This window comes from Trichosurus vulpecula, chromosome 7 (assembly GCF_011100635.1).
Source record: "Trichosurus vulpecula isolate mTriVul1 chromosome 7, mTriVul1.pri, whole genome shotgun sequence".
Classification (NCBI taxonomy): domain Eukaryota; kingdom Metazoa; phylum Chordata; class Mammalia; order Diprotodontia; family Phalangeridae; genus Trichosurus; species Trichosurus vulpecula.
The window spans coordinates 262,272,760-262,404,683 of record NC_050579.1 but is presented as its reverse complement, the minus strand read 5'-3'; the positions used below and the strand labels follow the sequence as shown (position 1 = coordinate 262,404,683).

The 131,924-nt window shown below is 46.5% G+C and overlaps 3 protein-coding genes across 3 annotated transcripts; all 3 read left to right on the top strand.

Annotated features, from left to right (window-relative positions):
- Positions 1 to 32,233: 32,233 nt before the first annotated feature.
- Positions 32,234 to 44,101, top strand: LOC118857943 (serine-rich adhesin for platelets-like). The gene has a single exon (XM_036768403.1). It carries the CDS (start codon positions 32,234 to 32,236, stop codon positions 44,099 to 44,101), a length of 11,868 nt encoding a protein of 3,955 aa, XP_036624298.1.
- A 346-nt stretch (positions 44,102 to 44,447) lies between these two features.
- On the top strand, positions 44,448 to 64,522 carry LOC118857942 (mucin-2-like). The gene is made up of 8 exons (XM_036768402.1): positions 44,448 to 46,293; positions 46,421 to 52,750; positions 55,074 to 55,262; positions 59,943 to 60,113; positions 61,568 to 61,714; positions 61,834 to 62,005; positions 63,949 to 64,110; positions 64,351 to 64,522. Exons 1-8 carry the CDS (start codon positions 44,448 to 44,450, stop codon positions 64,520 to 64,522), a joined length of 9,189 nt encoding a protein of 3,062 aa, XP_036624297.1.
- Positions 64,523 to 78,690: 14,168 nt separating this feature from the next.
- LOC118857941 (mucin-2-like) lies at positions 78,691 to 114,711 on the top strand. Its single transcript, XM_036768401.1, has 7 exons — positions 78,691 to 78,856; positions 83,808 to 83,960; positions 98,790 to 98,894; positions 103,167 to 110,933; positions 111,039 to 114,035; positions 114,167 to 114,230; positions 114,603 to 114,711. The coding sequence occupies exons 1-7, from the start codon at positions 78,691 to 78,693 to the stop codon at positions 114,709 to 114,711; spliced, it is 11,361 nt and encodes a 3,786-aa protein (XP_036624296.1).
- The last annotated feature ends 17,213 nt before the right edge of the window (positions 114,712 to 131,924 follow it).

Here is a 131,924-nt window from a genome sequence, read left to right as displayed (position 1 = left end):
AGAATTTGGTATACTATTTGGCACTAAGGCAAATTGGGAAAACACACAGATCTCAAAAAGAGACACTTTGAGTCTCTCAGTACAAGGAGAAGGGATAAGGCACCACTTGATCTTTTCCAGAGTTCCACTCACCTTGACTGGCAAATTCAAAGTTCTCACTCTCAAAAAGTTTTTAAGGAGTGAACACAAAAGTGAAATCTACTTGAGTAAAAATTAGAATCATTAAAATTCTCTTAGACAAACAAAAGAAAGGGGGCAATGGAAACATTCCCAGATTTTCTTAATAGACTCACACAAGCCATCTGAAGGAGTGTAGGGGACACTGAAGCTGCCAATATATTGTTACAAAAGTTGGCAGTTGAAAATTGTAATGCCGATTGTAAGAGAGCCCTGCTAGGTGGGGGACCTCATATGACCATCTCTGAGATGATTCAAAGATGCCAAAAAGTGGGCACACTGGCATACCACACTGAGGTTAGTGGCCACTGCTTTTAATCAACAGCAGTCAAAAACCACTTTAAAATGCTATAACTGTGGAAAGCCCAAACACATGAAAAAGGAATGTAGAGCACCATTCATGTAAAGGGATACAGAAAAGTTCTGCCTCCCAACCAACCACACCATGCCTTAGGTGTGGAATGGGGAACCACCGGGCATCAGAATGCTGTTCAAATTCAGGAAACCACTCTCAGGGCTGGCCCTGGCAAACAGTGGGGGCCACCCTTTCCCTAGTTTCCCCTCAGACAGGACTCCTCATAGGACACAGTAGCTCCTCCCTCAGAGGGCTCATCATAGTCCCCAGGGTAGTAGATTCAGATTACATGAGAGAAATCAAAATTTTATTATACACAACTTTGCCACATCCCATACATATAGGAAAGGGGGAGAGAATAGCACAATTGATTTTGATAAAATATGAAACCACAGGGAATCATTTTCTGAAGATTCAGGGCTCACCAGGATTTGGAAGCACAGGAAGAGAGGCTTTATATTACAGAAAAAAGACCAACCTTAAAAATAAAAATAGAAGGCATAGAATTTGAAGGATTGATAGATACCAGAACAGACAAATCAACCATCACAGAGTGGCTTTGGCCAAAAGCATGGCCACTAGTAACAAGTGATATGTCACTGCAAGGAGTAGGGACGGTCACCATCCCAAAACAAAGTGCAGGATGGTTAAGCTGGGAGGTAGAGAAACAGAGAGGAAAATTCGGACCATATGTTTTATCACATCTACCTATAAATCTATGGGGGGAGAGACCTCTTGGGATATATGAAGGTCACTATACAATCTCATCCCCACCCCACCCCACCCCCCAGGATTTTTAGGAAGGACCACTGTCATAAATTCTAAGAATAGGGCGCCTAAGATAACCTGGAAGGATGGGCCCCCAGTATGGGTCGAACAGTGGCCTTTAACATCAGAAAAACTACAGGCCCTTACCAATATTGTTAATGAACAATCAAAGGTGGGGCACGTTGAAAGCTCCAACATTCCTTGAAATTCTCCTATTTTTGCTATAAGAAAGAAATCTGGAATATGGAGAATGCTTACCGATTTGAGAAAAACTAATGATAGAATGGAAGCTATGGGAAATCTTCAACCAGGACTCCCCACACCTAACATGATACCCAAAGACTAGCCTTTATGAATCATAGATTTAAAAGATTGTTTCTATACTATTCCATTACATCCCACAGATCAAATATTTTGCTTTCTCCTTGCCTTCTGTTAATCTCAAGGAACCTCACAAGAGATTCTAATGGAATGTCCTTCCACAAGGGATGAAAAATAGTCCCAACATATTTCAACAATATATTGTACAAGCTTTACAACCTAAAAGAGAGAAATATCCCAAAGCTTATCTCATTAGTTACATGGAATACATACTGTGCTCATATCCACAGGCAGAGATTTTGAGCCTCATTTTACAGGAAACTGAGGCACAATTAAAAAATTATGGACTTGTCATTGCCCCAGACAAAATACAACTTGCTCCTTCATATTCATATTTAGGGCAAACGCTGAGTCCCACATCAGTAACACCTACAAAAGTCTCTATTCGTAGACAAGAGCTTAAGACCCTCAATGATTTTCAAAAGCTGCTTGGGGATATTAATTGTGTTCATCCTCACCTACAAATAAGTACCCAAGAGTTGGAAGAACTATTCAAGATCTTAAGGGGAGATCCGCACCCCAGTTCTCCCTGACAATTGACCCCACAAGCCTCACAACAACTGACAAAAGTTAAGGAGGCTCTCCAAAGGTGCCAAACATATAAGATTGATCCCAAGCACCTGCTAGAAGTTCCTAACCTCCCTACACCAAAAGTTCCTTTTTTGGGTTTTACATCAACAAAATGACATCATAAAATGAATTGATTTGACATTTCAAGCCTCAAGAAGCATTTCTCCTTACCCTCAAATGGTTGCTCAACTCCTTCAGAAAAGCATAAAAAGTCACATTGCTGACAGGGAATAGACCACATGCTGTTCATCAGCCATATACTAAAGAACAGGTCGAGCTTCTACTAGCTAATGACTTTGACAGGCAAGTTTTTCTAATGATGTATCAAGGTCCCATTGATTCAATAATTAAACACCCTGTATTCCAATTCTTAATGCCTTACCAATGGATATTTCCCACAATTGTTGAGTCCTACCCTATATTCCATGCTAGGACAGTGTTCACTGATGCAGCTCAGCACCACCAAGCATGCTATCTCTCCCCACCAAATGTAAAGCAAATACTTACTACACCATTTTCCTCTACACAGCAAAATGAGCTGTGTGCTATAATTGCAGCATTAAGGGACTTTTCTGAACCACTTAACATTATATCTAATAGCAAATATGCTGTCTGTGTAATCCAACATATTGAGACTGCCCAAATAAAATTTGCTACAGGCCACTGTAGAAAGACATAACAAGGACATTAAAAATTCTCTTAGAAAAACTAAAGAAAGGAGGAGGTGGGCAGGAAAAAAGGATAAGAAGAAGGTTGGTTCTGCCCACCAGAACAGTCCTCCTGTATAGAGGGCAGCAAGCAAAGGGCACCAGTATTAACCCCTTCCTGGGGTCCATGTTAATTCTCTTTATTTTGCAAATTGCCACGGGCAAGGTCATCAGCCCCAGGAAAAGAACTTGTTTGAGTTATGTAAATTTTAAACAATGAACTTTGTTTGCTGAGAAATTACAGATTCATGTACAACAGAGAGAAAAGAATCTAATGATTGGATTTTACACCAGGACAAGTTTAAATTTGACAAGGAAAGATGTTCAATTAAATCCCTTAAATGTATGTGAGTCCTGGCAAATCTGTATTGCTTACTGCAACTAAAAGCAACTGTACCTGCTCTAAACTGTGATTGGAGGAATTTGCTGTTTAGGGCAAAAAGCACTTGGGACCATAACTAATTTTGCTTTGGGTTTGAATTTGGGTCTGCAATTTAAACAATATTTGGCATATCACATGCCCCTGCTTTTTTCCTTCTATAGCAAATTTCTATGATCAGAGCAAGTAGTCAGTATAAGATATGAGCTCTTTTGTGTTATCCTACTGGGCAATCTAATAATATTTTTATCTAGAACTAGAACACGTGCAAAAAATTACACAACCTGCTTAAGACTCACCTTAAGACGTTCACTTTGTTTTAAAGGATTCTAAGAGCAGCAATATTTTTCCTGTGATCGGTCTCCTACTGTTACCAATGTGAGATTCTATTACAACACCTTTTTACTAGGAAATTTTGTGACATCTAGGAATTCTGCAGTAACTAGAAACTTTGTTTGTTATTATACTTTGGAATTTGTGTTACTTAAGGAAAGTTTTATAGACAACAATAGAAATGCATGCGAGCCACTTAGGGCTCGCTTTGTAAATATCCTTAAGAATGTGAGAATGTTATTTTGTTTTTTGATTCTAAAGTCTTGTTACAATTAATGATGCTAAAAAGAAAAATGGTTTGTGGTTTATTTTATAAATGCCATCAAAGAAACATGACATGATTAAAGGTTCTATATGCATAGTGTTAAAAATTGACTATTTAATGTATTTATGTATGTATTGAAGCCTGTCATTCTTTAAGTGACATCTCATCTCCTGATGAGGAAATTAATAATAGATGAATGTAGAGTGTGACTTCTGATGTGAATTTCTTAAATATGACAGTTGGCCATGGTTCAAGTTTTGAGTTTGTGAGAATGATCAGGGTTATGGAGATTGAAGGTGGTAATTTGGAATTGCGCTAGATCACTCTTGTAGAAAAAGGCAGGTTCCTACAAGAAGAGAAGAGAACATGCTGAGATGCAGTGCTGGAGATGGCTGGAACAGATACTAAGGACCAGAAGATTTCACTGACGATGTTCCTTGCCAGACAGCTGTATAAGATAGGACTCTTTGAATCTTAAAGAGACAATTGCTTTTTGACTTTCTGTATCTATATTCATAAAGGGGACTGCCCCCTTTGATTTGTCAATGCATTGATCAATCCTTCCCATATTTACTTAAAAGGGGATTCCTGTGTACAAGCTTGTCTCCCATATCCCTATTTCTTTGTATCTACAGATTTCTGGCATAATCGTAATGCAACACGAGATATAAGTGACTTGGAATTTATCACCCACCTAACTGAACACAGCAAAGCCCCAGGAATTGATCCTGAAAGCATGGCCAATAAGTTATTGCAACTCCTAAAGCAAGTCAAAGCAACACTGTTGCCACTTTCTTGCCTTGTTTGCCTTCCTAATGCTATTGTGTCTCATAAGGCCCCGTCTTCTACCAGTCATTATTTCACTCATCCTTAGCTTAAGCTCCATCTGAAAATGATAGGGAAAGATGTAGAAGACCAGCTCTGAGAAAGTCCATCCTGGGATAAGATACAGGCCAGGATTTTCCCTGAAGCCTGTTCTTGCCCTTGGGCTGATAATTCAGCAGGTGGGCTCTCCTAACCCCACCTTGGCACACATGTGCTCTCTGAGAAGCTTCCTCAGTGCACACGTGATAAACACCACCTGTGGGCTATTAACACAATATTGTTTATGGCAAAAGGGGAACGAAGCACGAGGAAGTCATGCTATATGGTAAATGTCTCACATGTGAATTTGTTCTGCTTGCCAAAAAACATATATATGCCCTTTTCTTCAGCTTGATAAATGGAATAGTGCTGTATTCTTCTGCCTGGCCCGTGTAATCTTTTCACTCTCCACAGCATTTGGCCATCTCCGGCCAATTCAGTGCCACAGCCGCTGGTAGCAAGTGGCACCTGAACAAGGGACGCTGAAGCACTACCTCTGTGGGACAGCCCTTGTACCACAGAGTCCTACTTCTCACCCAGCAGGAAGTTCCCCAGTCTCTTGCTTAACATGATGGAGACTGCCTGCCCCTTTCATGTCAGCTTCTTCCCAGGGTTTTTTCCTTTAGCAACCTGAGAAGTGGGGTTGGCATTTTCCCTTTTGAAGCTGGAAGACAGAAACGCCCAAATTCCAAAGAAATTCACCTAACTCGAAACTAAAAAGAGAACTTCAGGGTTCTTATCTCGCACTCCCACCAATTCCATTCTACTCTTATGCAAGTGTGGGACTTCGATTTCGACCAATAAGAAGAGAGTACAATACCATTGTACTTGGGGACTGGGGTTACACCCAAGAAAGGAGACCAAGCTGTCCCAGGCCTGATTGGCCCATGCTTCCTTGGTCATCTAAGGGCATAAAAAGAACCCACTAACAAAAAAAGGAAGAAAAAAGAAATTTACATGATAATTCTATCACGTATTTAAAAGGTTAGCAAGTTGTACGTAATAGATTTGCAGTTTCATATGCAATCATCTTTTCTTTGATTATACTATGTTATGGAAATGCTTGTTTTACTCCATGAATTAAAAATAAATAAAATAATTTTTTAAAAAGTCCCCACTCGGGTGGAGCTAGGGCCCCTCCAACTTTGTAGATTTCTGAAGACCACCAAAGTCGCTATATTCTCATCTATTGACCAAATGCATTTCCATATAGAGATGGGAAGGAAGACATGTCCAGAGGAGCTAATTACCAGTGTGTCTTGCTGCATATCTCTGCTGTGTTAGGGAGAGTAAACCCCCTTTTGTTAACTGCTTAATAACTTGTAATTTGTTGAATTTATTTTGTCCCAACAGTGGACCTAAACTAAGAGAATGCTGGCTATTAGGCCCTCTTTAACAAGGGCTAGGAAGAACAGATGAGAAAGACTAGATGAGGGTTAGTTCTGGATGGGGAAAGTTAGCCCTCACAGCCATGATGTCCTCTGTAAAGATCTTAGTAGATCTGAATACAAAGTAAACTCAGCAATTCTGTTTTCTAAATTGTCCTACTAGTTAACTGGACAAGTCCTTTTTATAAAACCTTATCTCTGTCTTCAGTAAATTCAGGAATATAGGCTTTTGCCCACATCTAGGCCAAAAGGTCTGGAGTAATCAATGTTCCATTGACCTAGACCATGCTAGGACTAGTGGCATCTCCTTCCCCCAATGGCTCTAAAGTATGCACAACCTTCTGGAGGCTGATCTGGGGTTTACTTTCTGGCATTAACCCTGTTAATACTGAGGGTGAGGGAAATGGCTTTCTTTACAGTGCCATTTTTGTCTCATGTCATAGGCTCCCGACCCCTCTTGTAGGGAATAAGGTTTTCCTTTCCAGGATCTACCCCCTAGCCAGCATTTTGCCCTACAATCTAACTGGTATAGTTGTATACAGTCACATGCAAGTGTATATAAGCAGTGTGTATGTGTGAGTATATGTGTTTATGTATGACCATCTGGGTGTAGTACTATGACTACGTTATGTTGTGGGGATATGTAGGTAGGGTAAAGGGCCCGGGTATAAAGGTGGCATTGCCTAGAATATCTGCTCCTGTAGAGTTAATCAGTTCTATGAAGACCTACAACATCTTCTGGAAATAACACCAAAAGAGACGTCACATTCGTCATAGAGAACTGGAATGATAAAGTAGGAAATGAAAAGCTAATTGGAATAGCAGGCAAGTTTGGCCTCAGAGCAGAAAAGAAAGCAGGGCAGAGACTAATAGACCTTTGTCAAGATAAGTCACCGGTCGTAACAATCACTCCTTCTCAACACTCCAAAAGGCGACTCCACACACAGAAGTCACCACATGGTCCATATAGAAATCATTGATTATATACTTTACAGCCAAAAGCAGAGAAGCTCCACACCATCAGTTAAAACAAAACCTGGGGGCAGACTATGGCTCAGATCATGAGCTTCTTACTGCAAAATTCAGACTTAAAGGGAAGAAGGTAGACCATAGAGGTATGACCAGAATAACATCCCTCATGAATATGAAGTGGAGGTGATGAATACAGTTAAGGGATTAGATGTGGTAGATAGAGTGCCCGAAGAACTATGGGCACAGGTTTGAAATATTGTGCAGGAAGCAGCAACAAAAAGACATCCCAAAGAAAAAGGAGAGCAGGAAAGCAAATGGCTGTCTGGCAAGGCTTTACAAACAACTGAGGAGAGAAGGAAAGGGGAAGGAGAAAAGGAAAGACACAACCAAACAAATGCAGAATTCTAGAGAATAGCAAGGAGAGATTCTCTTAAATAAGCAACTGCAAAGAAATAGAAGAAAACAATAGAATGGGAAAGACAAAAGATTTACTCAAGAAAATTAGAGATAGCAAGGGAAAGTTCATGCAAAAATGGTCACGATAAAAGACAAAAATGGTAGGGATTTAGCAGAAGCAGAAGTGGCAAAAATACACAAAAGAACTATACAAGAAAGTTCTTAACATCATGAGGACAATCATGATGGTGTGGTTAGTGACCTACAGCCAGATATCCTGGAGAATGAAGTCAAGCGGGCCTTAGAAAGCATTGCTAACAATAAGGTCAGTGCAGGGGTGTGTTGGTAACCAAAAATGGGCTCCTTAGCACTTAGTCAACAAGTGCCCTTGAATAGTTTGGCTTTTTCCCCTGAACTAACTGAATGCTGTTTGTATGTTGGATTGGAGTAAGCTTGTCGGCCCCTTCACCTTGCTTCCCTTGCTTAAGCAGATCCAAAGAACCTGTGCTTTCCCCGGCGTACCTTACACTCCCGCAGAAGCCGGATGGTTAAAAACAGCTTCCGTTGGAGGCAGAGGCTGCTACAGCTACAGCCACAGCCGAAGCTGAAGCAGGAGCTGCCGGTAGCAGAGCTGACCTATGTGTGGATTGAAGAGTGCTGAACAAGGACTTGAGGCCAGTGGGTAATCTTTTTACCATAGAGGGGAAGCATGTATATGATTTTGCTTTATACCATCATGCTTCTCTGTGGCCTCCTGGTTACTCTTGTGAGGTGGACTTATTGGGACTGGAAGCTTTTGATCAATATATCAAAATGGGGATGCTGGTTTGTGGATTGGTTACTGTGGAGCCTAAATATATGCTTTGATTCTTCTGCCTCCTACTTTGAGAATTACTTATATCTGGCGGTTCCGAACCTTTCAGACATATATATGATCCTCTTTGAAATTATAAACTCTGCCCTCATACTACAAGGGGATAGAATTCCCGCTGAGCTACTTAAAACCATAAAAGATGATGTTGTTAAATTGCTGCATTCAATATGCCAGCAAATTTGGAAAACACAACAGTGGCTACTGGATTGGAAAAGGTCAGTTTATGTCCCAGTCCTAAAGAAGGTCTATGAAAAGGAATGTTCAAATTATGTTCTCAATTATTGTGCTCATTTCACATGCCAGTGATGTTATGCTTAAGATTCTGCAGGCTAGGCTTCAGCAAAATGTGAACTGAGAATTACCAGAAGAGCTGGTTGGTTTTCAAAGGGGCAGGGAACTGGAGACCAAATTGCCAATAGTCACTGGATCATGATAGATGGCAGACACCTTCCAGTCTAGAGGTCCCTTCCAACAATACTGATACGATCAAATTCCCCATGAGATGGGATCTGCAGTAAGAAGAGAGATGAGGAAACACAGTTACTTCCCTCTCTCCTTATAAACCCTGTTCCCACTCCTCCTACCACCACAATTCAACCTCAGGGTGTTAAAGATGAGGAAGAGCCTCATGTGGAGACACAGCCAGGTTCACACAAGATTTAGCAGCTTCCACGTTAGAGGAGTACACTTGGAATATGATAGTCCAATTAGGATTACAACCAAGAATAACCTTCCCAGCAAAGCTCTATGATCCTTCAGGGTTAGAGGTAGGGGAGAGAGAAAGAAATGGATGTTTAATGAAATAGACAACTTCCAAGCATTCCTGATGAAAAGGCCAGAGTGCAATAGAAAATCTGACATTCCAAAAGAAGACTCAAGAGAAGCATAAAAAGGTTAACATGAAAGAGTAATCATAAAGGACTCAATAAAGTTAAACTATTTACATTCCCATATTCTCATAGAGGGAATATATATATATATATATATATATATATCCCCATATAGATGATACATGTAACTCCTAAGAACTTTATCATTATTAGGGCATCAGAAGGAGTCTACATGGCCAGAGGGCATTGATGTGAGTCAGTTATGTGGGATGTAAAAAAAAAGTAGGGGTGAGAAAGAAGGATGCATTGGGAGAAAGGGAAAGGGAGAGTTAGAATGGGGAATTGTTTTTATATAAAAGAAGCATGAAAAGAAGAGCTTTTATAGTGGAGGGGGAAATGGTGGTGGTAGAGTGTGGCAGGCAATGCTTGAACCTCATTCTCATTGGAATTGGTTCAAAGAGAGAAGAAAACATATATGTATAAGCATAGTATGTGTTTTATATGTATAGTATGTGTTATATATAGTAGTTATTATATATATAGTATGTGATATATATATATAGTATATGTTATACACACACACAAACACACATACACTCAGCTGGTAACAGAAATCTATCTACCCAACGAGGAAATGGGAGGGGAAGGGGATAAGAGATACTGGGGAGGGAGATGATAAAAAGGGGAATGGGTTAAGGGAGGCAGGGGTCAGATGCAAAACAAACTTGTGAGGAGGGAGAGGATAGAGAAAGAAAGGAAGAAGGTAAACAGAAGAAAATAGGATGGATCATAGTAGATAACTATATATATATATATAATAATCATAGCTGTGAATGTGAATGGGATGTGCTCACTCATAAAACAGAAGCAGATAGCAGAATGGATCAGAAACTAGAATCCAACAATATACTATATACAAGAGACACACTTGAAACATACACAGGGTTAAAATAAAGAGCCAGCTTCAGCTGAAGTGAAGAGGGCAGGGGTGCCAATCATGATCTCAGATAAAGCAAAAGCAAAATTAGACCTAAATGAAAGAGATGATCAGGGAAACTGTATTTTGCTAAAAGGATCGTCTATGGACAGTCAAATAATATGAAAAAATTTTTACAGTGAGTTTCTGTGATAAAGGTCTCATTCCTCAAATATAGGGAACTGAGTCAAATTTATAAACATAAGAGCCATTCCCCAATTGACAAATGGTCACAAGATACAAACAGGCAGTTTTCAGAAAAAATCAAAGCTAGCTCTAATCATATGAAAAAATGCTCTAAATCATTATTGATTAGAGAAAGTTAAAATAACTCTGAGGTACCACTTCATGCCTATCAGAAATGTCAAATGCTGGAGGGGATGATGGAAAACAGGTACATTAATGAACTGTTGGTGGAGTAGTGAACTGGTCCAACCATCTTGGAGTACAATCTGGAACTATATGTAAAGGACTATAAAACTGTACATATGCTTTGATCTAGTAATACCACAACTAGGTCTGTACCCCAGAGATCAAAGAAAAAGGAAAACATATGTCCAGAATTACTTATAGCAGCTCTTTTTGTGGTAGCAAAGAATTGAAAATTGAGGGGATGCCCATCAATTGGGGAATGGTTGAACAAGTTGTGGTATATGATTATGCTGGAGTATTGCTGTGCTGTAAGAAAGGACAAGGAAGGTGGTTTCAGAAAAAAAGAAGAGGGCAAGATCCGTGCAAAGTGAAGTGAGAAGAACTGGGAGATCATTGTATATAGTAACAGGAAAGTTGTAGTGGTGATCAGCTGTAAAAGACTTTGCTACTTTGGTGAATACACTGAACCAAGACAAAGTGATCAACCATAAAAGACTTAGCTACTTTGATCAATACAACAATCTTAGATAAAGTAATCAACTGTAAAATGTTATACCCAAACTGAAGCCTACCACTAATCCCCTTTATATTTTTGTCTCTGTCCTTGTCCTACACCCTGAAATGGCTTGAAACAGCTTAAGGCACAGTCCTGGGTATATTGACTAAGTCTAGTCCCCTGAACCCCAATTTCTCCTGATTCAGCATTCTGTATATTCTCTCTACATCAGCATTATGTGCAAGGATCAGTTGCTAGGGAAGGGTATAAGTTTATTTCAAGGAGAAACCCCCCCAGTTACCAAATAGCCCCACACCCTGGGTTATGGTGCAGCTATGCTGCTGACCAAGCTAGGTCCCTCCACTCAGACCATAGCTGATCAAGTAGGAGTTACTTTCTGGGAAATTCCACCCTGAACCCTCCACCCAGTTATAGGAAACTGATCATGACCTAAGAGGGCCACCTATTCTAGGAAGCTGACCACCCTGTGTCACAGGATGGTCGCACCCCTGAATCTCGGTCCCATATTCCCAAATTAGCTCTGAGTTGATGAATCCAACCAATGGCTGATCTTTGCTTCTGTATGTCATTGCTTCTGCTAGTGACCCTCCCTAATTGTGTAATTGTGGTTTTTGCCTTTATAAGCATTGCAGTCCCTCAGTTTGGGACTGCCTGGTTTGGGTGTATACTCCAGGTAGTCGCACGCTCGGCCAATAAATCCACACTTAAATTTACCTTGAACCCAGGTCTCGTCTTGCTGTTATTTTCTACACAACAGACTTAGCTACGTTGATCAATACAACGATCCAAGACCAAGTGATCAACTGTAAAAGACTTGGCTACTTTGATCAATACAATGATCCAAGACAATTCCAAGATTCATGATGAAAAAATGCTACCCACCTGGAGAGAGAACTGATTGATGACTGAGTACAAATCAAAGCATAATTGTCTCACTTTATTTTTTATTTGCTTATTTTGGAAATGTGGCTAATATGGAAATAAGTTTTGCATGATTTCACATATGTAAAGGACATCATATTTCTCAGTGAATGGGGAAGAGGTGGGAGAGAGGGAGAGAAACTGGACCTTAAAATTATTAAAGAATGTAGTAATAACAATAATAATAATGATAATAAAGAAGCTTAGGTAAGATGTGCCTCCTGTCCTTAGGGAATTTAAAAGACAGTTAAGGTCTCAGACACACTAATAGACAACAGCACAAAATAATGCCTGGGTGAGCATGGAGGAGATGCAAAGTGATATACAAGGTCAGGGGCGATGTTAGGAGAGTAACTATTGACTTGAAGGATTGGGAAAAAGAAAGCAGAGAGAAGTTCAACCCAAGAATCGTTACCTGCCAGGAATTCTTATTTCTGGGTTGGAATGATTTATATGAGCTCGCCTATGACCCTGGCAGGGAGGGGCAAAAGGAATGGATGGATCCAGGAAGCATGGGCATGTTGGGGAAGGCATGCTGTTGAGCCTAGGCTGTGGTAGGAAGTGTCCTGAATTTCTCTCTCTACTGAATACTTTAGGAAAGCAGGGAGGGGAGTAAGAGGGGGAAGGGGGCAAGGGGAGGGTGGGAAGGTCTGTCAGATTTTTTAGCATAGGAGATAACCCTGTTAATCCAGTGGCAAGAAGTACACCATAATGTGGGCTGGTATCAAAGGGTAGGAGTGAAGTCTTATCTGTATATTATGTTATATCTTGTACATTATGTAATAGCCTTACTAAAATACGCTCTGGTTCAATTGCGGAGTGCATTGGAGCTCAGATTCCTCCCCCAAGTGAATCCAGGTAGCCAGGGAATTTGCCCTCCACTCTACATCAGTCTCTCTCTTACTTCAAGAGGGGTTAGGAGCTCCTTCCTTCTTCCCCAGCAGTCTCCTTTGCTCTCCCATCCATCTGCCCTGCTTCTCCCAAACCCCAGACAGTCTTACACTTGACCAGGCAGAGGTAGTAGGGGAGAATGAGCTTCTGAGGGTCTCAGTAGATCCAGCAGAGGCCTCACCTGCTGTTTGCCTATCTTGATCCTCTGCCCAGAGCCTTAACTAATCATTCTGACATCTGGGAACAGGTAGCTTGCAAGATGCCTTTTGAAAACAAAGTCAATAGGGGTGTGGTGAAGAGATCTTAGACTTTAGATATAGTTCTGTGGTTGGGAGACAGAGAGACCCAGGATACCCCTCCCTAAGCTGCTTCCTGGTATTAGGAAGGAGTAGGGTGGAGCAGGCAGGGGAGAATCATACCCAGGACATAATTAATCTTGCTAACTAGGTGCCAAGTTCCTTTGTGTGTACCTGCCCTTTAGTTTCAGTGACCCTCCTAATTACAAAACCCAAGGGCAAAACTCTAGTCAGTCCCTGTGCCCCCCACCCCATTCTTTTTTATTTATTAATTTTTTTATTTTTTGGAGGTGGGAAGGCAGGGCAATTGGGGTTAAGTGACATGCCCAAGGTCACACAGATAGTAAGTGTACCAAGTGTCTGAGGTGGGATTTGAACTCAGGTCCTCCTGACTCCAGGAGTCCAGTGACTTTAGTGACTAGGCCATCTAGCTGCCCCCCACCCCATTCTTTTTTAAGTCCCTTGAAGGCAGGGTCTATGTAATATCGATCAAGCTTAGAAGAGTAATTTGCCCTTGGCTAGAAATAATTAATATACTTTCTGAGTTTTGAGTTATTCTCAAAATAATTAAAAGGCAAAAAAGTACAGAGGGAGACCAGAGAGGGTGAACTAAGAGCCCCAGGATTACCTTAGGACCAGAGGGAACTGGATCAACCATTTCTCTGTATTTATCTCCCCACTCCTCTTTTTTTCCTTCTGGTTCCCTTTGCCCTCCACCCTACCTTTGGTCTCTCTGTCTTATTTCAAAAGGGAATGCGTCAAATCGATGCTTTCTGTGTCTACTTCACGGGCCTCAGGTGTTCATCTTCCCAGATGGTCGATGGTTTTCTAGGCTTTAGTACTCATGCTCTGGTATTTGCTCTCCCAGTGCTCCCTACTCCCAGAACCACTTCGCAATCAGCTGCTTCCTGGTCCCAGCTTCATTATTCTTAGGGTTATAAATCTGTAATTCCTCATCTCTTTCTCCTTCCTGGTGTGCCAAGGAGGCTGGGGACAGCATCAAACAGATGGGACTCCCCACCCACTGCCCTTTAGTCAAGGGATCCAGAGGCCCTTCACCCTAACCCGCTCAGTGGAGATGGCCAGCCTAGGCTGGTCCCCACTCAGATTCAGGACTGACATAAAATTTCAGAGAGGTCAAAGGTTCCTCACAAGATCCATATATTTCCTGGTTTCTTTTCCTGGACTGCTCAGTTTTCCAGACACTTCTGAAGGTGACAGGGGACCAGATTGAAGTGAACAAAGGCCAAGCACAATTGGAACTATTGGGAGAGGATATGCTGGCCTTCTGGTTCCTGTCTCTTGTACTTCAGCTCCAGTTCCAGCTTTCCCAGTTCGTTGTTGCTAAGAAAGGTGAGTGGGCTCCCCTTCCTCCATTCCCAAGCCTCAGATGTCTCTAGTCCCCACAAGTGGAGTCTTTTGTGAGGCAAAGATTAGTGCTGGAGACATCTCCCTACATATCAATACATCTCTTCTGGGTACTCCCTTTTTTCCCCTTTCTCTTCTCTCCCTCCCTGTCCCTCATTACCCTCTCCCCATATTAATATTTCAACACCTCATTCTCCTCCCCCTCCCAATCCCCTTCTTGTCTTTCCCAGTCTTAGACCTCCGCTTTCTCCAGGTCTTTCCAGGTACTTCCTTCACCCAGCCACCCACCCCCTACTCCTTTTCCCATTTTTCCTCTTTTCTCCTCCCCGTGGTTTCCTTTTGCTGCCCCTTCAAGTTCCTCTCTGGTACAGTGGAATGAGTACTAACTCTGGGATCAAAGAACCAGTGTCTGGGACTGAGTGGAAAAAATGATACCATGGCCTGGGGCTCATGACAGAGTGGCTTTGGAGTCACAGGATGTGGGTTCAAATCTCACTTCTAATGCTTCTTATCACTTAGCCCTTCCAGTCATCAGTTTTTTCTCCTACAAAATGAAGGGTTTGCCTAAAAACCTCTAACGATGCCCCCTCCCCCAGTCTTCAATTTATAGTGTGATGCTAACTCCTGCCTCTGAGGTTCTCACTTTGAGTGAGGTAACACCCATTCAGTGAATAGGCGTCTTTAAGAAGTGAGTCAAGGGATAGCCCCTTTAATAAAAAAAAATCAAACTGGGAGGGTAAGATCCTCAGGGTTGCTGGCCAAAGATGAACCAGTTACCATTTACATTCACTCTGAGCCAGGTGGGCCCAAAAAATAGCCATTAAGTGCTGCTTGGGTAGGGACCTAATATTGTCCAGTCAATGAGATCCAGAGTGAAATGGGTTTAAGGTTTAGTCTTTGAGAAAGAGATGTAGCCAGTAAACCCCAAGTTAACCAGGCAGCTTTTGGCCATCAAAATTTACCTTCCTTTGGAAAGATAGGCAGAGGCAGAGGCTTTGGCAGTGGCAGTGGCAGAAACTATTCACTGAGCAGGCATTACTTTGCTGGAAGTGAGAACCTGAAAAGACCTTAGCCTGAAAGGGCCAGGGTCTCCCAGTGCATCCTGGGCCATCTCCAGTCCTCCTGATCTATATCTGGTCACTGGATCCAGATGGCTCCAGAGGAGAAAGTGAGGCTGGTAACTTTGTGCAGCCCTCCCTCACTCAAATCAAAGTCAACTGCAAGTCATGGCATCATCTCCCTAATGTCACGGTCCTCTTGGAGACCAAAGGACAAACACGACAACCTGAGGCTTACTGTCTGCCTAGCCTCAGTGAGACATTTAACCACCCCTCTTCTCTCCCCTGTAAAATAAGAGGATTAGACTGGATGGTCTCTGGGATCCCTTTTGTCTCCACAGCTTTGATCCTTGTGATGTGACCCCCATTCCTTCTTCCCTTTTCCTCCTTTTTCCTTCTCTATACCTGAAATCTCCTTAAATTAACAGTTAAGACATATTGGCCCTCTGCTTTCTGAGTTATGCCCTGGCCTTTTCTAGGACCACCCTTTAGCTCAGTTGCGCACCTCGGTGGGGAACCAAAGGAAACAAATGGGTCGCACCTTGGATTCCAGCTCAGCACTAATCTTGGCTAGGGCAAGAAAGAATGGGGTGATTGCCCTCGCCCCATGAGAGTTTAGTTTTTCTGTCACCACCCCACCTCCCACATAGTCTGCCTTTCTTGGGAGTTTCCATTTGGCCACCAACCTCAAGGGTTGAAGGAGGAAAGGAATACCATTTCCATGGCACCTACCATGTGTTAACTGCTTTTTACAAATAGTCTCTTTCCATCCTCACATCAATCCTGGGAGATAGGTGTTGTTATCATCCACATTTTGCAGTTGAGGAAAACTGAGGCAAACAGAAGTTAAATGACTTGCCCAGGGTCACACACCTTATCAAGCATCTGAAGTCAGTGCTCTATCCTCCTTATCCAGCAAAGGCAGAAGGGTCAAGGGGTAAGGTGTCAGGTGACATGATCATAAGAGGTCTGGGAGAGCGGGTACAGCTTTGGGGGCATCAAACCCCTCTATCTAAGATGTCGCCCCCTCCAAGCTTTCCAGTGTATAGCCTAGGTATTTTGAGATCCCTCCCTACCCACATGGTAGGAGCAGGGTGGAATCGGACAGGTACAGGTGAAGACCGGAATTGATTTGAGTTCCTAGAGTCACTTCCATGTGAGCTGTTATCAGTCCTTTAATTGTCTGGAATTTGTCCTGTCCTGGGCTGCAGTTTTCCCTGGCCCTTGGCCCAGCTGGTGAGATAGAGAAGAAATGAATTGTTGGGTGTGCCTTGAGTTATGCCTCCCCCCTTCTCAGCACCCACCCAGAGCCCCAAGCCTGTGAGGGAAGCCTGAAACCAAATAGTATGTATGTTTCTTCCACCCCCTAGAGTGGAAGGTGACTGACCATCATACATACACTGGTTCTCCTTCCTCCCACTTTAACAAAACTAGTTTCAAGGCACCAAAGACAAACTTCCAACAGGACCTGACTACTGACATGCACACAGCACTCTTACCCACGTTGTCTCATTTGTGATCCTCATTTGTCAAGGTAAATGTTCTTAGCTCCATTTTAGGGATGCAGAAACTGAAGCTCACAGAGGGAAAATGATTTGCCCAAATTCACATCACTAGTTATTGGCAGAAATATGACTCTAACTTGGGTCTTCTGGACTTCAAATCCAATGAATTTTTCAGACCCGTTTTGTGTGGGTCCCAACCTACAGGTGTAATGTGTCGCCCTTCTTGAGTTACTTCTTTTATAGCAACAGACCCCTGGACAGAGCCAAAAGAATGAGTGTCTAATGGTAGAATTTCTACTATTTTGATAGATAGGAGGACGCTGTGCCAATGCCCCCACGCCATCCCACACATCATCTATCACTCTTCTCTGGGTTGCTGTTTTAATAATCTGGCTAGCAGCTCCTGTGGGGGCGTAAGATCCCCCCACAGCCAGCACCCAGGAGGCTGCAGGGACACCGGGAAAGCACAGGTTCTTTTTATCTGCTTAAACAAGGAAAGCACAGTGAAGGGGTTGACCAGCTTACTTTAATCCAGCATTCAGTTAGCATACAGACAACATTCATTTAGTTCAGGGGAAAACGCCAGCATTCAGTTAGCATTCAGTTAGTTCAGGGGAGCATACAGGCAAGCATCAAGAGACAGACCAAATACAGATTCATTCACTTACTTCAGGGGGAAAAGCCAGCACCCTGAGGTTCAGAACATTCGTTTAGTTCAGGGGAAACGAACCAGCACCCTGAACCTCAAAACCAAAATACAAACAAATTACAAATATCAACAGACAGACCCAATACAATTCATAGTTACCAGCATCTGGGCTCGGCCCGAGAGCAAGGCCTGGCCCAGAGTCACGCTGCCACTGCTCCCGCACCAACCGGAAAAGGAAAGAGGGCTCTTCAAGCTGTCCTCTCCCCTCTTATAGAGTTTTTGACATCGTCAAGCGCAGCCTGAATGACCAGGGCGATTGGTTCTTGAGTTGGCCCCTTCCCTTAGGTTAACACCCAATAGGGCGTGGCTCTGGAGTCAACACCTCCCCTCACCCAGGCCCATGACTCATCACACAGGAAGTTCTCTGTTCACAGGCTTGGCCCAGCAAGGCTCAATGAGATAAACTGAGCCACCCAAAGAAAACAAAGGCCATTCTGGCCACAGTTGCCTCTTCAATAGATGGGCTGTAACCATCAAAGCCATGAATAGGAATTCTAGCACCTGAGACAAATTCAGTTGACTGGGGATAAGGGAAGAGAAGTGTCCAAGGTTTGAAAACTTTTGTCCATGGTTGACCTTGAGGTGGACTGAGGGCAGACATCGTGAGAGCTGGGGAGTCTGAAGAACTGGAAGGCTGGGTTGCTTAAGGGGGATGGAGCCTCTGCTGAGGAACAGAAGATTGTGAGTCAGGAACTTATCGGGGAGAGGGACCTGGAAGTCCATAGGTGACAGTAACAGGGATCCAGGCAGGAGGGATCGAACTTTAAAGGAAGATAAATTGCTGCTGAGTGATGATGGCAAAAAGTGGGTCTGAAAGTAGCGTTAGGGAGCAAAGAACATGCCGACTCTTCTTCCTGGCCCTGTGTGTCAGCGGGTATGAGAGAAGGAACAGGCCGACTTTGGAAAGGGTACTGGTAAATGGGCAGAAAGCTAGGCTTCATGACCACCAGCAGATGGAAGGGTCATAGCTGTGATCAAATGGAAGGGACCTGAGAGCTCATCTAGTCTAACCCGGAGGTTAAGTGACTTTCCCAAGACCACAGAGATCCTCATTCCATGTTCAATCACATCGAACTCTTCCCAACCCCATTTGCGGTCTTCTTGGCAGAGACACTGGAGGGGTTTGCCATTTCCTTCTCCAGCTCATTTTACAGGCGAGGAAACTGAGGCAAACAGGGTGAAGTGACTTGCCCAGGGTCACGCAGGAAGTGTCTGAGGCTGGATTTGAACTCATGAAGATGAGTCTTCCTGACCCTAGGCCCAGCACTTCACCTTCTGCACCACCTAGCAGCCCTCCTGGTTCCATAACCAGTGACCTTTCTACTCTTCCACAGAAGGAATATGAAAGGGTGAGATCTGGGATGAAGGGGAAGTTTGTTACTAAGGGAGGAGAGTTCCAAAGGACGTAGTGGAAAGGGAGAGAAGACGGTAGAGACTGGGGAGGGCTAGGGCTTTCAACTCCGGGAGAGAAGGCACCAGTGCTCCCTGGTCTCACGCTGATCCCTAATGTCCCAGTTGGGATGGGTCCATAAGCCAAGCTGCGCACTGGGGCCGTCCACCCCCTGGAATATGAGAGCTACAGGACCTGGGAGGAGGCAACCTTGGCCAAGTAAGGGAGTATCTGGTGGGGCATCCCATGTGTGAAGAAAGGAACCCCTGCCATGCTGACACCTAGGTGTTAAGGCAAAGAGTAAATGAGAAGACCTTTCCCACCCATTTGAATAGGCTTAAGCTAGGGCCCCAGGTGGGGCCAGCTAAGGGAGGTCTGATTAGATCTTGGCCCCTAAATTTGCCCCAAACCCCTAATTACTAGGTGCTAAGCAGATGTGGTCATGAAGCTCCCAGGGTCCTAAGGGGACGTGCTAAGACCAGAGCCAATCATAGGAGCTTAAGTTCTAGTCAGAGTACCCTGAAGGGATCTGAGATTTTGTCAGGGCAGTGATTCCCCATTTTGGCCCAGATCAAACTCCCCTGTGACACACAGACGGTCATCAACAGCTGCTGTAGCTGAAAAACTAATCGTCCTACATTGCCCTTGCTTGATCCTCAGTGAACAGACACCCTTGAAGCTGGCCTTTGAGACAGAGGAGCTGCCCATCTTCTAAGGTGAAAAGAGAGCTGGCCTTGGAGTTAGCACGACCTGGGTTCAAGTCCCAACTCAGACACATCCTTTACCTCTCTCTCGGTGGCCCCAGATAATTCTTCTGAGACTTAAGTTTCAGAGGGAATGATGAAATGACAACTCAGGTCCAAAAAAAAAAAAAGAAAAGAAACCTAACATTTGCAGCTGACCTCTCCCCATAGCTTCCAGCCCCATCTCTATCCCACTGGAAAGGAAAGGGAAAAGGAAAACAGCAAGGCCCAGGAAGTGAGGAAAACAGACTAAGAACCCAACAAGGGACTCACTGCCTGTCAGTCCATCCAGCACATTGCTGATGATTCAGGCTGGGGCTCAAGCAGACTGTAGGACACCACGTCCAGATCCTATCAAAAACCTTAGGAGATTTCTTTGGAGCAAATTCTAGAAGTCAGAGCACAGAGACCCACTAGAACCTATCAGAGGTCACATAGATTTCCCTCCAGAGACACACAGATTTTCCATATTCTATCCAGGGCTGGGGGAGCCAGAGAACACTAAGAAATGCCCATGTGAAACTGTAGAAAGGCCCAGTTTTAGGAGAAAATTTTACCACAGCCCCATGGGGGTAGCATTGGCTCTCTGGCATTTGTTACTGGTCACCACTCTCTGTGCACCTAATAACCCATTCCTAGACAGTCAGCTATGTAGGAAGAAAGTACGCGGAAGGTGGGAGAGGGGTAGCTCTCGGCCCTCTGTTTCCCATTCCAAGAAGCAGGGATTGTGATGGCTTTTCTCTTGTTATACTGGGGGTGGGGGTAGGGGTTGTGAGGAAGAAATGAGATGGTAATTGAGAGACAGCCCTTACAGATGGCAGCTGGGTGATGTGAGGAAACAGGAAAACCAGAGACCTTCTTGCTTTATTCTATTGCCCCCTGCTTCTCCCACCCACCTTGGCCCCACCCTGTGGTGGCTGCCTTCCTCCCCTATGGCTGGCTGTCCCTAATCACCCTCCTTTTACCTGGAGGCTCCTTTTGTTCTCTTAGTTATCCAAGGCAGAGGTCAGATTTTACTAGCCAATAAAGGGAAATGAGATTAAAAAAAAAAATCCCAAGCTTCAAGAGAACAGACCCTGACAAAAAAGAACATCAGCATCAACCTGGATCTATTCAAGAAAGCACTGAAGAAGTAAGCCTAGAGAGGAGAAATGACTTATCTAAAATCATACAAGTTATAAATAGCAGCTTGATAAATGTTTATTGACTGACTAACTGATGTGCCAAGGCCATTCTGAGAGAAGCTAGGTCCAATTAAAGGTTTTACACCCATCCTAGGCTAGATGGTGGTTCTGACTACTGCCCCAGAGTCACAGCTCGTCTAAACTGTCTGTCCCAAGCAGGTTGAGCCATAACCTGGGTTTCCCACAAAGGTATGAAATTTAAAAGGTTCTGAGATCAAGCACGGGCTTCCAGCAGGAAGAACTAATTCATTTTAGTACTTAGCAAAAAGAATAATTTTTTTTAGGGGGAAAGGCAGGGCAATTGGGGTTAAGTGACTTGCCCAAGGCCACACAGCTAGTAAGTGTGAAGTGTCTGAGGCCAGATTTAAACTCAGGTCCTTCTGACTCCATGGCCAGTGCTCTATTCACTGCAACACCTAGCTGCCCCAAGAAGAACCATTTTAAATTAGGATGTTATCCCTGCCCCCCTCCCCAAGCCTTATTCCAGAGGAGCTCTTTCCTGGACAGCTGCCCTGCTTCCTCCCCAGCAGCCCAGCATCTCTGACTCTTCTCCACCAGGCTTTGTGTCCCGAGTTTCTTTTCACCACCACTCGAATGGCCCAGCTCCACTGAATTTACCTCAAAAAATTGACTTCAGGGTTTCCTTTTGGGTGCTGCTCACTGGTGCTAGAATTGCTAGCTATAGCTCTAAAGTCAGGAAAATGTTTCCCCAAAGCCCCTCTTGTTCACCTGGGAATGTCACTCACTGGGTACAGTGAAAATGCAGTCCCTATGTAGCATCCATACAGTGCCCTCCAGCAGGCTTCTTCACAGGTCTCTACTCTCACTTTCAGGGCTTGATGAGAACGGAACCATCTGGGACTCAGGAGGGTGTGCCTTTTCTGCCAACCTCAGTGCCCCCGAGTGCCAGTGGCAGAAGGCACCCCACAACTTTACAGGTGAGGCCGGCTGCATCCCTGTTGGGACAGGGACTCTCTCTAGGCTAGGGATGGGAACTCAGAGAAACCAAGATTCAATCACTCCCTCCTGGTGTGTAGGAGCCCAAATTACAAAATCAGAGGATCACTCCCTTGGTTTGGTAACCACCTGAGCCTGGACTTTTTATTTTGGATTGGATCTGTTCCTCGATGTAGGGTAATTGAGGCAGAAATAACCTCTCCTGATAGAGACAGGCTCCTCTCAGCCTTAGAGGGCTGCCCAGCTCTAACAACAATTCTGCTAGCAGCTACTGTGGCTGTGTAAAACCACCAAAGACGAGCACACAGATGGCTGCTAACACAGATTCTTTGGATCTGCTTTACTGAGGAAAGTAACATTAAGGGGTTAACAATCTCACTTTAATCACACATACAAATATAAACTCACTTAATTCAGGAAGAAAAGCCAGCAACGTGAACTTCAGAGCAAATACAAACAAATTACAAAATACACAATATAAACAGACCAAATCACAATTAATGGTTACCGGGAAAGCATCAATATCTGGGTTCACAAGCCGGGGGCTCTTAAAGTGGCTGCCCAGAGTCCCACATCACTCTTCCAGTGACTGAGAGCCCCGAGGGAGAATGCCAGCCTCTGGGTTTATATATCTTGTTCAGGGTCAAAGAGTGTCACAATGTGGGACTCAAACCCACGTGACCTAAAAGCTTGTGGGTGTCACAAAAATGTCACTCAAACACATGCAAACCAGGCTTTCCCTTGAGGCAAGGAGGTCATCAAAGACTCCTAATTTAATCAAAGAAACAAAGGCCAAACTCTTCAAGGGCACTTGATTAAATAAGTGCTAAAAGAAAAAACAGTAAAAAAGTCCCACCTTAATTAATATTACATCAGGGCACTGCCCAGGGTCACAGAGGTGGGACTTGTCTCAGGTCTTCTTGATGCAGCATTTAGCCTAGGCCACGTCTCAACGTAATGGACTAGATTATAGAAAGTCAGTCAGGAAAGATACCCCAGTCTACTAGTTAATTTTTTCCTAGGAAGGGGATCAGAATTGGTGATTTCCTCAGTGTGGGGAACTCCTACTGAGGAAAGTCTGTCTACTGAAGCAGAGTAATAATGATCTGTAAATTTACTATCTTGGAGAATTGCCTGCAGAACTGAGAGGTTAAGTAATTTGCTCATGGTAACACAGCTAGGGTGTGTTGGAAGTCGGACTTAGTTAAAACCAGGCTCCAAAACTGGCCCTCTGTCCTATATTAGATACCTCTCTATTGAATTTGATTGTGGATTAAAGTTTATCAGTCCCCCAAAGAAAGCTAACATTGTAACTAAGGAGTTGCACTTTAGATTGGTGTTTCCCTTGGTGAGTTTTGGGAGATATGAGTTCCAATTCTGTCTCTGCAATTTTTCTTGCCATCCAACCTTCTCCTCTATTCCCACTGCCAGCATCCTAGCATATGCCTTCGCTATCACTTTGTATGGGACAGAATTTTCAAATAATAGGAGAGACATCTTTAGGAGAAGCAAAGTGAATTTATTTTACAAACCTTGCAAGATTTGGGCACACCTCCACAACAGAGGAGGCGAGGCAAAAGGGAAAGCTGCCTTAATATATACTCTTAATGAAAAGATTCCCACCCACCTCTATCCTTTCTCATCATTGGCTGGGAGGCAGGCTTACAATCTAGGCAGGAAAAACTAGACAGAGGACTAGGGGACCAAGTTTGATCGGGTCAGTTCAGGTTTTCCTTATCTGGGACTCAGCTGCTGGGGGTAGCATTCGAGAGTCTAGGAGAAGAAATTGGGGGGGGGGGGCAATTCCTTCGGCCTCATTCAATGCAGGTCACAGTGACCCTCTCCTTATCTGGTCACCAAGAGAGAGAGGGGGAAGGGAAGGACCCCTACCATTTCAGGCCCTGATTTTCTAGAAGTTTAGCTTAGTCACTACAAGGCTAAATTCTAAGCCTCTCTTACTCCCTCAGACATTCCCTGTTTCAGAAACATGAGAAGAGTGCAACCTCTTTATTTTTACCCTGTGAAGTCTTCACAATTTATCCTTCCCATTCAACTTGGTCAGACTACGATAGGAATCTTCTAACAGATCCTCCTCTACTCTCTCCCTCTTTAATCTTTCTCTAATACCACTGTCCAAATAACTTTTCTTATGCATAAATTTGGTTCATTCCTCTGGTCAAAGTCCCTCAGTGGCTCCCTATTGCCTAATGAATAAAATACAAGTTCCTTTTTCTGGCATTTGTTGCCCTTCATCATCCCAGCTTCCCATGCTCATTTCATACCACTCCTCAATACCGAATTTAGATTCTAGCTAAAATGGATTGTCCTGTGAACACACCCCATACATTCCACCAGTTATATGAAATCTTTGTTCAGGTCTCTCCCTGATTAATAAGGCAAACTCAGAAAGAGTAAGTTAAAGTATTTTATTCAATACGCCAAGGCAGTAAGCATCCCCTAGACTGACCTCCATTCAATCAGTGAGTTGCTTTTTACAGACAGCTATAAGCAACTTCCATATAAGGACAAAGGTATTGTGATTGGAGCACATAATCATGGCATGGGATTAGTGTCTCTCCTTCCTAACCAAGGGAGGACACCAGAAAACTGGGCTGGACAATGGGTAGGTAGAAAGAGGACCTGATAAGTCTCCAAATATTCTCATGGCCACTGCAAAGAGGAGGGTTTAGATTAAGTCTTTGTTTTTCCAGAGAGCAAAATAAGGATCCAGGAGAAATTATGAGGAAGCAGACTTCAGTTTGCCATAGAGGAATTTGCAGTTTTGAATCACAGATCCAGTTCCAATATTCCATATAAAAGAATGACTGGGGTGAGAGTGGGAGGCGGGGATGTGGGGGGGAGGGCTTGGCACCCAGGTGGGTATAGCTACACAGCAGTACCAGCACCAGCTCCATCAGGCAGAAGACCAGCCTTCATGTCTTGGCTGTACAATGAATTGATACCAAATACTAGCTGCATGGTCTTGATAGAAGCACTCCTTCTATAGTACCCTGTTGTTTGTGTTTCTTTCTCAAAGAGGACCAATGACATCAGGAAGGTGATGTCTTGACAATCCAAGTGAATTGGATTTAAGTGAGGCAGGGCTGTGCAGTCACTAGCGTCACTCTCTCCTGTGGAGCCATCTGGGTCCAGTAGCAAGACACAGATCAAGACAACTGGACATGGCACCAGATGAAGTGTGAGATCTTGGCCTTTTTAAGCCAAAACTTTTTCCCAGGTCTCAGTTTGTCTGAGGCAACATCCATTCAGTGATTACGGATAGGTAAGAAATGAGGCCAAAATGGCCTCTTTTACCTAATCAAAAAAAAAAAATCAGTCTGGGAGGGAAAAAAGACTCTCAGGGTGTCTGAAAAGAACAGAACCAATTGCTATTTACACTCACTCTGCATCAAAACCCAAACAATGGCCAACCAAGGCTTGGGATGGGACTTATTACTGGCCAATCAGTGAAAGCCACAGTAATTTGGCTTTAAGGTAAAGTAGCTCCATTTGAATTCAAACAGGTTTTATCAAGAACAGAAATTTATATTGCTTTGGGAAGAGCACCCACATGTAAGTGTATGATTCCCTACATGAAGGGAGGAAGGGAAAAATAAGGGAAGGGAAGGAGAAGGAAAGGGAGGAAGGAAGGAAAGAAGAAGCCTAGACACCTGATGATGGAGCCTGTCAAGGTTCTTTAAGGGGTCAAGCAGCCCAACTTGCTTTTGGGCTTCCTTAATGAAGAAAAGGCCCATAATGGACGGGAACCTGAGGTATGTAGTTTCAGTGTAACCCTTCAGGGGAATCCTTACATAGCTGTTTGGTTTCTTTGTTCATTCTCAAGGAGGAGACAAGCAGTGATATTTAAATCATGTGTGGTTTTAACTTAATTTTTACATAAAAATAGACCTTTATTTATTTGAGGGTAAACCAAGTACTTACTGCATTTGAATTTTGAATTTATCACCCCAAAATAACCTGATCATAGGATTCATTTTCTTTCTTCTGAAAATTAGAATTTTAACCAAGATGATTTGAAAAGTGCCTAACTCTAACTCTAACCTCTAACTAAACTCTAACCTCCTCTAAATCCAGAGTATGGCATCACAGAGAAGGGAGTAGGAAATATATAGTAGAGTAAAAGTGGCCAGGAAAAGGTTAATAGAAAAAAAAGAAAAATAAAATGGGGAGAAGGAAAAAAGGCAACAGGAATGAAAGATTCATGAATTGATCCATATATTGTTGGCACCACAGAGACCAGAGCCAAAGATCACAGCACTGCAGAAACTGGAAATAAGAAGACTGGGGCCAAATATGACTTCCAGAGTACAGAAGGAAGACAAAAAATATCTACTGAGAATGAAAATATTAAGACAAATTCCAAAGCTGTCCCCAACACGAACTCGAAAACGTCCACCGACACATCCACCAGCTTGGAATGCACGATCCCCACCACCACCACCACAACCACCAAAACTACCACCACCACCACCAAAACCACCACCACCACCACCACCACATCAAAACCATCCCATATCTCCACACTGACAAGCCCCAGAACTCAGAGTACAATTGAGTTTAACAACTCAAACACTCCAACAACTCAGCCTGTCACCCCTACCCAAGTAACATCTGCAGCACCTACTACTTCCACAGGGACCACAACAATAACCAAACCTTCCCCTGGCTCCACCTTCACTAGCCTCACAGCTCAGAGTACCACACAGTATGAAATCACAACCACTGTGACCACTGAAGCTATCAACTCTCCTGAAAGTACAACAGCAGCTTCCACTCCTACCCCAGGGACCTCAACACTGACAACACCTTCGCCAGACCTCTCTTCAAATACACTCACTGCCCAGAGTGGGACAAACACTAAGAACATGACAACAGTGAGCACCCAGACTGTTACCCCTACTAAAAGTGAAACAGCCGGTGCAACTACATCCCTGGGGACTTCACCAATGGCCACACCTTTCTACACTTACACAGAGACAACTTCCACAGCTAAGACAACCACCGTATCTGAAAGCATAACCTCTCTGACGACCCAGGCTCTGACGCCAACATGTATACTACCCACTACATCCTCAGGGACCACAGCAACAGCTACACCATCCCCTGGCTCCACCTCGACTAACCTCACAGCTGAGACTACTACTGAGTCTGAAAGCACAGTAACTGTGAATGCCCAGGCTGTCACCCTTCCAGAAAGTACAACACCAGCTGCCATTACTGCACCACGGACCTCAACAATGGCCACACCTTCCCCAGGCTTCTCCTCAAACAGCCCCACAACTCAGAGTACCACTGACTCTGACAGCACGACAACTGTGAGCACCAGGCCGGTCACCGCTCCGGAAAGTACAACAGCAGCTGCCACTACTTTACCAGGGACTTCACCAACGTCCACACCTTCCTCTGGTTACACGGACACAACTTCCACAGCTCAGAGTACCACGGTACCAGAAACCATAACCACTCAGACAACCCAGGCTCTGACCTCTACCCAAGGGACATCTGTGGGAGCCACTACTTCCTCAGAGACCACAGCAACAGCTACACCTTCCTCCGCTTACAACAGGACAACTTCCACAGCTCAGAGCATGACCGGGTCTGAAATTACAACCACTCTGACAACCCAGACTCTGAACCCTACCCAAGGAACATCTGTAGCAGCCACTACTTCCTCAGGGACCACAGCAACAGCTACACCTTCCCCAGGCTCCATATTGACTACCTTCACAGCTCAGAGTAACAAAGAGTCTGAAAGCACAATAACTGTGAACACCCAGGCTATGACCCTTTCCGAAAGCACAACATCGGCTACCACTACTTTAACAGGGACTTCAACAACAGGCACACCTTCATCTGCTAACGCTGGGACAACTACCACAGCTCAGAGTACCACGGTATCAAAAAGCATAACCACTCAGACAACCCAGGCTCTGACTTCTACCCAAAGGACATCTGTGGGAGCCTCTACTTCCTCAGAGACCACAGCAACAGCTACACCTTCCCCTGGCTCCACCTTGACTACCCTCACAGTTCACAGTACCACACAGTCTGAAAGCACAACAACTGGGACCACCCAGGGTGTCACCACTACGAAAAGAACAACAGCAACTGCCACGACTTTATCGGGAACCTCACCAATGACCTCACCTTCCCCAAGCTTCTCTACAAACAGCCCCACAACTCAGAGTACCACCCACTCTGACAGCATGACACCTGTAAGCACCCTGCCTGTTACCCCCACTGAAAGTACAACAGCAGCTGCCACTACTTTCCCAGGGACTTCAGCAACACAAACACCTTCCTCTGCTTATACTGGGACAACTTCCACAACTTCCACAGCTCAGGGTATGACCGAGTCTGAAATCACAACCACTCTGACAACGCAGGCTCTCACCCCTACCCAAGGGACATCTGTAGCAGCAACTTCTTCCTCAGGGACCACAGGAACAGCTACACATTCACCTAGCTCCACCTCAACAACCCTCACAGCTCAGAGTACCACTGAGTCTGACAGCATCCCAACTCTGAGAACGCAACCTGTTACCCCTACTGCAAGTACAACAGGAGCTTACACTACTCCCCCAGAGACCACAGCAACAGCTACACCTTCCTCCGCTTACAATAGGACAACTTCCACAGCTCAGAGCATGACCGGGTCTGAAATTACAACCACTCTGACAACCCAGACTCTGAACCCTACCCAAGGAACATCTGTAGCAGCCACTACTTCCTCAGGGACCACAGCAACAGCTACACCTTCCCCTGGCTCCACCTCGACTAGCCTCACAGCTGAGACTACTACTGAGTCTGAAAGCACAGTAACTGTGAACACCCAAGCTGTCACCCTTCCAGAAAGTACAACACCAGCTGCCACTACTGCCCCAGGGCCCTCAACAACGGCCACACCTTCTCAAGACTTCTCCTCAAACAGCCCCACATCTCAGAGTACCACCGACTCTGACAGCACGACAACTGTGAGAACCCAGGATGTCACCCTTCCAGAAAGTACAACAGCAGCTGCCAATACTTCCCCAGGAATTTCACCAACACCCACACCTTCCTCTGGTTACATGGAGACAACTTCCACAGCTCAGAGTACCACTGAGTCTGACAGCACGCCAACTCTGAGAAAGCAACCTGTTACCCCTACTGCAAGTACAGCAGGAGCTTACCCTACTCCCCCAGAGAATTCACCAACAGCCACACCTTCCTCCGCTTACAATAGGACAACTTCCACAGCTCAGAGCATGACCGGGTCTGAAATCACAACCTCTCTGACAACCCAGGCTCTCACCCCTACCCAAGGAACATCTGTGGGAGCCACTACTTCCTCAGGGACCACAGCAACAGCTACACCTTCCCCAGGCTCCATATTGACTACCTTCACAGCTCAGAGTAACACAGAGTCTGAAAGCACAATAACTGTGAACACCCAGGCTATGACCCTTTCCGAAAGCACAACATCGGCTACCACTACTTTAACAGGGACTTCAACAACAGGCACACCTTCATCTGCTAACGCTGGGACAACTACCACACCTCAGAGTACCACGGTATCAGAAAGCATAACCACTCAGACAACCCAGGCTCTGACTTCTACCCAAAGGACATCTGTGGGAGCCTCTACTTCCTCAGAGACCACAGCAACAGCTACACCTTCCACTGGCTCCACCTCGACTAGCCTCACAGCTGAGACTACTACTGAGTCTGAAAGCACAGTAACTGTGAACACCCAAGCTGTCACCCTTCCAGAAAGTACAACACCAGCTGCCACTACTGCCCCAGGGCCCTCAACAACGGCCACACCTTCTCAAGACTTCTCCTCAAACAGCCCCACATCTCAGAGTACCACCGACTCTGACAGCACGACAACTGTGAGAACCCAGGATGTCACCCTTCCAGAAAGTACAACAGCAGCTGCCAATACTTCCCCAGGAATTTCACCAACAACCACACCTTCCTCTGGTTACATGGAGACAGCTTCCACAGCTCAGAGTACCACTGAGTCTGACAGCACGCCAACTCTGAGAACGCAACCTGTTACCCCTACTGCAAGTACAGCAGGAGCTTACCCTACTCCCCCAGAGAATTCACCAACAGCCACACCTTCCTCCGCTTACAATAGGACAACTTCCACAGCTCAGAGCATGACCGGGTCTGAAATCACAACCTCTCTGACAACCCTAGCTCTCACCCCTACCCAAAGCATATCTGTGGGAGCCACTACTTCCTCAGGGACCACAGCAACAGCTACACCTTCCCCAGGCTCCATATTGACTACCTTCACAGCTCAGAGTAACAAAGAGTATGAAAGCACACTAACTGTGAACACCCAGGCTGTCACCCTTCCAGAAAGTACAGCAGCAGCTGCCAATACTTCCCCAGGGACTTCACAAACGTCCACACCTTCCTCTGGTTACATGGAGACAACTTCCACAGCTCAGAGTACCACTGAGTCTGACAGCACGCCAACTCTGAGAACCCAACCTGTTACCCCTACTGCAAGTACAGCAGGAGCTTACCCTACTCCCCCAGAGACTTCACCAACAGCCACACCTTCCTTCTCTTACAATAGGACAACTTCCACAGCTCAGAGCATGACCGGGTCTAAAATCACAACCTCTCTGACAACCCAGGCTCTCACCCCTACCCAAGGAACATCTGTGGGAGCCACTACTTCCTCAGGGACCACAGCAACAGCTACACGTTCCCCGGGCTCCATATTGACTACCTTCACAGCTCAGAGTAACACAGAGTCTGAAAGCACAACTCTGACCACCCAGGCTATGACCCTTCCCGAAAGCACAACATCAGCTGCCACTACTTTAACAGGGACTTCAACAACAGCCACACCTTCATCTGCTAACACTGGGACAACTTCCACAGCTCAGAGTACCACGGTATCAGAAAGCATAACCACTCAGACAACCCAGGCTCTGACCTCTACCCAAGGGACATCTGTGGGAGCAACTACTTCCTCAGAGACCACAGCAACAGCTACACCTTCCCCTGGCTCCACCTCGACTACCCTCACAGTTCACAGTACCACACAGTCTGAAAGCACAACAACTGGGACCACCCAGGGTGTCACCACTACGAAAAGAACAACAGCAACTGCCACGACTTTATCGGGAACCTCACCAATGACCTCACCTTCCCCAAGCTTCTCTACAAACAGCCCCACAACCCAGAGTACCACCCACTCTGACAGCATGACACCTGTAGGCACTCTGCCTGTTACCCCCACTGAAAGTACAACAGCAGCTGCCACTACTTTCCCAGGGACTTCAGCAACACAAACACCTTCCTCTGCTTACACTGGGATAACTTCCACAGCTCAGAGCATGACCGGGTCTGAAATCACAACCTCTCTGACAACCCAGGCTCTGAGTCCTACCCAAGGGACATCTGTAGCAGCCACTTCTTCCTCAGGGACCACAGGAACAGCTACACATTCACCTAGCTCCACCTCAACAACCCTCACAGCTCAGAGTACCACTGAGTCTGACAGCATCCCAACTCTGAGAACGCAACCTGTTACCCCTACTGCAAGTACAACAGGAGCTTACACTACTCCCCCAGAGACTTCACCAACAGCCACACCTTCCTCCGCTTACAATACGACAACTTCCACAGCTCAGAGCATGACCGGCACTGAAATTACAACCACTCTGACAACCCAGACTCTGAACCCTACCCAAGGGACATCTGTAGCAGCCACTACTTCCTCAGGGACCACAGCAACAGCTACACCTTCCCCTGGCTCCACCTCGACTAGCCTCACAGCTGAGACTACTACTGAGTCTGAAAGCACAGTAACTGTGAACACCCAAGCTGTCACCCTTCCAGAAAGTACAACACCAGCTGCCACTACTGCCCAGGGCCCTCAACAACGGCCACACCTTCTCAAGACTTCTCCTCAAACAGCCCCACATCTCAGAGTACCACCGACTCTGACAGCACGACAACTGTGAGAACCCAGGCTGTCACCCTTCCAGAAAGTACAACAGCAGCTGCCAATACTTCCCCAGGAATTTCACCAACAACCACACCTTCCTCTGGTTACATGGAGACAACTTCCACAGCTCAGAGTACCACTGCATCTGAAAGCATAACCTCTCTGACAACCCAGGCTCTGAGCCCTACCCAAGGGACATCTGTAGCAGCCTCTACTTCCTCAGCGACCATACCAACAGGTACACATTCCACTGGCTCCACCTCGACTACCCTCACAGCTCAGAGTACCACTGAATCTGACAGCACGACAACTCTGAGAACTGATCCTGTTACTACTTTCCCTGGGACTTTCTCAGCAGGCACACCGTCTCCTGGTTACACTCGGACTAGTCCTAGCTCGCACAGTACCACCAAGTCTGAAAGGCCAATCACTCTGACTACCCAAGCTCTCACCCCTACCCAAGGAACATCTGTAGTAGCCTCTACTTCCTCAGGGACGACAGCAACAGCTACACCTTCCCCTGGCTCAACCTCAACTAGCCTCACAGCTCAGGCTGCCACAGAGCCTGAAAGCACAATAACTGTGAACACCCAGGCTGTCACCCTTCCAGAAAGTACAGCAGCAGCTGCCAATACTTCCCCAGGGACTTCACAAACGTCCACACCTTCCTCTGGTTACATGGAGACAACTTCCACAGCTCAGAGTACCACTGAGTCTGACAGCACGCCAACTCTGAGAATGCAACCTGTTACCCCTACTGCAAGTACAGCAGGAGCTTACCCTACTCCCCCAGAGACTTCACCAACAGCCACACCTTCCTCCGCTTACAATAGGACAACTTCCACAGCTCAGAGCATGACCGGGTCTGAAATGACAACCTCTCTGACAACCCTAGCTCTCACCCCTACCCAAAGCACATCTGTGGCAGCCACTATTTCTTCAGGGATCACAGCAACAGCTACACGTTCCCCGGGCTCCACATTGACTACCTTCACAGCTCAGAGTAACACAGACTCTGAAAGCACAACTCTGACCACCCAGGCTATGACCCTTTCCGAAAGCACAACATCGGCTGCCACTACTTTAACAGGGACTTCAACAACAGACACACCTTCATCTGCTAACACTGGGACAACTACCACAGCTCAGAGTACCACGGTATCAAAAAGCATAACCACTCAGACAACCCAGGCTCTGACCTCTACCCAAAGGACATCTGTGGGAGCCTCTACTTCCTCAGAGACCACAGCAACAGCTACACCTTCCCCTGGCTCCACCTTGACTACCCTCACAATTCACAGTACCACACAGTCTGAAAGCACAACAACTGGGACTATCCAGGGTGTCACCACTACGAAAAGAACAACAGCAACTGCCACGACTTTATCGGAAACCTCACCAATGACCTCACCTTCCCCAAGCTTCTCTACAAACAGCCCCACACCTCAGAGTACCACCCACTCTGACAGCATGACACCTGTAAGCACCCTGCCTGTTACCCCCACTGAAAGTACAACAGCAGCTGCCACTACTTTCCCAGGGACTTCAGCAACACAAACACCTTCCTCTGCTTATACTGGGACAACTTCCACAACTTCCACAGCTCAGGGTATGACCGAGTCTAAAATCACAACCACTCTGACAACGCAGGCTCTTTCCTCTACCCAAGGGACATCTGTAGCAGCCACTACTTCCTCAGGGACCACAGGAACAGCTACACATTCACCTAGCTCCACCTCAACAACCCTCACAGCTCAGAGTACCACTGAGTCTGACAGCATCCCAACTCTGAGAACGCAACCTGTTACCCCTACTGCAAGTACAACAGGAGCTTACACTACTCCCCCAGAGACCACAGCAACAGCTACACCTTCCTCCGCTTACAATAGGACAACTTCCACAGCTCAGAGCATGACCGGGTCTGAAATTACAACCACTCTGACAACCCAGACTCTGAACCCTACCCAAGGAACATCTGTAGCAGCCACTACTTCCTCAGGGACCACAGCAACAGCTACACCTTCCCCTGGCTCCACCTCGACTACCCTCACAGCTGAGACTACTACTGAGTCTGAAAGCACAGTAACTGTGAACACCCAAGCTGTCACCCTTCCAGAAAGTACAACACCAGCTGCCACTACTGCCCCAGGGCCCTCAACAACGGCCACACCTTCTCAAGACTTCTCCTCAAACAGCCCCACATCTCAGAGTACCACCGACTCTGACAGCACGACAACTGTGAGAACCCAGGATGTCACCCTTCCAGAAAGTACAACAGCAGCTGCCAATACTTCCCCAGGAATTTCACCAACAACCACACCTTCCTCTGGTTACATGGAGACAGCTTCCACAGCTCAGAGTACCACTGAGTCTGACAGCACGCCAACTCTGAGAACGCAACCTGTTACCCCTACTGCAAGTACAGCAGGAGCTTACCCTACTCCCCCAGAGAATTCACCAACAGCCACACCTTCCTCCGCTTACAATAGGACAACTTCCACAGCTCAGAGCATGACCGGGTCTGAAATGACAACCTCTCTGACAACCCTAGCTCTCACCCCTACCCAAAGCATATCTGTGGGAGCCACTACTTCCTCAGGGACCACAGCAACAGCTACACCTTCCCCAGGCTCCATATTGACTACCTTCACAGCTCAGAGTAACAAAGAGTCTGAAAGCACACTAACTGTGAACACCCAGGCTGTCACCCTTCCAGAAAGTACAGCAGCAGCTGCCAATACTTCCCCAGGGACTTCACAAACGTCCACACCTTCCTCTGGTTACATGGAGACAACTTCCACAGCTCAGAGTACCACTGAGTCTGACAGCATCCCAACTCTGAGAACGCAACCTGTTACCCCTACTGCAAGTACAGCAGGAGCTTACCCTACTCCCCCAGAGACTTCACCAACAGCCACACCTTCCTTCTCTTACAATAGGACAACTTCCACAGCTCAGAGCATGACCGGGTCTAAAATCACAACCTCTCTGACAACCCAGGCTCTCACCCCTACCCAAGGAACATCTGTGGGAGCCACTACTTCCTCAGGGACCACAGCAACAGCTACACGTTCCCCGGGCTCCATATTGACTACCTTCACAGCTCAGAGTAACACAGAGTCTGAAAGCACAACTCTGACCACCCAGGCTATGACCCTTCCCGAAAGCACTACATCAGCTGCCACTACTTTAACAGGGACTTCAACAACAGCCACACCTTCATCTGCTAACACTGGGACAACTTCCACAGCTCAGAGTACCACGGTATCAGAAAGCATAACCACTCAGACAACCCAGGCTCTGACCTCTACCCAAGGGACATCTGTGGGAGCAACTACTTCCTCAGAGACCACAGCAACAGCTACACCTTCCCCTGGCTCCACCTCGACTACCCTCACAGTTCACAGTACCACACAGTCTGAAAGCACAACAACTGGGACCACCCAGGGTGTCACCACTACGAAAAGAACAACAGCAACTGCCACGACTTTATCGGGAACCTCACCAATGACCTCACCTTCCCCAAGCTTCTCTACAAACAGCCCCACAACCCAGAGTACCACCCACTCTGACAGCATGACACCTGTAGGCACTCTGCCTGTTACCCCCACTGAAAGTACAACAGCAGCTGCCACTACTTTCCCAGGGACTTCAGCAACACAAACACCTTCCTCTGCTTACACTGGGATAACTTCCACAGCTCAGAGCATGACCGGGTCTGAAATCACAACCTCTCTGACAACCCAGGCTCTGAGTCCTACCCAAGGGACATCTGTAGCAGCCACTTCTTCCTCAGGGACCACAGGAACAGCTACACATTCACCTAGCTCCACCTCAACAACCCTCACAGCTCAGAGTACCACTGAGTCTGACAGCATCCCAACTCTGAGAACGCAACCTGTTACCCCTACTGCAAGTACAACAGGAGCTTACACTACTCCCCCAGAGACTTCACCAACAGCCACACCTTCCTCCGCTTACAATAGGACAACTTCCACAGCTCAGAGCATGACCGGCACTGAAATTACAACCACTCTGACAACCCAGACTCTGAACCCTACCCAAGGAACATCTGTAGCAGCCACTACTTCCTCAGGGACCACAGCAACAGCTACACCTTCCCCTGGCTCCACCTCGACTAGCCTCACAGCTGAGACTACTACTGAGTCTGAAAGCACAGTAACTGTGAACACCCAAGCTGTCACCCTTCCAGAAAGTACAACACCAGCTGCCACTACTGCCCCAGGGCCCTCAACAACGGCCACACCTTCTCAAGACTTCTCCTCAAACAGCCCCACATCTCAGAGTACCACCGACTCTGACAGCACGACAACTGTGAGAACCCAGGATGTCACCCTTCCAGAAAGTACAACAGCAGCTGCCAATACTTCCCCAGGAATTTCACCAACAACCACACCTTCCTCTGGTTACATGGAGACAACTTCCACAGCTCAGAGTACCACTGCATCTGAAAGCATAACCTCTCTGACAACCCAGGCTCTGAGCCCTACCCAAGGGACATCTGTAGCAGCCTCTACTTCCTCAGCGACCATACCAACAGGTACACATTCCACTGGCTCCACCTCGACTACCCTCACAGCTCAGAGTACCACTGAATCTGACAGCACGACAACTCTGAGAACTGATCCTGTTACTACTTTCCCTGGGACTTTCTCAGCAGGCACACCGTCTCCTGGTTACACTGGGACTAGTCCTAGCTCGCACAGTACCACCAAGTCTGAAAGGCCAATCACTCTGACTACCCAAGCTCTCACCCCTACCCAAGGAACATCTGTAGTAGCCTCTACTTCCTCAGGGACGACAGCAACATCTACACCTTCCCCTGGCTCAACCTCAACTAGCCTCACAGCTCAGGCTGCCACAGAGCCTGAAAGCACAATAACTGTGAACACCCAGGCTGTCACCCATCCAGAAAGTACAGCAGCAGCTGCCAATACTTCCCCAGGGACTTCACAAACGTCCACACCTTCCTCTGGTTACATGGAGACAACTTCCACAGCTCAGAGTACCACTGAGTCTGACAGCACGCCAACTCTGAGAACGCAACCTGTTACCCCTACTGCAAGTACAGCAGGAGCTTACCCTACTCCCCCAGAGACTTCACCAACAGCCACACCTTCCTCCTCTTACAATAGGACAACTTCCACAGCTCAGAGCATGACCGGGTCTAAAATCACAACCTCTCTGACAACCCAGGCTCTCACCCCTACCCAAGGAACATCTGTGGGAGCCACTACTTCCTCAGGGACCACAGCAACAGCTACACGTTCCCCGGGCTCCATATTGACTACCTTCACAGCTCAGAGTAACACAGAGTCTGAAAGCACAACTCTGACCACCCAGGCTATGACCCTTTCCGAAAGAACAACATCAGCTGCCACTACTTTAACAGGGACTTCAACAACAGCCACACCTTCATCTGCTAACACTGGGTCAACTTCCACAGCTCAGAGTACCACGGTATCAGAAAGCATAACCACTCAGACAACCCAGGCTCTGACCTCTACCCAAGGGACATCTGTGGGAGCAACTACTTCCTCAGAGACCACAGCAACAGCTACACCTTCCCCTGGCTCCACCTCGACTACCCTCACAGTTCACAGTACCACACAGTCTGAAAGCACAACAACTGGGACCACCCAGGGTGTCACCACTATGAAAAGAACAACAGCAACTGCCACGACTTTATCGGGAACCTCACCAATGACCTCACCTTCCCCAAGCTTCTCTACAAACAGCCCCACAACCCAGAGTACCACCCACTCTGACAGCATGACACCTGTAGGCACTCTGCCTGTTACCCCCACTGAAAGTACAACAGCAGCTGCCACTACTTTCCCAGGGACTTCAGCAACACAAACACCTTCCTCTGCTTACACTGGGATAACTTCCACAGCTCAGAGCATGACCGGGTCTGAAATCACAACCTCTCTGACAACCCAGGCTCTGAGTCCTACCCAAGGGACATCTGTAGCAGCCACTTCTTCCTCAGGGACCACAGGAACAGCTACACATTCACCTAGCTCCACCTCAACAACCCTCACAGCTCAGAGTACCACTGAGTCTGACAGCATCCCAACTCTGAGAACGCAACCTGTTACCCCTACTGCAAGTACAACAGGAGCTTACACTACTCCCCCAGAGACTTCACCAACAGCCACACCTTCCTCTGCTTACAATAGGAAAACTTCCACAGCTCAGAGCATGACCGGGTCTGAAATCACAACCTCTCTGACAACCCAGGCTCTCACCCCTACCCAAGGAACATCTGTGGGAGCCACTACTTCCTCAGGGACCACAGCAACAGCTACACGTTCCCCGGGCTCCATATTGACTACCTTCACAGCTCAGAGTAACACAGAGTCTGAAAGCACAACTCTGACCACCCAGGCTATGACCCTTTCCGAAAGCACAACATCAGCTGCCACTACTTTAACAGGGACTTCAACAACAGCCACACCTTCATCTGCTAACACTGGGACAACTTCCACAGCTCAGAGTACCACGGTATCAGAAAGCATAACCACTCAGACAACCCAGGCTCTGACCTCTACCCAAGGGACATCTGTGGGAGCAACTACTTCCTCAGAGACCACAGCAACAGCTACACCTTCCCCTGGCTCCACCTCGACTACCCTCACAATTCACAGTACCACACAGTCTGAAAGCACAACAACTGGGACCACCCAGGGTGTCACCACTACGAAAAGAACAACAGCAACTGCCACGACTTTATCGGGAACCTCACCAATGACCTCACCTTCCCCAAGCTTCTCTACAAACAGCCCCACAACCCAGAGTACCACCCACTCTGACAGCATGACACCTGTAGGCACTCTGCCTGTTACCCCCACTGAAAGTACAACAGCAGCTGCCACTACTTTCCCAGGGACTTCAGCAACACAAACACCTTCCTCTGCTTACACTGGGACAACTTCCACAGCTCAGAGCATGACCGGGTCTGAAATCACAACCTCTCTGACAACCCAGGCTCTGAGTCCTACCCAAGGGACATCTGTAGCAGCCACTTCTTCCTCAGGGACCACAGGAACAGCTACACATTCACCTAGCTCCACCTCAACAACCCTCACAGCTCAGAGTACCACTGAGTCTGACAGCATCCCAACTCTGAGAACGCAACCTGTTACCCCTACTGCAAGTACAACAGGAGCTTACACTACTCCCCCAGAGACTTCACCAACAGCCACACCTTCCTCCGCTTACAATACGACAACTTCCACAGCTCAGAGCATGACCGGCACTGAAATTACAACCACTCTGACAGCCCAGGATCTGACCCCTACCCAAGGGACATCTGTAGCAGCCACTACTTCCTCAGTTAGCACAGCAACAGCTATACCGTCCCCTGGCTCCACCTCGACTAGCCTCACCGCTGAGACTACTACTGAGTCTGAAAGCACAGTAACTGTGAACACCCAAGCTGTCACCCTTCCAGAAAGTACAACACCAGCTGCCACTACTGCCCCAGGGCCCTCAACAACGGCCACACCTTCTCAAGACTTCTCCTCAAACAGCCCCACATCTCAGAGTACCACCCACTCTGACAGCACGACAACTGTGAGAACCCAGGCTGTCACCCTTCCAGAAAGTACAACAGCAGCTGCCAATACTTCCCCAGGGATTTCACCAACAACCACACCTTCCTCTGGTTACATGGAGACAACTTCCACAGCTCAGAGTACCACTGCATCTGAAAGCATAACCTCTCTGACAACCCAGGCTCTGAGCCCTACCCAAGGGACATCTGTAGCAGCCTCTACTTCCTCAGCGACCATACCAACAGGTACACATTCCACTGGCTCCACCTCGACTACCCTCACAGCTCAGAGTACCACTGAATCTGACAGCACGACAACTCTGAGAACTGATCCTGTTACTACTTTCCCTGGGACTTTCTCAGCAGGCACACCGTCTCCTGGTTACACTCGGACTAGTCCTAGCTCGCACAGTACCACCAAGTCTGAAAGGCCAATCACTCTGACTACCCAAGCTCTCACCCCTACCCAAGGAACATCTGTAGTAGCCTCTACTTCCTCAGGGACGACAGCAACAGCTACACCTTCCCCTGGCTCAACCTCAACTAGCCTCACAGCTCAGGCTGCCACAGAGCCTGAAAGCACAATAACTGTGAACACCCAGGCTGTCACCCTTCCAGAAAGTACAGCAGCAGCTGCCAATACTTCCCCAGGGACTTCACAAACGTCCACACCTTCCTCTGGTTACATGGAGACAACTTCCACAGCTCAGAGTACCACTGAGTCTGACAGCACGCCAACTCTGAGAACGCAACCTGTTACCCCTACTGCAAGTACAGCAGGAGCTTACCCTACTCCCCCAGAGACTTCACCAACAGCCACACCTTCCTCCTCTTACAATAGGACAACTTCCACAGCTCAGAGCATGACCGGGTCTAAAATCACAACCTCTCTGACAACCCAGGCTCTCACCCCTACCCAAGGAACATCTGTGGGAGCCACTACTTCCTCAGGGACCACAGCAACAGCTACACGTTCCCCGGGCTCCATATTGACTACCTTCACAGCTCAGAGTAACACAGAGTCTGAAAGCACAACTCTGACCACCCAGGCTATGACCCTTTCCGAAAGCACAACATCAGCTGCCACTACTTTAACAGGGACTTCAACAACAGCCACACCTTCATCTGCTAACACTGGGTCAACTTCCACAGCTCAGAGTACCACGGTATCAGAAAGCATAACCACTCAGACAACCCAGGCTCTGACCTCTACCCAAGGGACATCTGTGGGAGCAACTACTTCCTCAGAGACCACAGCAACAGCTACACCTTCCCCTGGCTCCACCTCGACTACCCTCACAGTTCACAGTACCACACAGTCTGAAAGCACAACAACTGGGACCACCCAGGGTGTCACCACTACGAAAAGAACAACAGCAACTGCCACGACTTTATCGGGAACCTCACCAATGACCTCACCTTCCCCAAGCTTCTCTACAAACAGCCCCACAACCCAGAGTACCACCCACTCTGACAGCATGACACCTGTAGGCACTCTGCCTGTTACCCCCACTGAAAGTACAACAGCAGCTGCCACTACTTTCCCAGGGACTTCAGCAACACAAACACCTTCCTCTGCTTACACTGGGATAACTTCCACAGCTCAGAGCATGACCGGGTCTGAAATCACAACCTCTCTGACAACCCAGGCTCTGAGTCCTACCCAAGGGACATCTGTAGCAGCCACTTCTTCCTCAGGGACCACAGGAACAGCTACACATTCACCTAGCTCCACCTCAACAACCCTCACAGCTCAGAGTACCACTGAGTCTGACAGCATCCCAACTCTGAGAACGCAACCTGTTACCCCTACTGCAAGTACAACAGGAGCTTACACTACTCCCCCAGAGACTTCACCAACAGCCACACCTTCCTCTGCTTACAATAGGAAAACTTCCACAGCTCAGAGCATGACCGGGTCTGAAATCACAACCTCTCTGACAACCCAGGCTCTCACCCCTACCCAAGGAACATCTGTGGGAGCCACTACTTCCTCAGGGACCACAGCAACAGCTACACGTTCCCCGGGCTCCATATTGACTACCTTCACAGCTCAGAGTAACACAGAGTCTGAAAGCACAACTCTGACCACCCAGGCTATGACCCTTTCCGAAAGCACAACATCAGCTGCCACTACTTTAACAGGGACTTCAACAACAGCCGCACCTTCATCTGCTAACACTGGGACAACTTCCACAGCTCAGAGTACCACGGTATCAGAAAGCATAACCACTCAGACAACCCAGGCTCTGACCTCTACCCAAGGGACATCTGTGGGAGCAACTACTTCCTCAGAGACCACAGCAACAGCTACACCTTCCCCTGGCTCCACCTCTACTGCCTTTACAACTCAGAGTACCACAGACTCTGAAAGCACAACAAGTGTGAGCACCCAGGGTGTCACCACTACGAAAAGAACAACAGCAACTGCCACGACTTTATCGGGAACCTCACCAATGACCTCACCTTCCCCAAGCTTCTCTACAAACAGCCCCACAACCCAGAGTACCACCCACTCTGACAGCATGACACCTGTAGGCACTCTGCCTGTTACCCCCACTGAAAGTACAACAGCAGCTGCCACTACTTTCCCAGGGACTTCAGCAACACAAACACCTTCCTCTGCTTACACTGGTACAACTCCAACAGCTCAGAGCATGACCGGGTCTGAAATCACAACCTCTCTGACAACCCAGGCTCTGAGTCCTACCCAAGGGACATCTGTAGCAGCCACTTCTTCCTCAGGGACCACAGGAACAGCTACACATTCACCTAGCTCCACCTCAACAACCCTCACAGCTCAGAGTACCACTGAGTCTGACAGCATCCCAACTCTGAGAACGCAACCTGTTACCCCTACTGCAAGTACAACAGGAGCTTACACTACTCCCCCAGAGACTTCACCAACAGCCACACCTTCCTCCGCTTACAATACGACAACTTCCACAGCTCAGAGCATGACCGGCACTGAAATTACAACCACTCTGACAACCCAGACTCTGACCCCTACCCAAGGGACATCTGTAGCAGCCACTACTTCCTCAGTTACCACAGCAACAGCTATACCGTCCCCTGGCTCCACCTCGACTAGCCTCACCCCTCAGAGTACCACAGACTCTGAAAGCACAGTAACTGTGAACACCCAAGCTGTCACCCTTCCAGAAAGTACAACACCAGCTGCCACTACTGCCCCAGGGCCCTCAACAACGGCCACACCTTCTCAAGACTTCTCCTCAAACAGCCCCACATCTCAGAGTACCACCCACTCTGACAGCACGACAACTGTGAGAACCCAGGCTGTCACCCTTCCAGAAAGTACAACAGCAGCTGCCAATACTTCCCCAGGAATTTCACCAACAACCACACCTTCCTCTGGTTACATGGAGACAACTTCCACAGCTCAGAGTACCACTGCATCTGAAAGCATAACCTCTCTGACAACCCAGGCTCTGAGCCCTACCCAAGGGACATCTGTAGCAGCCTCTACTTCCTCAGCGACCATACCAACAGGTACACATTCCACTGGCTCCACCTCGACTACCCTCACAGCTCAGAGTACCACTGAATCTGACAGCACGACAACTCTGAGAACTGATCCTGTTACTACTTTCCCTGGGACTTTCTCAGCAGGCACACCGTCTCCTGGTTACACTCGGACTAGTCCTAGCTCGCACAGTACCACCAAGTCTGAAAGGCCAATCACTCTGACTACCCAAGCTCTCACCCCTACCCAAGGAACATCTGTAGTAGCCTCTACTTCCTCAGGGACGACAGCAACAGCTACACCTTCCCCTGGCTCAACCTCAACTAGCCTCACAGCTCAGGCTGCCACAGAGCCTGAAAGCACAATAACTGTGAACACCCAGGCTGTCACCCTTCCAGAAAGTACAGCAGCAGCTGCCAATACTTCCCCAGGGACTTCACAAACGTCCACACCTTCCTCTGGTTACATGGAGACAACTTCCACAGCTCAGAGTACCACTGAGTCTGACAGCACGCCAACTCTGAGAACGCAACCTGTTACCCCTACTGCAAGTACAGCAGGAGCTTACCCTACTCCCCCAGAGACTTCACCAACAGCCACACCTTCCTCCTCTTACAATAGGACAACTTCCACAGCTCAGAGCATGACCGGGTCTGAAATCACAACCTCTCTGACAACCCAGGCTCTCACCCCTACCCAAGGAACATCTGTGGGAGCCACTACTTCCTCAGGGACCACAGCAACAGCTACACGTTCCCCGGGCTCCATATTGACTACCTTCACAGCTCAGAGTAACACAGAGTCTGAAAGCACAACTCTGACCACCCAGGCTATGACCCTTTCCCGAAAGCACAACATCAGCTGCCACTACTTTAACAGGGACTTCAACAACAGCCACACCTTCATCTGCTAACACTGGGTCAACTTCCACAGCTCAGAGTACCACGGTATCAGAAAGCATAACCACTCAGACAACCCAGGCTCTGACCTCTACCCAAGGGACATCTGTGGGAGCAACTACTTCCTCAGAGACCACAGCAACAGCTACACCTTCCCCTGGCTCCACCTCGACTACCCTCACAGTTCACAGTACCACACAGTCTGAAAGCACAACAACTGGGACCACCCAGGGTGTCACCACTACGAAAAGAACAACAGCAACTGCCACGACTTTATCGGGAACCTCACCAATGACCTCACCTTCCCCAAGCTTCTCTACAAACAGCCCCACAACCCAGAGTACCACCCACTCTGACAGCATGACACCTGTAGGCACTCTGCCTGTTACCCCCACTGAAAGTACAACAGCAGCTGCCACTACTTTCCCAGGGACTTCAGCAACACAAACACCTTCCTCTGCTTATACTGGGACAACTTCCACAACTTCCACAGCTCAGGGTATGACCGAGTCTAAAATCACAACCACTCTGACAACGCAGGCTCTCACCCCTACCCAAGGGACATCTGTAGCAGCCACTTCTTCGTCAGGGACCACAGGAACAGCTACACATTCACCTAGCTCCACCTCAACAACCCTCACAGCTCAGAGTACCACTGAGTCTGACAGCATCCCAACTCTGAGAACCCAACCTGTTACCCCTACTGCAAGTACAACAGGAGCTTACACTACTCCCCCAGAGACTTCACCAACAGCCACACCTTCCTCCGCTTACAATACGACAACTTCCACAGCTCAGAGCATGACCGGCACTGAAATTACAACCACTCTGACAACCCAGACTCTGAACCCTACCCAAGGAACATCTGTAGCAGCCACTACTTCCTCAGGGACCACAGCAACAGCTACACCTTCCCCTGGCTCCACCTCGACTAGCCTCACAGCTGAGACTACTACTGAGTCTGAAAGCACAGTAACTGTGAACACCCAAGCTGTCACCCTTCCAGAAAGTACAACACCAGCTGCCACTACTGCCCCAGGGCCCTCAACAACGGCCACACCTTCTCAAGACTTCTCCTCAAACAGCCCCACATCTCAGAGTACCACCGACTCTGACAGCACGACAACTGTGAGAACCCAGGCTGTCACCCTTCCAGAAAGTACAACAGCAGCTGCCAATACTTCCCCAGGAATTTCACCAACAACCACACCTTCCTCTGGTTACATGGAGACAACTTCCACAGCTCAGAGCATGACCGGGTCTGAAATCACAACCTCTCTGACAACCCAGGCTCTCACCCCTACCCAAGGAACATCTGTGGGAGCCACTACTTCCTCAGGGACCACAGCAACAGCTACACCTTCGCCGGGCTCCATATTGACTACCTTCACAGCTCAGAGTAACACAGAGTCTGAAAGCACAACTCTGACCACCCAGGCTGTGACCCTTTCCGAAAGCACAACATCAGCTGCCACTACTTTAACAGGGACTTCAACAACAGCCACACCTTCATCTGCTAACACTGGGACAACTTCCACAGCTCAGAGTACCACGGTATCAGAAAGCATAACCACTCAGACAACCCAGGCTCTGACCTCTACCCAAGGGACATCTGTGGGAGCAACTACTTCCTCAGAGACCACAGCAACAGCTACACCTTCCCCTGGCTCCACCTCGACTACCCTCACAATTCACAGTACCACACAGTCTGAAAGCACAACAACTGGGACCACCCAGGGTGTCACCACTACGAAAAGAACAACAGCAACTGCCACGACTTTATCGGGAACCTCACCAATGACCTCACCTTCCCCAAGCTTCTCTACAAACAGCCCCACAACCCAGAGTACCACCCACTCTGACAGCATGACACCTGTAGGCACTCTGCCTGTTACCCCCACTGAAAGTACAACAGCAGCTGCCACTACTTTCCCAGGGACTTCAGCAACACAAACACCTTCCTCTGCTTACACTGGGACAACTTCCACAGCTCAGAGCATGACCGGGTCTGAAATCACAACCTCTCTGACAACCCAGGCTCTGAGTCCTACCCAAGGGACATCTGTAGCAGCCACTTCTTCCTCAGGGACCACAGGAACAGCTACACATTCACCTAGCTCCACCTCAACAACCCTCACAGCTCAGAGTACCACTGAGTCTGACAGCATCCCAACTCTGAGAACGCAACCTGTTACCCCTACTGCAAGTACAACAGGAGCTTACACTACTCCCCCAGAGACTTCACCAACAGCCACACCTTCCTCCGCTTACAATACGACAACTTCCACAGCTCAGAGCATGACCGGGCACTGAAATTACAACCACTCTGACAGCCCAGGATCTGACCCCTACCCAAGGGACATCTGTAGCAGCCACTACTTCCTCAGGGACCACAGCAACAGCTATACCGTCCCCTGGCTCCACCTCGACTAGCCTCACAGCTGAGACTACTACTGAGTCTGAAAGCACAGTAACTGTGAACACCCAAGCTGTCACCCTTCCAGAAAGTACAACACCAGCTGCCACTACTGCCCCAGGGCCCTCAACAACGGCCACACCTTCTCAAGACTTCTCCTCAAACAGCCCCACATCTCAGAGTACCACCGACTCTGACAGCACGACAACTGTGAGAACCCAGGCTGTCACCCTTCCAGAAAGTACAACAGCAGCTGCCAATACTTCCCCAGGAATTTCACCAACAACCACACCTTCCTCTGGTTACATGGAGACAACTTCCACAGCTCAGAGTACCACTGCATCTGAAAGCATAACCTCTCTGACAACCCAGGCTCTGAGCCCTACCCAAGGGACATCTGTAGCAGCCTCTACTTCCTCAGCGACCATACCAACAGGTACACATTCCACTGGCTCCACCTCGACTACCCTCACAGCTCAGAGTACCACTGAATCTGACAGCACGACAACTCTGAGAACTGATCCTGTTACTACTTTCCCTGGGACTTTCTCAGCAGGCACACCGTCTCCTGGTTACACTCGGACTAGTCCTAGCTCTCACACTACCACCAAGTCTGAAAGGCCAATCACTCTGACTACCCAAGCTCTCACCCCTACCCAAGGAACATCTGTAGTAGCCTCTACTTCCTCAGGGACGACAGCAACAGTTACACCTTCCCCTGGCTCTTCCTCAACTAGCCTCACAGCTCAGGCTGCCACAGAGCCTGAAAGCACAATAACTGTGAACACCCAGGCTGTCACCCTTCCAGAAAGTACAACAGCAGCTGCCAATACTTCCCCAGGGACTTCACAAACGTCCACACCTTCCTCTGGTTACATGGAGACAACTTCCACAGCTCAGAGTACCACTGAGTCTGACAGCACGCCAACTCTGAGAACGCAACCTGTTACCCCTACTGCAAGTACAGCAGGAGCTTACCCTACTCCCCCAGAGACTTCACCAACAGCCACACCTTCCTCCGCTTACAATAAGACAACTTCGACAGCTCAGAGCATGACCGGGTCTGAAATCACAACCTCTCTGACAACCCTAGCTCTCACCCCTACCCAAAGCACATCTGTGGGAGCCACTACTTCCTCAGGGACCACAGCAACAGCTACACCTTCCCCGGGCTCCATATTGACTACCTTCACAGCTCAGAGTAACACAGAGTCTGAAAGCACAACTCTGACCACCCAGGCTATGACCCTTTCCGAAAGCACAACATCAGCTGCCACTACTTTAACAGGGACTTCAACAACAGCCACACCTTCATCTGCTAACACTGGGACAACTACCACAGCTCAGAGTACCACGGTATCAAAAAGCATAACCACTCAGACAACCCAGGCTCTGACTTCTACCCAAAGGACCTCTGTGGGAGCCTCTACTTCCTCAGAGACCACAGCAACGGCTACACCTTCCCCTGGCTCCACCTCGACTACCCTCACAGTTCACAGTACCACACAGTCTGAAAGCACAACAACTGGGACCACCCAGGGTGTCACCACTACGAAAAGAACAACAGCAACTGCCACGACTTTATCGGGAACCTCACCAAGGACCTCACCTTCCCCAAGCTTCTCTACAAACAGCCCCACACCTCAGAGTACCACCCACTCTGACAGCATGACACCTGTAAGCACCCTGCCTGTTACCCCCACTGAAAGTACAACAGCAGCTGCCACTACTTTCCCAGGGACTTCAGCAACACAAACACCTTCCTCTGCTTATACTGGGACAACTTCCACAACTTCCACAGCTCAGGGTATGACCGAGTCTAAAATCACAACCACTCTGACAACGCAGGCTCTCACCCCTACCCAAGGGACATCTGTAGCAGCCACTTCTTCCTCAGGGACCACAGGAACAGCTACACATTCACCTAGCTCCACCTCAACAACCCTCACAGCTCAGAGTACCACTGAGTCTGACAGCATTCCAACTCTGAGAACGCAACCTGTTACCCCTACTGCAAGTACAACAGGAGCTTACACTACTCCCCCAGAGACTTCACCAACAGCCACACCTTCCTCTGCTTACAATAGGACAACTTTCACAGCTCAGAGCATGACCGGGTCTGAAATTACAACCACTCTGACAACCCAGACTCTGAACCCTACCCAAGGAACATCTGTAGCAGCCACTACTTCCTCAGGGACCACAGCAACAGCTACACCTTCCCCTGGCTCCACCTCGACTAGCCTCACAGCTGAGACTACTACTGAGTCTGAAAGCACAGTAACTGTGAACACCCAAGCTGTCACCCTTCCAGAAAGTACAACACCAGCTGCCACTACTGCCCCAGGGCCCTCAACAACGGCCACACCTTCTCAAGACTTCTCCTCAAACAGCCCCACATCTCAGAGTACCACCCACTCTGACAGCACGACAACTGTGAGAACCCAGGCTGTCACCCTTCCAGAAAGTACAACAGCAGCTGCCAATACTTCCCCAGGGATTTCACCAACAACCACACCTTCCTCTGGTTACATGGAGACAACTTCCACAGCTCAGAGTACCACTGCATCTGAAAGCATAACCTCTAAGATAACCCAGGCTCTGAGCCCTACCCAAGGGACATCTGTAGCAGCCTCTACTTCCTCAGCGACCATACCAACAGGTACACATTCCACTGGCTCCACCTCGACTACCCTCACAGCTCAGAGTACCACTGAATCTGACAGCACGACAACTCTGAGAACTGATCCTGTTACTACTTTCCCTGGGACTTTCTCAGCAGGCACACCGTCTCCTGGTTACACTCGGACTAGTCCTAGCTCGCACAGTACCACCAAGTCTGAAAGGCCAATCACTCTGACTACCCAAGCTCTCACCCCTACCCAAGGAACATCTGTAGTAGCCTCTACTTCCTCAGGGACGACAGCAACAGCTACACCTTCCCCTGGCTCAACCTCAACTAGCCTCACAGCTCAGGCTGCCACAGAGCCTGAAAGCACAATAACTGTGAACACCCAGGCTGTCACCCTTCCAGAAAGTACAACAGCAGCCGCCAATACTTCCCCAGGGTCTTCACAAACGTCCACACCTTCCTCTGGTTACATGGAGACTACTTCCACAGCTCAGAGTACCACTGCATCTGAACGCATAACCTCTCTGACAACCCAGGCTCTGAGCCCTACCCAAGGGACATCTGTAGCAGCCACTACTTCCTCAGGGACCACAGCAACAGCTACACCTTCCCCTGGCTCCACCTGGACTAGCCTCACAGTTCACAGTACCACACAGTCTGAAAGCACAACAACTGGGACCACCCAGGGTGTCACCACTACGAAAAGAACAACAGCAACTGCCACGACTTTATCGGAAACCTCACCAATGACCTCACCTTCCCCAAGCTTCTCTACAAACAGCCGCACAACTCAGAGTACCACCCACTCTGACAGCATGACACCTGTAAGCACCCAGTCTGTTACCCCCACTGAAAGTACAACAGCAGCTGCCACTACTTTCTTAGGGACTTCACCAACACAAACACCTTCCTCTGCTTACACTGGGACAACTTCCACAACTTCCACAGCTCAGGGTATGACCGAGTCTGAAATCACAACCACTCTGACAACCCAGGCTCTCACGCCTACCCAAGGGACGTCTGTAGCATCCACTTCTTCCTCAGGGACCACAGCAACAGCTACACCTTCCCCTGGCTCCACCTCGACTAGCCTCACAGCTGAGACTACTACTGAGTCTGAAAGCACAGTAACTGTGAACACCCAAGCTGTCACCCTTCCAGAAAGTACAACACCAGCTGCCACTACTGCCCCAGGGCCCTCAACAACGGCCTCACCTTCCCAAGGCTTCTCCTCAAACAGCCCCACAACTCAGAGTACCACCAACTCTGACAGCACGACAACTGTGAGAACCCAGGCTGTCACCCTTCCAGAAAGTACAACAGCAGCTGCCAATACTTCCCCAGGGATTTCACCAACGTCCACACCTTCCTCTGGTTACATGGAGACAACTTCCACCGCTCAGAGCATGACCGGGTCTGAAATTACAACCACTCTGACAACCCAGACTCTGACCCCTACCCAAGGAACATCTGTGGGAGCCACTACTTCCTCAGAGACCACAGGAACAGCTACACCTTCCCCTGGCTCCACCTCGACTAGCCCCACAACTCAGAGTACCACCAACTCTGACAGCACGACAACTGTGAGCACCGAGCCGGTCACTGCTCTGGAAAGTACAACAGCAGCTGCCACTACTTCTCCAGGGACTTCACCAACATCCACACCTTCTTCTCGTTACACGGAGACAACTTCCAGAGCTCAGAGTACCACTGTGTCTGAAAGCGTAACCACTCTGACAACCCAGTCTCTGACCCCTACCCAAAGGACATCTGTAGCAGCCACTACTTCCTCAGGGACTACAGCAACAGCTGCACCTTCCCTTGGCTCCACCTCAAATACCCTCACATCTCAGAGTACCACCCACTATGACCACATGACAACTGTGAGAACCCAACCTGTTACCCCTACTGAAAGTACAACAGCAGATGTCACTCCTTCCCTAGGGAATTCAGCAACAGAAACACTTTCCTTTACTTACACTGGGACACATTCCACAACTTCCACAACTCAGAGTATTACTGATTTGGAAATCGCAACCACTCTGACAACCCAGGCTCTGACCCCAACCCAAGGGACATCTGTAGCAGCCAGCACTTCATCAGGGAGCGCAGGAAAAGCTACACCTTCCCGTAGCTCCACTTCGAGTAGCTTTACAGCTCAGAGTACCACAGAATCTGAAAGTACAACATCTGTGACCACTCAGGCTGTTACCCCTCCTCAAAGTACAACAGCAGCTGGCAGTAGTTCCCCGGGGACCTCAACATTGGCCACACCTTCCCTCGGCTTCTCCTCAAACAGCCCTTTATCTCATAGTACAACCGAGCTTGACAATACAACAACTGTGACCAACCAGCCTGTCACCCCTCCTGAAGGTGCAACACCAGCAGCCACTACTTCCCCAGGAACCTCAACAATGGCCACACCTTCCCCAGGCTTCTCCTCAAACAGCCCCACAGCTAAGAACACCACTGAGTCTGAAAGCATGAAAACTCTGACCACTGTTATTGTCGCAGGAACCCATGATATATCTGCAGCAGTCACCACAGCAAAGGTGACACTTTCCGATGCCTCCACCTCGACTAGTCCCACAGCTCAGAATACCATGGAGTCTGACAGCACAGCGACTGTGACAACACAGGCTTTCACCCCTATCCAAGGGACATCTGCAGCAGCCACTACTTCCCCAGATACCACAGCAGTGGCCACATCTACCACTGGTTCTACCTCGACCAGATTCACAGCTCAGAGCACCACCAAGTATGACAGCACAAGGACTCAGACCACTGAGGCTGTCACCCCTACCCAAGGCACAACAGCAGCACCAACAACTTCCCCTCAGACTACAGGAATGGCCACTCCTTTTCCAGGTTCCATTGGGACTAGCCCCAGAGCTCAGAGTACCACAGTGCCATTCACTATGACAACTGTGACTACACAGGCGGTTACCCCTACCAAGGAAACTTCAGCCGCAGCCACAACTTCCCCTGATACCACAGCATTAGCTACTCCTTCCCCAGGCTCTGTTCACACCAGCCCCACAGCTCAGAGCACTACTGAGCCTGGAAGCTCAAGACCTGGGACCACTGCGGCCGTCACAGCTACCCAAGGCACAACAGCCGTACCAACTACTTCACCTGTTACTACCACGTCAGCCACTCCTTTCCCAGGCTCCACTGGGACTAGCCCCACAGCTCAGAGTACCACAGTGCCTTTCACAGTGACAACTCTGACTACTCAGGCTCTTACCCCTACTCAAGAAACAACAGCTGCAGCCACAACTTCCCCTGGGACTGCAGTATCGGCTACTCCTTCCCCAGGCTCTACCGGCACCAGCCCCACAACTCAGAGTACTACTGAGCCCAGCAGCTCAACATCTGGGACCACTGAGCCTGTCAGCCCTACCCAGGGGACAACAGCAGCACCAACTACTTCCCCTGGGACTACAGCAACAGCCACTCCTTCCACAGGCCTTCCTGAGACCAGCCCCACACCTCAGAGTACCTCGGTGACCCGCAGCACGACGACTCTGACAACTCCGGCTGCCACCCCTACCCGAGGTACAACAGCAGCTGCCACTACTTCTCCAGTGACCACCCAACCAACTCCCACACCATGTAAGTGCCTCTTTGGGACCCTTCTCTTCTATGTTTCTGTTTTTCCTCTGTCCTTTCTTTGGTTAATGCCATCCTTGTGTTCCCCTTTGTTCGTGGAGCTTTAATTTCACTTGGAGGCCACTTCCTCTCCCACTTTAATTTGCCTTAACTGCCTCTGGCTCTCTCCAGGTGTTACTCCCTAGGACTATCATATATTACTTATTGTTATCCTCTTTCTCCCCATTAGCCTTGGTATGGCCTCCTCTAGATATCCTTTTATCCTGACATTCACCTATTCTCAAATCGCATTTAATTGCCCCTCCTCCTTTTTCTCTATGAAACTCTATAACTTTCTTTGTAAATGTTTATGGTTCTACCTCCCAGTCCCACAAAGGCTTGCACTTTAATGCTTTAATGGCTCTTAAAACATAAGTGACTCTGCCTGAACTGGCCTCACAAAGTCCTTTCTCCCTTTTACTCTCTTCCTAGTCCTCCTTCCAGATGCCATATGGGCTGCACCTCTCCCTTCCGATTTCTCCTTCTCTCTGTCTATCACTTCTTTCAGTCAATCACTCAACAAGAAAGTCTTAAGCTCCTACTGTCTTCTAGACACTATGTGGGGCAACAGAAGAATGGCGAAAATAGTCCCTGCTCCAGGTTAGCTTACATTCTCATGGGGGAGACAACACATGAATAACTAGGTATATCTACAATGTAGCCACAGTTAACGGCAAGGAACCTGGGAGAGGATGGTTGTATCAGTAGCTTGGGGCACTGGGAAATGACTCCTGCAAAAAGAAGAATTTGAGCTGAGTCTTGAAGGCAGCCAGGGAAATTAAGAGTCAGAGGTGAAGGGGGAGAGCATCCCAGACATGGCAGACAGCTACAGCCAAGGCAGAGATGGGAGACGGAGTATCCTCTTTCACGAACTGTCATATAATTGGATCGCATCATTCACGGAGGGGAGTAAAGTGTAACAAGACTGGAAAGGCAGGAAGGGGGTGGTTTATGAAGAGATTCAGATGCCAAAGAGATGAGTTTATATTTGTTCCTAGAGGTTATGAGCTCACTGAATAAGGGCTGACGTGTTCTGATCTATGCTTGAAAAACATCATCTTGGCAGATGAATGGATTGGGAGGAGAGAGATCTGAAGAAGGGAGATCAGTCAGAAGGCTACTGCCATATTCCAGGCAAGAGGTGATGAGGCCTCAACTACTGTTGTGACTCTAAGAGTGGAGAAGAGGGGACATAGGTGACATGATGTGAAGGTGGAATCAAGTTTTAGCAATGGATTTGCTGTGTGGGTATACAAGAGCTGAGAGTCAAGGATGACATTTTGAGCCTGAGTGACCAGGAGGATGGTGGGGCCACAATGGCGATAGAGACATTTAGACAATGAATTCTGTGTTGGAATACTGAGTTTGAGGCATCTAATCTGAGAGGTCCTAAAAGCAGTTGTCAGACAGGACTGTAGCTGAGGGGGCACAGAGTTGGTTACACAGATCTGGAAATCATGTCTACAGAAATAATTTTTGAACACACAAGAGCTGATGAGATCAAGATGGCATAAAGCAAAAGGAGACAGGGGCCTAGGCCAGTGCCTTGGGGGACATTCATAGTTAGTGAGCTCGACACAGATGAAGAGCCAGCAAATGAGGCTGAGGAGTGGTCAGAGGAACAGGAGAACCAGGAGAGCGGTGGCACGAAAACCCAGACTGTACAGGAGAGGTGACCACCAGCATCAATGGCTACAAAGAAGTGAAGAAAAAGAGAGACTGAGAAAAGGATAGAGGGCTGGCTCTGGTAAAGAGAACCACCTCTTTATCTGAGACTAGAGAAAAGGAGGAGAGAGTGGGGGAATATGTATGAATGATAGAAAATGAGGAGGAATCTTTATTTGAGTACTAGAAATGGTGTTGAGGGAAGTGGTGTTATCAGGAGGAAGCTGTGTCATAGGGCCAGAAAAAGAGAGGACTGAAAAAGGAAGAAATTTAAGGTTAAGAAAACTTTATTGATAATGGAGGGTGCACTCTAGAGGACAGTGGAGGGAGCAGACAGATCTGGGGTTCATAGGATTTATACATCAATAGCGAGGGGTTCAGAATCACTTGCATGGGGAAAGTATAAAGTGAGTACTAGGGAATCGGAGTGAGTGCCATTGACACTCTCTCTCCCTGTCAGTGTCTCACACAGTCTGTATCTCTTTCCTTGGTCTCTTCTCTTTTCTCTTCCCCTCAAGACTCATCCTTGTCTCTCCTAAACCTTTGGCTTTGGCCTCCTACCACTCTCTTTCTTCCAGTTGTCCCCCTCTCCTTACTGAATTGAGTATCTTACTTCTTTCAGTGATATGCTTAAATGGAGGTACTCCATCGGGAGACTCCTGTCTCTGTGCCACTGGTTACAGTGGAGATCAATGCCAGGAGAAAGAAATTGTGTGCGAGAATGGGGGCACCTGGGATGGAATCAAATGCATCTGCCCTGTTCTCTACTATGGCTCTAAGTGTGAAATGGTTTCAGAAAGCCTTCCAATAGGTAAGCCAAACATCTCTGGGTCATCAACACCTGAGCTGAGCACAGGGGAGTGAAAAGGGACCAAAGTACCCCATTCTTCAGGGGGAGGGTCACAAAGCATGGGGGATAGGAAGGGTTCATTGTAAATGAACTGGTATGCTCATAATCAAGTCCATTTCCAACAGAGCCAGAAGAGGTCAATGCCACTGTGGAAGCGATAGTGTCTGTGACTAATTGGGAATACACAACGGACTTTGAAAACACATCGTCGGATGCCTATAAGGATTTCGTTGAACTATTCAAAAATGAGGTACAGAATCAATGGATCCTAGGAGTATTAGATTTGGCAGGAACCTTAGAGGTCATCTAATACATTCCCTGATTTCACAGAGGGGATCTAGAAGAGTTAAGTGACTTACTTAAGTCACTTGCCTAAAATTCGACCCATTAGACTCTGCCTCCAGTTCTTAGTGTCTTTCACTCTGGTCCTGATTCTCAATCTTAGCATCTCAGGGAAAACAGAGTAGTGGGAGGAGGTCTGCAGCAGGAGTTAGATGATTCACATGAGAACTGTTCCGACCACTTATAAGCCATTTTACCTGGATGACTCACTTCATTTTAATGAGTTTCCATTTGCACCAGGAGTCAGGAAGACCTGGGTTCTAATCTGGCTTCAGGCACTAGTTGTGTGACCCTGAGCAAAGCACTTACCCAGTCTTGGCTTCAGTTTTCCTCAGCTATGATATGGGAGTAATAGAAGCACTTGCCTACCAGGCTTGTTGTGAAGAGAAGTAGGATAATATTTTGTCAAGTGCTTTGTAAACCTTAAATTTTTATTATTTTTATTACTGTTATTATTATAGCTTATGAGGTTCTTTGGAGAGTCAAATGAGATCATGGACACAAAATTTCTTTGTTATTGTAAATTGCTGTATAAATGTTTAGTGTTAATAACCCTAGTATATCTTCTTGCTTTCCCATGTCAAAGCTGTCTTTTCCCCTTATTTAGAAAACAAGAATCCTCCAAATTATCGGTATTTTCTCAGTTAATCTACAAACATACACTATGATTTGCTGGGCATGGGGGAATACTAGTGTAAGGTGGGGGTGGGGGTGGAGAGAGGAGGACTGGCAGATGAAGGCCAGTTCCTCAGAGTATGCACGCTCATTTCTAGTTCAACAGCCATGCATCACTTTCAATTCCTTTACACCTTGATGCTTTTTCTCATGGAAGTTGCCTTTTCCCTCTTAACATTTAGAAAACAAGAATCCTCCAAATTATCTTAATTTTCCCCATCAATCAACAAGTGCCTACCATGTGCTAATTAACTAGTAGGTAGTTTGGGAGGAGGTAGAGGATTATCAATGGGGGAGGAGGGGTCAGAACAGGCTTCATGCAGAAGATAGTGCTTGAGCTACATCTTAAAGGAAGAGACATTATGAGGTGGAGGTGAGGAGGGAGTGCTTTCCAGGAATAGGAGAATGAACAGTGCAAAGACAAGGAGAGGGAGGTGAAATGTCCTGTGCAAGGAACAGGGACGAAAACAATTTGGTCACATAGCAGAGTGTAGGAAGGGAAGGGCCACTAGGTGGCACAGTGGATAGAGTGCTGGGCCTGATCTTCCTAAGTTCAAATCTGGACTTAGGCATTAGTTATGTGACCCTGGGCAAGTCACTTAATTCTGTTTTCCTCAGTTTCCTCAACTGTAAAATGAACTGGAAAAGGAAATGGCAAACCATTCCAGTGTCTTTGACAAGAAAATCCCAAATGGGGTCAAGAAGACTCGAACACAACTGAAAAATAACTAAACAACAAAAGCAAGAGAAGTAGTGTTCAAAGAGACTGAAAGATGGATGGGAACCAGGTTGTGAAGGGCTTTAAAATTCAAATACAGGAGTTTATATTTTATCCTAGAGTCAATCAAAAGCCAATGGAGCAGAAGGGTCAGATCTATGTTTAAGGAAAATTACTTTGACAGCAATGTTTAGGACAGACTGGAGTTGTGAGAGACTTGAAGCAGAGAAGCCAATGGCTGATGAAGGCCTGAACCTGGGTGAATACAAGGAAGGGGTCAAGCGACAGATGGTGTGGATTATAGAACTAACAAGATCTGGCAACTGACTGAATACTTGGGTTGATGGAGAATGAGGGGTCATGGATAATACCAAGGTTATGAACCTGGCAGTCTAGAAGAATGGTGGTGTCTTCAACAGAAATAGGGAAGTTCCGGAAGAGAGGCGGCCAGCAGTGGAGACTGAAGGGATGGTCAGACAATAGAAGCAAGGAGAGTAATGAAATGAAAACCCGTAGAGGAGACAGCAACCCAGGGGAGGGTGGTGAACTGTGTCAAATGCAGCAGTTAAGTCAAAAAGGAGGAGGACTTGGGAAAAGATCATGGATTGGGTGATTCAGAGATCACTGTGTATTTTTGAGAGGGTAGTTTCAGTTGAATAATGAGGTTGGAAGCCAGATTGCAAAGGATGAGGAATGAGGAGGCAGCAGGTGTAAAAAGATTTTTCAAGGAGTTCAACTGAGAAAGGGAAGAGGGCTATAAGATGGCAGTTGGAGTGGATGGTAGAGTCTAGTGAAGGTTGTGTTTTGTTTAAAAAAAGACTTTAGCATGTTGAAAGAAGTAAAAGAGAAAGTAGTAGATAAAGAGAGATTGGAGATTTGTGAGAGAGTGAAGAGATATAATTTGCTGGAGAAACTGAGCTGTGATGGGATCAGGTGCACAAGTAGAGAGGTTGGCCTTGGCTGGGAGGAAGGCCACTCTGCATATCAGAGACTATGGAGAGAGGAGGAGAGAGTGGGAGGTGATGTCAAGTTCTGAGATGAAGATCACAGGAAAAGAGGAAGCTCACAGAGAATGGCCTCAATTTTCTCAATAGACTCAGCCAAGAGTGATCAAGAGAAAGGCACTGAGACTTGAGGAGAGATAGGAAGGTTTGGAATAGCTTCTGTGGAGAATAAGATAGGCAATTAATTGGAACAGGGGGAAAAGGACTGCTTCCTACAGGAGAGCCCAGCTGATGTTAGCCAACATGAGTCATAATTGGGGTAGAGCTGGATTGCATTCTTCTTCTGGAAAAGACCTGGATTCTCACCCCATGAAGGAATCAGTGGAGACCAGAATAGCAAATTCGTCCTGGCTTATTTGGGTTTCCCTTACTCACTCGTCCTTTTCAGGCCTCCCCAGTGTTGGTGCTGGGAGATCCCTTCTTGAAAGAGACAGGTGGTGGCCCTTGAGGAGGAGAGCTGAACTAGAGATATCACAAGACTAAAGGGAAGAGACTGGGTTAGGTAATGGCAGCAGCTGCCCTTCCATGGAGACATTGCTCTCCAAAAGGCATAGAATAAATTCTCCCATGTCCTTGGGGTCTGGGAGGGTCCTTCTGTGCTTTGGACCCTTTCCTTCCAGAGTCTTCTCTCACACAGGTCCATTCTCACAGGCCTCTACTAAGAGGTAGGGCTATTTTAGAGAGGGGGAGTGACAGAAAGGGGTGGAGGGAGTGTTAAGGAATACCATGATTTGGACTATTTAGATAACCCAGTGGTTTGTTGCCTTTTAGATGGATATCACTTACCAAAACATCTCTCAATATGTTGGCGTGAACGTCAAGAAGCTTTCGTAAGTCTCTGTAATCTTTGGGGAAGCAGAGCCGTGGAGGGTGGGACGTTACACGGCATGGGTGTCCTATTAGTCTGGAGTAGTCTCCCTCCTCCCATCAGCATCCAGGATGAACCAATCAGTCAACAAGTCTGCTCTGTGCTTGCTGACAATACAAAGATAAAGCACAGGAGCCTCTGCCTCGAAGGGGCTTATGTTCTCATGGGAGAATACAACGTGTAGCAATAGGTAAACATAAGAGAGGGAACAAGGTAACATTGGAGAAGAAATCACTAGCAGCTGAAGACGGGTGGGAGGCAAGGGAGACCAGGGGACACCTCCTGAACTTTGAAGGAAGCCAGGGATTCTAAGAGGAAGAGGTGAAGTAGAGGAGCATTCCAGGCATGGGGGACAGTGGAGCAAAGTCCCATTGATGGGAGATGTTATGTGTTTGAGGAACAGCAAGAAGGCCTGTATGTCATTGGAATGTACAGTTCATGTACACGATGCAGGGTATAAGCAGGGTATAAGAAGACTAGAAAGATAGGAAGCACCGAGCTACAGAGACCTTAAGATGCCAAAGAGGGATTCATTATTTGATTCTAGGGGTAAATAGAGAGCCACTGGAGTTTATTGAGTAGGGACGAGACTCGGTCAGAACGCTTATTTTAGGCAAATCACTCTGGTCGTTCTGTGGAGGATGGATCAGGATGGGGAGAGATATGAAGCAGGGAGACCAGTTAGAAGGCTGTTGCAATAGTCTGGGCTAGAGGTGATGAAGGTCTGAGCTTGGATGGTGGCTGTATGAGTAGAGAGAAGGGGGCGTACCAGAGAGATGTTGCAGAAGAAGAAACAACAGAATTTGGTAACTGGGGTAAGTGAGAATGAAGAGTGGAGGATGGCACCTAGATTGCTGAGTCTAAGGAAGGTGTGGCCATGAGTCTGAATTCTGGATGACACCTGGATGAAGGGTGTTCCAGCTTGTCTCCTATCCCCATGAAGGGAGTTCCCTCTAGAGGGAAGAGGACCTAGCTGGGAGCAGACATTCACTGTGGCTGTTAGGCTGGTCCTCAGGCGCTGAGAAGCTGATGAGATGACCTCCTCTCTCCTCTTCTCAGAAACGGCAGCATAGTGGTGGACTATGATGTGATCCTGTCCACAAGTTACACCCCAGATTACGTGACAGAATTGCAGGATATTGCAAAGAAGGTAGAGGAAACAACTAGAAAAGTCACCAGTGAGCAAACAGGCACAGGATGCCAAGGTAAGCGCCCCGTCTCACCCTGATCACCCACCTTTTTTTCTCATTACCCTGTCTTTACATACATGATGCACCAACTGCCTCTGTGCCTGTCTCTGTTGCCCCTGGGTCAGTGCCTATCCCTCTCCCTTTGTATTTGGTGAATTTTTACCCCTCCTTTAAAAGCCAACTCAAAAGCCAGTTCCCCTGGAAAACCTGCTGCTGGGTTCCTTCTTCCTAACAACCTTTCCCCCTCCCCCTCCCCGCCTCAGGCCTTGAAGATACAAAGACCTCTAACAATGGACAACCAAAATTTTGTATTTCCTACTTCTCTGCATGTTTTTATTCCCCTACCACTGTAAATTCCAGGAGGGCGGCATCTTCCCCAGCACCTAAGCATAATGTCCTTCACGTTTTCTTTTGGGTCCAAACCTGTGATTCTAATTCCTGTAGGGAACTCCCAGTGTGGAAATTTCCTCCACCGATATATATTCTCCTCTCCTTTGTGATATAGTCTTAGGGAGTTGCCTGGGCTGCTGAAAAGTTAAGTGACTTGTCTGTGGTCTCACACCTAGTATGGGTCAGAGGCAGGATTTGAACCCAGGTCTTCCTAACTCCCACCTCGGTCCTTTAGCCTTTATGTCATATCACCTATCTTTTTGCACACAGTAGGCAATTAGTAAATGTCTGTTAAATTGTGTTGAATTTTCTGAGACAGAAGGAAGGAAGGGAGCCTACAGGGAGCTCTTTGTCTCAAATTATCACTTTTGCAAGGCCCTGCCTCTCTCTCCCCTCTGAGGGAGAAGGTGCCAGAGGGCAGAACTGAAAGCAGACACAGTCCCAACTACAGAGTCCTTAAATCCCAACTTGGGCTCACCTACTTTGAGGAATTGGAAATCGCACATGTGGGAAAGAAGGAACAAGCATTTATTATGCAACTATTGTATGCCAGGCCCTGTGCTAGGCACATTACAAATCTATCATTTGACCCTGACAATAACCCTGGGAGGCACGGGTTATTATTACCCCCATTTTAAAGATAAGTAAATTGAGGCAGACAGTAAGTGCCTTGCCCAGGATCAGACAGCTAGTAAGTGTCTGAGTCAAGACTTGAACCCAGGACTTCCTAATTTGAGGCCCAGCACTTCATGCTAAGCTCCCTTTAACATAAAGAAAAGATATCACGTGCAAGTTTAGAGATACTATAGCCCAACTATTAGAAAATCAGCACCTTCCAGGACAGTCTCAATAGCCACAGGGCCAGGATGCAGGTGGACTTGTGGAAAAGGGCCAGTGGAGCTAAGGGAGAAGGAGAAAACAGTTCTGAGGATAATTAATGGGGTTGACCTATGTAGGAAAAAATCTGGGAAGGAGAGAATTTCAAAGGACTGATTGAAGACTGAGGGTCTGGGTTCTGAAGAACAAGGGTAGGAAGCCTGTATTCCCTCCCCTCCCCACCTCCTAACATGTTTCCATAGACCCCACTGTTGGAGAGGAAGCCTTCAACAGAAAAGGCCTGCAACAAGAGGAGATTTACTCTTGGTTTTCCTCTTTCACAGAACAATTATGTTTCAACCCCAGCAAGACATCAGTGGAAGAGCTTGTAATTCTGTACAATCCTGAGGGTATGTAAGCCTAAAGAAGAGGTGGGGCCAGGGTTAGGGGGAGCTCTGGAGCCCACCCTGGAGGAAGAGTGTACTATTTATTCCCTTGTACTGTTTATTCCCTTGACTTTCTCCCTTAGACACATGCAAAGAAACTGCTGGAGCACTTGAGGAACTCTTCTACATTGACTACCGGGATGGAACACCGTACTGTATTAACAGATGTACACAGGGCTTCAACTCATCACTGGACTGCAACCAGGGAACGTGTCAGTTCCAGCTGAGTGGGTCTCGCATAGGGCCTCGATGCTTGTGAGTTCCCAGGCCCTCCTAAGAACCTCCCTCCTTCTCCTAGCCCCATCTGGGCCCTCCCTGAACCAGATTGCCCCCTATCCTTCCAGAGGAGCAGGTTTTGATCTAGGTAGGCTAAAACCCTGTGGTCACATCTATAACAGTCCTAGCCTCTTACTGGTAAGAATGCTCTCTCACCCCTTGTCATCCTGACTTGGCCCTTGTCTTCAGGGAACCACATTCACTTTCTTGGACAGCTCCCATTCTGAATGGGAGGAATATGGCAGCCCCCATTCAAAAGGTGAAGAAGGACACACCCACACAAATGAGAAAAAAGCACAAAACCCAAACCACCCTAACATAAAAGCAAAGAAATTATCAATTGCTGCCAGGAGTGTGCCAGGAGCCAGCTCTAACTGTTTTAACGTGCTTAAATTTTCAGTGTGAGCATTCATATCTCAGAAATGGCAACTCCTACATACAAATCAGGGCTCAATTTATCGTTCTGTGGATTCTCTACACTTAAGAAAGGGCTAATACTGCAGATTTAACTTCAAAGTGTGTGTGCCTACATTTGTCCCCCAGAGAGCCAGGTTGTTAAACATTTCCCAGGGCATTTCAGTGTTGCTCCATAAACCTTGCTTGGACTCAGTAAGAGGGCAGGAGAAGGCTCAGCAAATGAAGTCATCACCACAATGGGAGCCAATAATAATATGAAGGCATTTAGATAGTGCTCTGGGCTTGGTGAAGTGCTTTACATCCATTATCTCATGTGAGCCTCACAAGCCTGGATTGCATCTTTCCTGAAAAGATCCCACGCAGGCGGCAAGTCAATGGAAGGACTATCATGTGCAACTGAGGAAGGAGGGGAGGAGCACTGAGCAGTTCTGAAAAGGGGAAGAGCAGGATTTGAAGTAGAGAGCTGGGGAGGCTGTCCCTCATGTGGGGGTAGATGGATGGGAAAAAGGAAAAAGGGCTTTGTCTTGCTAGATGAGTTACAGGTTGGGGGAGCAATTAGTGAAGGATTCTTAACATGTGATGAGGACTATGCATATACGTCAGCTGGACCAATCCCCTACCCTCACCCTGCCCTATAGGAACAACCTCTGGGAGCAGGAAACAATATTAGAACAATGAGGGAGGCCCCACAGTTGGCCTGGGAAGCAGCAATGGAAAGGTTACTTCTAGACTATAGGTCAAGTCACAAGTACACAGAACCTCTCCCCAAACTGGCCTTTATGCTGTGATTGCTGAGGTAATGGTGTTTGTAAGAGGGAGGCCAAGGGAGGTACAGGAGACCACTTTGAGGCAGAGCAATTCTGTCTGACGTGTGCTTTCCCTCATTGTGGGTGTCCCTGTGGGAGTAGAAATATCCCTAGAGTTGGAATTAGACTATATGAATTCAGCTTGTGGTTCTGCTGTGACTTTTCTGAGTGGATCTAAGGAGTCATTTAACTGATCTAAGCCAGTTTTCTCATCTCTAAAAGAAGGTGAATGGACTGTATGATCGCTGAGGGTCCCTCTAGATTGTGTGATCAATAAGTCCTGTGAATTGGGTCATGCTGTAAACTGCTTGAGGTCTTGGGTAACGAAAACACCAGGAATTTTAGGCACTGGAGACTCCCTGTCATGGTACTTGCTTCAGCTTTAGAACCCTTCCTGTATCAGAAGGAGTCATACCCTAAGACCTGACATCATAGCTCCCAAACTGTTCTAGGCCCATTTTCTTCGCAGCAGGCCTCCATCCCCACTCCAGCTCACATTTCCTTTTCCTGGGGCCCCTTGACCAGTGCCTTATCTCCTATATCCTAATTCCTAGAACTTGCACACACCTTTACCTTCTTCACAGCCCTCTCTCCATGGGATAAATGGGTCAGGTCTGGAGATTGGGTAGAGATAGAAGAAAGTAGCCATGATCTTGACTCAAATTTTCTTTCTCTCCTACCTTTACTATCATTCAACAGGTGTTTGACCACAGATACACACTGGTACTGGGGAGAATACTGTAACCTCAGCACCAGTAAGAACCTGGTGTATGGGTTAGTGGGAACATTAGGGGCAGTGCTGGTGGTCACCATTGTTGCCCTCTCTGTCTTCATGTACAAGTCCCAGAGGAGGATCCAAAGGTAAGCCATCTTGACCTCTACTTCTTAAATTCTAGATTCATCTTTGGCCCCTGTAATCCTCTGCATCTTCTGGATAGCCATTGAGGGTTGGGAGGAAAGATGATCTGAAGGAAGTCACAGCTAGACTGGACGCTCTTCAGGCCATCTCCCCAATAGACAGCTTCTCTGAATGTTATGGGCATTGTACTGAGCCCCCACTTCTGATGGCAGTGGGGGTCATTCTGGCATTTTTGGCAACAGGCAGAAGGCCAGGCTGGATCAAGTGTATAAATGGCATGAAGAGGATGGAGGACCAGCCCCTGGGAGCTTCCAGAATACAGGCTTTGACATCTGTGAAGGTACCACCAGCAGCCCTCCTTGGGTTCCTAGTGGCTGGAGGGAGGCATTTGTGAGGAATGTCAGAGGACTCTGAGGTCTAGAGCTGTGAAAGAGGAAAGGCAGTTCACAGTTCTAAAACTCTGGGCCCCACACAGCTTCCAAGACTCTATTGACAGCAAGAAGGTGGGAGAAAAAAGCACTGGGCTGGATGGGGGAGAGGAAATGTGAAAGAAAAGTCTACCTTCCCAATCATGCCACCTTCCTCCTTGTCCTCCCTCCCTCTAGAGCAAGAAGATTCCATTTATGTGGATTCCATCTACAGTAATTTCCAGCCCTCCTTAGGTCACATTGATCCCGCAAAGAAGGTAAGCAGGAGCACTTCTCTAGCCCCAAATTCCTTGACACAGACTTTTCAGGTCAAGCAGAACTGTCCCTAGGCTTTGGCAAATTGGGGCAGTGATTCTAGGCCCTGAGCACTAAGTGACCCCCATGCTTCTGGCATTTGACAATTAGTCAAAAAAGGCGATTGTTGGAGAGAAGGTAGCTCTCATATTTGGTGCCCCAAGATCTGATGCACATCAGTGTCTCAGGATACCCTCATATCACCAAGATTAGGAGGTAGGACTGCCCTCTCCCCACATCCCCAAATCCATATGCAAATCTCCTCAGCTTGCATCTTGGCCTACCTTGAGGTATCAGTCTCTCCAAGGTTGCTTTTGTCATTCATTGTTATATAATTTAACCTGGGGGAATAAATAGGGGTGGGGTGGGGTGGAGAACACAGGGAAGAAAGCATACAACATACTTCCTGTCCTCCTAGGGTAACCCATGGGTCAAGGTTAAATAAAAAACCATGACAAGGAAATTCTGACATCCAGCTAGGTACATAGGTGAAACACACTGAGTTATTCTGAGGCAGATCTGGTTAGTTCACTGGTTCAGATCTCACCCCAGGGTCTATGGGAGGAATCTTCCCTAATCTCCAGCATCTTAGCTGCCCTTACCTCTCTCTAGCCTCAATGGTCTTCCAGTAGCCTAGCACCCACACAAACACCTTCTCTTTCTAGATCCATATCCAAAGGCCACAGGTGGTGATGACCTCAGTATGAAAACTCACAGCTGAAGAAAACCTATAGGTGCAACCCTGCATGGAGACAAGGATGGTATCAATTGTAACAGTGCCAAATCCTCTGTTAGTGAGTGCAGGGACAGAGGCCTGGGCTTTGTTGGTAGGAGATCATGTGTATGTAAATTGCTTTGTAAATCACGAAGTACTCCGCAACCTTGCTAGGTTATTATTATTATTGTTTATTATTATTATTATTGTTTGTTACTATTGTGGTGTTCGTGTTATCGATATCCCAGGGACAGAGTTCCCCCACAATGCAGCTTCTTCTCTAGCACCTGACAGGAGCTTCTGGCTGCTCACACAGAGGAGAGAGAGGAGAGGAATGGGGGAGGAAGGAGCGATGGGGCAACGGGGAAGGGGAAGCACTTAAATGAAGACATCATTGTGGTCTTTGCTGAGTTCTGACACTTAGGGGCTGCTTCTCCTAGGGTGAAACATTTCTGCCCACCCAGTTTCAATAAGACAGACAAAATATATATGGAAACACATAGAACATTTAGATCTTTCTCTTTTTCTGCACATACACAGGCATATGCATATGTACACACAGGGTCTGGAGCTGACCCGGTAGGATAGTCCTAGACTATGGGAGGGACTGGAGAACAAAAAGGTGAAACATTTCTGTTGGTTTAACCCAAGGCCCCTTGGGAACAACATGGAGCACATACTCCTCAGCCAGCTGAATGTCTCCTGAGGCTTTTATCTTTCAGGCAGTAGCTTTGGAAGGGGGGTTGATGGCAGAACTAGTCTGTTCCCGAATGATGGAGTACATCTCCTCACCAAGGGAAAGACAATGCTGCCCTGGAATATCTACATTATTTTTGTTGTTGCTATCCCATTCTTATGACTTGCAAAGGCATTGGTGTCAGAGGACTTACTGAATCATCCAAAAAGTCCTTGGTATTCATGGTTACAAAAGTACCAACCATTAATATCACTTGAGTCACCTAATAACCCTGTGAGGCAGGTGAGGAACATTATTACAGCTTATCCAGAGACATAAAATCCGAGGTTATATATAGCTCATCAGTGGCATAGTGAAGACTCAAACTAGTGGCTTCTAACTTCAGGTCTGCTGTTTTTCTCCTCTGCTATTGTGTGCTACTGCTTCTCTTGCATTTGAGATGTCAGTCATGTTTTATTTAACACAGACCACACAGACAGATCCACACCCTGAGTTTCTCCTCCATAGAACACTCCCCCTGAAACGTTAACTTCAAAACAAAACAAAAATTTACTATGCTGCTCCCCAGTGGTTTCCTTGGAACCTGCCCCACTCATATGGCTCAGTATTCCTGGACAGCTCCATGTACAACTGCTCGGGGACCCCTACTGTGTCTCCAGCTCCAAAGAGCCCTTTCAACTTTCTCCCCATTCATTTCTTCATTTGCCTTCCAAGCCTTCAGCTCCTAGAATTGGGCTGAGTCCCAGGCGATGGCTACTTAAACACTCTCCTCTCTTGCAAAGGCTAAGTGGGAAAGCTAGGATAGGATGCTAGGGGCAGTTCTAAGGGAGTTACCTAGTCCCAGCAGTATTCATTACTACTTATTAACACAACTTTTTTTTCAACCACATTAACCCCTCGACACTGTCCTTCCCCTTCCTTTTTCCCATTCACCTTCCCCCACCTCATCACCTGCTGTCATGACCAGGATTTTCAGAGTCCCTCAGGCTTGACATGGAATGCTTGCCTAATAAAGCATTAGCCAGTTCCAGCTCTATTTATACTCACCTCACATAACCACATTTATAACAAGCAATAAAGATCTTATCCTCATGGTTACTCTGTGTTCTGGGGAAGATCCATGGGTCAAGGTTCCTTGCAGAGGAATCTCAGCTCTTATCTCAATCGATGCCTCTTTCCTCTTTTGTGCTCAAGCAAGAATTGGTGGCCTTGAAACATCTACTGAGAATGGAGGGGAGGAAGGAAACAAGCATGAACACCTACTATGTGCTAAGCATTTTCCAAACATTATTTCAGTTGATCCTCACAACAACCTTATGAGGTAGGTCTGTGGAAAAATAAAGGCTCTCAAATAATCTTCTCCTTTAAAGCACAGGAGAACAACAGCTCCAAGACCAAGTGCTAGCACAAATCCTGATAATGCAATTAAGACATCAGGACCTTCCTGCTCAACCCCAGGCCTCCCTCTCTTCAACCTTAGAGGAACTGACTAACTCAGTGACTGGCCAAATGGAGCAAACATTATCAATTTCTCTTCCTCTCAAAGACTGAAGACCTTGGGTGCATTGAACACTGTTGGTGAAGAGGTATTAGGGACAGAACAAAGGGAAGTCTTAGGGGTTCCTAGCATTAAAAACTATTGCCTTAGAATGACCTAGAAGGAAGCTGCAGCAGCTGCCTGCTTTTATTCTGGGGTCCTGGGATCTAATTCCACAGGACTCATAGACTTAAAAGGGGCTGTTAAAGGTCCTCCTCATTTTATAGATGAGGAAAATAAGGCTGGGAAAGGCTAGTAACTGCCCAAGGTCACATCAGTGGCAGAGCCTGAAGGCTCAGGCCGTGCACATCACTTTCTTGTCCCTGAGTATGAAACAACCAAGAAGAGCTCCAATTATTCTGAGGTTTGACTGGAGAACCACAATGGGCAACTCAGGGCAGAGGCATGTCACTCAGTTAAATCAGCTTTCAGTGTCCTGAGGCATGTCCCTGTTGAATATTCTTACGCAGCTATGGCTAAGTAAATCTGCATTTGTTAACTGCTGAATGTCTCATTTAATTCCAATATTGAACCTAAACTGCCAAGGGGCAAGCCTGAGTCGAGTCCAGCCCAGAAGAGTTAGAACAGCTGGGCTGGACTGGAATGGAATAATCTCACTGAAGCAGAGGATGGGCAGTGCAGAAGAAGGTGAGCCAGGACTGGCCTCAGTGCTTCTACTACTGCTTTGGTGATAATTCTTAACTTGCTTACCATGCTTACCAGGAGGCACCCCACTCCCTCCTACCCCTAAAAAATTAGAGAGTAAACTGTCTAGGACCATTCGCCATTGTCAATGTGCTCAGTGTCCTTTAAGAACTGTGCCCTGTAGTAGGGTCTCCTCGTGAGACACGGTAGCCTTTTCTGCTGATGTGTGGTTTTCCCATACCACCACAGAATGCTAAACCTTTCACAGGTCAGTCAGATTGTGTGTGAAAGCCAGGCCAGAAGGGGAGCAGATGGCTGTCAGTGTGCAAGTTCATATGGAGCTGTATGACACGAAAGGAAGCCTTACCGCCCTGTTTCTCCTTGGTGGGAAGGCCAGTCATGACCTCCAGGCACTGGTATTCCAGACTTTGGGGAGCTTCCCCTTAGGTGAGATCTAGGACTCTCTCTTTCTTGGTTAGGCTGAGTAAGCTCATTCCAATAGGAGAGCTCCTTCATTCTGTATTATCTAGTGTATATTCTCATGTGTGTGTGTGTGTGTGTGTGTGTGTCTACATATACATATATATTCTCTTATATATATTTCCTCTGTGTTTTCTGTTTTGCTATGATTTAGATAAAGGGGTTTCTCTGATTATTGCTGTGTATGTGTAGGAGTCGAGCTTTAGATATAAAGCACAGGGTCCTCCTGCTTCCCTCATTAATGAAGCAACAATCAGAAGTTAGCCTGAACTTGAAAATTACATCCCTTAGACTAACAATGTTTAAGGGAACAGATAGGATATAATTCTAGCCCAGTCCCTGCCTCTCTCTGAGGAGAAAAGAGTGCTCTCATCTCAAGCCTCTTCGTTTTCCTGCTGGCAGGAATTAAAGCATCCCTCAAAGCAGGTGGGAAAAGGAGGAACTAGAGATGTTGATTCTGCCTGTCTTCAAACCACACAATGCCATTCCCATGCTACCTGTGTGGGACAGCCCTTGTACCACAGAGTCCTACTTCTCACCCAGCAGGAAGTTCCCCAAAGTCTCTTGCTTAACATGATGAAGACTGCCTGCTCCTTTCAGGTCACTTTCTTCCCGGAGTTTTTTCCTTTAGCAACCCTTGAAGTGGGGTTGGCATTTTCCCTTTTGAAGCTGGAAGTCAGAAGCACCAAACATCCAAAAAGATTCATCTAACTCAAGATTAAAAAGAGAACTTTAGGGCTCTTATCTCCCAGTCCCACCAGTTCCACTCTACTCTTACCCAAGTGTGGGACATTGATTTCCACCCATAAGGAGACAGTATCATACCATTGGACTTGGGGATTGGGGTAACACCCAAGAAAGGAGACCAAACTGTCCCAGCCTGATTGGCCCACGCTTCCTTCGTGCGCACTAAGAAAAAAAAGGAAAAAAAAAGTAATTTACATGATAGTTCTATTGTATATTTAAAAGGCAAGTTGTACATAATAGATTTGCAGTTTCATATGCAATCATCTTTTCTTTTGTTATACTATGTTATGGAAATGCTTACATTACTCCATAAATTAAAAATAAAATACTAAATAATTTTTTAAAAAGTCCCCACTCGGGTGGAGCTAGGGCCCCTCCAACTTTGTAGATTTCTGAAGACCACCAAAGTCGCTATATTCTCATCTATTGACCAAATGCATTTCCATATAGAGATGGGAAGGAAGACATGTCCAGAGGAGCTAATTACCACTGTGTCCTTGCTGCATATCTCTGCTGTGTTAGGGAGAGTAAACCCCCTTTTGTTAACTGCTTAATAACTTGTAATTTGTTGAACTTATTTTGTCCCAACAGTGGACCTAAACTAAGAGAATGCTGGCTTTTAGGCCCTCTTTAACAAGGGCTAGGAAGAATGATGAGAAAGACTAGATGAGGGTTAGTTCTGGATGGGGAAAGTTAGCCCTCACAGCCGTGATGTCCTCTGTAAAGATCTTAGTAGATCTGAATACAAAGTAAACTCAGCAATTCTGTTTTCTAAATTGTCCTACTAGTTAACTGGACAAGTCCTTTTTATAAAACCTTATCTCTGTCTTCAGTAAATTCAGGAATATAGGCTTTTGCCCACATCTAGGCCAAAAGGTCTGGAGTAATCAATGTTCCATTGACCTAGACCATGCTAGGACTAGTGGCATCTCCTTCCCCCAATGGCTCTAAAGTATGCACAACCTTCTGGAGGCTGATCTGGGGTTTACTTTCTGGCGTTAACCCTGTTAATACTGAGGGTGAGGGAAATGGCTTTCTTTACAGTGCCATTTTTGTCTCATGTCATAGGCTCCCGACCCCTCTTGTAGGGAATAAGGTTTATCTTTGCAGGATCTGCCCCCTAGCCAGGATTTTGCCCTACAATCCAACTGGTATAGTTGTATACAGTCACATGCAAGTGTATATAAGCAGTGTGTATGTGTGAGTATATGTGTTTATGTATGACCATCTGGGTGTATTACTATGACTACGTTATGTTGTGGGGATATGTAGGTAGGGTAAAGGGCCCGGGTATAAAGGTGGCATTGCCTGGAATATCTGCTCCTGTAGAGTCAATCAGTTCTATGAAGACCTACAACATCTTCTGGAAATAACACCAAAAGAGACGTCACATTCATCATAGAGAACTGGAATGCTAAAGTAGGAAATGAAAAGCTAATTGGAATAGCAGGCAAGTTTGGCCTCAGAGCAGAAAAGGAAGCAGGGCAGAGACTAATAGACCTTTGTCAAGATAAGTCACCGGTCGTAACAATCACTCCTTCTCAACACTCCAAAAGGCGACTCCACACACAGAAGTCACCACATCGTCCATATAGAAATCATTGATTATATACATTATATATATATATATATATATATATTACAGCCAAAAGCAGAGAAGCTCCACACCACCAGTTAAAACAAAACCTGGGGGCAGACTATGGCTCAGATCATGAGCTTCTTACTGCAAAATTCAGACTTAAAGGGAAGAAGGTAGACCATAGAGGTATGACCAGAATAACATCCCTCATGAATATGAAGTGGAGGTGATGAATACAGTTAAGGGATTAGATGTGGTAGATAGAGTGCCCGAAGAACTATGGGCACAGGTTTGAAATATTGTGCAGGAAGCAGCAACAAAAGACATCGCAAAGAAAAAGGAGAGCAGGAAAGCAAATGGCTGTCTGGCAAGGCTTTACAAACAACTGAGGAGAGAAGGAAAGGGGAAGGAGAAAAGGAAAGACACAACCAACCAAATGCAGAATTCTAAAGAATAGCAAGGAGAGATTGTCTTAAATAAGCAACTGCAAAGAAATAGAAGAAAACAATAGAATGGGAAAGACAAAAGATTTACTCAAGAAAATTAGAGCTATCAAGGAAAAGTTTATGCAAAAATGGTCACGATAAAAGACAAAAATGGTAGTGATTTAGCAGAAGCAGAAGTGGCAAAAATGCACAAAAGAACTATACAAGAAAGTTCTTAACATCATGCGGACAATCATGATGGTGTGGTTAGTGACCTACAGCCAGATATCCTGGAGAATGAAGTCAAGTGGGCCTTAGGAAGCATTGCTAACAATAAGGTCAGTGGAGGTGACAGAATTCCAGCCGAGCTACTTAAAACCATAAAAGATGATGTTGTTAAATTGCTGCACTCAATATGCCAGCAAATTTGGAAAACACCACAGTGGCCACTGGATTGGAAAAGGTCAGTTTATGCCCCTATCCTAAAGAAGGTCTATGCCAAGGAATGTTCAAATTACTGAATTATTGTGCTCATTTCACATGCCAGCAGGGTTATGCTTAAGATTCTGCAGGCTAGGCTTCAGCAAAATGTGAACTGAGAATTACCAGAAGAGCTGGTTGGTTTTCAAAGGGGCAGGGAACTGGAGACCAAATTGCCAATAGTCACTGGATCATGATAGATGACAGACACCTTCCAGTCTAGAAGTCAAACAATACCAATACAATCAAATTCCCCATGAGGTAGGATCTGCAGTAAGAAGAGGGATGAGGAAACACAGTTACTTCCCTCTCTCCTTATAAACCCTGTTCCCACTCCTCCTACCACCACAATTCAACCTCAGGGTGTTAAAGATGAGGAAGAGCCTCATATGGAGACACAGCCAGGTTCACACAAGATTTAGCAGCTTCCACGTTAGAGGAGTACACTTGGAATATGATAGTCCAATTAGGATTACAACCAAGAATAACCTTCCCAGCAAAGCTCTATGATCCTTCAGGGGTAGAGGTAGGGAAGAGAGAAAGAAATGGATGTTTAATGAAATAGACGACTTCCAAGCATTCCTGATGAAAAGGCCAGAGTGCAATAGAAAATCTGACATTCAAAAAGAAGACTCAAGAGAAGCATAAAAAGGTTAACATGAAAGAGTAATCATAAAGGACTCAATAAAGTTAAACTATTTACATTCCTATATTCTCATGGAGGGAATATATTCCATATACATATATATATATGTATATGTATATGTGTGTGTGCGTGTGTCTGTGTGTCTGTGTGCGTATTCCCATAAAGATCATACATGTAAACTCCTAAGAACTTTATCATTATTAAGGCATTGGAAGGAGTCTACATGGCCAGAGGGCATTGATGTGAGTCAGTTATGTGGGTTGTAAAAAAAAGTAGGGATGAGAAAGAAGGATGCATTGGGAGAAAGGGAAAGGGAGAGTTAGAATGGGGAATTGTTTTTATATAAAAGAAGCATGAAAAGAAGAGCTTTTATAGTGGAGGGGGAAATGGTGGTGGTAGAGTGTGGCAGGCAATGCTTGAACCTCATTCTGATTGGAATTGGTTCAAAGAAGGAAGAAAGTATATATGTATTTGCATAGTATGTGTTTTATATATATAGTATGTGTTATATATAGTAGTTATTATATATATAGTATGTGATATATACATATATATATGTATATATATATATAGTATATGTTATACACACACACAAACACACATACACTCAGCTGGTAGCAGAAATCTATCTACCCAATGAGGAAATGGGAGGGGAAGGGGATAAGAGATACTGGGGAGGGAGATGATAAAAAGGGGAATGGGTTAAGGGACGCAGGGGTCAGATGCAAAACAAACTTGTGAGGAGGGAGAGGATAGAGAAAGAAAGAAAGAAGGATAAACAGAAGAAAATAGGATGGATCATAGTAGATAACTATATATATATATGTAATAATCATAGCTGTGAATGTGAATGGGATGTGCTCACTCATAAAACAGAAGCAGATAGCAGAATGGATCAGAAACTAGAATCCAACAATATATTGTATACAAGAGACACACTTGAAACATACACAGGGTTAAAATAAAGAGCCAGCTTCAGCTGAAGTGAAGAGGGCAGGGGTGCCAATCATGATCTCAGATAAAGCAAAAGCAAAATTAGACCTAAATGAAAGAGAAAATCAGGAAAACTGCATTTTGCTAAAAGGATTGTCTATGGACAGTCAAATAATATGAAAAAGTTTTTACAGTGAGTTTCTGTGATAAAGGTCTCATTCCTCAAATATAGGGAACTGAGTCAAATTTATAAACATAAGAGGCATTCCCCAATTGATAAATGGTCACAAGATACAAACAGGCAGTTTTCAGAAAAAATCAAAGCTAGCTCTAATCATATGAAAAAAATGCTCTAAATCATTATTGATTAGAGAAAGTTAAAATAACTCTGAGGTACCACCTCATGCCTGTGAGAAATGACAAATGCTGGAGGGGATGAGGGAAAACAGGTACATTAATGAACTGTTGGTGGAGTAGTGAACTGGTCCAACCATCTTGGAATACAATCTGGAACTGTATCCAAAGGACTATGAAGCTGTATGTATGCTTTGATTTAGTAATAACACAACTAGGTCTGTATGCCAGAGATCAAAGAAAAAGGAAAACATATGTCCAGAATTCCTTATAGCAGCTCTTTTTGTGGTGGCAAAGAATTGAAAATTGAGGGGATGCCCATCAACTGGTGTGTGGGTAAGCAAAATGGCCTTTGTTTTCTTTTAGTGACTCGGTGTATTTCATTGAGCCTTGCTAGGTGGTGGGCCCCAGGCCCAGAGCCCTATTAGGTGTGGAACCTATGTGGGTTCGGATTGGTGACTGGGGTGGTCCCAGGATGGGGCTGGCTAGGGGGAGGTGTTGACTCCAGAGCCATGCCCTTTTGGATGCTGACCTAATCTATGTGGATGTGAGCTTCCCACGGTCATGGAGGGAGGGCCAACTCAAGAACCAATCACCACAGCCTGGGCTCTGGTCATTCAGATGACGCTTGATGATGTCAAAAGCTCTATAAGAGGAGAGAAGACAGCTTGAATATCCCTTTTCTGTTGGAGCTCTTTGCAGCAGCTGTGGTGGTGCATGACTCTGGGCCAGCCCTTGTTCTGAGCTCCCAGGCTGAACCTAGATGTTGGTAACTTGTAATAGGAGGGCAGAGTTTATAATTTCAAAGAGGATCATATATATGTCTGAAAGGTTCGGAACCGCCAGATATAAGTAATTCTCAAAGTAGGAGGCAGAAGAATCAAAGCACATATTTAGCCTCCACTGTAACCAACCCACAAACCAGCATCCCCATTTTGATATTTTGATCAAGTTTCCAGGCCCAATAAGTCCTCCTCACAAGAGTAACCAGGAGGCCACAGAGAAGCATGATGGTATAAAGCAAAATCATATACATGCTTCCCCTCTATGGTAAAAAGACTACCCACTGGCCTCAAGTCCTTGTTCAGCACTCCTCAATCCTCTCGTAGGTCAGCTCTGCTACCAGCAGGTCCTGCTTCAGCTTCAGCTGTGGCTGTAGCTGTAGCAGCTTCTGGCTCCAACGGAAACTTTTTTTAACCATCCGGCTTCTGCGAGAGTGTAAGGTACGCCGGGGAAAGCACAGGTTCTTTCGATCTCCTTAAGCAAGGGAAGCAAGGTGAAGGAGCCAACAAGCTTACTCCAATCCAACATACAAACAGCATTCAGTTCAGGGGAAAAAGCCAAACTAGTCAAGGGCACTTGTTGACTAAGGGCTAAGGAGCCCATTTTTGGTTACCAACACATAACTATGAATTGTATTGGGTCTGTCTGTTGATATTTGTAATTTGTTTGTATTTTATTCTGAAGTTCAGGGTGCTGGCTTTTTCCCCTGAACTAAATGAATGTTCTGAAGTTCAGGGTGCTGGTCTCTTCCCCTGAAGTAAGTGAATGAATCTGTATTTGGTCTGTCTGTTGATGCTTGTAATTTGTTTGTATTTGTTCTGAAGTTTAGGGTGCTGCTTTTTCCCCTGAACTAACTGAATGCTGTCTGTATGCTGGATTAAAGTAAACCTGTCAACCCCTTCACCTTGCTTTCCTTGGTTAAGCAGATCAAAAGAAGCTGTGTTCTCCCAGTGTGCCGGCAGCTTTCTGGGTGCTGGCTGTGGGTGGATCTTACACCCCCACAGAAGCTGCTAGCCAGATTGTGGAAACAACTGGAGAATGGTTGAACAAGTTGTGGTATATGATTATGCTAGAGTACTGCTGTGCTGTAAGAAAGGACAAGGAAGGTGGTTTTAGAAAAAAAAAGAAGAGGGCAAGATCTGTGCAAAGTGAAGTGAGAAGAACTGGGAGATCGTTGTATATAGTAACAGCAAAGTTGTAATGGTGATCAACTGTAAAAGACTTAGCTACTTTGATCAATACAATGATCCAAGACAAAGTGATCAATTGTAAAATGTTACACCCAAACTGAAGCCCACCATCAATCCCCTTCATATTTTTGTCTCTGTCCTTGTCCTACACCCTGAAATGGCTTGAAACAGCTTAAGGCATAGTCCTGGGTAGATTGCCTAAGTCTAGTCCCCTGAACCCCCCTTTCTCCTGATTCAGCATTCTGTATATTCTCTCTACATCAGCATTATGTGCAAGGATCAGTTGCTAGGGAAGGGTATAAGTTTATTTCAAGGAGAAACCCCCCCCCAGTTACCAAATAGCCCCACACCCTGGGTTATAGTGCAGCTATTCTACTGACCAAGCTAGGTCCCTCCACTCAGACCATAGCTGATCAAGTAGGGGTTACTTTCTGGAAAATTCCACCCTGAACCCTCCACCCAGTTATAGGAAACCAATCACGACCTAGGGCCACCCATTCTAGGAAGCTGACCACCGTGTGTCACAGGATGGTCACATCCCTGAATCTCAGTGCCATATTTCCAAATTAGCTCTGAGCTGATGAATCCAACCAATGGCTGATCTTTGCTTCTGTATGTCATTGCTTCTGCTAGCGACCCTCCCTAATTGTATAATTGTGGTTGTTGCCTTTATAAGCATTGCAGTCCCTCAGTTTGGGACTGCCTGATTTGAGTGTATACTCCAGGTAGTTGCACACTTGGCCAATAAATCCACACTTAAATTTACCTTGAACCCAGGTCTCATCTCGCTGTTATTTTCTACACAACGTTTTGGAGGTCCCACCGAGATAGGGGTCCTAGCCACGCCCCCTTCGAGACCTGGGCTTGACTAGGCTCTCGGCCTCGACCAGTAGGCATCTTGGATCGTTCCTCTCACCAGAGGGGCCACCCCTGGATTTCCAGGCCTCTGGGGTCCCGAGCAGGCCAGAGCCTGCCAGCCTGACACTGACTTGCCTTCATTCAGCCACTGTGGATCTAAAAAATCCTCTGGAGGTGCTTCTGTCTGTCTGTAGGTGTTTGTGTCTGTCTGTAAGTAAGTGTTTGTGTCTGTCTGTAGGTAAGTGTTTGTGTCTGTTTGTGAGTGTTTGTGTTTTGTGTCCATCTGTTAGTGTTTGTAAAAGCGCTGACCCTTTGGCAGTGCTCCGATTTACCATCAGGTGCAACTCCTCCGGGCCATTAGGGGGTAAATCCAGTGCCTAAGTCTGTAAGTATCAATTTTTCTAATCTGAGTTTTGTTCAAGTTGGGGGCGAGGCTTGACACAGGCTTCCAAATTTAACCATCAGGTAGGGTAAGTGCAAGGGTAAGTCCAACACCCTTTCCAGGATCAGTGGCACGGTACATTGAACTTAACATTTCAGGGGGCCTTCGAGTGGCTCGGTATCCCAGCTAAGGGTGCATAGTACGTTGGTTTTTCCAGGATCGGTAGTCAACATCACAGTTCAGGAAGGACTTGACCCACCTGTTTCTTGGTCTGCATACTGCCCCACCGCCACCGGGGGACCCCAGGGCGCTGGGCTTCCTTTCCAGTTTTTGTTTCCTGGGGATGAGATCATTAGGGTGACCAGTAAGAGCGCTAGGGTAACCCAATTTGACATCTAGGATCGGTGGCATAGCCAGGAGGCCTGCAAGTGGCTTGGTATCCTAGGTAAGTGGGGCCCGGGTCACTTAAGGTGCCCTAATTTAATAATAGGGCCCGGGTGAGTCTCGAGACCCCCTTGAGCACTTTACTCCCTTTTGTTGGGTCTTCGTGTCCCAGGATTTTCTTCTGTGCCTTACTTACTCACAAGTGTCTCTGTGTTTTATATCTGTGTTGGCAGAGTGTGCCTCTGTATTTCCAACAGCTTTTGCTGTCGAAGTAGAACTTCCTCTTTTTCCACCCTTTCCTCCACTGCATGGAGGAGGGGGAGTGGAAGAAAGAGAAAGGCAGAAAATTTACTATCTTAACAAATAGCACAACATTTAGAGGATCTCTTTTTGCCCTGTTCAAGCAAAAAATTTTATTATTCCAACAAATAGTAAGGGTGCATGGAAAGGGAAATGATTTCTGACCTGTTCAAGGTCTTTGTGTCCCTTCTTCTTCTGTGCCTCAGGTCTCAGGTCTCTATAATTTTATAAGGTATTGCCTCCTTCCACACAGTTTCATTCTGTTCTGATGCGTTCATTGAGCTTTAAAATTTATTATTTAGACAAACAGAGCAGAAGAACCTTTTTGTCTTTAGTCTAGTTTCCTGTCTGAGTGTTATTCGTTGAGTGTTATTTGTAATAAGTTTGTTTCAGTTTTCATTTGTGCCTCCCGCGGTTTGAGTGGTCCTTCAGTAGTAAGGAATGTCCACCTGCCGTGATTATGGTGAGCGGAGCAACTGGGTCATGGTCACCAGTGGTAGTGAGGCGCTTGCCGGCGTCCCTGACGTTGCCACTTCCTGCGCCTGGGACCCCGAGCCACCTACATCGCCCTCCCCTTCCTCACCTGATCCTGAAGCAAAGAACGGACCACCTCCATAGCCCTCCTCGTTCAGTCCTGCAGTGGAGGAAGGTAGGATCCCCCACCCCAATTCTTCTGAAGGGGTTCCTTTTCTGGTATATGTTCCTTTTTCTACTTCTGCATTGTAATGAAGTGGGCCACGTCCAGCGAAAGTGGCCTCCTCCCTGCCTTCGGGCAGTGGCTAAAAACTGTAGAATTGCAATACGTGAAGGCTGCTGAACTCTGCAGCTTCCCAGCACCCCCAAGTCCACAACCAGGCTCTGCAGTTATGAGGAGAGAAGCCTCTACAATCGGTATGTCATCTGAAATTTTCTCTCTGTGCTATTATAGTACTCCTAAAATTGTGGGAAATTCTCCTATATCGTAAAATATTAGCCCAAGCAATCTTTAATCTGAATCTTGTTGAAAATATACAATGAAAGCAATTACGTAAAATTAGTTAAGTTACTTTCTTAGCCTGGTTAAGATCATGGCTAAAACGATTCGGCCACTACTTCTAAACTTCTCATAGACTGTGAAATTTGACAAGCAATTTTAATCTGATTCTGATGTGTGTGAATTGGGTTGCTTCAAATTCTCAATTGCATAATTATATTCTGGGCATGGTGTACATTTCTAAATTGTTTAATTTGAAAAACAGATAAATCGGCAATATTGAAGTAAAGAAACAATGAGATTTTTATTTGCTCCCCAGTTGGGTTAGGACATTTCTAAATTCTCTTATATTGTGCACAAATTTTGTTACTGTGATAAGGTTTACCTAATGATCCTCTGCATTACAGCACCTAAGAAACCTTGAAATATCTAGGACTCTTTGTGTGGTATTTGAGAATGATTTTTCCACCAACTTAGATACTTTGCTTAAAAAGGAAGATGTCTATCATTCTGAGATCCTTTAAATAATTTTCTTCGCAAAAATTTTAATCCTTAACTTCAGGGTATATTTTAAAATTGTTCAAAAGGGACACACTTTTAGAAAGTATGTCAGTGATTTTAAAAGGCCTTTTCTAAACTAATGTATTGAGTTTGACCTGCGTTCTGGCCTACCACTTTGTTTAAGCTGAAAGAATCCAACTTATGAGCTCTTTTGTCTGGTTGAAATGTAAAGGAAAGTTGAATGATAGGTTTGTGAGATTTGGAAAGATAACTAACGGCCTTGATTGGAAATACGAAAGGCATATAACAAAGGTTTAGGGACAAATGGAGATTGCTCCTGGGGGCTCGTCCGTTCTTTTGTCCCAAGAAAGATGTTTTTGTTTAGTGTGTAGAGGATTTATGTGTGTTTGAGAAAGTATTTCATGGTATGACCTCCTGGACCTGGCACCAGCCAAGTTCCAGGCACTAGCTGTAGACCCAACTCCTTAAAGGAAGGACCCTCCAAGGTAGAGACAGCTCTATGCCCTTTTTCAGCAGGAAGCAGTTCGAGCAAGTGAGATCTTCGTCCCTTACCCCAAATGATTTTGGGTCCTATCCAGTTAAGGGGGGGATTAACAATGAGGTATTGGAGTGCCAGGTATTGGAATGCCAGTTCAGTAACAATGGGATATTGGAGTGTGGAGTGCCAGGTATTAGAATGGCAGTTCTAAAAATTTTTCAAAAATTGGTCAATAACTAAATTAAGGCCTACTAAAATTTCTAGTGAATTGTGAATTTTTAAATTTTTCATTCCTGGGATCCTTGCCAATTCTTTTTATTTTGTAAAATTGCAAAACTATCTGTACAGGCAAGGTCATCAGCTCCAAAACAAAAACAAAATGAGTCATGTAAATTTTAGACAATGAACTTTGGTAAAAGATTCTAATGATTGGCTTTTTGATTGAGACAGGTTCAAATTTTCTGACTTGATTGCCAGGGCTTGCTGTTGAAGGTGAAATGCACCTGGGACCATAACTAATTAAGTTTTGAGTTAAATTTGGGGAATATTTGTCTGCATTAAATCAGAACAAACGCCACAGGCTACTCAGAAGGAATATGATACTGTACTTTAACAGGTGGAGGTCTGTATATGGGAATGGGCTGAGGGGACAATCTTAGTCTCAAACTAGGGTGGGATCCTCCTGGCTCAGTTTCCCCTTTCGCTCCTTTAAATTTCCTACCTGACTATTGCTGAGTCTAGCCATGAGGACAGGCAACTAACGGTAACTATATCTTACCCATGTTACAATCTGTCCCTGCTTTTTCCTTTTATAACAAGTTTCTGTGGCCAGAGCAGGTAGTTAATATACAACTAGTATCTCTAAAGGCCATCACAGAAACATTCTGAAATACAACTGGCCATGGTTCAAATTCAGGGTTATAGTTAAGAGATAAGGGTTATATCCCCCATCTAGATAATATCTTTGAGTACAGTCACCAGAGGCTCAGCCTGCACCCAGGTACATGCATAACAAAAGACAGCTCCAGGGAACTCAACCTGGAGAACCTTGGGAGGTAGACTGGCTGCTGGCTATAAAGATCATCTACTCTTTGTAGATACTTTCTCTTTCTTAGGGTGGAAGCCTTCCCCTCCAGGAAGGAGAAGGGCTCTGGCAGGATGATAAGGAGCTTGGTTGAAATACTTCCATCATTAAGTTCCTACAGCATATGCAGCAGCTCCATAAATCAGTCCCAGAGGCCCTACCTGTCCCGAAGCTGATCCACTCCATCACTTCCTGCCTGGGGATTCCGTTTTTGGCTTGGAAACACAGGGCTTCTTACTGTCAGCCTGACCACCCCATCTGCAATGAAAGCCGACTCCAGTCCAGCCTGGCCACACCACAGCCAAGTGAAAGCCGCTCCATCTCCTGAAGGGAAAGCAGAACACCTCGAGGAATTCACTTCAGCTGGGGCAATTACATTTTGATTTAAGCCTATGTATCTGCCCCTTTTGACTTGTCCATGCGTCGCTCCACCCTTCCCATGAACATTATCCTGATTTTAATTGTTTGGTGGGTTCCCCAGAGTTAGACTCTCTGGATGTGTCTGACTCAATGGGTTTGACTCTTTCATGAAAAGAAGTGGGGAATGTTACACCCAAACTGAAGTCCACCATTAATCCCCTTCATATTTTTGTCTCTGTCCTTGTCCTACACCCTTAAATGGCTTGAAACAGCTTAAGGCATAGTCCTGGGTAGATTGCCCAAGGCTAGTCCCCTGAACCCCTCTTTCTTCTGATTCAGCATTCTGTATATTCTCTCTACATCAGCATTATGTGCAAGGATCAGTTGCTAGGGAAGGGTATAAGTTTATTTTAAGGAGAAACTCCCCAGTTACCAAATAGCCCCACACCCTGGGTTATGGTGCAGCTATGCTTCTGACCAAGCTAGGTCTCTCCGTTCAGACCATAGCTGATCAAATAAGGGTTACTTTCTGGGAAATTCCACCTTGAACCCTCCACCCAGCTATAGGAAACCGATCACGACCTAAGAGGGCCACCTATTCTAGGAAGCTGACCACCCTGTGTCACAGGATGGTCCCAGCCCTGTATCTCAATGCCATATTCCCAGATTAGCTCTGAGTTGATGAATCCAACCAATGGCTGATCTTTGCTTCTGTATGTCATTGCTTCTGCTAGCAACCCTCCCTAATTGTGTAATTGTGGTTTTTGCCTTTGTAGTACCTCAGTTTGGGACTGCCTGGTTTGGGTGTATACTCCAGGTAGTCGCACGCTCGGCCAATAAATCCACACTTAAATTTACCTTGAACCCAGGTCTCGTCTTGCTGTTATTTTCTACACAACAGACTTAGCTACTTTGATCGATACAACGATCCAAGACCAAGTGATCAACTGTAAAAGACTTGGCTACTTTGATCAATACAATGATCCAAGACAATTCCAAGACTCATGATGAAAAAATGCTACCCACCTGGAGAGAGAACTGATGACTGAGTACAAATCAAAGCATAATTGTCTCACTTTATTTTTTATTTGCTTATTTTGGAAATGTGGCTAATGTAGAAGTAAGTTTTGCATGATTTCACATATGTAATGGACATCATATTTCTCAGTGAATGGGGAAGAGGTGGGAGAGAGGGAGAGAAACTGGACCTTAAAATTATTAAAGAATGTAGTAATAACAATAATAATAATGATAATAAAGAAGCTTAGGTAAGATGTGCCTCCTGTCCTTAGGGAATTTAAAAGACAGTTAAGGTCTCAGACACACTAATAGACAACAGCACAAAATAATGCCTGGGTGAGCATGGAGGAGATGCAAACCAAGTGTTATACAAGGTCAGGGGTGGACGTTAGGAGAGTAACTATTGACTTGAAGGATTGGGAAAAAGAAAGCAGAGAGAAGTTCAACCCAAGAATCGTTACCTGCCAGGAATTCTTATTTCTGGGTTGGAATGATTTATATGAGCTCGCCTATGACCCTGGCAGGGAGGGGCAAAAGGAATGGATGGATCCAGGAAGCATGGGCATGTTGGGGAAGGCATGCTCTGGAGCCTAGGCTGTGGTGGAAAATGTCTTGAATTTCTCTCTCTACCGAATACTTTAGGAAAGCAGGGAGGGGAGTAAGAGGGGGAAGGGGGCAAGGGGAGGGTGGGAAGGTCTGTCAGATTTTTTAGCATAGGAGATAACCCTGTTAATCCAGTGGCAAGAAGTACACCATAATGTGGGCTGGTATCAAAGGGTAGGAGCAAAGTCTTATCTGTATATTATGTTATATCTTGCACATTATATAATAGCCTTACTAAAATAGGCTCTGGTTCAATTGCGGAGTGCATTGGAGCTCAGATTCCTCCCCCAAGTGAACCCAGGTAGCCAGGGAATTTGCCCTCCACTCTACATCAGTCTCTCTCTTACTTCACAAGAGGTTAGGAGCTCCTTCCTTCTTCCCCAGCAGTCTCCTTTGCTCTCCCATCCATCTGCCTGGCCTCTCCCAAACCCCAGACAATCTTTCTAGGCTCCCCCAGTATTTGCTCTCCCAGTGCTCCCTACTGCCTGAACCACTTCACAATCAGCTGCTTCCTAGTCCCACCTTCATTTTTCTTAGGGTTACAAATCTGTAATTTCTCATCTCTTTCTCCTTCCTGATCTGCCAAGGAGGCTGGGGACACATCAAACAGATGGCACTCCCACCCACTGCCCTTTAGTCAAGGACCCGGAGGCCCTTCACCCTCTGAGCAGGTTAGCTCAGTGGAGATGGCCAGCCTAAGCTGGTCCCCATTCAGATTCAGGACTGACATAAAATTTCAGAGAGGTCGAAGGTTCCTCACAAGATCCATTTATTTCCTGGTTTCTTTTCCTGGACTGCTCAGTTTTTCAGACACTTCTGAACGTGACAGGGGACCAGCCTGAAGTGAACAAAGGCCAAGCACAGTTGGAACTATTGGGGGAGGAGATGCTGGCCTTCTGGTTCCTGTCTCTTGTACTTCAGCTCTCGGTTTCCCAGTTCATTGCTTCTAAGAAAGGTGAGTGGGCTCCCCTTCCTCCATTCCCAAGCCTCAGATGTCTCTACTCCCCACAAGTGAACTCTTTTGTGAGGCAAAGATTAGTGCTGGAGACATCTCCCTACAAATCAATACATCTCTTCTGGGGACTCCCTTTTTCCCCTTTCTCTTCTCTCCCTCCCTGTCCCTCATTACCCTCTCCCCATATTAATATTTCAACACCTCATTCTCCTCCCCCTCCCAATCCCCTTCTTGTCTTTCCCAGTCTTAGACCTCCTCTTTCTCTAAGTCTTTCCAGCCACTTCCTCCACCTGCCCACCCCCTGCCCTCTTTCCCATTTTTCCTCTTTTCTCCTCCCCATGGTTTCCTTTTTGGGTGCCCCTTCAAGTTCCTCTCTGGTACAGTGGAATGAGCACTAACTCTAGGATCAAAGAACCATTGTCTGGGCCTGAGTGGAATGAATGACACCATGACCTGGGGCTCATGACAGAGTGGCTTTGGAGTCACAGGATGTGGGTTCAAATCTCACTTCTGGTGCTCCTTATCACTTAACCTTTCCAGTCCTCAGTTTTCTCTCCTACAAAATGAAGGGTTTGGCTAGAAACCTCTAAGGATTCCCCCTCCCTCAGTCTTCAATTTGTAGTGTGATGCTAACTCCTGCCTCTGAGGTTCTCACTTTGAGTGAGGTAACAGCCATTCAGTGAATAGGCCTCTTTAAGAAGTAAGTCAAGGCATGGCCCCTTTAATAAAAAAAAAAAATCAAACTGGGAGGGTAAGACCCTCAGGGTTGCTGGCCAAAGATGAACCAGTTACCATTTACATTCACTCTGAGCCAGGTGGGCCCAAAAAATAGCCATTAAGTGCTGCTTGGGTAGGGACCTATTATTGTCCAGTCAATGAGATCCAGAGTGAAATGGGTTTAAGGTTTGGTCTTTGAGAAAGAGATGTAGCCAGTAAACCCCAAGTTTACTAGGCAGCTTTTGGCCATCAAAATTTACCTTCCTTTGGAAAGATAGGCAGAGGCAGAGGCTTTGGCAGTGGAAGAAACTATTCACTGAGCAGGCATTACCTCGCTGGAAGTGAGAACCTGAAAAGACCTTAGCCTGAAAGGGCCAGGGTCTCCCAGTGCATCCTGGGCCATCTCCAGTCCTCCTGATCTATATCTGGTCACTGGATCCAGATGGCTCCAGAGGAGAAAGTGAGGCTGGTAACTTTGTGCAGCCCTCCCTCACTCAAATCAAAGTCAACTGCAAGTCATGGCATCATCTCCCTAATGTCACTGTCCTCTTGCACAATGAAAGACAAACACAGCAATCTGAGGCTTACTGTCTGCCTAGCCTCAGTGAGGCATTGGGAGGGGGACCTGTAAAATAAGAGGATCAGACTGGATGGTCTCTAGGATCCCTTTTTGCTACAGTTATGATCCTTGTGATGTGACCCCCATTCCTTCTTCCCTTCTCCTCCTTTTTCCTTCTCTTTACCTGAAATCTCCTTAAATTAACAGTTAAGACATATTGGCCCTCTACTTTCTGAGTTATGCCCTGGCCTTTTCTAGGACCACCCTTTAGCTCAGTTGCGCACCTCAGTGGGGAACCAAAGGAAACAAATGGGTCACACCTTGGATTCCGACAGCACTAATCTTGGCTAGGGCAAGAAAGAATGGGGTGATTGCCCTTGCCCCATGAGAGTTTAGTTTTTCTTTCACCACCCCACCTCCCACATAGTCTGCCTTTCTTGGGAGTTTCCATCTGGCCACCAACCTCAAGGGTTGAAGGAGGAAAGGAATACCATTTCCATGGCACCTACCATGTGTTAACTGCTTTTTACAAATAGTGTCTTTCCATCCTCACAACAATCCTGGGAGATAGGTGTTGTTATCATCCACATTTTGCAGTTGAGGAAAACTGAGGCAAACAGAAGTTAAATGACTTGCCCAGGGTCACACACCTTATCAAGCATCTGAAGTCAGTGCTCTATCCTCCTTATCCAGCAAAGGCAGAAGGGTCAAGGGGTAAGGTGTCAGGTGACATGATCATAAGAGGTCTGGGAGAGCGGGTACAGCTTTGGGGGCATCAAACCCCTCTATCTAAGATGTCGCCCCCTCCAAGCTTTCCAGTGTATAGCCTAGGTATTTTGAGATCCCTCCCTACCCACATGGTAGGAGCAGGGTGGAATCGGAGAAGTACAGGTGAAGACCGGAATTGAATTTAGTTCCTAGAGTCACTTCCATGTGAGCTGTTATCAGTCCTTTAATTGTCTGGAATTTGTCCTGTCCTGGGCTGCAGTTTTCCCTGGCCCTTGGCCCAGCTGGTGAGATAGAGAAGAAATGAATTGTTGGGTGTGCCTTGAGTTATGCCTCCCCCCTTCTCAGCACCCACCCAGAGCCCCAAGCCTGTGAGGGAAGACTGAAACCAAATAGTATGTATGTTTCTTCCACCCCCTAGAGTGGAAGGTGACCGACCATCATACATACACTGGTTCTCCTTCCTCCCACTTTAACAAAACTAGTTTCAAGGCACCAAAGACAAACTTCCAACAGGACCTGACTACTGACATGCACACAGCACTCTTACCCACGTTGTCTCATTTGTGATCCTCATTTGTCAAGGTAAATGTTCTTAGCTCCATTTTAGGGATGCAGAAACTGAAGCTCACAGAGGGAAAATGATTTGCCCAAATTCACATCACTAGTTATTGGCAGAAATATGACTCTAACTTGGGTCTTCTGGACTTCAAATCCAATGAATTTTTCAGACCCGTTTTGTGTGGGTCCCAACCTACAGGTGTAATGTGTCGCCCTTCTTGAGTTACTTCTTTTATAGCAACAGACCCCTGGACAGAGCCAAAAGAATGAGTGTCTAATGGTAGAATTTCTACTATTTTGATAGATAGGAGGACGCTGTGCCAATGCCCCCACGCCATCCCACACATCATCTATCACTCTTCTCTGGGTTGCTGTTTTAATAATCTGGCTAGCAGCTCCTGTGGGGGCGTAAGATCCCCCCACAGCCAGCACCCAGGAGGCTGCAGGGACGCCAGGGAAAGCACAGGTTCTTTTTATCTGCTTAAACAAGGAAAGCACAGTGAAGGGGTTGACCAGCTTACTTTAATCCAGCATTCAGTTAGCATACAGACAACATTCATTTAGTTCAGGGGAAAACGCCAGCATTCAGTTAGCATTCAGTTAGTTCAGGGGAGCATACAGGCAAGCATCAAGAGACAGACCAAATACAGATTCATTCACTTACTTCAGGGGGAAAAGCCAGCACCCTGAGGTTTAGAACATTCATTTAGTTCAGGGGAAACGAACCAGCACCCTGAAACTCAAAACCAAAATACAAACAAATTACAAATATCAACAGACAGACCCAATACAATTCATAGTTACCAGCATCTGGGCTCGGCCCGAGAGCAAGGCCTGGCCCAGAGTCACGCTGCCACTGCTCCCGCACCAACCGGAAAAGGAAAGAGGGCTCTTCAAGCTGTCCTCTCCCCTCTTATAGAGTTTTTGACATCGTCAAGCGCAGCCTGAATGACCAGGGCGATTGGTTCTTGAGTTGGCCCCTTCCCTTAGGTTAACACCCAATAGGGCGTGGCTCTGGAGTCAACACCTCCCCTCACCCAGGCCCATGACTCATCACACAGGAAGTTCTCTGTTCACAGGCTTGGCCCAGCAAGGCTCAATGAGATAAACTGAGCCACCCAAAGAAAACAAAGGCCATTCTGGCCACAGTTGCCTCTTCAATAGATGGGCTGTAACCATCAAAGCCATGAATAGGAATTCTAGCACCTGAGACAAATTCAGTTGACTGGGGGTAAGGGAAGAGAAGTGTCCAAGGTTTGAAAACTTTTGTCCATGGTTGACCTTGAGGTGGACTGAGGGCAGACATCGTGAGAGCTGGGGAGTCTGAAGAACTGGAAGGCTGGGTTGCTTAAGGGGGATGGAGCCCCTGCTGAGGTACAGAAGATTGTGAGTCAGGAACTTATTGGGGAGAGGGACCTGGAAGTCCATAGGTGACAGTAACAGGGATCCAGGCAGGAGGGATCGAACTTTAAAGGAAGATAAATTGCTGCTGAGTGATGATGGCAAAAAGTGGGTCTGAAAGTAGCATTAGGGAGCAAGGAACATGCCGACTCTTCTTCCTGGCCCTGTGTGTCAGCGGGTATGAGAGAAGGAACAGGCCGACTTTGGAAAGGGTACCGGGAAATGGGCAGAAAGCTAGGCTTCATGACCACCGGCAGATGGAAGGGTCATAGCTGTGATCAAATGGAAGGGACCTGAGAGCTCATCTAGTCTAACCCGGAGGTTAAGTAACTTTCCCAAGACCACAGAGATCCTCATTCCACGTTCAATCACATCGAACTCTTCCCAACCCCATTTGCGGTCTTCTTGGCAGAGACACTGGAGGGGTTTGCCATTTCCTTCTCCAGCTCATTTTACAGGCGAGGAAACTGAGGCAAACAGGGTGAAGTGACTTGCCCAGGGTCACGCAGGAAGTGTCTGAGGCTGGATTTGAACTCATGAAGACGAGTCTTCCTGACCCTAGGCCCAGCACTTCACCTTCTGCACCACCTAGCAGCCCTCCTGGTTCCATAACCAGTGACCTTTCTACTCTTCCACAGAAGGAATATGAAAGGGTGAGATCTGGGATGAAGGGGAAGTTTGTTACTAAGGGAGGAGAGTTCCAAAGGACCTAGTGAAAAGGGAGAGAAGACAGTAGAGACTGGGGAGGGCTAGGGCTTTCAACTCTGGGAGAGGAGGCACCAATGCTCCCTGGTCTCACGCTGATCCCTAATGTCCCAGTTGGGATGGGTCCATAAGCCAAGCTGTGCACTGGGGCTGTCCACCCCCTGGAATATGAGAGCTACAGGACCTGGAAGGAGGCAACCTTGGCCAAGTAAGGGAGTATCTGGTGGGGCATCCCATGTGTGAAGAAAGGAACCCCTGCCATGCTGACACCTAGGTGTTAAGGCAAAGAGTAAATGAGAAGATGTTTCCCACCCATTTGAATAGGCTTAAGCTGGGGCCCCAGGTGGGGCCAGCTAAGGGAGGTCTGATTATATCTTGGCCCCTAAATTTGCCCCAAACCCCTAATTACTAGGTGCTAAGCAGATGTGGTCATGAAGCTCCCAGGGTCCTAAGTGCTAAAACCAGAGCCAATCATAGGAGCTTAAGTTCTAGTCAGAGTACCCTGAAGGGATCTGAGATTTTGTCAGGGCAGTGATTCCCCATTTTGGCCCAGATCAAACTCCCCTGTGACACACAGACGGTCATCAACAGCTGCTGTAGCTGAAAAACTAATCGTCCTACATTGCCCTTGCTTGATCCTCAGTGAACAGACACCCTTGAAGCTGGCCTTTGAGACAGAGGAGCTGCCCATCTTCTAAGGTGAAAAGAGAGCTGGCCTTGGAGTTAGCACGACCTGGGTTCAAGTCCCAACTCAGACACATCCTTTACCTCTCTCTCGGTGGCCCCAGATAATTCTTCTGAGACTTAAGTTTCAGAGGGAATGATGAAATGACAACTCAGGTCCAAAAAAAAAAAAAGAAAAGAAACCTAACATTTGCAGCTGACCTCCCCCCATAGCTTCCAGCCCCATCTCTATCCCACTAGAAAGGAAAGGGAAAAGGGAAAACAGCAAGGCCCAGGAAGTGAGGAAAACAGACTAAGAACCCAACAAGGGACTCACTGCCTGTCAGTCCATCCAGCACATTGCTGATGATTCAGGCTGGGGCTCAAGCAGACTGTAGGACACCACGTCCAGATCCTATCAAAAACCTTAGGAGATTTCTTTGGAGCAAATTCTAGAAGTCAGAGCACAGAGACCCACTAGAACCTATCAGAGGTCACATAGATTTCCCTCCAGAGACACACAGATTTTCCATATTCTATCCAGGGCTGGGGGAGCCAGAGAACACTAAGAAATGCCCATGTGAAACTGTAGAAAGGCCCGGTTTTAGGAGAAAATTTTACCACAGCCCCATGGGGGTAGCATTGGCTCTCTGGCATTTGTTACTGGTCACCACTCTCTGTGCACCTAATAACCCATTCCTAGACAGTCAGCTATGTAGGAAGAAAGTACGTGGAAGGTGGGAGAGGGGTAGCTCTCAGCCCTCTGTTTCTCATTCCAAGAAACAGGGATTTTGATGGCTTCTCTCTTGTTATACTGGGGGGGGGGGGGGGAGGGCGTTGTGAGGAAGAAATGTGATGGTAATTGAGAGACAGCCCTTACAGATGGCAGCTGGGTGATGTGAGGAAACAGGAAAACCAGAGACCTCCTTGCTTTACTCTATTGCCCCCTGCTTCTCCCACCCACCTTGGCCCCACCCTGTGGTGGCTGCCTTCCTCCCCTATGGCTGGCTGTCCCTAATCACCCTCCTTTTACCTGGAGGCTCCTTTTGTTCTCTTAGTTATCCAAGGCAGAGGTCAGATTTTATTAGCCAATAAAGGGAAATGAGATTAAAAAAAAAAATCCCAAGCTTCAAGAGAACAGACCCTGACAAAAAAGAACATCAGCATCGACCTGGATCTATTCAAGAAAGCACTGAAGAAGTAAGCCTAAAGAGGAGAAATGACTTATCTAAAATCATACAAGTTATAAATAGCAGCTTGATAAATGTTTATTGACTGACTAACTGATGTGCCAAGGCCATTCTGAGAGAAGCTAGGTCCAATTAAACGTTTTACACCCATCCTAGGCTAGATGGTGGTTCTGACTACTGGCCCAGAGTCACAGCTGGTCTAAACTGTCTGTCCCAAGCAGGTTGAGCCATAACCTGGGTTTCCCACAAAGGTATGAAGTTTAAAAGGTTCTGAGATCAAGCACGGGCTTCCAACAGGAAGAACTAATTCATTTTAGTACTTAGCAAAAAGAATAATTTTTTTTAGGGGGGAAGGCAGGGCAATTGGGGTTAAGTGATGTTAAACCTGAAAATTTGGTTGAAGGAAACAACAGAGCTAGGTGATAGAAAAATCCATGTTGTTTATTATTTTCCCTTAAAGCATAGCGGAGCTAGCTTACTTGTACGTACAAGGAGTCAGAGTATAACTCTGGCTGCCTGAACAAAGCAATGAGAAAACTTATATACGTTATTTTAGCAGAGCTAGCAAGCCTGTATGACCTCATTTTTATGACCCCCATGTATGTTTAACCATGATACAAGAAGAGGATTTTCCTTAATGGAATAGATTGTAAATACAACAAATTAGATAGTTATCAAAGTGTCAATTGGATTTGTAGCCCCAGGATCTCTGTGTTTAATTGGCCATTAACATTCCACAACATAGTATATGCCCATAAAATATTAAGATAAGGAAAAGTCACATAATTCAAGATAGTGCCTGGGGTCAAGGTTTTCACCCTTAATGGCCATGGACAGAGCAAGAAATGCTCCATCTGGATTTGTTGATACAAGAGAACAGAGACTGTTAGGATCAGGCTTTTCTTCTGGTTAAGTAGTTCAGGCCCTGAGTCTTATTGAAATTACAAAAATGATATAAAATAGTATAATATTTTCCACATTTCCTCCTTTTGGTCAAAGGTAAGCTGAAAGCTTCACCTGAAGACCAATTAAGGTATGGAAAAACCTCTATCTTCCTCAGGGGTAAAGTTGTAAAAAAAAAAAAAAAAAATCCTTATCTAGGTGGATTCAGGTTTTTTTTTTTCTCTTTCTGTGTTTGGACATCCCCAGAGATGCACAGTAATTATAAACTACTTGTAAACAAGCAGGGGGAGCAAGTTGCAAGGGGTATCAGTAGGGAGCATAATGGGGAAACTAGAACACCTAAGTAAAATAAGCTAAAGACACCAAAGGTACAAGTAAACAGTCTTGGGAACGCAACGGACTCAGGAAGAGAGTTGTCCTTCGTACAGGTTCTGGTCCAGAGTCTCTTGGGAAGGTTGCCTGCGTCTGATGCTGTCCCCTTCAGGCTCTTTGAAACCGGAGGGCAAGGTGTCCTATGGGCTCAGATGTCCACTCAGGAGCACAGGCAATCATCAGATATGATAGAAGGATCAAGGAGTCCATATCCACAAGTTGGCAGCTGTAGAAGTAGTCAGATCTGACAGGAGCTCTCAGAATACATGTAATTTGATAATTGAGAGAAAAACAGCACACCATAGGTCCCAGCCACTCAGGGCTAAGTTCAAACAGTACAAATACAAAGTAGCTTTAAATCCCAGTTACATATTTCCAATGTCCATTTAAAGCAAAAAAAAAAAAATTTTTTTTTTCAGATGCCTGATTGTGGTTATCTGGTTCCTAGATAGTAAAAGAGAGTTCTGCTTCTCTGGTTCAGATCTAGAAATTCTCAAACAATTCTAACTTAATATAACTTAATCACTTAAATTTGGCTCTCCTTCTTTTAACTTCAGAGTATTTCAGTTCATATATCATCTACTGTTTCTGTCCTTACCTAAATTTCGTACCTGGTATAAGAGTCCTTTAAAATATAAAGGTCCAACCATAAATTGAACTCATCTTCCTTTTAAAATCATCAGACAGATACCTTAATAAAGGAGATATAATTTCACTTGTACTATCTCATACAATTTTCTTGCACAAAAATCCACATTTAAGATCTTACTACCAAAACACACTAATTAACTTGAATTTCCATGACTGATAAATTTTGGAGCCAATCATACACATCTTGTATATAATTCTTAGAGGAATCAATTTGGTCCTATTGCCTTTTCCTCTCAAAATTTGCTATCCTATTTAATTAGACATTTATCACATTACATCTTTGCCTTATTACTCTGTCTAATCATTTCCTCCTTTTGGAGGATGTTATCTCTATACTCCTAATCTTTATTTGGTCATGAACATAGGTTAAAATTGTAAGCTATTCATTCCTGCATCCTATTATAATAACTCAGAGGTATTCCAATGTTCATCTGTTACCTAATAGATTTAGCATTGTGCTTACAAAACTTCTTGATAATATAAATTTGCTATGAAAGAAACGAGGGACAATATCATATATCTTAACAGAAGGAAAGAACTTCCTTAGCTCTGTTTGATTCCAGGCACGAGTCATATCTGTCAGCCAATCATATAGCCATTAGATGCTGAAAGCAGGGCTTACGAGTAATCAGGTGGGGATTTTCCTTTTCAGAAAGGAAATAGCAGAATTGGGAAATAGAGTCAGGAAGATCCTACCTAGGTTGTGTCCAAGGTCGTCTTCAAGACTTTCTCCCAGGCATAGACATTCACCTTTAAGAATTCTCAGTCTGTAATGCCTGCCATTCCACTACTGGCTTCATGTGACCTAGTCCTGTAATCAGAGCTTAAAACAATATTAAATTGTAGTCCCATAAAATCTTAAATAGCAAATAAATATCCTTCAGATAGGACTGTCCCAAATTTCATTGAGCTAATATTTATCAAATCGAATCAAGCTGCATAACTTTCCTGTCTTCTAAAATACTTTCTCACACTCTCAACTTAACTTAAACCATTTGAAACTATCATTCTCGGGACAGGAGAGGCTTAGCTAACTCCCATTTGTCCCCTAACTTTCTCATCTGCCTTTCGTATCCCCTCAAGCTTTTATTTACCTTTCCAACCTATTACTCAGTGTCCCTTTACGTTTCAACCATAACACAAAACAACTCATAAGTTAGTACCTTTTACTGACATAACTGTGTATACTGGAATCCCATTCCAGTTTGCTTAAACAAACAAAAGAGGTTAATGACTGACCTCATAAGTCAATGGATTTGTCCCTGTTAACTCATTCTGGAGGAAAAAAAAGAACACTTCAGGAATTGAGTCTTATACACATTGTTAAGCAATAACTCTCGCTTAAAATCACAAAAACATTTTCCAAAATACTTCTAGAATTGTTTACCTAAACTGAAGATGTCTCTGATTTAGTCGCAGTAATTAATTACACTATTTGTGTCAATACCCAATTGCTCTTATATCACTTCACAACATCCAAGAACTCTATCTCGCACAAATACAATACAACTTTAAAATCCCAGCCCTAGTCCATGGGATAATGATTCAACCCTACATCATAAAACTCTTCCCTTTCTAATTATTCTCATTAACACTTTAGAAACCATATTTTCTTTCATTTGACTATACAAGAGTACCAATATAACCAGTCATTTGATTATAACAACAATATTTTACATATTTGCATTTATCCAATTTCCCATTTTTTCAAAAAAACAACTTCTTTCACAATGGTAACAGATTCTGGCAGATAACTTCCCTTTTGTCACTACCTGCTTATTTCTGATTAAAGAGATCTGCCACATCATCTCCCCCTGAGGGTGGGTTCTTTCCCATCAGATGGCAAGCTTCACTAATAAGAACGGTATCCTTAAGACCCACATCCTCCTCGAAACCCAATCTTATCCTAAAAACGCATCACTTTTGCTGACTTTAAAAAGCCAGGTTTTTTTTTAGGCTTCTGACCCCTACTGTTCTTTCTTTCAGTAAAAACTCAAATCCCAGTAATTGTTGCCCCTCCCCTTTCCTTCCCTTCTGACATGTGGTCTGAGGTGAATCTTCTTATCTAAACTAAGGGCGGGGAGGAGTAAGAAATTCAGACTGTTGTTTCCAACCTCCTTACTCAAAAAAGAACCTTGAATAAGACATTGAATGGGCACTTCTATAGATAAGCATTAATTCTAATAATTCTAATTAGGTTCTCACCCAGAAACTCCGAGAACTCACAATAGGTTTGAACTGCAACCAATTGGCTTACAGGTGGAAATTCAGCGGGCCTTCCAAAATTACACAAAAAGATTTTACAGAACATTTTCCAAAAATATTTTCCTTAAAGCAAATTAATCCTTAAATGCTGGAATTCATTAACTAAGTTGGTGCCAAATGTCCTCATTCTCAAATATTGCACAGAATTCCTGGATATTACAAAGTTACTTAGTCAAAAAGTGTTATAATGTGGAGGACACTTAATTTCTATAATTACATACCCAATTAATTAGCCTTATCACAATAATAAAGTTTGCCAGGACTTTAAAAAAAGCTTTTTCCATAAGAATTCCTCTACACAGAAAACCACACAAGATTGATAAGAATTCATGACTAGATGGTTTCAAAAGTTCTTGTTTCAGTTAAAAACCTCAATTTCTTAATTAACTACGATTCTTAATCTAACAACATCCAGATTATAAGAGAAATTATTCTCTAACAGCACAAGTAATGCGATGTTAACCAATTTGTATATAATAACTAACTTAGAAATAAGTATACCACAAGCAATTATCATGTATCTAAGACTTGAAACAGATTCCAATTAATTACCAATCTAGTGATCATAACTGAGTTGGATAAGCAAATCAAATCTGATTCCTAACCACTGGTGGTAACATTTTAATTTCTAAGGCCCAATACTCTTAGCATTGTAAAAGATTACCACATTTTTCAACATTGCTGATACATCTGTTTGTCAAATTACACAATTGAGAAATGTAACAGCGCCCTAAACATAATTATGCATTTTAAAACTTGAAACAACCCATTTATCAGTTAGGTGAACATATTCCTAAATCTCCTTGCCCAGAGAATCTTTCATCTCATCATTTGAAACTATAACCTTAAATCACCAGATATATTTTCATAATAGAAAACTTTTTCACACAGAAAGTCTGTCCTCATGGTTAAATATCAGTATTATTAATTATTTACTTGTTATAACCACATGTAACAGTTCCAAATTTTATCACATCCCTTTGAAAACCCAATTCACATATATCAAAATCAGATTAAAATTGCTATAATATCATTTCTTACCACACAATGGTCTTCTCAAATTCCACAATCTAAGAGAATTTTTGGGAACACAATGCAAGTTTAGAAACACAGAAACAATAATTTTCAGATGACGTCTATTGCATTTCCAGATTTCCACATATAGAAATTATTCAGCTTATTACTTTTGGTATTTAAAAACCACTTCAAAAGTTAACAATTACATTAAATCAGAGATAGATAATAATGATGTTGTATCTAACATATACCAGACTTTATGTTACGCATTTTACAATCATTATCATTTTGATCCCATAACAACCATCATTATTACTTTCCCTTTAAAACTCAGGAAACAGGTCAAACAGATTAAAATACAGTTTTGCAATTGGAACGAGAAGTGTAAAGTTACCTAGAGAAGTTACCTAGAGAAGTTACCTAGAGCAGAAGCTAGTATCCCAGTGGTGACAATTCTGGGAGGCAGGAAGTCCAAATCCATCTACCTCACCCTTCCCCCACAACTGCAGAAGTTACTGAGCCTAGGGCAGATTGCAGCTGCTGGGGACAGAGTGGGCAGAATGCATAGGACCTGGGTGACAATTCCAAACTTTGCCAAAAAGAATGGGCTACAAAGGTAGCCAGGGGCACAGGACTGTCAGAATACTGTCAGTCTGTGAATTTCTGTCCTTCTCCTCCTTTTGCCAGGTGGGGAAGGAGGATTTAAGTTTTCCCTACAGTTCTCCTGCATTCTCTTCTCCTAATCTGATCTGGGAGGAGAGAGGAGTTTGTTTTAGCTGCTCTAACTTTTACTGCAGCTCTGGCTCGGTCAGAGACAGGACGATGGTGAAAGATCCCAATGATTGTAACTCAAGTAACTTCACCAAAGTGATCAGCAAGAGTGAGCTCCTGGAGGGATTTTACAGTCTCAGGAGTTCTGTCCCAAAATCCAAACTAACCAATTTCCAAACTTTTAATGAATAATCAATCCCCGAATATGCTAAAATGTTTCAGCTCTATTTTTTTTTTTCAAGTTCGGCTGGCCAGGCCAAACATTGAAAAGGAAATAGAGTCTCTGTTTCCCTAACTGTAGCCTTAGAATTCTCTGGCTACCTGCGTTTCAGATTTTACCAAATCATAGACATTTCACAGCGCACGCTCTCACACAGACAGTTAACAGACATTTAACAAAACAAATACAGAACAAATACAGACAGAGCTCAGAGTTCAAACAACAGAGAATTAGAAGCTTTCATGAGTTAGCTATTAGCACCCCTATGGTCTTTGGGGAAGCCTTGGCGTTCCTGATTTTTCTGACTCTCCATATCCTATCCCTTAGGAAGGGGGAAAGGGGAGATGGAGGAGGACTAGGACAGGTAAAGGAAGGCGAGGAGTAAGGATAAAATGCATTTATCCTCCCCATAATCAGAGCCTTCAAGGGAAGGAAGCAGGAATAGGGCAGAAGGCAAAAACAGAGCCCTTAAGGGAAAGGGGGAAAGGGGGTGGGGAGGGAAGAGAGAGAGGAGGCAAGGGTAGCAGAACAGAGTTACCTCTCTCAGGATCAGAGCCCTTCCTGGGAGGCAGAAGGGGAGGGAAAAAGGAAGTGCAGTTTTTCTCCCCAGGACCAGAGCCTCCAAGCGAAGGAAGAAAGGGAGTGGAGGAACGGTTGGACTTCTAATTCTAGTTTTTGACTGATCCATAGTTAATTTTCTAGATCAATCAGTGTTTCCAGGGGATCTATGTGCGTTTGACCGCAGATCTGTGTTTTACCACAGATTTGATCCCTGCCCCCAGAGCTAGCTTAAAGGGAATTTCCAGACTTCAACCAATTTTGTGGGAGTTTTTTTGGAAGCTGGGAAGAGAGACAACTTACCCCACCTTGTCAAGGCCAAAATTCCAGGAAAAATTAATCCTATGGCGCCCAAAAGCGTTGGCAAGATTGGGCTGCGTTGTCCCGTTTCCATCATTTCCATCCGAAAGTCACGGCACCATAACTGTTAAACCTGAAAATTTGGTTGAAGGAAACAACAGAGCTAGGTGATAGAAAAATCCATGTTGTTTATTATTTTTCCCTTAAAGCATAGCGGAGCTAGCTTACTTGTACGTACAAGGAGTCAGAGTATAACTCTGGCTGCCTGAACAAAGCAATGAGAAAACTTATATACGTTATTTTAGCAGAGCTAGCAAGCCTGTATGACCTCATTTTTATGACCCCCATGTATGTTTAACCATGATACAAGAAGAGGATTTTCCTTAATGGAATAGATGGTAAATACAACAAATTAGATAGTTGTCAAAGTGTCAATTGGATTTGTAGCCCCAGGATCTCTGTGTTTAATTGGCCATTAACATTCCACAACATAGTATATGCCCATAAAATATTAAGATAAGGAAAAGTCACATAATTCAAGATAGTGCCTGGGGTCAAGGTTTTCACCCTTAATGGCCATGGACAGAGCAAGAAATGCTCCATCTGGATTTGTTGATACAAGAGAACAGAGACTGTTAGGATCAGGCTTTTCTTCTGGTTAAGTAGTTCAGGCCCTGAGTCTTATTGAAATTACAAAAATGATATAAAATAGTATAATATTTTCCACAGTGACTTGCCCAAGGCCACACAGCTAGTAAGTGTGAAGTGTCTGAGGCCAGATTTAAACTCAGGTCATCCTGACTCCATGGCCAGTGCTCTATTCGCTGCAACACCTAGCTGCCCCAAGAAGAACCATTTTAAATTAGGATGTTATCCCTGCCCCCCTCCCCAAGCCTTATTCCAGAGGAGCTCTTTCCTGGACAGCTGCCCTGCTTCCTCCCCAGCAGCCCAGCATCTCTGACTCTTCTCCACCAGGCTTTGTGTCCCGAGTTTCTTTTCACCGCCACTCGAATGGCCCAGCTCCACTGAATTTACCTCAAAAAATTGACTTCAGGGTTTCCTTTTGGGTGCTGCTCACTGGTGCTAGAATTGCTAGCTATAGCTCTAAAGTCAGGAAAATGTTTCCCCAAAGCCCCTCTTGTTCACCTGGGAATGTCACTCACTGGGTACAGTGAAAATGCAGTCCCTATGTAGCATCCATACAGTGCCCTCCGGCAGGCTTCTTCACAGGTCTCTACTCTCACTTTCAGGGCTTGATGAGAACGGAACCATCTGGGACTCAGGAGGGTGTGCCTTTTCTGCCAACCTCAGTGCCCCCGAGTGCCAGTGGCAGAAGGCACCCCACAACTTTACAGGTGAGGCCGGCTGCATCCCTGTTGGGACAGGGACTCTCTCTAGGCTAGGGATGGGAACTCAGAGAAACCAAGATTCAATCACTCCCTCCTGGTGTATAGGAGCCCAAATTACAAAATCAGAGGATCACTCCCTTGGTTTGGTAACCACCTGAGCCTGGACTTTTTATTTTGGATTGGATCTGTTCCTCGATGCAGGGTAATTGAGGCAGAAATAACCTCTCCTGATAGAGACAGGCTCCTCTCAGCCTTAGAGGGCTGCCCAGCTCTAACAACAATTCTGCTAGCAGCTACTGTGGCTGTGTAAAACCACCAAAGACAAGCACACAGATGGCTGCTAACACAGGTTCTTTGGATCTGCTTTACTAAGGAAAGTAACATTAAGGGGTTAACAATCTCACTTTAATCACACATACAAATATAAACTCACTTAATTCAGGAAGAAAAGCCAGCAACGTGAACTTCAGAGCAAATACAAACAAATTACAAAATACACAATATAAACAGACCAAATCACAATTAATGGTTACCGGGAAAGCATCAATATCTGGGTTCACAAGCCGGGGGCTCTTAAAGTGGCTGCCCAGAGTCCCACATCACTCTTTCAGTGACTGAGAGCCCCGAGGGAGAATGCCAGCCTCTGGGTTTATATATCTTGTTCAGGGTCAAAGAGTGTCACAATGTGGGACTCAAACCCATGTGACCTAAAAGCCTGTGGGTGTCACAAAAATGTCACTCAAACACATGCAAACCAGGCTTTCCCTTGAGGCAAGGAGGTCATCAAAGACTCCTAATTTAATCAAAGAAACAAAGGCCAAACTCTTCAAGGGCACTTGATTAAATAAGTGCTAAAAGAAAAAACAGTAAAAAAGTCCCACCTTAATTAATATTACATCAGGGCACTGCTCAGGGTCACAGAGGTGGGACTTGTCTCAGGTCTTCTTGATGCAGCATTTAGCCTAGGCCACGTCTCAACGTAATGGACTAGATTATAGAAAGTCAGTCAGGAAAGATACCCCAGTCTACTAGTTAATTTTTTCCTAGGAAGGGGATCAGAATTGGTGATTTCCTCAGTGTGGGGAACTCCTACTGAGGAAAGTCTGTCTACTGAAGCAGAGTAATAATGATCTGTAAATTTACTATTTTAGAGAATTGCCTGCAGAACTGAGAGGTTAAGTAATTTGCTCATGGTAACACAGCTAGGGTGTGTTGGAAGTCGGACTTAGTTAAAACCAGGCTCCAAAACTGGCCCTCTGTCCTATATTAGATACCTCTCTATTGAATTTGATTATGGATTAAAGTTTATCAGTCCCCCAAAGAAAGCTAACATTGTAACTAAGGAGTTGCACTTTAGATTGGTGTTTCCCTTGGTGAGTTTTGGGAGATATGAGTTCCAATTCTGTCTCTGCAATTTTTCTTGCCATCCAACCTTCTCCTCTATTCCCACTGCCAGCATCCTAGCATATGCCTTCGCTATCACTTTGTATGGGACAGAATTTTCAAATAATAGGAGAGACATCTTTAGGAGAAGCAAAGTGAATTTATTTTACAAACCTTGCAAGATTGGGCACACCTCCACAACAGAGGAGGCGAGGCAAAAGGGAAAGCTGCCTTAATATATACTCTTAATGAAAAGATTCCCACCCACCTCTATCCTTTCTCATCATTGGCTGGGAGGCAGGCTTACAATCTAGGCAGGAAAAACTAGATAGAGGACTAGGGGACCAAGTTTGATCGGGTCAGTTCAGGTTTTCCTTATCTGGGACTCAGCTGCTGGGGGTAGCATTCGAAAGTCTAGGAGAAGAAATTGGGGGGGGGCAATTCCTTTGGCCTCATTCAATGCAGGTCACAGTGACCCTCTCCTTATCTGGTCACCAAGAGAGAGAGGGGGAAGGGAAGGACCCCTACCATTTCAGGCCCTGATTTTCTAGAAGTTTAGCTTAGTCACTACAAGGCTAAATTCTAAGCCTCTCTTACTCCCTCAGACATTCCCTGTTTCAGAAACATGAGAAGAGCGCAACTTCTTTATTTTTACCCTGTGAAGTCTTCACAATTTATCCTTCCCATTCAACTTGGTCAGACTACGATAGGAATCTTCTAACAGATCCTCCTCTACTCTCTCCCTCTTTAATCTTTCTCTAATACCACTGTCCAAATAACTTTTCTTATGCATAAATTTGGTTCATTCCTCTGGTCAAAGTCCCTCAGTGGCTCCCTATTGCCTAATGAATAAAATACAAGTTCCTTTTTCTGGCATTTGTTGCCCTTCATCATCCCAGCTTCCCATGCTCATTTCATACCACTCCCCAATACCGAATTTAGATTCTAGCTAAAATGGATTGTCCTGTGAACACACCCCATACATTCCACCAGTTATATGAAATCTTTGTTCAGGTCTCTCCCTGATTAATAAGGCAAACTCAGAAAGAGTAAGTTAAAGTATTTTATTCAATACGCCAAGGCAGTAAGCATCCCCTAGACTGACCTCCATTCAATCAGTGAGTTGCTTTTTACAGACAGCTATAAGCAACTTCCATATAAGGACAAAGGTATTGTGATTGGAGCACATAATCATGGCATGGGATTAGTGTCTCTCCTTCCTAACCACAGGGAGGACACCAGAAAACTGGGCTGGACAATGGGTAGGTAGAAAGAGGACCTGATAAGTCTCCAAATATTCTCATGGCCACTGCAAAGAGGAGGGTTTAGATTAAGTCTTTGTTTTTCCAGAGAGCAAAATAAGGATCCAGGAGAAATTATGAGGAAGCAGACTTCAGTTTGCCATAGAGGAATTTGCAGTTTTGAATCACAGATCCAGTTCCAATACTCCATATAAAAGAATGACTGGGGTGAGAGTGGGAGGCGGGGATGTGGGGGGGAGGGCTTGGCACCCAGGTGGGTATAGCTACACAGCAGTACCAGCACCAGGGCCATCAGGCAGAAGACCAGCCTTCATGTCTTGGCTGTACAATGAATTGATACCAAATACTAGCTGCATGGTCTTGATAGAAGCACTCCTTCTATAGTACCCTGTTGTTTGTGTTTCTTTCTCAAAGAGGACCAATGATATCAGGAAGGTGATGTCTTGACATTGAAGTGAATTGGATTTAAGTGAGGCAGGGCTGTGCAGTCACTAGCGTCACTCTCTCCTGTGGAGCCATCTGGGTCCAGTAGCAAGACACAGATCAAGACAACTGGACATGGCACCAGATGAAGTATGAGATCTTGGCCTTTTTAAGCCAAAACTTTTTCCCAGGTCTCAGTTTGTCTGAGGCAACATCCATTCAGTGATTACAGATAGGTAAGAAATGAGGCCAAAATGGCCTCTTTTACCTAATCAAAAAAAAAAAAAAATCAGTCTGGGAGGGAAAAAGACCCTCAGGGTGTCTGAAAAGAACAGAACCAATTGCTATTTACACTCACTCTGCATCAAAACCCAAACAATGACCAACCAACGCTTGGGCTGGGACTTATTATTGGCCAATCAGTGAAAGCCACAGTAATTTGGCTTTAAGGTAAAGTAGCTCCATTTGAATTCAAACAGGTTTTATCAAGAACAGAAATTTATATTGCTTTGGGAAGAGCACCCACATGTAAGTGTATGATTCCCTACATGAAGGGAGGAAGGGAAAAATAAGGGAAGGGAAGGAGAAGGAAAGGGAGGAAGGAAGGAAAGAAGAAGCCTAGACACCTGATGATGGAGCCTGTCAAGGTTCTTTAAGGGGTCAAGCAGCCCAACTTGCTTTTGGGCTTCCTTAATGAAGAAAAGGCCCATAATGGACGGGAACCTGAGGTATGTAGTTTCAGTGTAACCCTTCAGGGGAATCCTTACATAGCTGTTTGGTTTCTTTGTTCATTCTCAAGGAGGAGACAAGTAGTGATATTTAAATCATGTGTGGTTTTAACTTAATTCTTACATAAAAATAGACCTTTATTTATTTGAGGGTAAATCAAGTACGTATTGCATTTTATGTGTTGAATTTATCACCCAAAAATAACCTGATCATAGGATTCATTTTCTTTTTTCTGAAAATTAGAATTTTAACCAAGATGATTTGAAAAGTGCCTAACTCGAACTCTAACCTCTAACTAAACTCTAACCTCCTCTAAATCCAGGGTATGGCATCACAGAGAAGGGAGTAGGAAATACATAGTAGAGTAAAAGTGGCCAGGAAAAGGTTAATAGAAAAAGAAGAAAAATAAAATGGGGAGAAGGAAAAAAGGCAACAGGAATGAAAGATTCATGAATTGATCCATATATTGTTGGCCCCACAGAGACCACAGCCAAAGATCACAGCACTGCAGAAACTGGAAATAAGAAGACTGGGGCCAAATATGGCTTCCAGAGTACAGAAGGAAGACAAAAAATATCTACTGAGAATGAAAATATTAAGACAAATTCCAAAGCTGTCCCCAACACGAACTCGAAAACGTCCACCGACACCTCCACCAGCCTGGAATGCAGGATCCCCACCACCACCACCACCACCACCACCACATCAAAACCATCCCATATCTCCACACTGACAAGCCCCAGAACTCAGAGTACCATTGAGTTTAACAACTCAAACACTCCAACAACTCAGCCTGTCACCCCTACCCAAGTGACATCTGCAGCACCTACTACTTCCACAGGGACCACAACAATAACCAAACCTTCCCCTGGCTCCACCTTCACTAGCCTCACAGCTCAGAGTACCACACAGTATGAAATCACAACCACTGTGACCACTGAAGCTATCAACTCTCCTGAAAGTACAACAGCAGCTTCCACTACTACCCCAGGGACCTCAACACTGACAACACCTTCGCCAGACCTCTCTTCAAATACACTCACAGCCCAGAGTGGGACAAACACTAAGAACATGACAACAGTGAGCACCCAGACTGTTACCCCTACTAAAAGTGAAACAGCCGGTGCCACTACATCCCTGGGGACTTCACCAATGGCCACACGTTTCTACAGTTACACAGTGAAAACTTCCACAGCTAAGACAACCACCGTATCTGAAAGCATAACCTCTCTGACGACCCAGGCTCTGACTCCCACATGTGTACTACCCACTACATCCTCAGGGACCACAGCAACAGCTACACCATCCCCTGGCTCCACCTCAACTAGCCTCACAGCTCAGCCTACCACAGAGTCTGAAAGCACAATAACTGTGAACACCCAGGCTGTCACCCTTCCAGAAAGTACAACACCACCTGCCACTACTGCCCCAGAGACCTCAACAACAGCCACACCTTCCCCAGGCTTCTCCTCAAACAGCGCCACAACTCAGAGTACCACCGACTCTGACAGCACGACAACTGTGAGCACCAAGCCGGTCACCGATCCAGAAAGTACAACAGGAGCTGCGAATACTTCCCCAGGGACTTCACCAACGTCCACACCTTCCTCTAGTTACACGGACACAACTTCCACAGCTCAGAGTACCACGGTATCAGAAAGCATAACCACTCACACAACCCAGGCTCTGACCTCTACCCAAGGGACATCTGTGGGAGCCACTACTTCCTCAGAGACCACAGCAACAGCTACACCTTCCCCTGGCTCCACCTCGACTACCCTCACAGTTCACAGCACTACACAGTCTGAAAGCACAACAACTGGGACCACCCAGGGTGTCACCACTACGAAAAGAACAACAGCAACTGCCACGACTTTATCGGGAACCTCACCAATGACCTCACCTTCCCCAAGCTTCTCTACAAACAGCCCCACAACTCAGAGTACCACCCACTCTGACAGCATGACACCTGTAGGCACTCTGCCTGTTACCCCCACTGAAAGTACAACAGCAGCTGCCACTACTTTCCCAGGGACTTCAGCAACACAAACACCTTCCTCTGCTTACACTGGGACAACTTCCACAGCTCAGAGCATGACCGGGTCTGAAATCACAACCTCTCTGACAACCCAGGCTCTCACCCCTACCCAAGGAACATCTGTGGGAGCCACTACTTCCTCAGGGACCACAGCAACAGCTACACCTTCCCATGGCTCCACCTCGACTAGCCTCACACCTGAGACTACTACTGAGTCTGAAAGCACAGTAACTGTGAACACCCAAGCTGTCACCCTTCCAGAAAGTACAACACCAGCTGCCACTACTGCCCCAGGGCCCTCAACAACGGCCACACCTTCCCAAGACTTCTCCTCAAACAGCCCCACATCTCAGAGTACCACCGACTCTGACAGCACGACAACTGTGAGAACCCAGGCTGTCACCCTTCCAGAAAGTACAACAGCAGCTGCCAATACTTCCCCAGGGATTTCACCAATGTCCACACCTTCCTCTGGTTACATGGAGACAACTTCCACAGCTCAGAGTACCACTGCATCTGAAAGCATAACCTCTCTGACAACCCAGGCTCTGAGCCCTACCCAAGGGACATCTGTAGCAGCCTCTACTTCCTCAGCAACCATACCAACAGGTACACATTCCACTGGCTCCACCTCCACTACCCTCACAGCTCAGAGTACCACTGGATCTGACAGCACGACAACTCTGAGAACCGATCCTGTTACTACTTTCCCTGGGACTTTCTCAGCAGGCACACCGTCTCCTGGTTACACTGGGACTAGTCCTAGCTCGCACAGTACCACCAAGTCTGAAAGGCCAATCACTCTGACTACCCAGGCTCTCACCCCTACCCACGGAACATCTGTAGTAGCCTCTACTTCCTTAGAGACCACAGCAACAGCTACACCTTCCCCTGGCTCAACCTCAACTAGCCTCACAGCTCAGGCTGCCACAGAGCCTGAAAGCACAATAACTGTGAACACCCAGGCTGTCACCCTTCCAGAAAGTACAACAGCAGCTGCCAATACTTCCCCAGGGATTTCACCAACGTCCACACCTTCCTCTGGTTACATGGAGACAACTTCCACAGCTCAGAGTACCACTGCATCTGAAAGCATAACCTCTCTGACAACCCAGGCTCTGAGCCCTACCCAAGGGACATCTGTAGCAGCCTCTACTTCCTCAGCGACCATACCAACAGGTACACATTCCACTGGCTCCACCTCGACTACCCTCACAGCTCAGAGTACCACTGAATCTGACAGCACGACAACTCTGAGAACCGATCCTGTTACTACTTTCCCTGGGACTTTCTCAGCAGGCACACCGTCTCCTGGTTACACTGGGACTAGTCCTAGCTCACACAGTACCACCAAGTCTGAAAGGCCAATCACTCTGACTACTCAGGCTCTCACCCCTACCCAAGGAACATCTGTAGTAGCCTCTACTTCCTCAGGGACCACAGCAACAGCTACACCTTCCCCTGGCTCAACCTCAACTAGCCTCACAGCTCAGGCTGCCACAGAGCCTGAAAGCACAATAACTGTGAACACCCAGGCTGTCACCCTTCCAGAAAGTACAACAGCAGCTGCCAATACTTCCCCAGGGACTTCACAAACGTCCACACCTTTCTCTGGTTACATGGAGACAACTTCCACAGCTCAGAGTACCACTGAGTCTGACAGCACGCCAACTCTGAGAACCCAACCTGTTACCCCTACTGCAAGTACAACAGGAGCTTACCCTACTCCCCCAGAGACTTCACCAACAGCCACACCTTACTCCGCTTACAACAGGACAACTTCCACAGCTCAGAGCATGACCGGGTCTGAAATCACAACCTCTCTGACAACGCAGGCTCTCACCCCTACCCAAGGAACATCTGTGGGAGCCACTACTTCCTCAGGGACCACAGCAACAGCTACACGTTCCCCTGGCTCCATATTGACTACCATCACAGCTCAGAGTAACACAGAGTCTGAAAGCACAACTCTGACCACCCAGGCTATGACCCTTTCCGAAAGTACAACAGGAGCTGCGACTACTTTAACAGAGACTTCAACAACAGCCACACCTTCATCTGTTAACACTGGGACAACTTCCACAGCTCAGAGTACCACGGTATCAGAAAGCATAACCACTCAGACAACCCAGGCTCTGACCTCTACCCAAGGGACATCTGTGGGAGCCACTACTTCCTCAGAGATCACAGTAACACCTATACCTTCCCCTGGCTCCACCTCGACTACCCTCACAGTTCACAGCACTACACAGTCTGAAAGCACAACAACTGGGACCACCCAGGGTGTCACCACTACTAAAAGAACAACAGCAACTGCCACGACTTTATCGGGAACCTCACCAATGACCTCACCTTCCCCAAGCTTCTCTACAAACAGCCCCACAACTCAGAGTGCCACCCACTCTGACAGCATGACACCTGTAAGCACCCAGCCTGTTACCCCCACTGAAAGTACAACAGTAGCTGCCACTACTTTCCCAGGGACTTCAGCAACACAAACACCTTCCTCTGCTTACACTGGGACAACTTCCACAGCTCAGAGCATGACCGGGTCTGAAATCACAACCTCTCTGACAACCCAGGCTCTCACCCCTACCCAAGGAACATCTGTAGCAGCCACTACTTCCTCAGGGACCACAGCAACAGCTACACCTTCCCCTGGCTCCACCTCGACTAGCCTCACAGCTGAGACTACTACTGAGTCTGAAAGCACAGTAACTGTGAACACCCAAGCTGTCACCCTTCCAGAAAGTACAACACCAGCTGCCACTACTGCCCCAGGGCCCTCAACAACGGCCACACCTTCTCAAGGCTTCTCCTCAAACAGCCCCACATCTCAGAGTACCACCGACTCTGACAGCACGACAACTGTGAGAACCCAGGCTGTCACCCTTCCAGAAAGTACAACAGCAGCTGCCAATACTTCCCCAGGGATTTCACCAACGTCCACACCTTCCTCTGGTTACATGGAGACAACTTCCACAGCTCAGAGTACCACGGTATCAGAAAGCATAACCACTCACACAACCCAGGCTCTGACCTCTACCCAAGGGACATCTGTGGGAGCCACTACTTCCTCAGAGATCACAGCAACACCTACACCTTCCCCTGGCTCCACCTCGACTACCCTCACAGTTCACAGCACTACACAGTCTGAAAGCACAACAACTGGGACCACCCAGGGTGTCACCACTACGAAAAGAACAACAGAAACTGCCACGACTTTATCGGGAACCTCACCAATGACCTCACCTTCCCCAAGCTTCTCTACAAACAGCCCCACAACTCAGAGTACCACCCACTCTGACAGCATGACACCTGTAAGCACCCAGCCTGTTACCCCCACTGAAAGTACAACAGCAGCTGCCACTACTTTCCCAGGGACTTCAGCAACACAAACACCTTCCTCTGCTTACACTGGAACAACTTCCACAGCTCAGAGCATGACCGGGTCTGAAATCACAACCTCTCTCACAACCCAGGCTCTCACCCCTACCCAAGGAACATCTGTAGCAGCCACTACTTCCTCAGGGACCACAGCAACAGCTACACCTTCCCCTGGCTCCACCTCGACTAGCCTCACAGCTGAGACTACTACTGAGTCTGAAAGCACAGTAACTGTGAACACCCAAGCTGTCACCCTTCCAGAAAGTACAACACCAGCGGCCACTACTGCCCCAGGGCCCTCAACAACGGCCACACCTTCTCAAGACTTCTCCTCAAACAGCCCCACATCTCAGAGTACCACCGACTCTGACAGCACGACAAGTGTGAGAACCCAGGCTGTCACCCTTCCAGAAAGTACAAAAGCAGCTGCCAATACTTCCCCAGGGATTTCACCAACGTCCACACCTTCCTCTGGTTACATGGAGACAACTTCCACAGCTCAGAGTACCACGGTATCAGAAAGCATAACCACTCACACAACCCAGGCTCTGACCTCTACCCAAGGGACATCTGTGGGAGCCACTACTTCCTCAGAGATCACAGCAACACCTACACCTTCCCCTGGCTCCACCTCGACTACCCTCACAGTTCACAGCACTACACAGTCTGAAAGCACAACAACTGGGACCACCCAGGGTGTCACCACTACGAAAAGAACAACAGCAACTGCCACGACATTATCGGGAACCTCACCAATGACCTCACCTTCCCCAAGCTTCTCTACAAACAGCCCCACAACCCAGAGTACCACCCACTCTGACAGCATGACACCTGTAGGCACTCTGCCTGTTACCCCCACTGAAAGTACAACAGCAGCTGCCACTACTTTCCCAGGGACTTCAGCAACACAAACACCTTCCTCTGCTTACACTGGGACAACTTCCACAACTTCCACAACTCAGGGTATGACCGAGTCTGAAATCACAACCACCCTGACAACGCAGGCTCTTTCCTCTACCCAAGGGACATCTGTAGCAGCCACTTCTTCCTCAGGGACCACAGCAACAGCTACACCTTCCCCTGGATCCACCTCAACAAGCCTCACAGCTCAGAGTACCACTGAGTCTGACAGCATGCCAACTCTGAGAATGCAACCTGTTACCCCTACTGCAAGTACAACAGGAGCTTACACTACTCCCCCAGAGACTTCACTAACAGCCACACCTTCCTCCGCTTACAATAGGACAACTTCCACAGCTCAGAGCATGACCGGGTCTGAAATTACAACCACTCTGACAACCCAGACTCTGAACCCTACCCAAGGAACATCTGTAGCAGCCACTACTTCATCAGGGACCACAGCAACAGCTACACCTTCCCCTGGCTCTATATTGACTACCTTCACAGCTCAGAGTAACACAGAGTCTGAAAGCACAATAACTGTGAACACCCAGGCTGTCACCCTTCCAGAAAGTACAACAGCAGCTGCCAATACTTCCCCAGGGATTTCACCAACGTCCACACCTTCCTCTGGTTACATGGAGACAACTTCCACAGCTCAGAGTACCACGGTATCAGAAAGCATAACCACTCACACAACCCAGGCTCTGACCTCTACCCAAGGGACATCTGTGGGAGCCACTACTTCCTCAGAGATCACAGCAACACCTACACCTTCCCCTGGCTCCACCTCGACTACCCTCACAGTTCACAGCACTACACAGTTTGAAAGCACAACAACTGGGACCACCCAGGGTGTCACCACTACGAAAAGAACAACAGAAACTGCCACGACTTTATCGGGAACCTCACCAATGACCTCACCTTTCCCAAGCTTCTCTACAAACAGCCCCACAACTCAGAGTACCACCCACTCTGACAGCATGACACCTGTAAGCACCCAGCCTGTTACCCCCACTGAAAGTACAACAGCAGCTGCCACTACTTTCCCAGGGACTTCAGCAACACAAACACCTTCCTCTGCTTACACTGGGACAACTTCCACAGCTCAGAGCATGACCGGGTCTGAAATCACAACCTCTCTGACAACCCAGGCTCTGAGTCCTACCCAAGGGACATCTGTAGCAGCCTCTACTTCCTCAGCGACCATACCAACAGGTACACATTCCACTGGCTCCACCTCCACTACCCTCACAGCTCAGAGTACCACTGAATCTGACAGCACGACAACTCTGAGAACCGATCCTGTTACTACTTTCCCTGGGACTTTCTCAGCAGGCACACCGTCTCCTGGTTACACTGGGACTAGTCCTAGCTCGCACAGTACCACCAAGTCTGAAAGGCCAATCACTCTGACTACCCAGGCTCTCACCCCTACCCAAGGAACATCTGTAGTAGCCTCTACTTCCTCAGGGACCACAGCAACAGCTACACCTTCCCCTGGCTCAACCTCAACTAGCCTCACAGCTCAGGCTGCCACAGAGCCTGAAAGCACAATAACTGTGAACACCCAGGCTGTCACCCTTCCAGAAAGTACAACAGCAGCTGCCAATACTTCCCCAGGGATTTCACCAATGTCCACACCTTCCTCTGGTTACATGGAGACAACTTCCACAGCTCAGAGTACCACTGCATCTGAAAGCATAACCTCTCTGACAACCCAGGCTCTGAGCCCTACCCAAGGGACATCTGTAGCAGCCTCTACTTCCTCAGCGACCATACCAACAGGTACACATTCCACTGGCTCCACCTTGACTACCCTCACAGCTCAGAGTACCACTGAATCTGGCAGCACGACAACTCTGAGAACCGATCCTGTTACTACTTTCCCTGGGACTTTCTCAGCAGGCACACCGTCTCCTGGTTACACTGGGACTAGTCCTAGCTCACACAGTACCACCAAGTCTGAAAGGCCAATCACTCTGACTACTCAGGCTCTCACCCCTACCCAAGGAACATCTGTAGTAGCCTCTACTTCCTCAGGGACCACAGCAACAGCTACACCTTCCCCTGGCTCAACCTCAACTAGCCTCACAGCTCAGGCTGCCACAGAGCCTGAAAGCACAATAACTGTGAACACCCAGGCTGTCACCCTTCCAGAAAGTACAACAGCAGCTGCCAATACTTCCCCAGGGACTTCACAAACGTCCACACCTTCCTCTGGTTACATGGAGACAACTTCCACAGCTCAGAGTACCACTGAGTCTGACAGCACGCCAACTCTGAGAACCCAACCTGTTACCCCTACTGCAAGTACAACAGGAGCTTACCCTACTCCCCCAGAGACTTCACCAAAAGCCACACCTTCCTCTGCTTACAATAGGACAACTTCCACAGCTCAGAGCATGAACAGGTCTGAAATCACAACCTCTCTGACAACGCAGGCTCTCACCCCTACCCAAGGAACATCTGTGGGAGCCACTACTTCCTCAGGGACCACAGCAACAGCTACACGTTCCCCTGGCTCCATATTGACTACCTTCACAGCTCAGAGTAACACAGAGTCTGAAAGCACAACTCTGACCACCCAGGCTATGACCCTTTCCGAAAGCACAACATCAGCTGCCACTACTTTAACAGGGACTTCAACAACAGCCACACCTTCATCTGCTAACACTGGGACAACTTCCACAGCTCAGAGTACCACGGTATCAGAAAGCATAACCACTCAGACAACCCAGGCTCTGACCTCTACCCAAGGGACATCTGTGGGAGCCACTACTTCCTCAGAGACCACAGCAACAGCTACACCTTCCCCTGGCTCCACCTCGACTACCCTCACAATTCACAGTACCACACAGTCTGAAAGCACAACAACTGGGACCACCCAGGGTGTCACCACTACGAAAAGAACAACAGCAACTGCCACGACTTTATCGGGAACCTCACCAATGACCTCACCTTCCCCAAGCTTCTCTACAAACAGCCCCACAACCCAGAGTACCACCCACTCTGACAGCATGACACCTGTAGGCACTCTGCCTGTTACCCCCACTGAAAGTACAACAGCAGCTGCCACTACTTTCCCAGGGACTTCAGCAACACAAACACCTTCCTCTGCTTACACTGGGACAACTTCCACAACTTCCACAGCTCAGGGTATGACCGAGTCTGAAATCACAACCACTCTGACAACGCAGGCTCTCACCCCTACCCAAGGGACATCTGTAGCAGCCACTTCTTCCTCAGGGACCACAGCAACAGCTACACCTTCCTCTGGCTCTATATTGACTACCTTCACAGCTCAGAGTAACACAGAGTCTGAAAGCACAATAACTGTGAACACCCAGGCTGTCACCCTTCCAGAAAGTACAACAGCAGCTGCCAATACTTCCCCAGGGACTTCACAAACGTCCACACCTTCCTCTGGTTACATGGAGACAACTTCCACAGCTCAGAGTACCACTGAGTCTGACAGCACGCCAACTCTGAGAACCCAACCTGTTACCCCTACTGCAAGTACAACAGGAGCTTACCCTACTCCCCCAGAGACTTCACCAAAAGCCACACCTTCCTCCGCTTACAATAGGACAACTTCCACAGCTCAGAGCATGACCGGGTCTGAAATCACAACCTCTCTGACAACGCAGGCTCTCACCCCTACCCAAGGAACATCTGTGGGAGCCACTACTTCCTCAGGGACCACAGCAACAGCTACACGTTCCCCTGGCTCCATATTGACTACCTTCACAGCTCAGAGTAACACAGAGTCTGAAAGCACAACTCTGACCACCCAGGCTATGACCCTTTCCGAAAGCACAACATCAGCTGCCACTACTTTAACAGGGACTTCAACAACAGCCACACCTTCATCTGCTAACACTGGGACAACTTCCACAGCTCAGAGTACCACGGTATCAGAAAGCATAACCACTCAGTCAACCCAGGCTCTGACCTCTACCCAAGGGACATCTGTAGGAGCCACTACTTCCTCAGTTACCACAGCAACAGCTACACCTTCCCCTGGCTCCACCTCGACTACCCTCACAATTCACAGTACCACACAGTCTGAAAGCACAACAACTGGGACCACCCAGGGTGTCACCACTACGAAAAGAACAACAGCAACTGCCACGACTTTATCGGGAACCTCACCAATGACCTCACCTTCCCCAAGCTTCTCTACAAACAGCCCCACAACCCAGAGTACCACCCACTCTGACAGCATGACACCTGTAGGCACTCTGCCTGTTACCCCCACTGAAAGTACAACAGCAGCTGCCACTACTTTCCCAGGGACTTCAGCAACACAAACACCTTCCTCTGCTTACACTGGGACAACTTCCACAATTTCCACAGCTCAGGGTATGACCGAGTCTGAAATCACAACCACTCTGACAACGCAGGCTCTCACCCCTACCCAAGGGACATCTGTAGCAGCCACTTCTTCCTCAGGGACCACAGCAACAGCTACACCTTCCTCTGGCTCTATATTGACTACCTTCACAGCTCAGAGTAACACAGAGTCTGAAAGCACAATAACTGTGAACACCCAGGCTGTCACCCTTCCAGAAAGTACAACAGCAGCTGCCAATACTTCCCCAGGGATTTCACCAACGTCCACACCTTCCTCTGGTTACATGGAGACAACTTCCACAGCTCAGAGTACCACAGTATCAGAAAGCATAACCACTCACACAACCCAGGCTCTGACCTCTACCCAAGGGACATCTGTGGGAGCCACTACTTCCTCAGAGATCACAGCAACACCTACACCTTCCCCTGGCTCCACCTCGACTACCCTCACAGTTCACAGCACTACACAGTCTGAAAGCACAACAACTGGGACCACCCAGGGTGTCACCACTACGAAAAGAACAACAGAAACTGCCACGACTTTATCGGGAACCTCACCAATGACCTCACCTTCCCCAAGCTTCTCTACAAACAGCCCCACAACTCAGAGTACCACCCACTCTGACAGCATGACACCTGTAAGCACCCAGCCTGTTACCCCCACTGAAAGTACAACAGCAGCTGCCACTACTTTCCCAGGGACTTCAGCAACACAAACACCTTCCTCTGCTTACACTGGGACAACTTCCACAGCTCAGAGCATGACCGGGTCTGAAATCACAACCTTTCTGACAACCCAGGCTCTGAGTCCTACCCAAGGGACATCTGTAGCAGCCTCTACTTCCTCAGCGACCATACCAACAGGTACACATTCCACTGGCTCCACCTCCACTACCCTCACAGCTCAGAGTACCACTGAATCTGACAGCACGACAACTCTGAGAACCGATCCTGTTACTACTTTCCCTGGGACTTTCTCAGCAGGCACACAGTCTCCTGGTTACACTGGGACTAGTCCTAGCTCGCACAGTACCACCAAGTCTGAAAGGCCAATCACTCTGACTACCCAGGCTCTCACCCCTACCCACGGAACATCTGTAGTAGCCTCTACTTCCTTAGGGACCACAGCAACAGCTACACCTTCCCCTGGCTCAACCTCAACTAGCCTCACAGCTCAGGCTGCCACAGAGCCTGAAAGCACAATAACTGTGAACACCCAGGCTGTCACCCTTCCAGAAAGTACAACAGCAGCTGCCAATACTTCCCCAGGGATTTCACCAACGTCCACACCTTCCTCTGGTTACATGGAGACAACTTCCACAGCTCAGAGTACCACTGCATCTGAAAGCATAACCTCTCTGACAACCCAGGCTCTGAGCCCTACCCAAGGGACATCTGTAGCAGCCTCTACTTCCTCAGCGACCATACCAACAGGTACACATTCCACTGGCTCCACCTTGACTACCCTCACAGCTCAGAGTACCACTGAATCTGACAGCACGACAACTCTGAGAACCGATCCTGTTACTACTTTCCCTGGGACTTTCTCAGCAGGCACACCGTCTCCTGGTTACACTGGGACTAGTCCTAGCTCACACAGTACCACCAAGTCTGAAAGGCCAATCACTCTGACTACCCAGACTCTCACCCCTACCCAAGGAACATCTGTAGTAGCCTCTACTTCCTCAGGGAGCACAGGAACAGGTATACATCCCCCTGGCTCCACCTCAACTAGCCTCACAACTCAGTCTAACACAGAGTCTGAAAGCACAATAACTGTGATCACCCAGGCTGTCACCCTTCCAGATAGTACAACAGCAGGTGCCACTACTTCCCCAGGGACCTCAGCAATGACCTCACCTTCCCCAAGCTTCTCTTCAAACAGCCCCACAACTCAGAGTAACACCCACTCTGACAGCATGACAGCTGTAAGCACCCAGCCTGTTACCCCTAGTAAAAGTACAACAGGAGCTGCCACTACTTCTCCAGGGATTTCACCAACATCCACACCTTCCTCTGGTTACACAGAGACAATGTCCAAACCTCAGGGTACCACTGTATCTGAAAGCTTAACCTCTCTGACAAGCCAGGCTCTCACCCCTACCCAAGGGACCTCTGTAGTAGCCACTTTTTCCTCAGGGAGCACAGCAACAGCTACACCTTCCCCTGGCTCCACCTCAAATACCCTTACAGCTCAGAGTACCACCAACTATGACCGCATGACAACTGTGAGAACCCAACCTGTTACCCCTACTGAAAGTACAACAGCAGATGCCACTCCTTCTCCAGGGACTTCAGCAACAGAAACACCTTCCTTTACTTACACTGGGACACATTCCACAACTTCCACAGCTCAGAGTATTACTGAGTCGGAAATCACAACCACTCTGACAATCCAGGCTCTGACCCCAACCCAAGCGACATCTGTAGCAGCCAGCACTTCATCAGGGAGCACAGGAAAATCTACACCTTCCCCTGGCTCCACTTCAACTAGCCCCACAGCTCAGAGTACCACAGTGCCTTTCACTATGACAACTCTGACTACTCAGGCTCTTACCCCTACTCAAGAAACAACAGCTGCAGCCACAACTGCCCCTGGGACTGCAGTATCGGCTACTCCTTCCCCAGGCTCTACCGGCACCAGCCCCACAACTCAGAGTACTACTGAGCCCAGCAGCTCAACACCTGGGACCACTGAGCCTGTCAGCCCTACCCAGGGGACAACAGCAGCACCAACTACTTCCCCTGGGACTACAGCAACAGCCACTCCTTCCACAAGCCTTCCTGAGACCAGCCCCACACCTCAGAGTACCTCGGTGACCCGCAGCACGATGACTCTGACAACTCCGGCTGCCACCCCTACCCGAGGTACAACAGCAGCTGCCACTACTTCTCCAGTGACCACCCAACCAACTCCCACACCATGTAAGTGCCTCTTTGGGACCCTTCCCTTCTATGTTTCTGTTTTTCCTCTGTCCTTTCTTTGGTTAATGCCATCCTTGTGTTCCCCTTTGTTCATGGAGCTTTAATTTCACTTGGAGGCCACTTCCTCTCCCACTTTAATTTGCCTTAACTGCCTCTGGCTCTCTCCAGGTGTTACTCCCTAGGACTATCATATATTACTTAGCCTTGGTATGGCCTCCTGTAGATATCCTTTTATCCTGACATTCACCTATTCTCAAATCGCATTTAATTGCCCCTCCTCCTTTTTCTCTATGAAACCCTATAACTTTCTTTGTAAATGTTTATGGTTCTACCTCCCAGTCCCACAAAGGCTTGCACTTTAATGCTTTAATGGCTCTTAAAACATAAGTGACTCTGCCTGAACTGGCCTCACAAAGTCCTTTCTCCCTTTTACTCTCTTCCTAGTCCTCCTTCCAGATTTCTCCTCTCTGTCTATCACTTCTTTCAGTCAATCACTCAACAAGAAAGTCTTAAGCTCCTACTGTCTTCTAGACACTGTGTGGGGCAAAAGAAGAATGGTGAAAATAGTCCCTGCTCCAGGTTAGCTTACATTCTCATGGGGGAGACAACACATGAATAACTAGGTATATCTACAATATAGCCACAGTTAACGGCAAGGAACCTGGGAGAGGATGGTTGTATCAGTAGCTAGGGGCACTGGGAAATGACTCCTGCAAAAAGAAGAATTTGAGCTGAGTCTTGAAGGCAGCCAGGGAAATTAAGAGTCAGAGGTGAAGGGGGAGAGCATCCCAGACATGGCAGACAGCTACAGCCAAGGCAGAGATGGGAGACGGAGTATCCTCTTTCACGAACTGTCATATAATTGGATCTCATCATTCACGGAGGGGAGTAAAGTGTAACAAGACTGGAAAGGCAGGAAGGGGGTGGTTTATGAAGAGATTCAGATGCCAAAGAGATGGGTTTATATTTGTTCCTAGAGGTTATAAACTCACTGAATAAGGGCTGACATGGTCTGATCTATGCTTGAAAAAAATCATCTTGGCAGATGAATGGATTGGGATGGAGAGAATCTGAAGAAGGGAGATCAGTCAGAAGGCTACTGCCATATTCCAGACAAGAGGTGATGAGGCCTCAACTACAGTTGTGACTCTAAGAGTAAAGAGGAGGGGACCTAGGTGACAGATGATGTGAAGGTGGAAACAAGATTTAGTAATGGATTTGCTGTGTGGGTATACAAGAGCTGAGAGTCAAGGATGACATTTTGAGCCTGAGTGACCAGGAGGATGGTGGGGCCACAATGGTGATAGAGACATTTAGACAAGGGGAGAGTTTTGGGGAAACGATAATGAGTTCTCTGTTGGAGTACTGAGTTTGAGATAATTATGGGGCATCTAATCTGAGAGGTCCTAAAAGTAGTTGTCAGACAGGACTGTAGCTGAGAGGGCACAGAGTTGGTTACACAGATCTGAAAATCATGTCTACAGAAAAAAAATTTTGAACACACTGATGAGATCAAGATCGGGTAAAGCAAAAAGAGACAGGGGCCTAGTCCAGTATCTTGGGGGACATTCATAGTTAGTGAGCCCGACACAGATGAAGGGCCAGCAAATGAGGCTGAGGAATGGTCAGAGAGACAGAAGAACCAAGAGAGCAGTGGCACGAAAACCCAGACTGTACAGGAGAGGTGACCACCAGCATCAACAGCTACAAAGAAGTGAAGAAAAAGAGAGACTGAGAAAAGGATAGAGGGTTGGCTCTGGTAAAGAGAACCACCTTCTTATCTGAAACTGGAGTAAAGGGGGAGAGAGTGGGAGAATATCTATGAATGAAAGAAAATAAGGAGGAATCTTTATTTGAGTACTGGAAATGGTGTTGAGGGAAGTGGTGTTATAAGGAGGAAGCTGTGTCGTAGGGCCAGAAAAGGAGAGGACTGAAAAAGGAAGAAATTTAAGGTTAAGAAAGGTTTATTGATAATGAAGGAAGCATTCTAGAGGACAGTGGAGGGAGCAGACAGATCTGGGGTTAATAGGATTTATACATCAATAGCTAGGGTTTCAGAATCACTGGGATGGGGAAAGTATAAAGTGAGTATTAGGGAATGGGAGTGAGTCCCATTCACATTCCCATGTCAGTGTCTCACACAGTCTGTATCTCTTTCCTTGGTCTCTTCTCTTTTCTCTTTGCCTCAGGACTCATCCTTGTCTCTCCTAAACCTTTGGCCAAAGCCTCCCACCACTCTCTTTCTTCCAGGTCTCCCCCTCTCCTTACTGAATTGAGTATCTTACTTCTTTCAGTGATATGCTTAAATGGAGGTACTCCATCGGGAGACTCCTGTCTCTGTCCCACTGGTTACAGTGGAGATCGATGCCAGGAGAAAGAAATTGTGTGCCAGAATGGGGGCACCTGGGATGGAATCAAATGCATCTGCCCTGTTCTCTACTATGGCTCTAAGTGTGAAATGGTTTCAGAAAGCCTTCCAATAGGTAAGCCAAACATCTCTGGGTCATCAACACCTGAGCTGAGTACAGGGGTGTGAAAAGGGGCCAAAGGTACCCCATTCTTCAGGGAGAGGGTAGAGGGTCACAAAGCATGGGGGACAGAGAGGGTTTATCGTGAATGACTGGTATGCTCATAATCAAGTCCGTTTCCAACAGAGCCAGAAAAGGTCAATGCTACTGTGGAAGTGACAGTGTCTGTGACGAATTGGAATTACACAACGGACTTAGAAGACCCATCGTCGGATGCCTATAAGGATTTCGTTGAACTATTCAAAAAACAGGTACAGAATCAATGGATCCTAAGAGTATTGGAGTATTAGAGGTCATCTAGTACATTCCCTGATTTCACAGAGGGCATCTAGAAGAGTTAAGTGACTTACTTAAGTCACTTGCCTAAAATTCGACCCATTAGACTCTGCCTCCAGTTCTTGGTGTCTTTCACTCTGGTCCTGATTCTCAATCTTAGCATCTCCGGGAAAACAGAGTAGTGGGAGGAGGTCTGCAGCAGGAGTTAGATGATTCACTTGAGAACTGTTCCGACCACTTATAAGCCATTTTACCTGGATGACTCACTTCATTTTAATGAGTTTCCATTTGCACCTTGAGTCAGGAAGACCTGGGTTCTAATCTGGCTTCAGGCACTAGTTGTGTGACCCTGAGCAAAGCACTTAACCTGTCTTAGCTTCAGTTTTCCTCAGCTATGATATGGGAGTAATAGAAGGACTTGCCTACCAGGCTTGTTGTGAAGAGAAGTAGGATAATATTTTGTCAAGTGCTTTGTAAACCTTAAATTTTTATTATTTTTATTATTGTTATTATTATAGCTTATGAGGTTCTTTGGAGAGTCAAATGAGATCATGGACACAAAATTTCTTTGTTATTGTAAACTGCTGTATAAATGTTTAGTGTTAATAACCCTAGTATATCTTCTTGCTTTCCCATGTCAAAGCTGTCTTTTCCCCTTATTTAGAAAACAAGAATCCTCCAAATTATCGGTATTTTCTCAGTTAATCTACAAACATACACTATGATTTGCTGGGCATGGGGGAATACTAGTGTAAGGTGGGGGTGGGGGTGGAGAGAGGAGGACTGGCAGATGAAGGCCAGTTCCTCAGAGTATGCATGCTCATTTCTAGTTCAACAGCCATGCATCACTTTCAATTCCTTTACACCTTGATGCTTTTTCTCATGGAAGTTGCCTTTTCCCTCTTAACATTTAGAAAACAAGAATCCTCCAAATTATCTTAATTTTCCCCATCAATCAACAAGTGCCTACCATGTGCTAATTAACTAGTAGGTAGTTTGGGAGGAGGAAGAAGATTATCAATGGGGGAGGAGGGGTCAGAACAGGCTTCATGCAGAAGATAGTGCTTGAGCTACATCTTAAAGGAAGAGACATTATGAGGTGGAGGTGAGGAGGGAGTGCTTTCCAGGAATAGGAGAATGGCCAGTGCAAAGACAAGGAGAGGGGAGGTGAAATGTCCTGTGCAAGGAACAGGGACGAAAACAATTTGGTTACATAGCAGAGTGTAGGAAGGGAAGGGCCATTAGGTGGGACAGTGGATAGAGTGCTGGGCCTGATCTTCTTAAATATAAATCTGGACTTAGATATTAGTTGTGTGACCCTGGGCAAGTCACTTACTTCTGTTTTCCTCAGTTTCCTCAACTGTAAAATGAACCAGAAAAGGAAATGGCAAACCATTCCAGTGTCTTTGACAAGAAAACCCCAAATGGGGTCAAGAAGAGTCAAACACAACAGAAAAATAACTAAACAACCAAAGGAAGAGAAGTAGTGTTGAAAGAGACTGAAAGATGGATGGGAACCAGGTTGTGAAGGGCTTTAAAATTCAAATACAGGAGTTTATATTTTATCCTAGAGGCAATCAAAACCAATGGAGCAGAAGGGTCAGATCTATGTTTAAGGAAAATTACTTTGACAGCAATGTTTGGGACAGACTGGAGTTGTGAGAGACTTGAAGCAGAGAAGCCAATGGCTGATGAAGGCCTGAACCTGGTTGAATACAAGGAAGGGGCCAAGCGACAGATGGTGTGGATTATAGAACTAACAAGATCTGGCAACTGACTGAATACTTCAGTTGATGGAGAATGAGGGGTCATGGATAATGCCAAGGTTATGAACCTGGGAGACTAGAAAAATGGTGGTGTCTTCAACAGAAATAGGGAAGTTCCAGAAGAGAGGCAGTCAGCAGTGGAGACCGAAGGGATGGTCAGACAATAGAAGCAAGGAGAGTAATGAAATGAAAACCCGTAGAGGAGACAGCAACCCAGGGGAGGGTGGTGAACTGTGTCAAATGCAGCAGTTAAGTCAAAAAGGAGGAGGACTTGGGAAAAGATCACAGATTGGGCAATTCACAGATCACTGTGGATTTTTGAGAGGGTAGTTTCAGTTGAATAATGAGGTTGGAAGCCAGATTGCAAAGGATTGAGGAATGAGGAGGCAGCAGGTGTAAAAAGATTTTTCAAGGAGTTCAACTGAGAAAGGGAAGAGGGCTATAAGATGGCAGTTGGAGTGGATGGTAGACTTTAGTGAGGGTTGTGTTTTGTTTAAAAAAAGACTTTAGCATGTTGAAAGAAGTAAAAGAGAAAGTAGTAGATAAAGAGAGATTGGAGATTTGTGAGAGAGTGAAGAGATACAATTTGCTAGAGAAACTGAGCGGTGATGGGATCAGGGGCACAAGTAGAGAGGTTGGCCTTGGCTGGGAGGAAGGCCGCCTCTGCATATCAGAGACTATGGAGAGAGGAGGAGAGAGTGGGAGGTGATGTCAAGTTTTGAGATGAAGATCACAGGAAAGCGAAAAGAGGAAGCTCACAGAGAATGGCCTCAATTTTATCAATAGACTCAGCTAAGAGTGATCAAGAGAAGGGTATGTGTGGGAGACTTGAGGACAGATAGGAAGGTTGGGAATAGCTTCTGTAGAGAATAAGATAGGGAATTAATTAGAACAGAGGGGGAAAAGACTTCTTGGTACAGGAGAGCCCAGCTGATGTTAGGCAACATGAGTCATAATTGGGGTAGAGCTGGATTGCATTCTTCTTCTGGAAAAGACCTGGATTCTCACCCCATGAAGGAATCAGTGGAGACCAGAATAGCAAATTCATCCTGGCTTATTTGGGTTTCCCTTACTCACTCGTCCTTTTCAGGCCTCCCCAGTGTTGGTGCTGGGAGATCCCTTCTTGAAAGAGACAGGTGCTGGCCCTTGAGGAGGAGAGCTGAACTAGAGATATCACAAGACTAAAGGGAAGAGACTGGGTTAGGTAATGGCAGCAGCTGCCCTTCCAAGGAGACATTGCCTTCCAAAAGGCATAGAATAAATTCTCCCATGTCCTTGGGGTCTGGGATGGTCCTTCTGTGCTTTGAACCCTTTCCTTCCAGAGTCTTCTCTCACGCAGGTCCATTCTCACAGGCCTCTGCTAAGAGAAAGGGTTATTTGAGAGAGGGGGAGTGACAGAAGGCAGGGGGAGTGTTAAGGAATACCATGATTTGGACTATTTAGATAACCCAGTGGTTTTTTGCCTTTTAGATGGATATCATTTACCAAAACATCTCTCAATATGTTGGCGTGAACGTCAAGAAGCTTTCGTAAGTCTCTGTAATCTTTGGGGAAGCAGAGCCGTGGAGGGTGGGACGTTACACGGCATGGGTGTCCTATTAGTCTGGAGTATTCTCCCTCCTCCCATCAGCATCCAGGATGAACCAATCAGTCAACAAGTCTACACTGTGCTTGCTGACAATACAAAGATAAAGCACAGGAGCCTCTGCCTCGAAGGAGTTTAAGTTCTCAGGTGGGAACACGTGTGTAGCAACAGGTAAACATAAGTGTGGGATCAAGGTAACCTTAGAGAAGAAATCACTAGCTGCTGAAGTCGGGTGGGAGGCAAGGGAGACCAGGGGACACTTCCTGAGCTGTGAAGGAAGCCAGGGATTCTAAGAGGAAGAGGTGAAGTAGAGGAGCATTCCAGGCATGGGGGACAGCGGAGCAAAGTCCCATTGATGGGAGATGGTATGTGTTTGAGGAGCAGCAAGAAGACCTGTATGTGGTTGGAATGTACAGTTCATGTACACGATGCAGGGTATAAGCAGGGTATAAGAAGACTAGAAAGATAGGAAGCACCGAGCTACAGAGACCTTAAGATGCCAAAGAGGGATTCATTATTTGATTCTAGGGGTAAATAGAGAGCCACTGGAGTTTATTGAGTAGGGACGAGACTCGGTCAGAACGCTTATTTTAGGCAAATCACTCTGGTCGTTCTGTGGAGGATGGATCAGGATGGGGAGAGATATGAAGCAGGAGACCAGTTAGAAGGCTGTTGCAATAGTCTGGGCTAGAGGTGATGAAGGTCTGAGCTTGGATGGTGGCTGTATGAGTAGAGAGAAGGGGGCGTACCAGAGAGATGTTGCAGAAGAAGAAACAACAGAATTTGGTAACTGGGGTAAGTGAGAATGAAGAGTGGAGGATGGCACCTAGATTGCTGAGTCTAAGGAAGGTGTGGCCATGAGTCTGAATTCTGGATGACACCTGGATGAAGGGTGTTCCAGCTTGTCTCCTATCCCCATGAAGGGAGTTCCCTCTAGAGGGAAGAGGACCTAGCTGGGAGCAGACATTCAGTGTGGCTGTTAGGCTGGCCCTCAGGCGCTGAGAAGCTGATGAGATGACCTCCTCTCTCCTCTTCTCAGAAACGGCAGCATAGTGGTGGACTATGATGTGATCCTGTCCACAAGTTACACCCCAGATTATGCGACAGAATTGCAGGATATCGCAAAGAAGGTAGAGGAAACAACTAGAAAAGTCACCAGTGAGCAAATAGTCACAGGATGCGACGGTAAGCGCCCCATCTCACCCTGATCACCCACCTTTTTTTCTCATTACCCTGTCTTTACATACATGATGCACCAACTGCCTCTGTGCCTGTCTCTGTTGCCCCTGGGTCAGTGCCTATCCCTCTCCCTTTGTATTTGGTGAATGTTTACCCCTCCTTTAAAAGCCAACTCAAAAGCCAGTTCCCCTGGAAAACCTGCTGCTGGGTTCCTTCTTCCTAACAACCTTTCCCCCTCCCCCTCCCGCCTCAGGCCTTGAAGATATAAAGACCTCTAACAATGGACCACCAAAATTATGTATTTCCTATTTCTCTGCATGTTTTTATTCCCCTACCACTGTAAATTCCAGGAGGGCGGCATCTTCCCCAGCACCTAAGCATAATGTCCTTCACATTTTCTTTTGGGTCCAAACCTGTGATTCTAATTCCTGTAGGGAACTCCCAGTGTGGAAATTTCCTCCACCGATATATATTCTCCTCTCCTTTGTGATATAGTCTTAGGGAGTTGCCTGGGCTGCTGAGAAGTTAAGTGACTTGCCTGTGGTCTCACACCTAGTATGGGTCAGAGGCAGGATTTGAACCCAGGTCTTCCTAACTCCCACCTCGGTCCTTTAGCCTTTATGCCATATCACCTATCCTTTTGCACACAGTAGGCAATTAATAAATGTCTGTTAAATTGTATTGAATTTTCTGAGACAGAAGGAAGGAAGGGAGCCTGCACTTTTGCAAGGCCCTGCCTCTCTCTCCCCTCTGAGGGAGAAGGGGCCAGAGGGCAGAACTGAAAACAGACACAGTCCCAACTAGAGAGTCCTTAAATCCCAACTTGGGCTCACCTACTTTGAGGAACTGAAATCAGAAATGTGGGAAGGAAGGACCAAGCATTTATTAAGCAACTATTATATGCCAGGCCGTGTGCTAGGCACATTACAAATCTCAGTAGCCACAGGGCCACGATGGAAGCATGCTTGTGGAAAAGGGCCAGTGGAGCTAAGGGAGAAGGAGAAAACAGTTCTGAGGACAATTAATGGGGTTGACCTATAGGGGAAAAAATCTGGGAAGGAGAGAATTTCAAAGGGCTGAGCGTCTGAAGACTGAGGGTCTGGGTTCTGAAGAACAAGGGTAGGAAGCCTGTATTCCCTCCCCTCCCCACCTCCTAACGCATTTCCATAGCCCTCACTCTTGGAGAGGAAGCCTTCAGCAGAAAAGGCCTTCAACAAGGGGAGATTTACTCTTGGTTTTCCTCTTTCACAGAACAATTATGTTTCAACCCCAGCAAGACATCAGTGGAAGAGCTTGTAATTCTGTACAATCCTGAGGGTATGTAAGCCTAAAGAAGAGGTGGGGTCAGGGTTAGGGGGAGCTCTGGAGCCCACCCTGGAGGAAGAGTGTACTATTTATTCCCTTGTACTGTTTATTCCCTTGACTTTCTCCCTTAGACACATGCAAAGAAACTGCTGGAGAACTTGAGGAATTCTTCTACATTGACTACCGGGATGGAACACCGTACTGTATTAACAGATGTACACATGGCTTCAACTCATCAATGGACTGCAACCAGGGAACGTGTCAGTTCCAGCTGAGTGGGTCTCGCATAGGGCCTCGATGCTTGTGAGTTCCCAGGCCCTCCTAAGAGCCTCCCTCCTTCTCCTAGCCCCATCTGGACCCTCCCTGAAGCAGATTGCCCCCTATCCCTCCAGAGGAGCAGGTTTTGATCTAGGTAGACTAAAACCCTGTGGTCACATCTATAACAGTCCTAGCCTCTTACTGGTAAGAATGCTCTCTCACCCCTTGTCATCCTGACTTGGCCCTTGTCATCAGGGAACCACATTCACTTTCTTGCACAGCTCCCATTCTGAATGGGAGGAATATGGTAGCCACCATTCAAAAGGTGAAGAAGGACACACCCACACAAATGAGAAAAAAGCACAAAACCCAAACCACCCTAACATAAAAGCAAAGCAATTATCAATTGCTGCCAGGAGTGTGCCAGGAGCCAGCTCTAACTGTTTTAACTTGCTTAAATTTTCAGTGAGCATTCATACCTCAGAAATGGCAACTCCTACATACAAATCAGGGCTCAATTTATCGTTCTGTGGATTCTCTACACTTAAGAAAGGGCTAATACTGCAGATTTAACTTCAAAGTGTGTGTGCCTACATTTGTCCCCCAGAGAGCCAGGTTGTTAAACATTTCCCTGGGCACTTCAGTGTTGCTCCATAAACCTTGCTTGGACTCAGTAAGAGGGCAGGAGAAGGCTCAGCAAATGAAGTCATCACCACACTGGGAGCCAATAATAATATGAAGGCATTTAGACAGTGCTCTGGGCTTGGTGAAGTGCTTTACATCCATTATCTCATCTGAGCCTCACAAGCCTGGATTGCATCTTTCCTGAAAAGATCCCACGCAGGGGGCAAGTCAGTGGAAGGACTATCATGTGCAACTGAGGATGGAGGGGAGGAGCACTGAGCAGGATTTGACGTAGAGAATTGGGGAGGCTGTCCCTCATGTAGTGGTAGATGGATGGGAAAAAGGAAAAAGGGCCTTTTCTTGCTAGATGAGTTACAGGTTGGGGGAGCAATTAGTGATGGATTCTTAACATGTGATGATGACTATGCATGTACCTCAGTTGGACCAATCCCCTAGCCTCACCCTGCCCTATAGGGAACAACCTCTGGGAGCAGGAAACAATATTAGAACAATGAGGGAGGCCCCACAGTTGGCCTGGGGAAGCAGCAATGGAAAGGTTACTTCTAGACTATAGGTCAAGTCACAAGTACACAGAACCTCTCCCCAAACTGGCCTTTATGATGTGATTGCTGAGGTAATGGTGTTTGTAAGAGGGAGGCCAAGGGAGGTACAGGAGACCACTTTGAGGCAGAGTAATTCTGTCTGACATGTGCTTTCCCTCATCGTGGGCATCTCTGTGGGAGTAGAAATATCCCTAGAGTAGGAATTAGATTATATGAATTCAGCCTTTGGTTCTGCCATGACTTTTCTGAGTGGCTCTGAGGAGTCATTTAACTGATCTAAGCCAGTTCTCTCATCTCTAAAAGAAGGTGAATGTGATGAGGGTTTGGGGTGAGAGGTGATCAACACCCCAAAGTACCGACACGCCGGGTCCTGCCGAAAGAATTCAACTCAAGCTTTCTCAGCCAAGGGAAAGATAAAGTTTATTAAGAATTAGCCAAATAAGCCTGCCCGGAGAGATCCCACCCCTTGCGACGCCTGTAAGGAAAAAGGGCCAGACCCATCTGAGCTAGATTGGTTCTGACCCCCTTCATGGAGGCAAGATGGAGATTATATACACAAAGGTTGTAGGAGGGATTGAGGGGTGGTCTGGGGTGACCAGAAGAGGGGTCTAGGGAGGGACTTAAGGATGAGGTCAGATTCCAGGGTGGGGGAAATAGCTGAAGGCTATATGGAAATGACAACCCATCAAGGGCTGGGGTAACAGAGCTAGGGTATAGATATTTTGATCAGATTAAGGATGGGAAACAGGATTAAGGGTGGGAAACAGCTGGACAATAGAGGACTGGGCAAGGTAGGCATTTGGGCTTAATGGTTATAGCCTCAGGCCAAGGCCAGGTCGAGTGGCGTGATTCAAGGAGAGTTCAAGGGTTCAAGGGGTTCCCAGAGACTGTGCCCTCATCAAATGGACTGTATGATCCCCAAGGGTCCCTCTAGATTGTGTGATCAATAAGTCTTGTACGTTGGGTCATGCTGTAAACTGCTTGAAGTCTTGGGTAACGAAAACACCAGGAATTTTAGGCACTGGAGACTCCCTGTCATGGTACTTGCTTCAGCTTTAGAACCCTTCCTGTATCAGAAATAGTCATACCCTAAGACCTGACATCATAGCTCCCAAACTGTTCTAGGCCCATTTTCTTCGCAGCAGGCCTCCATCCCCACTCCAGCTCACATTTCCTCCTCCTGGGGCCCCTTGACCAGTCCCTTATCTCCTATATCCTAATTCCTAGAATTTGCACACACCTTTACCTTCTTCATAGCCCTCTCTCCATGGGATGAAAGGGTCAGTTCTGGAGATTGGGTAGAGATAGAAGAAAGTAGCCATGATCTTGACTCAAATTTTCTTTCTCTCCTACCTTTACTATCATTCAACAGGTGTTTGACCACAGATACACACTGGTACTGGGGAGAATACTGTAACCTCAGCACCAGTAAGAACCTGGTGTATGGGTTAGTGGGAACATTAGGGGCAGTGCTGGTGGTCACCATTGTTGCCCTCTCTGTCTTCATGTACAAGTCCCAGAGGAGGATCCAAAGGTAAGCCATCTTGACCTCTACTTCTTAGATTCTAGATTCATCTTTGAGGGTTGGGAGGAAAGATGATCTGAAGGAAGTCACAGCTAGACGGGAGGCTCTTCAGGCTATCTCCCCAATAGACAGCTTCTCTGAATGTTATGGGCATTGTACTGAGCCCCCACTTCTGATGGCAGTGGGGGTCATTCTGGCATTTTTGGCAACAGGCAGAAGGCCAGGCTGGATCAAGTGTATAAATGGCATGAAGAGGATGGAGGACCAGCCCCTGGGAGCTTCCAGAATACAGGCTTTGACATCTGTGAAGGTACCACCAGCAGCCCTCCTTGAGTTCCTAGTGGCTGGAGGGAGGCATTTGTGAGGAATGTCAGAGGACTCTGAGGTCTAGAGGTATGAGGGAGGGAAGGCAGTTCACAGTTCTAAAACTCTGGGCCCCACACAGCTTCCAAGACTCTATTGACAGCAAGAAGGTTTGAGAAAAATGCACTGGGCTGGATGGGGGAGAGGAAATGTGAAAGAAAAGTCTACCTTCCCAATCATGCCACCTTCCTCCTTGTCCTCCCTCCCTCTAGAGCAAGAAGATTCCGTTTATGTGGATTCCATCTACAGTAATTTCCAGCCCTCCTTAGGTCACATTGATCCCGAAAAGAAGGTAAGCAGGAGCACTTCTCTAGCCCCAAATTCCTTGACACAGACTTTTCAGGTCAAGCAGAACTGTCCCTAGGCTTTGGCAAATTGGGGCAGTGATTCTAGGCCCTGAGCACTAAGTGACCACCATGCTTCTGGCATTTGACAATTAGTCAAAAAAGGCGATTGTTGGAGAGAAGGTAGCTCTCATATTTGGTGCCCCAAGATCTGATGCACATCAGTGTCTCAGGATACCCTCATATCACCAAGATTAGGAGGTAGGACTGCCCTCTCCCCACATCCCCAAATCCATATGCAAATCTCCTCAGCTTGCACCTTGGCCTATCTTGAGGTATCAGTCTCTCCAAAGTTGCTTTTGTCATTCATTGTTATATAATTTAACCTGGGGGAATAAATAGGGGTGGGGTGGGGTGGAGAACACAGGGAAGAAAGCATACAACATACTTCCTGTCCTCCTAGGATAACCCATGGGTCAAGGTTAAATAAAAAACCATGACAAGGAAATTCTGACATCCAGCTAGGTACATAGGTGAAACACACTGAGTTATTCTGAGGCAGATCTGGTTAGTTCACTGGTTCAGATCTCACCCCAGGGTCTATGGGAGGAATCTTCCCTAATCTCCAGCATCTTAGCTGCCCTTACCTCTCTCTAGCCTCAATGGTCTTCCAGTAGCCTAGCACCCACACAAACACCTTCTCTTTCTAGATCCATATCCAAAGGCCACAGGTGGTGATGACCTCAGTATGAAAACTCACAGCTGAAGAAAACCTATAGGTGCAACCCTGCATGGAGACAAGGATGGTATCAATTGTAACAGTGCCAAATCCTCTGTTAGTGAGTGCAGGGACAGAAGCCTGGGCTTTGTTGGTAGGAGATCATGTGTATGTAAATTGCTTTGTAAATCATGAAGTGCTACGCAACCTTGCTAGGTTATTATTATTATTATTATTGTTTGTTACTATTGTGGTGTTCGTGTTATCGATATCCCAGGGACAGAGTTCCCCCACAATGCAGCTTCTTCTCTAGCACCTGACAGGAGCTTCTGGCTGCTCACACAGAGGAGAGAGAGGAGAGGAATGGGGGAGGAAGGAGGGAGGGGGGAATGGGGAAGGGGAAGCACTTAAATGAAGACATCATTGTGGTCTTTGCCGAGTTCTGACACTTAGGGGCTGCTTCTCCTAGGGTGAAACTTTTCTCCCCACCCAGTTTCAATAAGACAGACAAAATATATATGGAAACACATAGAACATTTAGATCTTTCTCTTTTTCTGCACATACACAGGCATATGCACATGTACACACAGGGTCTGGAGTTGACCCTGTAGGATAGTCCTAGACTATGGGAGGGACTGGAGAACAAAACGGTGAAACATTTCTGTTGGTTTAACCCAAGGCCCCTTGGGAACAACATACTCCTCAGCCAGCAGAATGTCTCCTGAGGCTTTTATCTTTCAGGCAGTAGCTTTGGAAGGGGGGTTGATGTCTAGTCCCCAGTGATGGAGTGCGTCTCCTCACCAAGGGAAAGACAATGCTGCCCTGGAATATCTATATTATTTTTGTGATTGCTATTCCATTCTTATGACTTGCAAAGGCATTGGTGTCAAAGGACTTACTGAATCATCCAAAAAGTCCTTGGTATTCATGGTTACAAAAGTACCAACCATTAATATCACTTGAGTCACCTAATAACCCTGTGAGGCAGGTGAAGCACATTATTACAGCTTATCCAGAGACATAAAATCCAAGGTTATATATAGCTCATCAGTGGCATAGTGAAGACTCAAACTAGTGGCTTCTAACGTCAGGTCTGCTGTTTTTCTCCTCTGCTATTGTGTGCTACTGCTTCTCTTGCATTTGAGATGTCAGTCATGTTTTATTTAACACAGACCACACAGACAGTTCCACACCCTGAATTTCTCCTCCATAGAACACTCCCCCTGAAATGTTAACTTCAAAACAAAACAGAACTTTATTCTGCTGCTCCCCAGTGGTTTCCTTGGAACCTGCCCAACTCATATGGCTCAGCTCTCCTGGACAGCTCCATATACAACTGCTGGGGTACCCCTACTGTGTCTCCAGCTCCAAAGAGCCCTTTCAACTTTCTCCCCGTTCATTTCTTCATTTGCCTTCCAAGCCTTCAGCTCCTAGAATTGGGCCAAGTCCCAGGTGATGGCTACTTAAACACTCTCCTCTCTTGCAAAGGCTAAGTGGGAAAGCTAGGATAGGATGCTGGGGCAGTTCTAAGGGAGTTACCTAGTCCCAGCAGTATTCATTACTACTTATTAACACAACTTTTTCTTCAACCACATTAACCCCTCAACACTGTCCCTCCCCTTCTTTTTTCCCCATTCACCTTCCCCCACCTCATCACCTGCTGTCATGACCAGGATTCTCAGAGTTCCTCAGGCTTGACATGGAATGCTTGCCTTGATAAAGCAGTGAGCCCCAGAGTTTCCAGCTCTATTTATACTCACCTCACATAACCACATTTATAACAAGCAATAAAGATCGTATCCTCATGGTCACTCTGTGTTCTGGGGAAGATCCATGGGTCAAGGTTCCTTGCAGAGGAATCTCAGCTCTTATCTCAATCGATGCCTCTTTCCTCTTTTGTGCTCAAGCAAGAATTGGTGGCCTTGAAACATCTACTGAGAATGGAGGGGAGGAAGGAAACAAGCATGAACACCTACTATGTGCTAAGCACTTTCCAAACATTATTTCAGTTGATCCTCACAACAACCTTATGAGGTAGGTCTGTGGAAAAATAGAGGCTCCCAAATAATCTTCTCCTTTAAAGCACGGGAAAACAACAGCTCCAAGACCAAGTGCTAGCACAAATCCTGATAATGCAATTAAGACATCAGGACCTTCCTGCTCAACCCCAGGCCTCCCTCTCTTCAACCTTAGAGGAACTGACTAACTCAGTGACTGGCCAAATGGAGCAAACATTATCAATTTCTCTTCCTCTCAAAGACTGAAGACCTTGGGTGCATTGAACACTGTTGGTGAAGAGGTATTAGGGACAGAACAAAGGGAAGTCTTAGGGGTTCCTAGCATTAAAAACTATTGCCTTAGAATGACCTAGAAGGAAGCTGCAGCAACTGCCTGCTTTTATTCTGGGGTCCTGGGATCTAATTCCACAGGACTCATAGACTTAAAAGGGGCTGTTAAAGGTCCTCCTCATTTTATAGATGAGGAAAATAAGGCTGGGAAAGGCTAGTAACTGCCCAAGGTCACATCAGTGGCAGAGCCTGAAGGCTCAGCCTGTGGACATCACTTTCTTGTCCGTGAGTATGAAACAACCAAGAGGAGCTCCAACTATTCTCTGAGGTTTGACTGGAAAACCCCAATGGGCATCTCAGGGCACAGGCA

Excerpts from the sequence above, each read along its gene's own strand:
- LOC118857943 (XM_036768403.1), top strand. The coding sequence starts at position 32,234 with ATGGAGACAACTTCCACAGCTCAGAGTACCACTGCATCTGAAAGCATA.
- LOC118857942 (XM_036768402.1), top strand. The coding sequence starts at position 44,448 with ATGACACCTGTAGGCACTCTGCCTGTTACCCCCACTGAAAGTACAACA. Across the intron at positions 61,715-61,833 it reads AATTCTGTACAATCCTGAGG|ACACATGCAAAGAAACTGCT; the intron begins GTATGTAAGCCT and ends TTTCTCCCTTAG. Across the intron at positions 64,111-64,350 it reads TCCCAGAGGAGGATCCAAAG|GCAGAAGGCCAGGCTGGATC; the intron begins GTAAGCCATCTT and ends TTTTGGCAACAG.
- LOC118857941 (XM_036768401.1), top strand. The coding sequence starts at position 78,691 with ATGAAGTGGGCCACGTCCAGCGAAAGTGGCCTCCTCCCTGCCTTCGGG. Across the intron at positions 114,036-114,166 it reads GCCTGTTACCCCCACTGAAA|GCTCTGAGTCCTACCCAAGG; the intron begins GTACAACAGCAG and ends CTGACAACCCAG. Across the intron at positions 114,231-114,602 it reads CTCAGCGACCATACCAACAG|AAAGTACAACAGCAGCTGCC; the intron begins GTACACATTCCA and ends TCACCCTTCCAG.